Here is a 144,179-nt window from a genome sequence, read left to right as displayed (position 1 = left end):
AGTAATTTAAAATGATAGTCCTAATTTCTTAAGAGAATCGGAAGGTTTATCCAATGTATGGTCTGGTAAGCATAATGAAAACAATGAAAATAATCACATAAAAAAGACCCTAAGAAATAAAATGCCCAATGTTAATTAAAGTATACATGATGAGTATTCTCATATATTTCTGGTGAGGAATATGTGTAAGTTGATACATTTAAACAAAAAATAATTTGACAAAATAAAACATTTGTAACTTTTGCACTATGATTCTACTTCTGCAAATCTATCCCAGTGAAAAAAATCTTAAGTAAGAAAGAAACTATGAGCACAAATATGTTCTTTTTAATAGCAGAAAATTGGAAATAACATAAATCCGATTATAGAGGAATGGTACATTAGCTACAGTACATTCAATAGATAGAACCTTATGTTGTCATCAAAAAGATGCTTTCATGCATAGAAAAATGTTTGTGGATAACTGGAAATACTTTCAAAGAAGTACAGTCCAAATAGCCAAAACAGTTTTAAAAGGAATTCTAATAATTTACTTGGCTGTCTTCTAAAATTGTTACTAAATTCCTTTCATATACCCAAGTAACCTTTCCCACATCTTTTTTTTTTTTTTTCCTTTTCCTTTTCAAGTCTTTGCAAACCCACAGTATTCTGGAGCCTCTTGTTAACAAACCACATTTCAATGTTCTCTCTTCCCCTTCTTTCAACTGCTTTCTCTTTCTCTCTACCCCCTCTCCACCTGTTATTTTTTTAATTACTCCAGATCAATTTAGTTTTTCTCTTGCCCCTACCCCTTTCCAGTTTTGAATTCCACATCACAAAAGGCCATCACTACAGTCCGGCAGGGATGACCCTCCACTAGGGGAAAGTTGGCTGAGGCTGGAATGAAATAAAGTTAGCATTCTCTCTTGTGGTAGGGAGAGGTTCATCTCCACGTCAGTAATTGTTTATCCTGTTCAGTTAACAACAGGCTAACAGAATTTAAGTTACCAAATATTGAAACTTGGTATTCAAGTATTATTGTCAAATTGGTTTTTGTTTATGTAAGGTTTTAAGACCGGAGTCTAGGGGAGGGGCGGTGTAGCTGAAAGTTAAAGTATTTTCCCGGGTTTCGGCACCAAATGTAAGGTTTCTTTGAAGTAGCCGGTGCCAGAGAAAGAAAGACGAGCAGAGTTGAAAGGGATAAGTAAAGAGGCTTTATTGGGGTGCTCCTGGGTGGGGGGTAACGAGTCCCCGAGAGAGGGACACGGGCGAGCCTCACAGTCCCACGAGTGGGACTAGAGAAGCCGCCCCACCAAGAAGTCTGAGTGGGTTTATATAGGTTCTTAGGGCTGGGGGATGGGAGCTTCTTCGGCCAGGAGATGTCGGCGTGAGGAGTGAGGAATTTCTTTGTTTCAGCTTTGGGGCGGGTATTGAGGGATAGGAGGGACTTCTTTTTTCATTAGGGAAGGGAGGGGTGCCTGCCACCAGCCTTACAGTTTAAATGTATTATGCATACTCCTACCAGAAATATATGAGAATACTCATTATATATACCTATCAACAATGGGTCTTTTATTTCTTAGTCTCCTTTTTCATCTAAAGCAAAGAAAAATTATTTTTAAATACTGATATAACTTAAGTGGTAGTGCTAACATGTAAAGGACTAGGAAGATCTTCCAGACAGATTGCTGTATAAATGAAAATTTCTTTTGGAACTATGTCCTAGGACACTACCAATCCCTTGCTGAGTTAACAAGTATGATTTACATATATCCTATTTACACTGAAGGCAAAAGTGATGAGAAGTAACCAGTTGTTAATGGGGGAATATGTCAAGAGGAAGGAAGACAGAAGTAAGGGCTGTAAGAATACTTAAAATTGCTTCCTTGTTTTTGATTTTTAAAAAATTTCAATTTCTAAACATAACTGACAATACTAGAGCCCTGCTGCTCTCTTTGATTAAATGAGAAAAGATTAATTGCTATACTTTGCACCTCACTAGATACTTCCTGTAATATCCTGTTTCCTGTTAACTACTGAATCAATAATTTAATTAAAAATAAGTAGAATTATAAGTATTTAGGGATGAAGTCTCATGAAGTTTTGGATCTGCCTTAAAATACTTTAGTGACAAAAAGAAATAAAATGAGATTAGATAAAGCTAGTATGGCAAAATACTGATAATTTTTTAATATGGGTTATGCATGTATGAACGGTCATTATACTAATCTCTCTACTTTTGTGAATGTTTGAGATTTTTCACAATAGGATTAAAATCAGTAGTGTAGTGAAGCCAATTTTAAGCTCTTAGTTTTTTGTGTGTGGGTGTGTGTTTGTTTCTTTGTTTTTTTGAGACAGAGTTTTGCTCTGTCACCCAAGCTAGAGTACAGTGGTGTCTTCATAGCTCACTGCAACCTCAAACTCCTGGGCTCAAGCAGTCTTCCTGCCTCAGCCTCCCAAGTAGCTGGGACTACAGGTGTGTGCCACCATTCCCAGCTAATTATTCTACGTTTTGTAGAGATGAGCGTCTTGGCATGTTGCTCAGGCTAGTCACAAACTTTTAACCATAAGCAATCCTCTTGCCTCAGCCTCCCAAAATGCTAGAATTATAGGCTTGAGCCACAGCTGCTGACCTTAAGCTCTCAGTTTTAAAGAATAAAGTTTCATATTCCACTGATGAAGTTTTATGTTACATCTTGATTTATTCAGAATAAATATAGATACAAATATAGGTCAATTCCTAAGATCTAAAAAATTTCTAACTATCCAAGGATGAAAAAAATATATGCATATGATATCAGATTCAAGATATTTTGACTTTAGGTATACTTACAAAGGAGCACCAACTTGCACCTCTCATTGCAAGCAAGCAATCCAACTGCTCCTCTGAACTCTATTTCTAATACTCTTCATTAGCTCTTTCTCGTCTCCCACCCCACTTATCTTGGTCTTGTACCTCACTCTTAGATTTATTTTTATTTTTATTTTTTTGTTTTTAATTTTTAAATTAGCTGTCCAGATCATTTCTTTCTATTTTTAGTAGAGACGGGGTCTTGTTCTTGCTCAGGCTGGTCTCGAACTCCTGAGCTCAAACCATCCGCCCGCCTACGGCCTCCCAGAGTGCTAGGATTACAGGCGTGAGCCACCGCGCCCGGCCTTGGATTTAGTTTTAAACACCCTTTTCCTTCACTCTATTGTTTTCTTATTGATTCACTCAAATGGAAAATAGCTATATAGGATTCAAGAGAAAAATACACTTGGATCAAAAAGGATCTTACAAGAAGTGGGACAAATACCAGCAGTGGTAACTAAAGAGAGAAGACAAAAGAACTAACCATGTTTTGAGCCTTCTTCTGTGCACCAATGCAGTATTACTGATATTTTACATGTGGCAGCATAAGACATTTTTTTATATTGTTTGCAAGAGAAGCTTATTATTTACTTCTGAAGAGTCACTAGAGTGGCTCTATTCTTTATGCAAATGTAAGGCAGGCAGAGGTCCTTGCTCTGTAATGAGGGTGTACCAAATATCTTTTATGATTCCATTGGGTCTGTCACTCACTGTCATTCTGGGAACATAAAGCTGGTTACTGGAGCAAAACTAGATCGCTTTTCACAGGAAGCCTAGGGCCTTCTGGGAGAGAAAAAAATCCTAAATATCCCCTCTGGGGATATCCCACTCCCTCTTCTCCAAGATATGAAATTAAAGAATACTGCCGGGATGGAGAAGGTTGGCTTTATTCACCCAAGGACCAATGGTAGGGTAGGCAGCCTGTCTCCTGAGATTAATGTGTTGAGAAAGGGGTTATCTGACTGGTAACTCCAACTCATGATACACACACACACACAAAAATGGAAATAAAGAGAGTAATAAATACATTTATACTTTTTTCCACATAAAGAATTTATTGATATCCTTCCCCTGAACAAGATAAAACTTTCACCTCACATTGGATTTTTCCCTCCTTTTTCTTCCATTGTATGGAAATTTAACTCTAAATTATTCTTTTTATACTATACCTCTGTCTTAGGAAAATTACCTGTGTATAAAATGGTGTTCCCTGCACTTTATTTTATTTTTTTTTCTTTTATTTCCCATGGATTTGCTTATTCTGGATTCCCTGCACTTTAAAATTAAAGGAGAATAATTTGGAGTCAATTGAAGTGGACAAAACAAGAGGTATTCAAATCTCATACTATCTGCTCTAAGGCCCCCGACTTCCTCACTGGAAATCCTAACTTCACTTACATTCATCTCCTTCTCTGAATAGTTCTCACCCTTGATTTCCCACCTCAAGTCTCATTTTTCTCTAGAAATCTCACCAACCATCTCACTCCATAGAGTTGTTTATTTGCCTCTGAATTTCTATCATATTTATCACTCATTTTCATATTCTCTGTTGTTTTATTTTAAGTACATAAAGTAAAATGGAACTTATTTGAGAGCAGTGACTGCATTCTAGATCTCTGTGGACTCTACAAAGAGGATCATATGGTGTTTTATATGCAGATTGAACACTAGACTGAATGCCTAATTTGGTCAGAACCTAGAAGTTCTTCCCCTACCTCTCTTTGGCTCTTTTTAGCTTAGTAACAGTCATGGACAACTGAACGTGAATCATAGAGCTGTTATTGGTCCACCTAGCAACGAGGAGGGTTCCCAAGGATACAAACTCTGAAGACACAGCCTTTTGATATGGTAATGAATGTGCTAGGGAGATAGTCCTAAAACAGAGTACATTTCCAAATAAGTCAAAATCATATGTCAATATTAGAACTACTGTGTAATTAACTGTGGCTTCATAGTCTCAGGGGGAGCCATTATTGCCCTCTCTATAATCAAACATTTTGCTTTAGTCACATGAAGCAAACATATCTAATTTTCTTTAATAAAATAATGAAGACATGCAGAGGAGTACCAAGAACAATATAACAACCAGCCAGCCATGTACACACAAGCCAGATTTAACAAATACTAACATTCAGACATTTTTACTAAGAAATAAAACATTATAGAATTTAGGCCTTCCTATCTTATTTTCTTTACTCCTTCCCCAGAAGAACTACTATCCTAAAGTTGATAATGTATACTCTTCCCATCATGTATTTATATTTTTTTTACCATGCATGCATATATCTATTAATATCATGTAGTATTATGCTATATGTTTACAAATGTTACACAAATGTTATTTTGTACATAGTAGTCTACAAACTGCTTCTTCATTAATAAAATTTCATTAAAAATTAAATCTGCTTCTTAATTTTTTCTTGTCTTTTTTACTTATCTATTATTATTTTCTACCCTTATTTTTTTGTACTTCCTTTGCTTTGATCTATTATTTCTTTTGTAAATATTCCATGTGTGCTTGAAAAAATAAACATATTCTCTACTTGTTGTGTGTGGGTATATAAAACATGGATCAAATCTGTTAAATTGTATTGTTCAAATGTTCTATTAGTATGTTTGATTCATCAGTTTCTAATAGAGTTAATGGAGATTTGACAGTTTTTCTTTGCATTCTAGAAACTATATTGCTAGGAACATACAGAGTTATCATTATTGTAACTCTTAATGGGTTGATGCTTTCTCATTATGCAGCATTTATTTTTAAGTCTATTAAATTTTTTGCCTTAAATTTTTTGTCTGCTGTTAATACTTCTATATAAGTTGTCTTTTGTGTAGTAGTTTTCCTTCCTTAATTTTTCCTTGTATAATTTTCCCATCATTTTATTCTCAGCCTTTTCATGCTGTTTTGTTTTTGATGTGTTTTTTATAAACAGCATAGGGTTGTATTTTTATGAATTTTTATTTTGAAATAATTTTATAGGTGCAAAAATTTGCAAAAATAGTACAAAAAGTTTTTATATACCTTTCTTGCAGCTTATCCAAGTATGTACATTTTCTATAACTAAAATATAATTACTAAAATCAGGAAATTAACATTGATACAATATTATTAACTAATCAATAGACTTTATTTACATTTTTCAATTATCCACTAACATCATATTTTTAAGCCCAGGATTCAATATGGGACATAACTTTCATTTAGTTGTTATGTCTCCTTATCATTAGGCATCCACCTTACTGTCCTGTTTTGGCTCCTTATGACTTCTTTTTGTTTCCTAATCTTAAAAAAAAAAAAAAATCTTTAAAGGCACCCATTTTTTTTTCCAGATAATAATATAAAAAAGGCAGCATTGACATGGTTAAATTCTCAGGATCCTCACTTCTTTAAGGATGGACCAAATGGCTACAAATAGAAATGCTAAGCCCCCCACCAACTAAATGGACCCCCTCTTGGCCAAGGGGACCTCAGAAACATCTTAAAAATTGAGTTCCCAGCCATGACAGGAAGGGAGTTCAGACGTACCCTGGCATGCTCCCTCCCGTTTGGTAGTTTAGACACAACTGACAGGCATTAATGTTAAAATAGAGACAGAACAGACTCTTGGTGACAATAAGACAGCCGCCAAATTATAAACAAGACCTAAGGCCATACAAGGCTAAGGTTATGCCACGCCCATAGGCCATCAGTCTTCCTCAACAGTTTTGTTGTGGCTTACTTTCCAAGTGACTCTAGCACGGCATCGTGACAGATAACAACCCCCCCCCCCTTTATCTTAACTTAAATATTCCTTTCTACTAACTCCAAGTCTCTAGACAAAGCTTAACTCTTTCAACCAATTGTCAACTAAAAAAAAATCCCTAAACCCGCCTGTAAGCCCCCACTTTGAGATGTCCCACCTTTTCAGGCCAAACCAGTGTATACCTCTTATGAATTGATTTATGATTTTACCTGCAATTCCTGGCTCCTTGAAATGTGTCAAACCAAACTGTTCTGACCACCTTGGGCGCACTTTCTCAGGATCCTTTGAGACTCTGTTGCACTGCCCTGCAGTCACTCATGCTAAGCTCAGAATAAAACTCTTTAAAATATTTTACAGAATTTGGTTTTCTCATTAACAGAACTTAGCTTTCTATAAATGCCCCTGAGTGATAAGTAATTTTAGAAACACTAAGAGAGCTGGTTCTGGTCCCAGCTCTGCCCCTAACCTGCCACGTGACTTCATACTAGCTTATATGTAAAGTGGGGATAGTACCACTTACTCTGCCACCTGACAGTTATTTTGTAGTTTAGTTGCAAGTGGACGTGAAAGGATCTCTAGCGTTCAGAAGAGAGGTACTATTGTGTTCATCACTTAGTCACTGCTCCATCATAATACAGTGTATCTTCACTTATCGTCATTGATAGGTTCTTGGCAACTGCAACTTTGAGCGAAACCGATTTTACCATAGGCTAATGATATAAACAAGAGTTCAGTTCTTATGGCATATTTATGCTCACAAAAGCATCATCAAAATTCTAAAAAAAGACCCCAAACCCTTCTCATATTAAACACTGAAATAAATGTGAGTGTGAGCCAGACGTACATTAAAGAAAGATTAATAAAAACAAGTAAGATAATTATTTACCCACTTATTTCAGTTCAGGGTTGTGGGTGGCCGGAGCCTATCCCGGCAGCTCAGGGTACAGCGTGGGAACCTACCCTGGACAGGACGCTATTCTATCACAGGTCGCTCTCACACTCACACTCAGACTGGGACAATCTAGACATACCAATTAAGCTAACACGCACATCTTTGGGATGTGGGAGGAAACTGGAGTACCCAGAAAAAAATGATGCAGACATGGGGAGAATGTGCAAACTCCACACAGACAGTGGGACTGGCCAGGAAGCGATTTTTTTTCCTAAATGTTATAACAAAACGACATTATTCAAGGAGCTGCTGTACTGAACACCCACACATCCCCTCTGCCTGAAATGCACTGCTCTCTCTTCTTTGTCTGTTGAAATTGCACTTATGCTTTAAATCCATGTTCAAGCGCTATTGCCTCCTAGAGCTTTCACTGAATGCCCCATCTGAGGTCTTCTTTAGTCTGAAAGCATTTACTGATCATAGACTTATCTAGCTCATACTTTTTGCTACCTGATGTCAGGGTTTTTAAAATATCTTTTTCATATTTTCCTTGTTCAATTATATTTTTTTTAATAGAGTACAAAGTTACATATTGAAGGTAGGAAGCATACAGTTTTCAACTTTATGTGCTGAGTGAAATGTCCGCCTGTCCTTTGCTAGGGCATGGGAGGATTCTAAGGTGAACAATGTCCCTGGTTTAGAAGCATCATAATGTAGTAGCAGAGATGAGACATTTTTTAAATTGGATATTCATAGTTATTACCCCCGAACACTATGAAATCATTAGCATCTAGATGGGATCTGAAGTGCAGAGAGTGAAGGAGTTTGATTTGAATAGACTGTAGAGAGAAGAGGGCCTAAGGCAGAGCCTCCGAAACTCAAAACTCAACGTGTGAGAGACAGGGGGAGAACCGAGGGAGTCAGGGGAAGGTTACAGAGTAGCCAGACAGGCTTTTTGTGGGTGTCTGGCTGTGGTTTTGTTATCCTTGCTGTTGTTTGTTTATTTTAAGGTGGGAGAATCTTGAACATGTTTTAAACTCATGCATACAAGAAATACTGAGTGGCTTCTACCAGCCCAGCACCACACTAGGCTCAGACGTGAGGCAGTGAACAAAACTGACAAGATGTTCAGCCTTCCTGGAACTTGTCTTCTAATCAGAAGATGGGAAGGGTGAGGAGTGAGAAAAAAGGCAAATAAATAAAACAGATAATAATGTCTGAACTGGTCCAGGTTGGAAACAGAGCAGGTGAAAATTCCTGTGCCGATCCATAGTGGGAACGCGTCTGTGAATAGCCACTGTACTCCAGCCTGGGCAACATGGTGGGACCCTGTCTCTAAAAAAACAAAAATGAAGAGTGTCAAATGGTGATGAATGCTACTGAGAAAAATAAATAAGGTGGAGGATGGGTCGTAAGGAACTATAGGGAAATTGCAATTTTAAATAGAGAGCCTCACTGTGAAGGTGACAATTGTGCAAAAGCCTAAGAAGGCGAGGAAGCGAGTTCTGGACTTATATACGTGATGGAAGAATATTCCAAGCAGAAGGAGAAGCAAGGCCAAGAGGAGGAATTTACTTGGAGTCTGCAAGGAACTATACAACAGGGCTGGTGTGGTGAATGTGGATTGAGGAAGAGGGAGAAGAGTGAGGAAGACAGTGGGATCACAGGGAAGAGCATGACAAGGAGGGCCTTCTAAGTGGCATAACTGAAAGGGGTAGCGTTGCAAAAACAACAGGAAAATACCTAATCCCACAATTTCCCCAGTAACAGTTAAAGATCAATCCCCTGAGTTCTCTCACTAACAGGCACCCTGCAGGAGTTCTGTTTTGCACAACTTCTGAAGAGAGCTGAATAGATGGAAAAGAGATGTAAATCTCCCTTTTTCAAAATTGTATTTTTAGAATCTGCTTTTTTACAGTCTAAAGAGTTCCTGAGCGAACAGCAGGGTGCGAGCTCCAAGCCTCAACTGTATCTTGAGGACAGAGTCACATCTCCTGCCATAATCCTGTTGGATAATCCTATCTCCAAGGAAAGGCAGGGAAACCACCTCTTGAACTTTGACATCCTGTTGCCGCTTTTGTTATCAACTGACAGCCATTGCTATTTTTCTCTCTTTGTCCCCCTTAAAATCAACAAGCCACTTGGCCTCAGTGCTGGCACGCCCTTCTCTTTCGTTGGGATGCCATTCTGTCTCCCTGCTCTCCCTCTCTTTCCTCTCTCTCTCTCATTCTCTCTGTCCTTCTAAAGGATAAAATAATTTTTTTTTTACTTTCACATATCCTAATCTCTGTGTGAGAAATTTTCTGCACTCGCACCGCGAATACCTAGGGAGCTTTCCACGCTAACAGCGACCCTGTAATTTGCTGTTCAAATCCAGCCACTTTTGAGAGCAAAACGAATAACTGAAAATAAGTCTTATGATATATTTTTTGAAACATTTATTTATTGACCAAAAAGTTGGTTTTATTATGTAGGCTTGCAAAGTATTTAAACTGGAAATATTTCAAAAGTAAAATTATTCCTGAAAAAATAAAAGTAAAATTTTTCCTATTTTCAAAAGGAAAATTGTTCCTAAAAATTAAAAAGTGTAGACACCATTCTCCCAAGTGAAGTTTCTAAAGAATGAGAAAACAAACACCACATGTACACTATTAAATTGGAACTAACTGATGAGCACACATGTGCACAGAGGGAAGTAAAACATAGTGGAAATCAAGCAGAAGGGAGAGAGGAAGATGGAATGGGTGAAAATCTACCTAACAGGTACAATGAACACTACCTGGGTGATGGGAACATTTTATAACCTTGACTCGAGCATAACAAAATTAATACATTGTAACCAAAAACATTTGTACCCCTGTAATATTTTCAAGTTAAAAAAATGAAAAAAAAACAAAGTAAATTTTCACAATAAAATTATTTTCAAAAGTAAACTTATTCCTAAAAAATAAAAACATATACACGTTTATGTACATTAAAGCAAAAAAAATTTAATCTTAATATTGATTACTTGAACATTAAAAAATAATATCATCCTAATAATCCTTCTTGGAACATATGTATGTACTTTAATCAAGTTCTTAGCTGTATCTGTCTCTAATATAATGCCACTGCTGCTTTTGTGGATAATATATTTTTTTCAACATGGTATTTCAGTATTTTTTCATAAAATTGCCTTTATCTTCTTGAGGGCTATATTTAATTATTTAATCCAAAGTTGTTGACTCCATCAACTGAGCCTTTTCTAGACAATATACATTTTTAATCAACTTCATTGAGATATGGTGTACATTTAATAAAACGCATTCATTTTGAAATATACATTTCAGTGAGTTTTGAGAAATGACTAGACTCATGTTAACCACCATCACAATCAAAATATGGAATAATTTCATCACCCCAGAAAGTTTCTTTATGCCTCTTCCTGGTCAAACTCCTACCATCCTCAACCCAGGAAACCTCTATCTGCTTTCTTCCTAATAGTTGCGATTAGACTTTCTAGAATTTCCTATATAAATGGAATTATATAATATGTACTATTAAGGGGGGTGGGGGGAGCCGAACTCTGTAAGGTAATTTAAAAGAGATTTACTCTGAGCCAAATTTGAGGACCATGATCCAGAGCCACGCCCAAGAAGCCTTCAGCAAGTGGACTCGCTGTGGCTGGATTACAGTTTGGTTTTATACATTTCAGGGAGACAGGGGTTACAGGTAAAGTCATAAATCAGTATATGGGAGGCATACATTGGTTTGGCCCAAAAAGGTGGACCATCCTGAAGGCGGGGGAGGCTTACAGGTTATAGGTGGGTTTAAAGATTCTTTGACTTGTAATTGGTTAAAGACATGAAGCTTTGTCTAAAGGCTTGGAATGTTTTAATATAAGGAGCTGTTTATCAGAGATAAGCCACTGGACAGAGATTTGTTGTGTAAATTGAGGACCTGCAGGTTTGTCTTGCATACCCTTAGGCCTGTTAATGGGTTACAAAGCATGTCCCCAAGAAGAGAGGGGGGCATGATGGGGCATGTCTGACCTCTCTCTTCCTGGCAGGCAATTTAGTTTTAAGATATTCCTTTGGCCATGAGGGGGTCCAGTCAGTCAGCCAGTGGAGGGTGAGCCTTAAAATTTTATTTTAGTTCACAGTACTCTTTTGTGTCAGGATCTTCTGATAAACAAAATGTTTTAGTGATTGATCTATGTTGCAGCATGTATCAATAGTTTCTGAGCACTGTCACTTTGTATGACTATGTCACAATTTGTTTATACATTCACCTATCAATGAACTCTTGGATTGGATCCAGCTTTTGGCTGTTATGAATAAAGCAGCTATAAACATTATGAGTGATGTCCGTTTGGCTCCAAATCTTAATTGTGGTGGGGATTACATGACTACATATGTTTCTCAAATCTCATATAACTGAATACCTAAACAGGATGATTTTTAGTGAGTGTAAAATGCACTTCAATAAACCTGATTTTAATAATATGTGTATATGCACATGTGTCTGCCTGTGTATTTCAAATACAAATTTGAGTGAAGTACATTAAGGTAAAAATAGGCCGAGCACAGTGGCTCACGCTTGTAATCCTAGCACTCTGGGAGGCCGAGGCGGGTGAATCCTTTGAGCTCAGGAATTCGAGGCCAGCCTGAGGAAGAGTCTCTACTGAAAAAAAAAAAATAGAAAGAAATTAGCTGGACAACTAAAAATATATATAGAAAAAATTAGCCAGGCATGGTGGCACATGCCTGTTGTCCCAGCTACTCAGGAGGCTGAGGCAGTAGGATCGCTTGAGCCCACGAGTTTGAGGTTGCTGTGAGCTAGGCTGACGCCACAGCACTCTAGCCCAGGCACCAGAGCCAGACTCTGTCTCAAAAAAAAAAGGTAAAAATAGTTGCTACTAAATTAAGAAACTTACGGGGCAGAAATGTACTTGGAATTGGTTGCAATACATACATTTAATAATTGATAATTGTGTACAAAAACAGAAGTTGCAGTTGTCAAAATTTATAAATATCTATATTACCTACCTATCCAGAATAATGGACCACACAATTTTTGTTACAAAGCCAATGTTGACTACAGTAACATTCAAAAACGTCAGCAGGGGCTTCAAGATGGCTGACTTGAGGCATCTCATGTTCACCTCCTCCACTAAGAAGAACTAAAATAGTAAGTAGATAATCACACTTTGAATAGATTATGCAAGAGAGAACACTGGAATTCAACAGAAAAGTGACATGACCTACAGCAAGGAAGGAGAGGGAAACAAGGCAACCTTCTTGGCTGGGATCAGGTGAGAGCTGAGAGAGACTTCCCAACACAGGGAAAAGGTAAGTTAGAGACCACCAGTGGTCCACATTCCCACTGTGGACGCCTACAATTCTAGCCATGGGAGAGTCTCTAAACCCTTACAAGCCCTGAAACATGGAGAGCTTTCTGGAGACTGCACAATGGCATTGCTCCAGAGAGGGAGCTTGTGCTGGGTTACATACTCCCTCCAATCCTAAGCAGCTAACAGCAAGGCACCATTTTGGGAGCCCAGCCCACAACAGACTGCACATTATGCTGGGGCCCAGCAGTGACAGGGCTGAAGCATGAGCAAGGCACAAGCTGCTGCTGCCAACGCTGAGGCACAAGCAGGAAGTGGGTTCCCTACCTGCTGGACTAGGTTGCTGCCATTGAAGGCATCCCTATCTTCCCAGGTGGCAGGGTCACAGCACAGCCACTGCCCTCCTCCACGCAAGTATTCCACAGGGGGCCTGGGGATTGCCCCACTCCTGCCTACTGCACAAATGCCTGCACACACCATCAGGAAGCCTGAGTACAAGCCTACCCAGCCCAGCTTCGTTACCTACATCAAATGCCATAGAACTTAGTCTCTGGGCATGGGCATTTTCTAGATCAGTCCACCACCATTGGCACCTGAGCACTCCTCCTGGGCACCTGAGGTTGGGCCTACCTACTTTGCTGCTACCACCTCAGCTGGCACCTACCTGCAGGCCTGGAGACTGGCCCACTCAGCCCATCACAGCCACCACCAACATACATGCATTCCACTGAGGACCCACAGGTTTGTCTCATCACTGATACTGCCATTATGTACACCACACTGGCTGCCCAAGGGCCTGAGAACACATCTACCCACTCAGCCTGCTACTGGCACTACTGGCAGATAAGCAAGCCACCTGGATGTCCATAAATCAGCCAGCTAGGACCCACTGGCTCCAGTGCCAGAATATGCCACCCTGGGGCCCAAGGACAGGCACACTCAGGCCACCACTGGTACCACTGGCACCCCAGTCTCCAGCAAAACTTCACTACAGTTTCCACTAATAACGGCATACTAAGCCATCAAGAAAATCACAGATACCACTGATATCACAGATATCACTGATACTACTGATGCTATTTACAGCCAAAGAAATCATACAGAGATCACACTGCTGCACACACACAGAATCTAAGCCAAAGTGCCCTACCCAACCAACACCATAGATACATCTTCAGGTAAAAGTCCTTGTCTATGAGAGTAAATTCAAAAAGTTGGAAGAAGCAACTGTTACACCAGATGTGCAAATACCGACATAAGGACACAGGAGACATGAAGAACCAAGGAAATATGACACCTCCAAAGGAACACAATAACTTTTCAGCAACAGATCTCAATCAAAAAGAAAATCAAAAACCCCAGAAAAAGAATTCAAATTATTGAGTCTCAAGAAGCTCAGTGACATACAAGAGCATTCTGAAAGACAGTGCAAAGAAAGCAGAAAAACAATTCAGGATATGAATGAGAAATTTACCAAAGAGATACGTATTATTAAAAAGAATCAAACAGAAATTCTGGAACTGAAAAATTCATTGAATAAGTACAAAATATATTCTCAAGCTTCAACAATAAACCAGATCAAGCAGAAGAAAGAGTCTCAGAACTCGAAAACACATTTTTTGAAGTAACTCAGTCAGACAAAAGCGAAGAAAAAATAATTTAAAAGATTAAGCAAAGTCTTCATGACATATGGGACAATGAAAAGCAATCCATATGAGAATTGTTGGGATCCAAGAATTCAAAGAGAGAATAGAAGGGTTAGAAAACCTATTTCATGAAAGTATAGATGAAATTTTCCAATTCTAGCAAGAGATTTAGACATCCAGATATAGGAGGTTCAGAGATCCCCAAACAGATACAATGCAAAAAGGTCTTCTCTACAGCACATTATAGTCAAACTGTATAAAGTCACAAAGAGAGAATTCCAAAACAGCAAGAGAAAAGACTCTATTAACAGTTACCTATAAAGGAACCCCCATCAGACTAACAGCAAATTTTTCACCAGAAACCTTATCGTCCAGGAGAAAATAGTATTCAAAGTGATGAAATTAAAAAAAAAAAAAAAAAAAAAATCCCTGCCAACCAAGGATACTATACCCAGCAAAATTACCCTTCATAAATGAAAGAGAAATAAAGTCTTTCATAGACAAGGAAACCTTGAACGTACTGATTGCCACTAGATGGCCCAAAAAGAAATATTCAAAGGACTCCTGCACTTGGAAAAAGAAGGACAACATTTGCCATCATGAAACACAAGAAACTATAAAACTCATTGGTTAAGGAAACATACAAATGAGGAAGAGAAAGAAATCAAATGGCAGCACTACCAAAAATCACCAATCCATAATGACAAATAATAAGAGAAAAAAAGAATGGAATAAAGAATATACAAAACAAGTAGAAAACAATTAACAATATGAAAGTAGAGGGATGGAAAAAGATATTCCACACAAATAGAAACCAAAAGAAGGCAGAAGTAACTACACTTATATCAGATAAAACAGATTTTAAATCAAAAACAGTAAGAAAAAGACAAAGAAGGTCATTATATGATGATAAAGGGACTGGTCCAGCAAGAAGATATAACAATTTTACGTATATTTGCACCCAATATCAGAGCATCCAGATAAATAAAGCAAACATTATTAGACTTAATAATGCTTTTAAACTGGACTTTAGGTGAAACGGACCTAACAGACATTTACAGAGTATTTTACCCAACATAGGCAGAATACATATTCTTCTCACCAGCACATGGAACATTCTCCAGGATAGATCATATGTTAGGCCAAAAAACAATTTCCAACAAATTTTAAATAATTGAAATTATATCAAGTATCTTCTCAGATCACAGTGGAATAAAACTAGTAATCAATACTTGGAGGAACTTTGGAAACTATACAAATACATGGAAATTAAACAACATGATCTGTATGACCATTGGGTCCATGAAGAAATTAAGATGAATAGCAAAAAAATTTCCTGAAACAAGTGAAAATGGAGACACAACACGCCAACACCTGTGGGATATTTTGCCATTATATAATTGTACTTTGGATATACTTTATAATGGAACAGAATGAAATTGAGAAGTCCAATAATTTTGCTGCAGTTAAGTTTCATAAAATATTCTTATAAATTCTAAGGACAAATTATCTGAGAAATTTTCTCTTAAAAAAATTTTGTTAGGCCGGACGCGGTGGCTCACACCTGTAATCCTAGCACTCTGGGAGGTCGAGGCGGGTGGATCGCTTGAGGTCAGGAATTCGAGACCAGCCTGAGCAAGAGCAAGACCCTGTCTCTACTAAAAATAGAAAGAAATTATCTGGACAACTAAAATATATATATAGAAAAAAAAATTAGCCAGGCATGGTGGCACATGCCTGTAGTCCCAGCTACTCGGAAGGCTGAGGCAGTAGGATCGCTTAAGCCCAGGCTGACGCCATGGCACTCACTCTAGCCCGGACAACAGAGTGAGACTCTGTCTCAAAAAACAACAACAACAACAAAAAAAAACTTTGTTAATAAAAAATGCTATGACTGGAGGTTAAAAAAACCTTTGCTTCTGAAAATATTTGAGCTAAAACTATTTCACAAGTCAATACAAAAGAAATAAAATTGAGAATATCCTCCATTTAGCAGAATTTGCTCTGAACTTCCCAGGTACCTCAGAATCAGTAGAGAAAGTATTTTCACTATTAAAAATATTATGGGATAGAAGAACAAAATTGTAGGACTTACTGTAAAGATACAGAAATCAAGAGACTATGTTATTGACATGTATATATACACATATACATGAAAAATATATACATTCTATATATATATATTCCATATATAGAAAGAATATAGATGTGGAACATAGATCAAATATAGATATGAAACAGAATAGAAAGACAGAAATAGAAGTACACACATATATGGCCAATTGATTTTCAACAAAGATGCCAAGGTAGTCCATGGGGAAGGAATAATATTTTCAACGAATGATACTGGAAGAACTGGACATTCAGAGGTGCTATAGTTTGAATATGGTTGATCTGTTCCCCAAAAACCTCATGTTGAAATTTGATCCCCAGTATTGGAGGTGGGGCCTAATGGGAGGTGTTTGGGTCATAGAGGTGGATCCCTCATGAATAGTTTAATGCCATCCCTCAGGAGTGAGTGAGTGCTCACTCTTACTAGTTCTTCAGAGAGCTGGATAATAAGATCCTAGTACTGCCACCCTCTCTCTCTCCTGCTTCCTCTCTTGCCATGTGATCTCTATACACTCTGGCTTCCCTTTGCCTTCTGCCATGAGTGGAAGAAGCCTGAGGTCCTCACCAGATGCCCAATCTGGAACCTTCTAGATATCCAGAATTGTGAGCCAAATAAACCTTTTTTTTAAAATAAATTACCCTCAGGTAAAATAGCCTCAGGTATTCCTGTACAGAAACACAGAAAAGATGAAGAAAAGAAGGAAAAAAATGATCATTAACCCTTAATTTACATTACACAGAACTTAACTTGAAATGAGTCATAGAATTAAATGTAAGTGTTAAAAGGTTTAAAAACTTAGAAGAAGATATAGGAGAAAATATTTGTGACCTTGTGATAGGTAAAGATTTCTTAGATGGTACATTAAATGCATGAACCCTAAAAGAAAAAAATTGATGAATCAATTATCAAAATTCAAATTTTTATCTCTGAAAAATACAAGTAAGAAAATGAAAGACAAGTCACAGTCTGAGAGAAAATACTTGCAATACATACATATGACAAAGGATTTGCATTCAAAATCCCTACAATTTACTAAGTCAAAGAAGCCATTTTAAAAACTGAGCTAAAAGCTGGGTGCAGTGGTGTGTACTTGTAGTCCCAGAGCTACTTGGGAGACTAAGGTGGGAGGAACACTTGATGCCAGGAGTTCAAGCCTGTAATGTGCTATGATCACAGCTGTGAATAGCTACTGTACTCCTTCCTGGGCAACATAGCAAGTCCTCATCTCTAAAAAAAAAAAAATCCTGAGCAAAAGATTTGAGAAGACACTTTACAAAAGAAAATATATGGGCCGGGCGCGGTGGCTCACGCCTGTAATCCTAGCACTCTGGGAGGCCGAGGTGGGTGGATCGCTCGAGGTCAGGAGTTCAAGACCAGCCTGAGCAAGAGTGAGACCCCGTCTCTACTAAAAATAGAAAGAAATTATATGGACAACTAAAATATATATATACAAAAAAATTAGCCAGGCATGGTGGCACATGCCTGTAGTCCCAGCTACTCGGGAGGCTGAGGCAGGAGGATCCCTTAAGCCCAGGAGTTTGAGGTTGCTGTGAGCTAGACTGACGCCACGGCACTCACTCTAGCCCGGGCAACAGAGTGAGACTCTGTCTCAAAAAAAAAAAAAAAAAGAAAATATATGAATGGCAAAAAAAAAAAAAAAAAATCCAAACAACAAAAAACGCTGAACAAATACCCATTATCTTAAATCAACAGGGAAATGAGAATTAAAACCACAATAATATTACATTGCCCATCCATTAGAGTGGCTAAAAATACAAAGACTGACACAATCAAATGTTGGGGAGAATGCGAAACAACTGGGACTTATAGATGGCTGATGGGAGTGAAAATGTTATGGCCATTTTGGAAGACAGTTTAGTAGATTCTAAAAGGTTAGGCATGCAGTATAAACCAGAAATTCCACTCCTAGATATTTATCCAAAGGAAATTAAAACATATCCACATAAGAACTTGACCCAGATAGTTACAGCAACATTATTTATAATTGCCCCAAACTGTATCCAACCCAACTGTCCATCAATAGGTGAACGGGTAAACAAATTTTTTATAGCTAGGTAGTATTTCATTGGACAGATGCACCCTAATTTTTTTCCATTCATTAGCTGATGGACATTTCGGTTGTTTCCAATTTGGGGCAATTATAAGTAAAGCCACTATAAATATTCATGCAGAAGTCTTTGTATGGACATTTTTTACATTTCTCTTGGGTAAACACCTAAGAATGAGATTTCTGGATTGTATGTTAACAGTACAATTAACTTTATGAGAACTTGCCAAACTGTTTTCCAAAATGTCTGTACTATTTGCATACCCATCAGCAATCTATGGGAGTCCCAATTGCTCTGTCCCCTAGCCTGCATTTGATATTCTCTCTCTCTTTTATTTTAATTTTAGCTTTTCTTATCGGTGTTGTTATGAACTCAGTTGTGTCCCCCGTTTCATATGTTGAAGCCCTAACCCTCATTATTACTGTATTTAGAGATAAGGCTGTTAAAGAGTTAATTCAGGTTAAATGAGGTCATACAGGTAGGGCTGTAATCCAATAGAACTGGTGTCCTTGAAAGAAGAAGAGACACCAGGAGTACATGTGCACAGAGGCAAAGCTATGTGAGGAGCCAGCGAGAAGACACCACCTGCAAGTGAGGAAGAGAGGCCTTACCAGAAACCAACCTTGCTGGCACCTTGATCTTGGACTTCCAGCCTCCATAACGGTGAGAAACTAAATTCCTATAGTTTAGGCAACCCAGTTTGTGGTATTCTGCTATGGCAGCCCAGGCAGATTAATACATGTTGTATAGTGGTATCTCATGGTGCTTTTAATTTGCATTTCTCTAGTGACTAATGATACTGAACATCTCTCTTTGGCTTATTTTCCATCTTCAGCTCTTTTTGTGAAGTGTCTGCACAAAATTATGAACATTGGACAACAAAATCAACTCTAAGTACATTTATGCTCCACAGATTTCTTAATTTGTTAGGATCATTGTTTTTACTGTAATGCTATGACTCACCAGTACTTCTGTTTGAATAATCTTTGCAAAAATTGTTTCAATGCCAAAAGATGCTTAAGTGGAATTTACAATAGCCTTTGCAATAATGTTAGATACTTCATCTTAGACAGAATAATGATCTTCCAAAAAATTTGTTTGCACGCCATGAATTGGATGAAAAGCTCTATTATTGAAATTAACTGATTTTCTATTTTAAGCATCTGATAACAGTGGCATAGGCATCTTTTAACTGGTTGCAAAGCCTTTCCTTCTGCTAATGGAACCAACACCTTAACAGCTATTGCTACACTTTTCATAAGTGCACAAAAAAGTTTCCATAAAAATGAGCAAAATAAATTGAAACAGTCATTTGATCTAATCCAAAATTATGCTTCACAAAGTGATATGTAAATGGGCTTTCTACATCTGCACATGTTAGATTTTTGTCTCTAGGCACGGTCTTTTAAAAATAAGTATTCATTTTTAAGGCAGATGCCAATGCTTCTTTAACTGATTTGTGTCTTCTGGATTTTCAGTGGTCTATGATATCGCTATGGTCCCCATGGTAGATGTAAATAGTGACAAATATGTTGTGCAAGTAACACTTCCATCATCATTCTTTTTAAGAAACAGAAACACAGTAATTTTTCATTAAATATGTATGATATGGGTTGAATTCTGACCCCCTCCCATTCATATGTTGACGTCCTAGCCCCCAGTACCTCGGAATATGAACTTATTTGGGAATAGGGTGATTGCAGATTTAATTAGTTAAGATGAGGTCATATTGGAGTGGGGTGCACCCCTAATCCAATGTGATGGTATTCTTATAAAAAGGGGGAAATTTGGACACAGACATGTGCACAAGGGAAATGCTATGTGAAGATAAAAGCAGAGATTGGGGTGTTACTTCTACAAGCCAGAGAACACCAAAGATTGCCAGCAATCCACCAGAAGCTAGGAGAGAGGCATGGAACAGATTCTCTCTCACAGCCCTCAGGAGGAACCAATACCAATGACACCCTGATCTTAGGAATTCTAGCCTCCAGAACTATGAGACAATAATTTTCTGTTGTTTAAGCCACCCACTTTATGGGTACTTTGTTATGGTGTCCTTAGCAGAGTAATACAATATACATCTATTTTTTTTAATTCATTGTTGCTAAAAGGGTTTACTGCAAAATAAAACATATTACTGAACAATAATGTAAATAAATAATTATATATGGGAATCATGCAATAAATGACAAAACTACTGTAGCAAAAACTCTCATACTTCTCAGTATGCTCTATAGCAGTACTATGCTGCCTCTATTCCCTGCACATACTTCATGGACTTCTAACCAACGATTTCTCATGTGTCTCACTCATGATCAGGGACAGGTAGCCTGGTCGATATGTGCATCTTGCAGGCTGAAGCACAGGCCGGGCACAGGTCATAGCACAACTGGCTGATAAACTAAGTGGCTGGAGGGAACAGCTGTGTTAACTACTTCTCTCATTGCCACCTGAGACCACATTCGGTTGACCCTAGCTACTCATGTCTTTTTAAAGTACACCTTTTTAAATCAGCAAGTTCCCTGAATGCTAGCTTCAAAACGAAGTGTTAGTTATTCTATATCTGGAAAGGGTTGGGAAAAGAGACAAGTTGTCACTGATTATATTTAAGATTTAGCATGAGTTTAGCTGAGGACTCTGTTTAGTGCACACACATCTCACGCACTACTAGCAGAGACCATGACAGAAGCTGGAAGTATAAAGTGGAGGCTTACCAAAAATATCTATTGAATTATAACACTTCATTTACAATGATAATAATACTTCATTTAAAAAGAAAAATCCAGGAAGATGCTAAAGTGAATGGAATGCCCAGTCAATGAGCACAAATAGTAAGTGTTCTGGGAGAAGTAGGCTATATGGTCGCCTATTTCATAAGCCTTTGTGGTAGATTATTTCTGTAATGGCCCCAGACAAATCATGCTAGCTTGTATCCACACCAGTGGTATACCTAGAACATTTGACACACAGAGTAATTTTTTTAAAAACCAAAATTGATGGCCGGGCGTTGTGGCTCACGCCTGTAATCCTAGCACTCTGGGAGGCCGAGGCGGGTGGATCGCTCGAGGTCAAGAGTTCGAGACCAGCCTGAGCAAGAGCGAGACCCTGTCTCTACTAAAAATAGAAAGAAATTATCTGGCCAACTAAAAAAATATACATAGAAAAAATTAGCCGGGCATGGTGGCGCATGCCTGTAGTCCCAGCTACTCAGGGGGCTGAGGCAGGAGAATTGCTTGAGCCCAGGAGTTTGAGGTTGCTGTGAGCTAGGCTGACACCATGGCACTCACTCTAGCCTGGGCAACAAAGTGAGTCTCTGCCTCAAAAAAAAAAAAAAACAAAAAAAACAAAAATTGATTGGTTATATAAAATAAACCATCATTCTTTCCAGCTTCTATATAGGTATGGGTCTCCTGTTATTGATTTTACCTAAAGTACAGCAAGCTTTTCTAATTATAGGCTCAGTTGGTTGTCGTTTTTCATTTTCTTTTTTTCTTAGCAATGTTTTCCTCAATTATATCTTTGATTATTGTTTCTGTTCCAGTTGTTCTCATTTGCTCTATAGGCAATCCTGTAACTATCAGACTGTAGTTTTATTCACCATCCTCCATCCTTATTATCATCTTTCTCATTATTTTGATCTGTTTTTGTCTTCTTCCTCCCTCTGGGAGTTTTCCAAATCTGGCTTCTCCATCACAGATCCCATTTTTCTTGGTATCAATTCTATTTTTAACTACTTCCAAGTAGATTCACAAATAAAAGATACTTAGGTCCCACCTCCAAAGATTCCAATTTAATAGTCTGGAGTATGGTTTTTTAAAAATTGTGGTAAAATATACATGACATAAAATTTGCCATTTTAACTTCTTTTAAGTGTACAATTCAGTGGCATTAAGTATATTCACATTGTTGACAACCATCACCAACATCTATCTCCAATATTTTTTCATCTTCCAAGCAGACAGATAATTTTTAACACCTCCCTCTTCAACATGACAAAATGATCCTCAAAAATAATCATGAAATAAAATTAATCATAGTAACGGCCAGAAGAGAAACATAGTAAAAATTTTCCTCTATTCAACTTGTATATAGTCATGCCAGTAAAAAATAAAGAAAAAATATATAATTAAAAAGCATAACTAACGTTGACTCAAGCTGTACAAAAGCAAGACATATAACCAAAACATTTGTACCCCTGTAATACGCTAAAATAAAAAAATTAAAAAATAAAATTTCACTGGAGCCTCATGTATCAAGATTTAGTGCAGTCTTGCAGATAAAATGGCATTGTAAAAAAAGCACAACTATTTGTTTAATGGTTTTTATACCTACCTGTTTGAACTTTGATCCTTTGATTATGTTTAGAGGTAATACTATGTAATTAATTACCTAATAACTGAATATTGATAACACTGAAATGTCTACAAAAGGGGTAATTTACACAACTACTAAATAGTGTCATGAAACATCATCATTAATGTTTCTTTTCTCAATTTGTTCTTTAGCTTTAAAACAAGAGGTAATAATTTTAAAAGAATATACTTTAATATTAAAGATGTTCAAATTCAATAAAATAGTTCATGTATAAATCGAAACTTATACTTGTCAAATAAAAATACTTTATCTCACAACACTGTTCCACTCTAATTTTAAACAAATAAAAATTCCAAGTGGACACATAGAATGACAAAATTGAAGTAACAAGTACTGTTCCTTCATCTTTACCATCACTTTGCTATCATTTCTTATTTAGAATCTATTGTAAAAACTCAGGAATAGGTAGTGCCACAGGGACTGGAGACAGGAACTGGGATCCAAAGGGTCTCAAATTATTCATAAATGTTACAAATTTAATCTTGAAACCAACACAGGCAAATGAGTCTATGTGTGTTGGAGGTGACTATATAATTGGAAGTTCTCTGAACTAGCTACTATGTAGAATAAAATGCTTATTTAAAAAGTAATAAAAATGTGATAAATTCAAACATATATATATTATTAAAAAAGAGTGTCTACAACAATTGTTTATTTATTTATTTTTTTTTTTGAGACAGAGTCTCACTTTGTTGCCCGGGCTAGAGTGAGTGCCGTGGCGTCAGTCTAGCTCACAGCAACCTCAAACTCCTGGGCTTAAGCAATCCTACTGCCTCAGCCTCCCGAGTAGCTGGGACTACAGGCATGCGCCACCATGCCCGGCTAATTTTTTTGTATATATATATTTTAGTTGTCCATATAATTTCTTTCTATTTTTGGTAGAGACGGAGTCTCGCTCTTGCTCAGGCTGGTCTCGAACTCCTGACCTCAAGCGATCCACCCGCCTCGGCCTCCCAGAGTGCTAGGATTACAGGCGTGAGCCACCGCGCCTGGCCTACAACAATTGTTTAGAACTTAAACCAACAAAAGAATTTTTCAGGGAGGAGAATGTTATTGCCATTGTTTAAAATCACTGGCTTATGGTACCAATAAAAATCAAAACCATCTTTTAGTAGGTTTTAGTATTGTTTCAAAATGCTCAAGGGACAATATGTCCCCTTAGTGCCTGCTCCCAGGGTAGACTGCTCCCACTGTCCCACCCTTGGCACACCACTGATCACACCTTGTGTTGCCACCTCCCACATTGACTCCAGGCTTGGCCCTGTGATTTGTTTTGCCCTCTCTTACAGCCTTGAGATTGCCATGTGAAGAAGCCGGAGCTAGTCTGCTTCAGGCTGGAGGCATGTGGCCCAACCAACAGCAGCACTAACCATCAGACGTGTGAGTTCCCCCTAGACAATCTAGCCCAAGTCAAGCTACCATACAGTTTCAGCCACATGAGTCACTGCAGGCAAGACCCCTAGAAGAATCTCTCGCTTAAGTCCAGCCTATCTTTCCCTGATCCATGAAATTATGAACAAATAAAATGGATGTTGTTTTAAGGCACTAAATGTTGAGGTTGATTTCTAGGCAGCAATAGATAATTAACATACCATTGTAAGAATTTTGGCTTTTATTCTGAGTGAGAAGGGAAGACATTAGGTTTTTCAGCCAAAGAGTGACATGATCTGACCTTTCAAGAGGATTACTTTGGTTGCTAAGTTGGGAAAGGAAAAAAAAAAAAAAAACCATAAGTAGCCAAGGGAAGAAATAGGGAAACCATTTAGGAAGGTGATGCAATAAGCTAGAAAAGATATAGTGGTGGCACTTAGGTAGGAACAGTTCAGATGATGAGAAATGGTCAGAATCTGGATTCTGAATCTACAAGTTTCATTGACAGATTGAATGTAAAGTACGGAAGAAAGAAAGAAAGAATCAAGAATGGCTCAAATATTTTTTGCCTGAGTAACTGCTCAGATGATGAGATCATTAAATGACATGTGAAAGAATGCAAAAATAGCAAGCTGGGGGAGGACAGAAACATTAGGAATTCTGTTTGGGAATATTAACTTTGAAATCCCTATAGACATCCGATCTACAGCACAATGGTTTATGCTGGAGATATAAATTTAGGATTTGTGAGCATATAAATAGTATTAAAAGCCATGAAACTAGATGGAATTTTCTATACATTGAGAGTGAATTATGACTAAGTCTTGGGACATTGTTCAGAGCAACTGTTCTCAAATTATGTTCTGTGGTCCCATGAGGTTCCCTGAGACCCTTTCATGGAATCCTGGAGGTCAAAACTATTTTCTTAATAATACAAAAGACTTTATCTGCCTTTTTTTTTTTTTTTTGACTGTGTTGACAATTGCACTGAACATGCAAAAACAATGGCAGGTAAAACTGCAGTCACTTTACCACAAATCAAGACAGTGGTACCAAACTCTATTAGAAGTCATTGTATTTTTCACCACTACTGCTTTTGTAACAAAAAATAAATAAATAAATAAATTAAAAATGCCACTTTCACTTAATAATGCCCCTGAGGAGAAAGTAAACATTACTGATTTTACAAATTTTGACCCTTCAGTACACATCTATTTAACATTCTGTGTGATGACATTGAACGTCCTCGTAAAGCACTTCTGGTACAAACCAAAGTACTTTGGTTGTCTCTTTGGTTGTCTTGCGCCATTGTTTGAATTGTAGGCTGAATTGCCTTTTTTTCCCCCCATGGAACACAATTTTTACTTGAAAAAACAACTAACAGAAAAATTAGGCTTATTCAAATTTGGGATTTTGGCAGACATTTTCTTGAAAGTAAACCAAGTGAAAGAAAAACAACTGGCAGCATTTGTTGCCAGTGATAAAATTCGAGCTTTCAAGCAAAAATTAAAATTTTGGAAAATTTGTATCTGCCTCTGAGAGCTTGACAGCTTCCCAATACTTGTCTAATGAGATCGGTGGTGATACTAGCAAATGTGATTTTTCGATATTATATAATGTGACGTGTCAACATTTTCCAAATGACCAATGCATAATGTTATAAAATCATGCATGGATAAAAGAGCCATTCCAAGTGCAGGATAAACAATAGATTTTAATGTAACTGAGTAGAAAAACTACATTGATAATGTTTCAAATTGCACTTTGTAATTAATCTTCAAAAAACTATCACTTGGAGTTCAGGTGCAGAATCAAAGGAGAATATTCACAGTCATTTCAAAAGGCTCTTAAAGTACTCCTCCCTTTTCCAAATATATTGTCTGAATGAAGTCAGGTTTTCTTCATGCGCTTCAATCCAAACAACATATTACAATAGATTGAATTAGAAGCAGAAGTGAGACTCCAGCTGTCTTCTATTAAATTAGACTGGGAGTGGGAAAACTTTTTCTATAAAAGTTTAGATAGTTGATATTTTGGGATTTGTATGCCATATGGTCTCTGTCACAAATATGCGACTCTTCCATTGTAGGGAGAAAGCTGCCATAAACAATATGTAAGTTAATGAGCATGGCTGTGTTCCAATAAAACTTTATTTACAAAAATAAGCAGTGTGCTGAATTTGTCCTGTGGGCTGTAGTTTGCAGACCTGGATCCCTAAACTAGACAGTAAAGAGATTTTCAAAAATATAAAACATGCCAGTCTTCTTACTAATTTGTTTTGAAAAATATTGTTCTTTTCCTTAAAATGGTATTTATGTTTTGAAAATGTAGCTATTTTTTGATTAAAATGGTTAACAGGTGTAAGTTTGTAATCATTATTTTTAAAGAAATTAATCAATAATTTTTTATTTTATTTTATTTATTTATTTTTTTTTTTGTTGAGACAGAGTCTCACTTTGTTGCCCAGGCTAGAGTGAGTGCCGTGGCGTCAGCTTAGCTCACAGCAACCTCAGACTCCTCGGCTTAAGCGATCCTACTGCCTCAGCCTCCCGAGTAGCTGGGACTACAGGCATGCGCCACTATGCCCGGCTAATTTTTTCTATATAGATTTTTAGTTGTCCATATAATGTCTTTCTATTTTTTAGTAGAGACGGGGTCTCGCTCAGGCTGGTCTCGAACTCCTGACCTTGAGCAATCCACCCGCCTCGGCCTCCCAGAGTGCTAGGATTACAGGCGTGAGCCACCGCGCCCGGCCTAATCAATAATTTTTTAAAGTCTCAATTTTAATTTCTAATACTGTAAATATTGATAGATAAGATAAATCTAATCAGATTGAAGAGCCAATCCCAAACCCCCAAGACCAATTCAGAAAGCTCATTTTTAAAATTCTGTTCCTCTAGAACCATTCTTGTTTCCAAAATATGCATTAGTTAAGGTTTCCCAGAGAAATGAAATGAATAGGATATATAGATATAGATACACAAGAGGGGATTTATTATGGGAATAGGTTCACAAGATTATGGAGGCCAAGAAGTAGTATGATATGCTCTTTGCAAGCTGGAGAACCAAGAAAGCTGACAGTGTAATTCCGTCTGAATCTGAAGGTCTGAGCCAGGAGAACCCATGGTATAGCTCTCAGCCAAAAGTCCTGAAAACCAGGGTGGGCTGGCAGTGGGATGCAGGGATAGCTGATGTAAGCCCTGAGAACCTGGAACTCTAATGTCCCAGGGCAGAAGATGGATGTCCCAGCTACGGAAGAGAGAGTGAAACTCACCCTTGCCTTGTGTTTTTGTTCTATCTGGGCCCTCCAGTGATCGGGTGATGTCCACCCACATTGGTGAGGGTGGATTATCTTTACTCAGTCTACTGATTCAAATGCTAATCTATTCTGGAAACACCCTCGCAGACACACCGAGAAATAATGCTTTACCAAATAAGCTATTTGGGTATCCCTTAACCCAGTCAAGTTGACACAGAAAATTAACCATCGCAACACTGGTTGAAGAATTTGCTTTAAATGAGTGAAAAGTTCCCACTTTTGCTGAAATAAGAGGTAGTAAACAAAGGCAACTGTAGGCAAATTTGTAAATGCAATAGCAGGAAACTGAGGGAGTGTCAATCTGATGGCTTCTATTTTTACTTTGAAGTAGGAGTGAGGCATCTGTTGAGAAGAGGGGGTGAAGTATTTGGAGGCTTAGAACAGTGAAAGGCGGAGGAAAAAAGGAGAGAGAGCTGACTAGGAACATTAAGGGTTTCCAGGTAATGTTGATTTTCCAGGTGGGGCTAGAAATAATGAATGTATTATGGCACCAATCTATATAATTGATGGATTTTCTCTAGCAAATATTTAACAGCCCAGATGTTAGTACAGACAAAGTAGAAAATAAACCTGCTGGACCAGGGTTAGGCAAATTTTTTCTGTAAAGAGCCAGATAGTACTTATATAAGATAAAGTGAATGGAGGAAAAAAAAGAGCCAGATAGTACATATTTTAGGATTTGCAGGCTACATAGTTGCTATTCAACTCTGCCTTTGCAGTGTAAAATCAGCCATAGACAATATGTAAGCAAATGAGCATGGCTGTATTCCAATGAAATTTTATTTATTGACACTGAAATTTGAATTTAATTCAATATTCATGTCACAAAATATTACTCTTCCTCTGATATTTTTCAGTTGTTTAGAAGTGTAAAAAGATTTATTTTTTTGTAGGCTCTACAAAAATAGGTGGATTTGGTCTGTGGGGCCCAGACTTTGTGAACCTCTGCCCTAGACTATGCGGAAGACTCAAGAAAGGTGGACCTTTGGAGCTGATATACCCAGGGCTGAGCAAGGCTTGAAATTGTTTCCAGTTGGCCCCTTTAGAGGTGCTCCTGTGCAGTGTACAACATACTCCTATGTCTGTGAAGGTCCTTGCAGATTTGGGGGTCTATCATATGGTATGACAACAGGAAACAAAGCATGAAAAGTGAGGATATTGGCACACACAAAAAGGCTGAGGTGGTATGTCACTGCAGTGTAATCTGGATAGGGGCAGAAGGAAAGGTGGAAAGGTGCTGATAGACACCCAATTGAGGGAGTCAAGGACCATTAAATATTGATGTTATCAAGGAACTGATATAGTAGGAGTGACTAAGGGAAAAGTTGGAAGATTGAAGTCCTAGAGCAGTATGTTTGAGCTCCAGGTAGTAACAAGAAGCAATGTGTGGCTTATCCAGGGGTCAAAGTCTTTGATGAGAAAGAGGAAATGGCCATGTTGTCAATAAGTGACAGTACTCACAAAGATTAGGGGTTGATACAGCTGATCATGTGAACCATAAAGGAAACAAGGAGGGTGAAGGTGTAATGATCTGGAAACGGTTCGGGGACGAAGTCAAGATCCATCAGTTGCTCTATCCCATGCCTCACACTCTCTGGCCCTGTCCCTTCCAAAAATTAGCTCCCAACTTTTGCTCCTATGCTCCAAGGACTTACATTTATTGTGCAGTCAAACCTCTCTGCTAATGATAATCTGTATTTACAGCCGCTCTCCAGTGCTAGCATCACTGCCTCAGCTCCACCTCAGATCATCAGGCATTAGATTCTCATAAGGAGCGAGCAACCTAGATCCCCTCCATGTGCAGTTTACAGCAGGGTTCGCTCTCCTTTGAGAATGTAATGCCACTGCTGATCTGACAGGAGGTGGATCTCAGGTGGTGATACGAGTGATGGGGAGCTGCTGTAAAAACAGATGAAGCTTCACTCCCTCTCCCAGTGCTCACCCCCTGCTGTGCAGCCCGGTTCCTAACAGGAATACCAGTCCGTGGCCCCCGGGGTTGGGGACCACAGCCCTAGAGCATCCAGAAAGAATGCAGCCCTGATGACACCTTGATTTTGGACTTTCAATGCCCAGAACTGCAAGTTAATAAATCTATGTTGTTTAAAGTCACTACGTTTGTGGTAATTTGTTATAGCAGCAATGGGAAACTAATACACTTTCTCTTGAATGCCTTTCCTGATCTTCCCAAACTATGTTAGATGCTCTTCCCAAAGGTTCCCACAACTTCCTGTCCTGCATCTTTCCCGGCACTGGTCTTGCTGTGTTGCATTTCCTGGTTATGACCCATCTCTACCTCTAGACCGTAAGTTCCTCAGGCAGGGATCATGTTGTTCTTTTGTATCTCCAGAGCTTAACTTAAAGATATACAGCTGGAACTCAATGGGTATTTGTTGAGTGAATAAATGAATGTAATTTCTCAATCAAAGAGGGTTGAGATTGTGGGTTTATACTAACATTATGTGTAAAATGATGACTATTCAGTTTAAAATACAACCAATTTGTCTTCCTGTCAAGAAAAAATTAGGAAAGGCAGAGAACGGGCTTTTTCTAAATGTCTCATGAACACAGAAGAGGGGAGTGTTTTACCTTGACAACAAGAAACCTGCTTTCTTCAGATAAACAAAGGAAACAAGAAAGCAAGAGAGGCTGAAATAATTAAGAAATTTTGAAGTTTAATAAAGACTTCCAGGTTTTTTTACATAACAGGACGCTTACTTAGAATCGACGTATTTGCCTCGTGACAATGGTGAATTGAGTGTGACTGTGCTGGGCTGGCCACTATGGATTCAAACAGGAGCCAGGGTCACATGACACTTTATTCCTATTTTCCTTCTGTCATAAATTTTTATAATGCCCTATGTCAGTCCATTCAGCTGCTATAACAAAATACCACAAATTGGATGACTTGCAAACAACAAACATTAATTTCTCGCAGTCTGGAGGCTAGGAAATCTAAGATCAAGGCTCCAGCAGATTCAATGTTTGGTGAGGGCCCCATTCCTGGTTCACAGGGTGGTGCCTTCTCACCGTGTGCTCACGTGGTGACAGGGCAAGGCAAGGCTCTGGGGCCTCTTTTATCGGGCTACTGATTCTATTCAAGAGAGCTCCACCCTTATGACCTAATCACACCTCAAAGGCCCCACCTCTTAACACTATCACATTGGAGATTAGGTTTCAACACACGATTTGGGGGTGGGGAGGACACAAACATTCAGACCATAGCACCCTTGTTTCACAGTGTAGTTTCAGGATGCTGGTTCTCAAAGGAAGAGGTCAGCACAGAATCATCTGAGTTTCTCCTCCATTCTTTACCCTACCAGCTGTTCAGAAGTCTGGCACCATGTGGCTGGATTCTCTGCTCGGGGTATCACAAGGCTGAGACAAAGGTGTCAAACTGAATTCTTGTCTGGAAGCTCTGGCAAAAAAAATTTGTATTAGTGGTATAGTCGTCAGAATCAGTTCCTTGTAGTTGCTGGACAGAGGCCCCTGTTTCCTTGCTGGCTATTGGCCAGGAATTGTACTCAGCAACAAGATGCCACAATTGTTGCTTCACAACTCAGATGCTTGCTTTCATTTCAGGCTGGCTGGAGTACAGTTCTCAAACTTCCTCTTCTGTGAGCAGCCAGAAAAACTCTTTTTAAAGAGTTCATATTATTAGTTCAGGCCCACCCAGACAATCTCCCTATCTTAAATTCAACTCTGCCACATTACATAACGTAATCACAAGAGTTAGATTCATCATATTCACAGTCCCAGGGACCCACAGTCCCAACATGTACGTGGAAAATCTTGGGAGCCGTTTTAGATTTCCGCCCACCATACCACTCCCGGAGAAAGTTTATCAGAATGGGGGAGTGTATTTAAAAAACAAACAAACAAACAAAAAACTCCAAGGTTATTCTTAATACTTTTCTCCACACACCCACAGAAAACCACTCCTATAATGGAATCAAACTTCAACAACTCACAATCATATAATTAGTTTTATTTAGTGTGATTAATGTGATTAATTAGATTTTTCCAGCATGACTCTTTTTTTTTTTTTTTGAGACAGAGTCTCACTCTGTTCCCCAGGCTAGAGTGCCGTGGCGTCAGCCTAGCTCACAGCAACCTCAAACTCTTGGGCTTAAGCGATCCTTCTGCCTCAGCCTCCCAAGTAGCTGGGACTACAGGCATGTGCCACCATGCCCGGCTAATTTTTTTTCTATATATATTTTTAGCTGTCCATATAATTTCTTTCTATTTTTTTAGTAGAGATGGGGTCTCGCTCTTGCTCAGGCTGGTCTCGAACTCCTGAGCTCAAACGATCCGCCCATCTCGGCCTCCCAGAGTGCTAGCATTACAGGCGTGAGCCACCGCGCCCGGCCTCCAGCATGACTCTTAACTTCATTTGGTTACCTGGTGGCAGCAGGTATCTAGCCTGTGCAGGCCACCTCTGCTGGCCCATGAATTCAGGTATGTTAGCTAACTACTAAAACAACAACAATAAGATATTTTTAGGGGGAGCTAAAAATATCAGGTGATGGTTGTATAATTGTACTAGAGTTTCTCCACTGGAAGAAACTAGGTAAAAGGTACATGGGATCACTGTATATTATTTCTTATAGCTGCATGTGAGTCTAAATATTTCATCTCAAATTGAAAATTTAATTTTAAAAATATCCATTTTTTGGTGGCATATTAGATCGAGATGGCACATGTCAGTATCTGAAACCTAGACATTGCTTTTGCTCTTTCCAAAAAAAAAAAAAAAAAAGAAGCATGAATGGAAGCAGGATAAAAGCTTGAGGACAGGGAAGGGGCATTGGAATATCCTAAGTGAGGAATCTGGTAAGAGCTCAATGAAAGGTGAGCATAAGCTCCAGACAGGTTCTTCTGCAGTTAACTTGGAGGTTTCTAGGTTGGAATTTAGAGTATCAGAAATTCAAAGCTTTTTCTAAGTTTCCATTACATTATGCAGAATGATATTTTAAGCAAAAACATTGTGACTTTATAGCCACTTAAAAGAGAATGATTAAAAAAAGAAAAAGCCCCCCAGGAGCAAGACACTTATTTCCTCCTAGACACCGTTTCTGTGATTCCAGTCACCACCATGTGACCACAAAGGCTCATCAGTGTGTTCTCTGAAGCTAGGTTACATTCTGGGCAAGGTGAGAAGAGCAGTGAAATAAGCCTTTGTTCAGTAAATTGTGATTTCTGCTATAAAAGTATTTAAAATAACAATTATATTTTAGCTCGTTACATAACGAAACACTTAAGTAAAACTACCATATTCTATGATGAGCTTCAATTTCTAACTTACTTGTTTTATTTGACCCCCAGGTAATAACTTTCCAGGCAAGTTCCAGATGCTATCCATCAGCTATTTTTTCCTCTTTCTTAGTTCATATCTTGTTATAATTGAGATCATTGACTAAGGTGTCCTCACTCTGTTTATCCCTGCTTATTTTTCACAAAATTGTTAATCTTTAGAGAATATTCAAACCATTGTTTCTATTTCTGAGCCAAAAAAACAAAAGGTAGAGAAAGTTGTGGATGACAAGGATTTTTGAAACATTAAACTTTAACATGTGCCATGTGATAATCTCTCTTTATTTGGAAAAAAATGGATTTGGCACACCGTCATTAGAAGTTCAAGGTGCTCCAAAGCTAATGTGATTCCTGATACATAACTTTTAAAAATTATAGCAAGGTCTAGGGGAAAAAATATGCATGCAGAGTGCTTTTTGTCTTTAACCTTCCTCTACATCATAGGAGTTTTTGTATGCATGTAACATTCCATTAGGAATTAAAGGAAGCATGCCTCTTAAGGCCCTAAATACAAAAAAAAAAAAAAGGCAAAACAAAACATTTTAATTGCATGTCATTTTAGGCACCAAGACAGAAGGAGGTAACTTTGCAAGGAAAAAAGTGACTATGTTATGGTCATGAATCCTGACCATGGATAAACTTCTCAAACTTTGGGAACAATTAAGGCAAGAAATTTCAGCTCTCTTGGAATGCTGCCTGAGACCATCATGAGAGAGCCAATCTATCCTACCTCAGGATGACAGGTCACACAGAGGAGATCTAAGACCTTTGGCTGACAGCCAGAGCCAAACTGCCAGACTCGTAAGGCCATATTCCAGCCTAGTCAACTCTGCCTGTATGCAGCCACAAGAGTGGGCAAACCCAACGGAGGAACCCAAGCAACCCACAGACCTGTGAGCATAATAAATACTGTCGTTAAGTCACTAAGTTTTGGGGTGGTCAAAACAGGTCAAAATAGTTGGGGAAAACTTCGTGGAACTCAGCATGTACAAAACTGGACTCATTTTTCTTGACTTTGAGACTTCATTTTTTTCCAGTGGTAGTGCAACCATTTCTTCTTTTCTCTCTTTTGAAACAGAGGCATGTTTTCTTCTTCATCTTCTTTCTTTCCCTCCCTTATGTACAGTGTCTAAGTCTCACCAGTTCTTCCTGGATGATTTCCTTCTCAACTCTCCCTTCTATTAACACCGTCACCACATTCCTGCTACTTTAATAAGTGAAGTACAGCAATGATTCTTTGCTTTCTATCTTCAGCAGTTCAATTTATCCTGAGTGCTCATGTAACTGTCACGGTAGTAAAATTACTCTAATTATGCTTCTTTTCACTGTAAAATCCTTAAATGGCTTCCTTTGCCTACACAATAATATTCTTGCTCCTTTGCCTTATCTATTGAATCACCTCCCTGCCATGCATATTTCCAGGCATAACCTTTCTTCTAAGTTACCACTTTTCTCCACAAACTTCAGCCAAATTAGCCTAGTCATTGTTTCTAGACTATGCTATAAGCATTCTTCTTTTTTCTTTTTTTTTGAGACAGAGTCTTGCTTTGTTGCCTGGGCTAGAGTGAGTGCCATGGCATCAGCCTAGCTCACAGCAACCTCAAACTCCTGGGCTTAAGCGATCCTACTGCCTCAGCCTCCCAAGTAGCTGGTACTACAGGCATGCACCACCATGCCCGGCTAATTTTTTTTTTCTATATATATTTTAGTTGGCCAGATAATTTCTTTCTATTTTTAGTAGAGACGGGGTCTCACTCTTGCTCAGGCTGGTCTCGAACTCCTGACCTGGAGCGATCCACCTGCCTTGGCCTCCCAGAGTGCTAGGATTACAGGCGTGAGCCACCGCACCCGGCCCAAGCATTCTTCCTTTTTTTTTTTTTTTTTGAGACAGAGTCTCACTCTGTTGCCCAGGCTAGAGTGAGTGCCGTGGCTTCAGCCTAGCTCACAGCAACCTCAAACTCCTGAGCTCAAGCGATCCTCCTGTCTCAGCCTCCCGAGTAGCTGGGACTACAGGCATGCGCCACCATGCCCGGCTAATTTTTTCTATATATATTTTTAGCTGTCCATATAATTTCTTTCTATTTTTAGTAGAGGTGGGGTCTCGCTCTTGCTCAGGCTGGTCTCGAACTCCTGAGCTCAAACGATCCGCCCACCTCGGCCTCCCAGAGTGCTAGGATTACAGGCGTGAGCCACCGCGCCCGGCCCCAAGCATTCTTCTTTAACACTTTTTGCTCTTGACTTTTTTCATATGAATCCTCACTATCTAGATCTTGCTAATCCAATAATGTCCAACTCAAATTCCACCTTCTTTGTGAGGCTTCTTCCCTGATTATTCCGAGATTTTTGAACTCCTTTAGTATATAATGTCCAAACCATTCAGTTAACACCCATTGTATAGTCATTTATTGTAGTTACATTTTTCATGTGTAAATATTTTATCTATGCATCTAAATTGCAACCTGGAGATCAAGGCGCCTATTTTATATCTCGTATAATGTATGAAAGGTTGTCAGTAAATATTAATTGATGTTGGAGGGGACAGTAAGATTTGGGCAGAATTTGAGTAGGTGGGGAGAGAAGGGCCACTTTAAGCTAGAGGAACGAGAGCAACAATGGGAAAATACATGGTTTGTTCCAAGGATGGGAAAGGTAATATCAAAACAGTGGGCCAATTTCATTCCCTAATGACAAGAACAACAAAAGAAACACTCAGCTGTCATTCTTCTTCTTGCTTACTTTTCCCCAAGATATAATTGGGCTAATTTTTGCTTCAGGACTTTTGTACTTGTGGAAAATATAATCGCTGAAGTAGAATTTTAAAATTAGACTTTATTGTTTACAAGAAGCGTGTTACAGGAAGGAAAGAGGGGGAGTGCTCACAAACCATAGGCAAATTACAACCATACCCCAGTTCCTTAGCATATAAAATTACAGGATCTACTTTTTACCTAAGATACCTCCTTCTAAAGTTGCCTTGTGGTTAGCAGGGGAGGAAATGCCACATAACACCCAGCAGGGTGGGGGAAGGTGGAGCCCTGCAGTCAAAAGTTCCTAAAAGTTCTTTCAAAGGGGTACATATATTTGAAAGGCTTAAAAGTTGGTCATGTAAAACACTGAGGAACTACCATTTAGATGAGACCTTTACTTTCTCTAATAATGGACATATAGCGCTGTCTTCATTCAACAAATTTATTTATTCATCAACACTGCTTATAATAAACAAAAATTATAAACACAAAAGTTGAAAAAAAGAATAAGAAAAAATTAATAGCATGGGAATGCTGACCAAAGGAAGCTGACCTTGCTATAGTAATATAAATGAAATAAATATACTTTAAGGCAAAAAATATTCCTAGCAGGTCACTTCATAATGTTAAAATGTTCAATTTATCAGGAAGGCATCACATTTCTAATTTTGCATGCTACAAATAACAGCTGTTTATGTAAACCAAAAAATTGACAGAACTATAGTGAAGAAATAAATCAATCCACAATCTTTGTAGATTATGGGGAAGTTAATTTTTTTACCATCCCTCTTCCCCCTACCTACATCTTTGCATTGCTCATTCTCTTCCTTTTTTCAGGTATTACCTCCTCAGAGAGTTATTATTTTTGAGTTACTCTGTTTAAAACAATGTCTCCCTATCTTTTTTTTTTTTTTTTTTTTTTTTTGAGACAGAGTCTGGCTCTGTTGCCTAGGCTAGAGTGCTGTGGCATCAATCTAGCTCACAGCAACCTCAAACTCCCGGGCTCAAGCAATCTTTCTGCCTCAGCCTCCTAAGTAGCTGGGACTACAGGCATGCGCCACCATGCCCGGCTTTTTCTATATGTATATTTTTAGTTGTTCAGATAATTGCTTTCTATTTTTAGTACACACAGGGTCTCACTCTTACTCAGGCTGGTCTCGAACTCCTGACCTTGAGAGATCCTTCCACCTCGGCCTCCCAGAGTGCTAATATTACAGGCGTGAGCCACTGTGCCTGGCCTACCTATTATTCTTTATTGGATACATATATGCCCAACATTTTAGTATTCATTTACTTATTGAATTTCTCCTCTATTACAATGTATTCCATGAGGGCAGGGATAACATCATGAAATCTCTTGGTTCCCTGAACAGTTTCTGCCACATAAAAATGTTTGCTAAGTGAATAAATAAACAGCTAACAATTGTTGAACACTCCTGTGTGCTAGAAACTTTAAATGCATTATTTTGAGTCTCCCAACAATCCTGCATTTTATAGGAAGGGGTAAATAATTTACTCAATCTCATAGTTAGTAAATGGCAGTCAGTATTTGAATCCAGGAACATTATCTTCGTGCTGGTCCTTAGCATTCCACTGGACAGGGGAATTCACCATAGGCTCTTACACATGAATATGACATTATATCCATTCAATAAAAAATGTATTGAAATTCCTACTGTGCATAATATATCAGAGATGAAATGAGGAAGCAGAAATGGACAGTGCTGGACTTCATGGGTGTTATATATTATCAGGGCAGAGAGACATTAAGTAAATAACTACTTGCATAATTAGTGACAATTATTTTATCATCAGAAGGAATAACTTTAGGTACTTATGGTACTACGTAACAGGAGAAGCTGATGTAGGAAGTGATGTTTGAGTTGAAATTTGAAAGATGCGCAGGGATCAATGTGAACACAGGAGGAAAGGGAAGGGGTCACGAATATTCCAGATACAGAGTGGACAAACTTTTAAAGAAAACTCATATTATGGTATGTATCTCTAACATTAGAAGTTAAAATATCTATAATGCTATTTTTATGCCTAAGAAACTTAGCAATAAACATTATCAATATCCATTCAAGATTCATATTTCCTGATTGTCTCAGAAATGTTCCTACAGTTTGTTAACATAAGGATCCAATCAGGATTCATACATTATTTGGTTGAATTATGTCTTAAATCTTTTAAAATATATAACATTTCTCCAGTTCTTTATTTTTCTTGTGATGTATTTGTTGAAGAAACAGTAACTTGTTCTATAGAATTGCCCTTATTTTATTAATAGATTTTCCTGATTGCCTCGCAATGGTGTTATTTGACATGCTCCTCTGTCTACTGTATTTTCTACCAAACTGGAATAGGTATGTGGTTTGATCAGATTCAGGTTCTATTTTTTTTTCTTTTTTTTAGCAGGAATACCTCAATGGGAGGTATTCCTGTGTACATCCTGTTGCATCAAATCAGGCAGGGCATAAGCTTGATTGTCTCTCCTTTTGTGATGTCAGCAAACATTAATCACCATTGCCTGAATCCAGGATTTCACTAGGAGCTGCAGATTGGCAACATTTTAATTTTACCATTTCTTACTCATTTATTGACTGAAATATTTCTGTAGAGAGAAACTTTCTCTCATCAACTACTCCTTCAGGTTACCCTGATGTGCAATTCTTCAGAAAAGGCAAAATAAATGCTTAATTCATTCTCTTTAGTTTCTGTTTTTAGAATAATGTATTGGTTTCCTAGCATTCTCAAAAGGGATCAGCCAGTTTTGTTTGTTTGTTTTCTCTGTTGTTGTTAATATCATTATAGACTCTGGATTTCTACAAATTTGATGTGTTCCAATGCAGTTATTGATCTTCTTGATTTTCAAATTGCTCCATTTTTAGCCACTAGGAGCCTCTTTTATTGACTTCTGAGTTCCTCTGTCATTACCCTAGGAGTCTTTGATAGATTCCTTGCTTTCTAGTATGACCAACTTAACTTAATCCAGACCTACAATTAGCCATTTCTCTAAGGATATGTCTTGGTCCTTTTAAGTGGAAAATGGTATTCAGAGTAGAGACCACAATCTTGGCACTAGGGGAATTCACTGGTACTGCTTGGTCAATATTTATATGACATGTCAATGGATGGAGTTAAAAAAACTTTTTTTTAAAGAGAAAATAGATTATAAATTCATACTATTCATAGTATTTCTAACTATAAATTAGGATGATTGTATCTCTTTTTTTTCTTACCCTGAAATCTTGGTTCCTGAAGAAATTAAACTAATTGTATGCAGAAACTCTCTCTCTCTCTATATATATACACACATATACACATATAATTTCAGATACATAATATCAATATTATTGCTAACAATATGATTACAAAATCAGTCTAAGATTGCTTTGCAGTTATTTTTGTCCTTAGGATATTTCCCACTAGGGATATATAGATAAATCCCTATGTTGCAAAGGAACTTGAAATAATTCTCTTCTGTATGGTTAATTTTCCATCTCTCTACATAATTAGATTTATTTAATTTCCTTTCAATTAATCTGTTTTGTTTCATTTTACTTTATAATTATGGAAATCATTTACATTTTTCCAAAGTTGATGCTACCAAACAAGGAACATTCAGAAAAGTTTAGCTTCATTCCTATCTTATCCACTCTGTCCTCTCTATCCCTCCGTAAGTAAATATTTTTATTAGATTTGGTTTATCTTTCATTTAAGAATAATGTATGCAAATACATTTCTGTATTATTTTTCCTCCCTTTTCTTAAATAAAAGATGCTTGCTTTTGTTTTTCTCAATACACTTTTCTAAATATGCTTTTTAAAAAAATGTTTAACCAGCAAATCCTGATAACACCATAGTCATATATAGAAATTTTCTTCATTAATTTTAAGTTGCAAATTATTCAAATATGCAACATAACAGTTTATTCATTGTCTTTTTTTATGGCAGGCATATGCAATAGTCTTTTGGTAATACAAAGAATGCTGTCATAAATAGTCTTGTACACAGAACTTTTTGTGTTTTTGCTGGTGTTTCTTTGGGATAGGTTTCTAGAAGTGAAATTATTGGGTCAAGCACAAATCCATACTTAATTGTGCTAGATATTGTCAAATTCTTCTCCATAGCGGTTGTATCATTTTGCATTCCCAGCAGCAATATATGAGGCTTCCCCACAGCCTTGTCAACAGACTACGTTGTCAAACATTTGGATTTACACCTGATATGTAAGAAATGACAACTCATTATGGTCTCAATTTGCATCTTTTTATTATGGTATCTATTTATTAATATATGGTAAAGGATGATTTGACTTTCTTTTTCTGCGAGTCATCTGTTTATATTCCTTGTCGATTTTTCAAAACAATTTTAGCTATTTTAGAAGCTGTTTACAGAAAAAAATATCAATCTTTTGTCTGTGATATAAGTTCCAAGTATTATGATGTGACGAACATATTCAATTTTTTCTTCTTTAATATAGCTATCCAGTTATCCCAACAACAATTATTAAGAAATGGAACATGGTTTTTCTGCAGTTGAAATATGACCGATGTGGTTGCAACAGGGCAGTTGGAGAGTAATGCGAAATAAAGCTAGAAAGTAGGTAATGTGCACCATAAGTTCATAGAGTCTTATGGTCTACATTAGAAATTTTGGTTTTTATTTTAACAGCAGTAGAGAGACACTGAAGAGTTTTAAGCTAGGTAGTATGTGTCAGGGGATGTTTGAGTAAACCTTTCTGATGGTGATGAGGGTAGGTTTCTTTGCTCAAATGGGAGGTGAGACATAGATTAGTTACCTGGCAGCCAAGGTACAAGGCGGGATTAGTAATGGCTAAAGTCCAAGGGTATGTAGCTGAATTTTATACTTGTGGTATTTACTCAACTCCCAACCTCTTTAGTATTAAAAGATGTGTAAAGTTTATCACAACACAATTCACAATAGCAAAGCTATGGGATCAACCTAAGTGTCCATCAACAGATGAATGAAGAAAGAAAATGTGGTGTATATATACCATGGAATACTAATCAGCCATAAAATAGAAAGAAATCATGTCTTTTGCAGCAACGTGGATGAAACTGGAGGCCATTACCTTAAATGAAATAACTTACAAACAAAGTCAAATACCACATGTTCTCACTTATAAGTGGGAGCTAAGTAATGTGTACACATGGCCATAGAGAGTGGCATAATTGATTGGAGAGTGGGCAGGGTGGGAGAGTGGGAGCAGGGTGTGGGATGAAAAATTAGTTAATGGGTACAACATATACAATTCGGGTGGATGGTTACACTAAGAGCCCAGACGTCACCACTATACACTATATTCATGTAACAAAACTGTACTTGTACTCCCAAATCTATAAAAATTAAAAAAAATTTAAAAGACATGTAATTGGCTTTTCTTGTTCTAATATGGTTCCCATAAGTATTGCTACTTAAGGCTAAAATTTCAACTTCACCTCATCTGAATTACAGTAGGTGCCTGCATGTATGGTACCTATATTGTGTGAAGTGACTCCCTCCTGTGGGAAGCAACACAATCTACAGCAAGTTTAGAAACCTCTTATACAGTTGTCTGGAACAGACTGGATAGGTATCGTATCATATGGACAGTATAGGGATACTACAGCTCACTTTTGTTCTTTCCATCAATTGCAGTGATTTGTAACTGTCTACTTGTCAGCACTTCTTCAAATAATACTAGTCCACAGTTCAGCTTGGGGGCTGTGGTATCCTGCTCATTACAAATTAAGCCAATACATCTACCTTGGCTTTCCAAGATACCTTGGATACATTATTAAGTGGCTCCTCTAACAACAGGAAAAGACTGGAAGTTAACAAATGGGTTTGGAAATTATGTGTCATCTTAATTAATCTAATTGATGTTATAGTTAGTGCCTCTGTGAAGATAATGGCCTATAGGACTATAAAAACTCTAATTATTAATACCACCTAATTGGCAAGGGAAAAGTGTGAACAAGAGCATATATATACAGTGTTGGGTTAATTGTACATATTGGGTAAATTGAGACCTTCTTCAGTGCATAGATAATGTTAAAATAAAATGGAATGACCTAGCACTAGGAGAAAAGGCAACACAAGGTTGAGAAGCCAACACAAGGTTGAGAGAGTTTGACTTTAAATAAACCCAACAAGGCAAACATAAAATAAAAATTCACTTCTGACTGGTATCTGTCTCTTGAAGTTCTGAACATCTGGTTTTTTTTTTTTTTTGTTTGTTTGTTTTTTTGAGACAGAGTCTTGCTCCATCTCCCAGGCTAGAGTGCAGTGCCATCATCATAGCTCACTGCAACCTCAAACTCCTGGGCTCAAGTGATTCTCCTGCCTCAGCCTCCCAAGTAGCTGGAACTACAGATGTGTATTATCACCATATTTTTATTTTTTATATAGAGAGGGTCTTGCTCAGGCTGTTCTCAAGCTTCTGGCCTCAAGCTATTCTCCCACTTCAGCCTCCCAAAGTGCTAGGATTACAGGCGAGAGCCACTGTGCCTGGCCTAAATTCTGAACATTTTAAATACTTTCTTATAAAGAAAAGGTCTGACTACAATAATGGAGAATCCCCCAATCTTTGGCAAAAAATTCTCCTATAACAGAGTTATACAAATTTGGTATTATTTTAAAAATATATTTTGATTGAAATGTATTAGATGTATATATTTTTGGTGTACATATGATAATTTGATATATACAATCAAATCAGGGTAATTGGGATATGCATCACCTTAAATATTTATTCAAATTTGCTATTAAAAAAGCTCACTTGAGCCACTTTGTGATGAATGTATTAGAAAAAAACCAAGAGTGGTAGTAGGGATATTAGCCTTCCAGGTGATAGGTAATGGTGGAAAATAGATGAATCTGAGAGATTTTTATGAATTATAAACAAAAGGACTTGGTGATTAATTGAGTGTCAGGGCTGAAGAAGAGGAAGAATTAAAGATAACTATCAGTTGTAGCTAGAGTTTTGTACAAGGCCTTTAGGTAGACATAAATGGAAAATCTTCAGGCTTTGCAGTACAGGCACTAATAAGGGAAGCTTGTCTTGGTGCTGCCACGATAAGAAAGTACCTGCCCGTTATACCTGGGTACCATTGCTCACTGAATGCATTGATGGGTACTGACACAAAGCAATGTGTTCTACTTCAATAATCTTCCAGTCCAGAGGATATTTTATTCAATGTGGCCCTTATTCCCATGGTACATTAGGCATGCCTTCATGAGATACAAGGGAGCCAATGGGAAGATGAAGATAACTAGCTGCCTACTTACTGCATTTTTAGTCTCAGCACAGCTGATTTACTGCTTTATAAGTAAATCAAAGCAAAAGTAACTGAATTGAGTCCAAGTTGTCATTTGTATACACCTTCAAACTTAAATCAGTGAGTTTCTGGGTTGAACAATTGAATATGTAGTTGGTGTTGGTACTGTTTGAGATGGAGAACGTAGTAGAGGAAGATTAGGATTTTTGTGTGTGATTGGTGGTGTTGTAGTTACGGGGAAGGTAAAGAAAATCAGATCAGTTTTGGACATTTTGACTTTGAGGTCACTTTGATACACCAAATGGAAATACGAACTACAAAGTTGCATATGGGTCAAGATCCTAGAAGAAAGTTAGGGGCTAAAGACAAAAATTTGAGAGTTCTTGGCTAAACAGATGGCAATTTAAATTATGAGCATGGAGGAGATCACCTAGGGAGAGGGTATAGTTAGAAGAGAATAAGGGCCAAAAACTGAACCTGAGAGAAACACGTATTTAATAGTTAAGGACAATGAGTAGGCTGAGAAGACAGATGTATATACCAGAATAGGTAAAAGAGGCATGGTATCTGAATACCAAGAGGAACAGTATTTTAAGGAGAGTGTGGTCAACAGCATCAAGTGCTATTGAGTCATGTAAAATGAAAACTGAAAAGTGTTCACTGGATTTAGCAACCAGAGGTTATATTGATGATGTTAGTGAAAGCCGTTTTTGTAGAGCGGTGGTAGCTAAACACAGACATAAAAAGGTTTAGGAGTGTCTAGAAAGTAAGGAGAAGGCAGCAAGTACAGACAACCCTTCAGAAGTTTAACCTTGAAGGGATAGAGAGAGATGATAAGGAACATTTTAGGAAGCCAAGAAAGAAAAGAAAGCAAAGCAGTAATAGTATGGGTGGTAACTGTTACTCCATGTAATTCCACAAGCATTTGTTGATTCCATGAGGTGCGCAGGGCAAAAAACTGAGAATTGAGAGATGAATAAGAAACAGTCTTTCCCTCAAGGTACTCAAAGTTTGGTAGGAGACAGAAAGACAAAAATTTACCACGCGGAAAGTGCAATAATAAATGTAGATTTTGTAATAATGTAGGTCAGAGTGGAGAGTATGTTTATTAGGAAGGAGATCAGAAAAGATATAGAAGTGATTTTTGAACTGAACTATTAATTTTTAAGTGTTTTATAGGATGACTATGAGAAAGATATTCCAGGCAGCACAAAAAGCATACTTTCCTGGTAAACTACATGTAGCCTTTAAAGAGCATGGGTTCTTGGAATTACATTGCTTAGATTTAAATCCTGTCTCCATCATTACCAGCTCTGTGACCTTAGGTAATCACCACAGCTTTGCAAAACCACAATTTCCTAATGTATAAAATGAAGGCTGATAATTCCTATCTCATGGGATTTTAGGGAGGCTTAAAAGCTGTGAGGCACTGAATTCAGCACCTGGCACACAGCGAACAATGTAAGTTCACTCCTATTACTGTAGAATTTAAAATGCAAAAAGAGGAGCAGGATAAGGTAATCAGGAGTTAGATCACCATACATTTGTCAGGAAAGACAGTACTGTTCCCAGCATTAATTAAAACAAACTAGTACAATTATTAGGAAACGGTTAAACTGAAATCAAGCTTAATTCTACTAAAAATAGCCTTCAGGAAACATCTTAATTATAATCTCCTGTTGATGAAGCCTAGGGCAACAGGTATGTACAAGTACCTTACAGTCTACTAATTAGGAGGCTGAGATTGCTAACCTCTAATTGTGCAATTTGCAAATATTTTTTACATTACAACATCTTGTATTACTGCATTATCTTTCATTAAGATTGTTGCTAAACTTCAAGTTTTTTTACTAGTTTTCCATTATACATTTCTGTATTAAAAAAAATGAACTGGTAATGTGGTAATACTCTAATTTTATTAGAAAAAGCTATTTCACTCCAACCAAAAACAACCAGAAACACTAATCACATAGGATAGTCAACCTTCAGAATTTGGCAAGGGCATTTTTGTCAAACTCTAGAAAAAGCTGCAGGTGGATCTAAGGAAATTTGCATGGGAACTATGGTCTCTATCTTTTTGACAGTTTGAATAGATAATGGTCTCTCTAGTTCAAAAACTCAGCAATTTATTTTTTTAGATTTTCATTTTGAGGAAGTCGTTTCCTTTTTCTTTTGGTTATGGTTTCCTTTCCCCTTGCTTATGTAAACAATATTCCTTCTGTGAAAGGAATTTTTGCCTTGAAAAGGTAATTCCGGGTCACTACTGCTTGGAGTACTTTATCCCGTTGAGTACTTTTGAAGTTAAAAATATCATACTGATATCGTCATTTAGGAATTTTCCATTCCTGACGATTCCAATGTTATAATGTTTCCACCGGCATTGCTAACGCTGATTTTGGTATTTGATATGGAGTATATTGTTAATGCTGGTTTTTATATTTATTTTAATATTTGCTATGGAGTGATTTGTGTTACGTCCTCTGTGTGCCTCAATTTCCCTAATCTTTTTCAGATGGTCTGAGCCTTTAGATAATGCCTCATTTTAGCACGTTTACCTATGTACAATTGGGTCAAGTTTTCAAGATGTTTAATGCTCTTCGGGTTCATTTCTCATGGTTGACTAAACTTTCCCACGGCAGGACGCCCTTAACTATTTCTGCCAGAAGTGCAGGCCTTTAGGCTTGTAGTTGCTTAATAAGCACAATGAGACAATTTAAGAGTGCAAGGCAAACTTTTCAACCCGTGACTTTCGATTTCAAAGTACACATGACCAGACCAAATCAACAGTTTCACGAAATAATACTTATTCCATTATCGGAGATGTCTCTATTTCTTACTCTTTCATAGAAAACAAAAACCTTCACCGCACCTGTACCCCTTCCGGGTAGAAACCAGATACATTAGTCTTATGGACCACGCACTAACGGCCGACTGAAAACGCTCCTCTAGCAAGTCTCTGCTGCTGCTGCTTCTGTCACAGCCCTTCCGAAACGCGGCGCTTGCAGCTCAGAAGACCCGGGTGGGCGCGCAGCCCCGCGAGGATGGCGCGTTTGCCTCGAAGGCAGCAGCACCGCACCAACACCGCCTGACCGCCCCCTCGGTGGATGATGCAGGACTCGACCCATTTCCCTGCCCTCCCGCTTCCTCCAAGTCAGTTCCGCCCCCTTCATCTCTTTCTCGGGGAATATAATTTCTCCCCCGCCAAGTGGGCAGAGCGCCGAGTGATCGATGCTTCCTCCAGGCGCTGAGAGCCGCCATTTTGGGGGGTGGAGAAACACAAGCAGGTGCGGCAGAGGCTCAACGCGATGCTGACTGGGTCTTGCTTCTCTTTCCAGCACTGTGGGGTCAGGGCCGAAGAACCCATCGGGCTCCTTCCTTCGGCTGCCTCTCCGGAATGAGGCCTCAGAGCCCGCGCGGGACGACCCCCTTTCTCCTGCGAGAGTGAGTGGTAACCCGCTACGCGACGGCCGGGCGCCCCCGCGCGCCCTCCGCTGTCAGTTACCTCGCGCGCTCCCGCCGGCGCGCGCCGCTCCCCACGCGCCTGCGCCCCTCCCCCGCCGGGCCCCGCGCTCGGCGCAGACTCATTTGTTTGTTTCTGCAGGAGCTCAAGGAGAGGCCGAAGCCTAGACGATGCCGGGGAAGCTGAAGGTGAAAATCGTGGCCGGGCGCCATTTGCCAGTGATGGACCGTGCTAGTGACCTGACCGATGCCTTCGTGGAGGTTGGTGCAAGGTCCTGCCCCTCAAAACACAGGGAGCGCCAAGCCCTGTGAAGGATCTATCCACCTTGCCCGCAGCCCCTCGCGCACATTCCCCTTTGGACTGCCCTCCTGCCTGCCGGGCTTGGCCAGCTCTCCCACGAGTGATGCCCGCCCAGACCTCAGCCCATGTGATGGGCGCACGGCTCGCAGGCGTCCGCGGCACTGTCCGCCTCGCGGGGAGGCTCCTGCTGTTCTGCATGCCTGGGTGACCCCGATGTCAGGACTCATTAACGGGCCACCTGCCAGTCAGGAAATCCCAGGGCGTGGCCGCGCAGCCACCGAAAAACACACGCACACGCACACGCACACGCACGCCCTGCAGGGGAGGGGTGGCTCTTCAGGCCAGAGTGGTGGACATCTCCTTTAAAAACGTACACATCCCTTTATGGGCGCTTGGAGTCCTGCCATGCTGGGAGATCCGCTCTTAAGCCTAACATTTTCTGAATCATCAGTGCAAGTTCTAAAACACAACTGTAACACTTTCTGCTCTTGTATAGACTGGTAGGTCTGATGAGCTGTTTCAGGGTAATTTAGTGCCTTGAGGTAGGAAGTCAGTTAAGCGCCATGGGTTTAAATTGCAGAATTGCTTTTTAAATCTAATGATTACTTTAAAAGTCATGCAAATTAGCACAGGCCTAGGGCCCAGAAAGTAATAACCCAAAGCCTGAAAGAAAGCCAAATAAAAATTGTAATAAACATTGTCGTGATGAGCCAGAGCATTAGAGCAGTAATCGTTTGGGCTATGAATGCTTAGAGCTGATAGACAAATGATAATATACAGCCTGATTTCTTCTCAATATAAAATATTCTTGATGTTCCCTAAAGGTTTTCTGACCTAATAATTGCAGTTCTTCTCCCCCAAGTATCCCCCCACCCCACATACTGTCCTGGTGATTCTTAATCCCAACTTCATTTTCATTTGAGAAAATTCCGAGTGCTCTTGTGCCAGATGTTAGGAACAGGGGATACACAGATAACCAAAGCATAGTATTTGCTTTCAAGTAGTTCAGAGACTGACATGGTTTATTTTAATGTCTAATAGTTAACATTTGTTCAGTCTCAGTATTGCCAGATCTGTGCTAAGTACTTTTTAATTCTTAGTCCTCACAACAGTCCCGCTACAGGAGCATTGTTATTATCCCATATTATAGATGAGGTAAGTGAGGTTCAGGAACTATAAATAATTTTCCTAAAGTTACTTAGTTTATAAACCTCCATAGCCTGGCAGTCTGTTTTCTTAGTCACTGTGCTAATCCTGCCTCTCCAGACAAGGTGATGAGTATTTTATTTGAATATGGAAACTTAATTATGTTTCTGAAGGTTTAATAAGGCTTCCTAAGAAAGTTACATTTGAGGTGGGCCTTGAAGAACATCCAGGATTTTACCAGGCAAAGGGAACATCAGTGGCAAAGGCACAGAATGGGATGCATGGTATGTTCGGGGAATCATCTTAGTTTGCAACATACATGTCTGGTGTAAGAGGGGATATGTGGGTAGTGGGGGATGAGACTGGAAAGGTAGATTGGAGTCAATCCTCATTTTCTATACTATTTTTCCTCTATTCTATAAGCAGGGGTAAGCCAGGGGAACTTTTAAAGCAGAAATAAAATAGGATCACGTATCTATTAGATCTGGGGTCCTCTACCTGGGAGCCACCAACCAAGACCACTACATGGCCTATAGGGAACTGGGAGGCACAGCAGGAGGTGATCGGCAGGCAAGCTAAGCTCCATCTGTATTTACAGCTGCTCCCCATCATTCGCATCACTGCCTGAGCTCTCTGTCCCCTGTCAGATCAGCAATAGCATTAGATTCTCATAGTAGCGTGAACCCTACTGTAAACAGCATGCGAGGGATCTATGAGAATCTAGTGTGCTAGATTATGAGAATGCACGCTCCTTTAGAGAATCTAATGCCTGATCTGAGGTGGTGATGCTAGTGCTGGGGACTGGCCACAAATACAGATTATCATTAGCAGAGAGGTTTGACTGCACAAAAAATGTAATGTGCTTGAATCGTCCCGAAACCAGCCCCTCATCCTGGTCCATGGAAAAATTTTCTTCTATGAAAATGGTCCCTGGTGCCAAAAAGGTTGGGGACTGCTGTAGTAGATGATTTCTTTATAGGACGACCTGAAGGGTGATGCTATTGATGGACTGGACAGATGAGAAGTGAGGCAGAGAGATCTGTTAAAAAGGTGGCAAAATTATCCAGGCAATATATGGGAATGGGAATGGTTTAGAAAAGAAAGATTTGAGGGACATTTCTTAGGCTAAAATTGTCAGGCTTTGATAAGTAAGTGGATTTTGCTGGGGAGGAAGGGGGCAGATTCAAGGGTGACTCATTACTTCTTTCTTTCAACAAATTGAGTATCTGCTATTTGCCAGGCTCTGTGCTAGTCACTGGTCTAGCCAATGCATGAATATGTAGATGGTGAACAACACAGACTTGGTTCCTGCTTTTATGGAGCTTATATGTTAATGGGAGAGAAAGGCATTTAAAAAGTAAATAAATAAGTATATAATTAATAAATTGTGATGAGTGCCCTGAAAAAAAACAATAGAAAGTGAATAATAGGGAACACCTACTTTAGGTTGAGTAATCAGGGGAGGCCTCTGAGAAAGTGTCAGTCAAGTATAAGACCTGCTGGATGACAAGGGGCCAGCTGCTGAGGGAGTGTATTTGTGTGTGGGGCGGGGAGAGGGTCAGCAGAGGAGAAGCTGAAGAAGTGCTTGTCAGTAGAGAGAAGACCCTGAGGAGGTTTGGTGTGTTTTAGGAAGTGAGGGAAGATGTATGTGTCTGGCATGTAGTTAGTGAAGGGGAGAGTGGTGTAAGATGAAGTTGGAGAGTTAGCCAAAGAGCTAACTAAGCAAGGCCTTATAAGCCATGATTAGGAATTTGAATTTTACTGTAATTCAGTGGGCAGCAGTTGTTCAGATGAGCCCTTTTGGTGCTAGGTGGAGAATGGATTGAAGGGGAAAGAGTGGAAGCAGGCAACCGTTAACAGTTAGGAGATTCTGTAATAGTTCTGATAACAAAGTGGTGTGGGCCAAGGTGATGGTTTTGGTAATGAAGAGAAGTGGATAAATTGCACATATATTTTGAATATAGACTCTAGAGGATTTGTTGGTAGATTGGAGTCGGGGACCAGGGAAAGGGAGACTAAAAGATGACGCCTAGCTTTCTGGAGTCATTGACTAATTTTCTGAGACTCTAAGGAGATGGCAGAGATTGAATGAGGAGACTCAATTTCCCTTTGAGCATATAAGGTTTGAGATGTCTATAGGGCCTTTAATTGGAGTTGTCAAGAAGACAGTTGGGTTTGTGACTTTGGAATTCAAAAGAGAGGTCTGAGTTAAAAATGAGCTCATGCAGGCCGTTGTTTCTCAACTCTGTGAGACCTAGCACACCCTTTATTCAGGCATTTTGAAATCTCCCCTTTACTATCCTGGCATGACATTCTTTAGCTAATAAAACCTATCTATACTCAATAATTTAAAAAAATCAATACAATGCTCAGACTCTAATATATCAGAAATAAAAGTATTTTTTTGTTATTTCAGTATGGAAATACTTGTTCATGACCGAAGCATAAAACATGAAGTAACAGATTGAGTCAATGAATATTTATTGAGCCTCTTTGTATGTATCAGACATTGTACTGGATGCTGGGGATATAGCAATGAATAAAACAAATATTTCTTCAGTTGCAGAACTTACATTTTAATGGGAGAAGGGAGTTCATAAAGAAGATAATTAAGTAAAAGGTAGAATATACTAGACAGCAAGAAGTCCCCCATGTGGAGAAAATAAAGCTGGGACACAGGATAGGGAGTGCCTCACCTATATGTAAAATCACATGAATATTACTGCTCCTCACACAAAGTGAGACAGTTGCATAGTTTTGGCATCTCAGGTAGATGTTCATTGCCATTGGTTATCAGATTTTCCAAAATAGTCAACTCATGGGAAAAAGCAAGAGTTGCCTCTTGATTTACATGATGGTTGTAGTTCTTGACAATTAATATATATTGAAATCCCATGATGATATTTTTATCTGTAAAACTGAGTCAGGGTGTAGGTAAATTTCTTACCCATATGATTATCTGGTGGGACATTTTAAAGTCATAACATGGGACAAATCATTGTTGGGGACTCTCTTACATTGTAGTATACCTAGTAACTGGCTCTTCCTCATTACATGTTGTATATTAATGCTATTTATAAATAATGCCACAATTTCCCCCAAAAACACTGCTAGAAATTTCTAAAGCCTCTTGGGGGTTGGTTCTATCCCTTTTGCAAACCTCTGACTTATGGAGAGACAGAGAAAAGCAGGATGGATGCTTGAAAAAACTTGATAGTAAAAGGTGTGTTAGAGGAGGAGGAGGAGGACTAGGGGAGGGAAACAGATTGTGAGCCAGTAGATGGGAGAAAAATCGAGAAAGTAATGTCTTAGAAGGCAAGAGGGGGAGTTTCTAGAAAGAGGAAGCCCTCAAGTGTCAAATGGCACTGAGGGGTCAAGTGTAAGGACAGAGAAGTCACTGGATTGGATAACATGGGGGTTTTTACTGATCTTGACAAGAGGCATGGTGAGGATGGAAGCCCATCCTGTAGTGACTTAAAGAGAATTAAAGTAGATGGAAGTGAGGAAGTAGAAACAGCATGAAGCAACTGCTTCAAGAAATACAGCTATGAAGGGGAAAGAGGAAATAGTGTGGGATTTGAGAAGTATGTAGCTTTTAGTATTTAAAAAAAATAAATTAGAAGATATTAGGACATATTTGTGTCCTAATAGGAATAGTCTATCAGAAAGAGAAAAAATAATGCAGGAAAAAGGGGATAATGAAGGACTGCAATTTAATAAAGGCATAAACTGGTGTAGACTGTAAGTAATATAAGCTCATAGGAGGGGGAGATAATGAAGCTTAGGCTAGTCATAAGAAATTTTTTGTATGGGCTTGGAGGATAGTATTAATAAAATTTCCATAGGCAGAAAGAAAAGGGCACCTCTCAGGTGAATAGGACAACCTTTGTAAAAGCAAAAGGTGGGAGGAGGGTTCTTGTTGAATAGAAGTGAGAATGAAATCTAAGTAGGTGAGGAGGATACATATTACTGAGTAGTCTGAAAATTAGGGGGAGAAGTCTACACAGTTGAAGCTCTTGGCCAACTTCCATTAACTGACTTATTGCGGTCCCCAGTGCTCCGTATTCCTCCCATGAGGCATATTCTCGAGTATCCCTGTGAGTTGGACTACTCACCAGTGTGCCTGGAGTCTCCCCTCGGTTGGTTGGCTGATAGACTTTACCAAGAGGCATTTGTATTTATTGCCAAATCTGTTTATATCAACTGTATTTGTTATTCTAATCTATTTATATCTTATATAAATTGATGAAATGAGTGTGAAAAGTTAATAATGCTACATAAAGACTTACAAAAAGTAACTAAAAATTGTTCTTGAATTAGATGGAGAAAAGATTGTAAAAAATATAGGATTCTTCATATTTTTTTTACAGGTGATTCTAAATACTGTCATTACATCAACCCAAGCCAGAAGTCACAGAGGATACATTATGAATGTGGTTTATGTAAAAAAGATGGAGAGCTCTGACAGAGGGCCTGGCGCGGTGGCTCACGCCTGTAATCCTAGCACTCTGGGAGGCCGAGGCGGGTGGATCGCTCAAGGTCAGGAGTTCGAGACCAGCCTGAGCAAGAGCGAGACCCCCGTCTCTACTAAAAATAGAAAGAAATTATCTGGCCAACTAAAATATATATAGAAAAAAAAAATTAGCCGGGCATGGTGGCGCGTGCCTGTAGTCCCAGCTACTCGGGAGGCTGAGGCAGTAGGATCACTTGAGCCCAGGAGTTTGAGGTTGCTGTGAGCATGGCACTCACTCTAGCCCAGGCAACAAAGTGAGACTCTGTCTCAAAAAAAAAAAAAAAAAGACAGAGGAAGGGATGTTTGTTTATGTTTTATCTTAAAATGTTTATGGTTTGTATTATTTTTTATGATGCTCTGATTTAACCAAGTTATTTGACTAACTGACCGAGTACTGGTCCTGATTGCATTCGTTGAGATTATTTCTACTGTATATGATGCAAGATGTTAGGGAGCTGGTGAAGAGCAAGTAATACTTAAAGGTGATGATTCTTGCAAGAATCTCTAGGGTGAATAAGATGGGGTGCTGTATAAGGGAAGTATTAATGGAAATATATCTCGATATTAATGTGTGTGTTACAAACTGGTTAAACTAAATTATCATTTAGTGTTTTCCAGGAGCCTTTGAGGGAACAGGGAGAGGAAAAGAAATTAATATTTAATGAGTACTTTCTGTGTGCCAGACATTTTGCTAGCTAGCTCTATATGTATTATCTCATGTAATGTGCTCTACATCCCCGCTTTTCAGAGGAGGAAACAGATTTAAATAACAGGTTAAATAACTTTCTCAGGGTAATTTAGCTAATGAGTGGGGAAAGAGAATGCTTTGCTTTCCTGGAGGAACCTCCATTAAAATCACTGATGTTCTTGTAACGCATTCATTTAATTGCTGAGTAATAAAATCTCCTTTAAATTAAATAATACCAAATGAACTGTGATTTTCCTTTACTAGATTGGGAAACCATCACAATGTTGGCAAAATACATACTCTAGCCTTTTTCCCTTTTCTAAAATCTTGTTTTAGGTTTGTTTGTTTAATGAGGTTTGTGGGCTATCTGACCTTTACTATATCTAGAATGGACAACTGACCAAAAAAGGGCACAGTATAGCACAACTGCTATAGTGAGACAAAAGTGAAGAGGCCTCTGAACTTACAACTTGAAAATGATGTGCTGTTTTTGCCAATTGAGCCAAAACCTTACTGAATGGTTTTGAATGGTTTTATAAATCCCAACATTTTACTTCAAATAGACTGATTTTAGATAAATTAAACAATAAGCATTTATATAATGCCTTGAATATTGAAAGGTAAGGAAAATTAAATTAGTAATTGAGCAAGACCCTCTCTTCTTTCTGTTTCTTTTCCCTCACTAAGTTTCATTTCATTAACATTGCAATTTAAAAAAATACATAAGTAATACATGAATACTTTCCATTTAGAAAGATTTGAATACTCATATAACTTGAAAGCCTTATTTCTTCTTTACTATATACTGTACTGTATTACCTACACTCTGTCAATCCCTTCTTCAGAGATAATTGCTGTCAGTTGTTTGGCTTGTGTTCATCTACTTTTCCTCCACTCCTTTTAAAAAAAACAGAACTTACGTACACATTTTATTTTTAGAAACAAAAGTAATCATACCTTATATATTCTGCTGCTTGTTTTTTCAGTTATTGTGTTGTCGATATCTTCCCATGACAGTACATATAATCGACTCCATTTTTTAGTAGGGATCATCTGATTTGTTCAGTCACTTCCCTGTTGAATGACTGTTCAGGTTTTTATATTTTTTTGGGCTAAGGGCTTATGTGAAAGTACTTCTCTGGGTTAAATTCCTAGAATTAGATCCAGAATTCTATAATTTGAATCAAAATAAAGTTATTACCACTTGAATTTAATTTTTTATTTTTTTTTTCTTTTTTAAGAGACAGGATATCTCTCTATCACCCAGGCTGCAAAGCAGTGGCCAGGTTATTGCTCATTACAATCTTGAACCCCTAGACTCAAGCGATCTTCCTCCCTCAGCCTCCTGGTACTATAGGCATGGTACCACCATGCCCTCCTAATTTTTTTTTTTTTTTTTCCTAGAGAAGGGGTCTTGCTGTATTGCATAGGCTGGTCTCGAACTCCTGGGCTCAAGTGATCCTCCCACCTCAGCCTCCCAAAATACTGGGATTATAGGTGTGAGCCACCGTGCCTGGTCAAATTTTTGATGTTTTTGAATTTTAAAACAATGCATTAAAAAATAGATAAAATATATGCATGGTTCAAAATTCAAAAGCTACAAAATAAGCCAGTCTCCTTTCACTGTCTTCCCTTTAACCAACATCTTTTGCTCTTTTTAGTGGCCATTGTTACTATTTCTTGTATATTCTTCTAGAAATAATCTGTGAATATATAGGCATATACCTGTTATATGTATTCCAAGTTTAAAAATTTTTTTTCCTCCCCAAAGAATGCCATATACACTGGTCTGCAGTAGAAAGGTGTATATCTTGCATGTTGTTCCTTGTCAGTGCATAGAGAGCTGCTTCATTCTTCTATTTAGCACTGTATTGTGTTGCTTTACCATGGTTAATTTAACTAGTTTGAAACTGATGAATATTTATGTGGTTTTCAGTCTTTTGCTAGTATAACGCTGCTTATGTATGTCATCAAATACCTGTATGTGATAAATTCTAAGAAGTAGAATTTCTAGCTTTAAAAAGGTGTAGGCATTTAGAATTTTGATATGTTAATATGTTACCAAATTGCTTTCCATAGAAATTATTCTGATTTACACTCCTACTAATGAAGTATGACAGAGCCTCACCAATAATGTTTTCAAACCTTTTGATACTTGCCAACCTGATAAGTAAAAATGTTGTTTTGGTTTGCTTTTCTATTAGTATGAATGAAATTGATCATCTTTTGATATGGTTAGAGACATCCGTATTTCCATTTCTGTGACTTAACTGTTCATGTCCTTTGCCCATTTTTCTGTTGGGTTGTTGATCTTTTTCTTATTGCTTTAGGAGCTTTTTAGAAATTGGGGAAATTAGCTCTTTGTGAGCTGGTCAAGCAGAACAGTGGGTAGTCCCTTGTTTCAGGTGTATTCTACAAACTTACCTGGACCCATCTATACCTTTTTCCCTTTGTCTCAGGAGATACTAATAATATTCTTTTTTCCCCTCCAGGGTTAATTCTTCTCTCATTGCTGGGCTGACATTAAAATTTACTTTTATTCACATTTTTGATATTTATATTTGAATCATTTCTTATTTGTTATAGGTAAAATTTGGCAATACCACCTTTAAAACAGATGTGTACCTCAAGTCACTCAACCCTCAGTGGAACTCAGAATGGTTTAAATTTGAGGTAAGTTTTTAAATGTCAGCATTTTTGAGTATATTTTTTTGAAGTGGCCCTTTTTCCCTAGGAATGATAAGATTACCTTTTATTTTAGGTATAGTTATTTTTCTATGCCATAAAAATACTTTATGCTTAATCAGGAATACTGAGTTTTTTAAAAAATTACTTTATAGTTAAGAAAAAAACACAGATGAAAAAAAATACAAGTCCTCAAATATATTATTATTATTATTATTATAGTTTTCTTTGGATTTTAGCATATACCAAAAATTACTTAAGAACAATGTTTAGATTAAAAAATTTTAAAAAATTATGGTAAAAATATATGTCATAATATTGCCATTTTAATCATTTTTAAGTGTATAGTTTGATAGCATTAATTACAAATTCACAATGTTGTGCAACCATCACTACTATTTTCAAAACTTTTTCATTACCCTGAAAAGAAACTATGTGTGGGCCGGGCGCGGTGGCTCACGCCTGTAATCCTAGCACTCTGGGAGGCCGAGGTGGGCAGATCGTTTGAGCTCAGGAGTTCGAGACCAGCCTGAGCAAGAGCGAGACCCCATCTCTACTAATAATAGAAAGAAATTATATGGACAGCTAAAAATATATATATAAAAAAAAAAAATTAGCCGGGCATGGTGGTGCATGCCTGTAGTCCCAGCTACTCGGGAGGCTGAGACAGGAGGATCCCTTGAGCTCAGGAGTTTGAGGTTGCTGTGAGCTAGGCTGACGCCACGGCACTCACTCTAGCCCGGGCAACAGAGTGAGACTCTGTCTCAAAAAAAAAAAAAAAAAAGAAACTATGTGTGGACTAAGCAATAACTTCCCATTCTTTCCTTTCCCCAGATGCTGGTAACCTCTAATCCACTATCGGTCTCTTTGAATTTGCTTATGCTAGATAATTCGTATAAGCGGAATCATAATATTGGTCCTTTCGATTCTGTCTTCTTTCACTTAGCATAATGTTTTCAAGGTTCATCCATGTTATAGCATATATCAGAATTCATTCCTTTTTATGGCTGAAGAATATTTCATTCTATATATGTAAGTCCACATTTTGCTCATTTTAATTGCATTATTTATCTTTTTGTTGTAAAAGTTTTTTGTATAATCTGAATATTAACATCTCATCAGATGTACAGTTAGCACATATTTTCTCTCATTCAGTAGGTTGTCTTTTTACTTTCTTGATAATTTCTTTTGATGAACACAAGTTTTTACTTCTGATGAAATCCAATGTATTTGTTTTTATTTTGGTGTCATAGCAAAGGATCCATTGCAAACTACAAGATCATGAAGATTTACTCCTGTGTTTTCTTTTAAGGGTTTTATGATTTTAGCTATATATAGGTCATGATTCATTCTGAGTTAAGTTTTTGTAGTTGTAAGAGGCCAACTTCATTTTTTTGTATGTAGAAATCCAGTTGTTTCAGCTCATTTGTTGAAGAGACTGTTCTTTCTCTATTGAATGGCAGCACACACAGAGATGGGAGGTGGTTACATCCAAATGGCTCATGGCTCAGATCTGAGGAGACTTCTTTTAGACTTCTCTAAGCTTCCCACTTCCAAACCTAGGTTCCTTTTCCTTCCTCTCCTCTTCTTTCTCATGCCTCCTTATCAGGCCTCCGATGCTCCCTCCCTTGAGGTGCTTGAACCTCTCCATCCCCTGTCCCAGGTTTTCCCCATGTGCTCTCCTTAGGAAGTCTGTTTTGCCCATCCACCTCCCTGCAGTTTCTGCCCTCTTTCTCTGCATACAGATTAATTTTTTATGATTCAGTCTGTCAGCATGCCCAAACCCTTCAAAAGATTCCAGGCACTGTACTTGGCTTTGGAAACAAGAAGATGAAATATAAAAACAGATACAGAAGGCTGAGATGGAAGGATCAGTTGAGGCTAGAAGTTTGAGACCAGCCTGGGCAATATAGTGAGATCCTTGCTCTGCCAAAAAAAAAAAAAAAATTAGTGGGTGTGGTGGTTTCGCTCCTGTGGTTCCAGCTACTTGGGAGACTGAGGTGGGAGGATTGCTTGAGCCCAGGAGTTTGAGGCTACAGTGAGCTATGATCGTGTCACTACATTCCAGCTTGGATGGCAGAGTGAGACCCCATCTCTAAGAGCAAAAAGATTCAGTTCTCAATTATAGAGCACTTACTAGCCCAGACACTGGTGAAGTATTTTACATGCATTGCCTTATTCAATTCTTACAACTCTGTGAGGCACCTTCTATTTTACAGATGACTCAGAAGTTCAGCTCAGAGCTAGCTAAGTGGTAAAGTGAGGATTCAAACCGAAGTCTGACTTCAAAGCTATTCCAGACCATCACACCTCCATCTTCCACATTACTGCTTGAAGAAGTGTCTTCCAATCTCTTTACCACCCTGCCTCCTAAAATTAAACATCCCTGTCGCTGATTGCTCCCTGTGCCAGCAATGTTTTCCCCACTTTTTTTGGTCTTTTTCACTGCTGTATTCTTAACACCTAGTGGCGCATGTAATAGGCCCTCAGTAAATATTTATTATGTGTATTGCCCATCCTCTCTGATACCATTTCCTTCACCTCTCAGCTGGAAGTGAGATTTTCTTCTTCTTTGGAATTTCCACTGGACTACTTACAAGCTTTGGAAGAACCACTTTGCTTTTTCCTCCCTTGCTGTTTCATGCCAGCCCTTATAGTGGGTAGCAGTGTGGCCTCTGTGCTTCCTTTTCTGAGGCTTTCATAGCCATTGTGGAGCCTGGGTAAAGCTTAGCTCTTGCAGGGTGAGATGTGTTCTTTAATGAAAGAGAACAAGGGAAGAAAAGCATTGGTTTGCCTGATAGATTTTTTAATCGTGCTGGGAACCTACCAAAGTCATACCTGAAGATGGAGAAATGACACTGGGATTTCTAGGCACTGTGTTGCTCTTGGTCTGTATTATAATAGGAAAGTGATCCTTGTTTTAGTGTTGGAAGGCATATTCCATAGTGGTTGGGATACTGGAGTAGCCTTCTGTTTGAAACACTTAGAGGTCTGGACTACGAGAAAACTTAAATTCTATTCCTGATGTCTGCTGATTTGCGGATGACCTCAGACAGGTCACCTTACCATTTTGAGCCTCTATTTCTCCAAACATTAAGTCTTTCTTGGAGGAATACTGAGGTAGCTATGAGGCATGTTGTTCATAGGAAAGTCATTGTGTATGTTTATACGAGTGGGCCCTAGGAAAAAATGGAATAATGTTTTTAAATCACTCGGAGTTTTGGGATGGTCATTTGGGGTTTGGCAGAAAGTTGGCTTGAATATTGGCCATTGAATATTGAATTTTGGGGTATATTTTGTGTTCTTCAGTTTATATATTTTTACTTATTTTTTTTTTTTTTTTTTTTTTGAGACAGAGTCTCACTCTGTTGCCTAGGCTAGAGTGAGTGCCGTGGCGTCAGCCTAGCTCACAGCAACCTCAAACTCCTGAGCTCAGGCGATCCTCCTGTCTCAGCCTCCCGAGTAGCTGGGACTACAGGCATGCACCACCATGCCCGGCTAATTTTTTCTATATATATTTTTTAGCTGTCCATATAATTTCTTTCTATTTTTAGTAGAGATGGGGTCTCGCTCTTTGCTCAGGCTGGTCTCGAACTCCTGAGCTCAAACGATCCGCCCACCTCGGCCTCCCAGAGTGCTAGGATTACAGGCGTGAGCCACCGCGCCCGGCCTATATATTTTTAGAAGTCTGAGTGGTGTATATGTGCTAGAAAAAAAGAGCTGAAGTTTGAAAGGCTGTTGTTGCAAAACTTAAATCTCAGTTTACATAAGAAAGATGTATCTCATTTGTGGAGTTAGAGCATTCCTGGGCACTGGGCAACTTTTATTTATTATCTCTATCTGGAATATGCCTGCGTTTCTCAGAATAACTGCTTCATCACAGTAGCTTGGCTGTGTCTCAGCTTTCTATCAAAAAGACTCAGGTGTAGAAACTTATTCGTAACCTCTAAGTAGCTTCCACCCAAAGTTTTTCAACCAGGTATATCTCCCTAAGGAAGATAATTTCTAGTGTCTGTTAATTCCAGCTCTTTTAAAAATGAAGTTCCATGTTGTCTGCTAGAACATGGGGGACTGGAAGTCAATAAAATTTTTAAAACTACCTTTGAAGTAAGTTAAAAAAATCAGTTGGATATAGATGTATGGGTTTATTTTTGGACTCTCAGTTCTATTCTGTTGGTCTGTATGTCTAATTGTAAGCCATTACCATACCATTTTGATTACTATAGCTTTGTAGTGAGTTTTGAAATGAGGAATTAAGAGGCTTTGAACTTTTCTATATGTTTAGTTGAATTTTTAGTCATGAACTATTTTGATTCTCTTCTGATTTTCTTTTGTGTATATGTACAGATTTTTCTTAACCATTTCCAAAAATGTCATTGTATACTTTGAAAGACCCATTGTTGCACATGTATTCAATCTGTGCCATTTTTAAGTACATTAAGGTAAAAATGTGAAATATATGAGTCAGAGAAAGTAATCAGAGTAACTTACTTATATGATTTCAGATAGAATTAGAATTACAAAGTACATTTTCATTATCATAACAAAACAGTCAAATGCTTATATAGCTTTATTTTGATGAACTTCTGGCCACCTTGTCCCCATAACTTAGAAATGGTTAAAAACAAATGATCTTGGTTAATTACATTGTTATTGGAATGATGGAAGGAGACAGGTTTCATGTGTTAGAGACATTTTTAACTTTTTTTAAATTTTTTAATTTTTATAATAGAGACTGAGTCTCACTATGTTGCTCAGGCTGGTTTCGAACTCCTGGCCTCAAATGATCCTCCCAACTGGGCCTACCAAAGTGTGTGCTGGGATTACAGGCATGAGCGACTGCATAATTTTTAAAGCTAAGGAGTACTCAAGTAGCTTATTGTAAAAATACAACAAATAATGTATTTGTACTTTTCTGAAATAAGGGATTTTTATATTAATCGGTTTTAGAAACTAAAGTTACCAGCCATTTCCCTTATTATTTATTAAGTTATTCTTTTGACTGGTACTCCTATAATAGTGTATATGGTGTGAAAAATGTGCTTAAACCTTGTGTTTATAGTTAACATTGGTTATATAGTTCTTTTTTAACCTTGTTTATCAGTTGTGAATTGCATTCAGTTGTATATATTGGGAACACCCAAATAAACGTCTTAAACAAAAAAGATGTTTGTTTTTTTTTTCTCATGGAAAGAAATATTGAGCCAAGCATGTAAGGGCAGAATGGTAACTCCATGCAGTCATTTGGGACCCAGGGACCCATCTATCTTTTTTCTCCATTATCCATACATAGCCTGTGTCTTCTCTTAAAATGACTCAGGGTCACTTTAGGCTCCAAGTTAGCAGCTGGAGCTCCAGTGATGATGTCAGTGTTCTAGGATGGCAGAAGGAGCTAAAGTGAAGGGGCTAGTCCAGGAGGTAGAGTGGTGAGTTAACATAACACTTCCAATTGAGGAAGCCCTCTTTAAGAAATTATCCCCCTCCCTAACAAACTCTATGTAATGATTTTTGCTTGTATCTCATCAGTTGCAAGGGAGGTTAGGAAATGTCCTTTAGCATAGCATGTTGCTATGCAGCTAAAAAATTTAAACAATCAAAACATTTCTGAGGAAATCTTAATTTATAGTATTTCATGGTTTGAAATGGGCTCAATTTAATGTATTAAAGATTCTTGGCTGGGCGCAGTGGCTCACGCCTGTAATCCTAGCACTCTGGGAGGCCGAGGTGGGAGGATCGCTCAAGGTCAGGAGTTCGAGACCAGCTTGAGCAAGAGCAAGACCCCGTCTCTACTAAAAAAATAGAACGAAATTATCTGGCCAACTAAAAATATATATAGAAAAATTAGCTGGGCATGGTGGTGCATGCCTGTAGTCCCAGCTACTTGGGAGGCTGAGGCAGAAGTATTGCTTGAGCCCAGGAGTTTGAGGTTGCTGTGAACTAGGATGCCACAGCAGTCTAGCCAGGGCAAAAGAGTGAGACTCTGTCTCCAAAAAAAAAAAAAGATTCTTAATTACTTCGTTATAATTCTTAAACTTCTATATTCAGATTATTCATATTATTAGCTGTCTATATCACAAGCTATTTCTAATCACTTAGCTGATATAGAGCCCTTTCATGTCAGGGAAGGGATACCTTAGTGTGCCATGAGAAAAGATGGTGATACCCATAGGTGAAGGTATAGATGGTTAAATAAGTGTACATAGGGAGTATCATTAATGGAGTTAGAAATTGGGGAGAATGTCTTCGGAGGAATGGTTTATGGTTTGGTTTATGATGCTTTCCCTTTTATTAAATGTATAGATAACGCAGTAGTGGTAGAGAGAATGCCATTGGATGTAGATTGGGATTCAAAGTGATCATTTTATTTTAATATTTTGTTATGGAAAATTTTAAGCATGTACAAAGGTAGAGAAATTAGTATATTGAACTATCTATCAGTCACCCACCTTTAACAGTTGTCTACGTTTTGCTGTTCTTATTTTGTTTACTTCCCTCACCCCAGTTTTTTTGTATGGGAATATTTTAAGGCAAATTTAAGATGTTATGCAGTTTCATCTATAAATTCCTAATTATGTATCTCTTATAGAGAAAGACCCTCTTTTTAAAAACAAAACCACAAATCACATTATCACACCAATGATATCAACAGTAATTCCTTAATGTACTTTAATTCTTAAAATAATCTTCAGAGGCTGAATTACTAGCCTGAAATCAACAAGAAGTTAAACAGGGGATAGGAAAAGGCATAATGTCTCATATTTAAGTTTAAAAAACTAATCAAAGTATAAGGATTGCAGAGCTATTACTTGACTAAAACATATGTAAGGATAATACAGAGATTTTAGTTAACCACAGGCTCAATCTTAATTAACAGTGTGATATGTCTGATGTAAAAATGAACATTCATAGACTGCATTTAAGAAGTGTAATATTCTAATTATAGGAAATAATAGTCCTTTTGTATTCTGTCCCAGTCTTATTACCATCCATAATATGTTCATTCTAGCCACTACATTTGATGGGGGGTACTAGCAAATTAGAAGATGGCATGATATCCAGAGGATGGCAGCCAGAATAGTCAACATGTCTTCCATGAGGGAGAAATCGTTTTTGCTGTGTTCTCTGTTATAGTCCCTCTATCTGGCACAGTGCTTGCTTGGCACATGATAAGTACTTGATAGTGACTGAATAAAAGAAGAAGAGAGGATAGACATTTGTTTTCTGAACTTAATTTTTTTTTTTTTTTTGGAGACAGAGTCTCACTCTGTTGCCCAGGCTAGAGTGAGTGCCGTGGCATCAGCCTAGCTCACAGCAACCTCAAACTCCTGGGCTCAAGCGATCCTACTGCCTCAGCCTCCCGAGTAGCTGGGACTACAGGCATGTGCCACCATACCCGGCTAATTTTTTTTCTATATATATTTTTATTTGGCCAGATCATTTCTTTCTATTTTTAGTAGAGACGGGGTCTCGCTCTTGCTCAGGCTGGTCTTGAACTCCTGACCTCGAGCGATCCACCCATCTCGGCCTCCCACAGTGCTAGGATTACAGGCGTGAGCCACCGTGCCCGGCCTCTGAACTTAATTCATGAACTTAAATTCTATTTTTTCTTACATAAAGTTAGTTTTGCTTACAGTTTTATTCTCTAAAATTGTCTTTAGAAATTTTGGTGTCACTGTGCTCATTAGCATTCTTTCGCTCTGTAGAAAATATATGAACTATTTTATGATATTGCGTAAGCATTTTTGCTGTATATCATAGGCATAGTAGTAAAATACAGGGCAATATGTAAAACATGGAGTTAAAACTTTGTATTAATCATCTTATCTTTGTGCTTGGAGGTGAACTCTACTCTTTTTCTTCAGAAAGATGATACCTTGTATAGAGAAAGGTGTTATAACTTTCTGTTGTGTGTTAATCTCTCTACCTTTGTGCTTAGAGATAAATCTATAAGATATTTTTTCCCAGAAATAAGCTATCTTTTGAGATGTGTGTGTGTGTGTGTGTGTGTGTATTTATAGTGTGTGTGTGTAGTGATTAAGATCTTAAAACTATATAAGATTTAATTTTAAGGTACACTTTTAGGTGGATGATGAAGACTTACAAGATGAACCTCTACAGATCACAGTTCTTGACCATGATACTTACAGTGCAAATGATGCCATTGGTAAAGTGTACATTGATATTGATCCTTTGCTGTACAGTGAAGCTGCAACAGTCATCTCAGGATGGTTTCCAATATACGACACCATACATGGTGAGGAGTAATATTTTAAGAAAATAAATCACGATCTTAATCTTTTTTATTTATGCTTAAAGACTTTTGTGGTACACTTGGGTTTTAAAATGTGTATCTTTAAAAGATGCCTTTTTAAAAATAAGCAAGTATTAGTGGTGTTCATAGAATTGTTACTTCTCTGAACATAATTTGAAATAATGCTTGCTAATTTTGTGCAATATAGTAAGTAAATGCATGATTTAAAAATGAGCTAGTATTGGTACTCTATATTTCTAAAGCACATTTTCTAACTGGTAATTTTGATGTTTTCTGCTTAAAAATTCTTCAAAGGATTTTTGTTGCCTGAAGCAGGATTCTCAAAGTATGATCTGGGAATATATAGAGGTTCCTGAGATTCTTTTACAGAGTCTGTAAGTTGAGAACTGTTTTCAACATACTACTCAGATGTCATTCACTATTTTTATTCTCACTTTCTCACGATACACAATGGAGTTTCCTAGCAGTTTTATGATGTGTTACCACACATAAAACACAGAGCAGAAATGAGAATCTGAGTTTCATTAACTGGACATTAGAATTGCAGAAATGTAATACATTGCCACTCTTATCACTAATTTGTTTTTGAAAATATTTTTTTTTTTTTTTTTGAGACAGAGTCTCACTTTGTTGCCCAGGCTAGAGTGAGTGCCGTGGCATCAGCCTAGCTCACAGCAACCTCAAACTCCTGGGCTCAAGTGATCCTACTGCCTCAGCCTCCCGGGTAGCTGGGACTACAGGCATGTGCCACCATGCCCGGCTAGTATTTTCTATATATATTTTTAGTTGTCCAGATAATTTCTTTCTATTTTTAGTAGAGATGGGGTCTCGCTCTTGCTCAGGCTGGTCTCGAACTCCTGACCTTGAGCGATCCTCCCACCTCGGCCTCCCCGAGTGCTAGAATTACAGGCGTGAACCACCGCTCCCGGCCATAATGTCTCTTTAGAATGGCAAAATGACCCATTCAGAACTGGTATTTCTCTACCCAGCTTTGCCTCTCTCTGCCTTTTTTTACTTTTCTGACTTGGCAGTTCCATTGATAGTAGTTTATTATAAGAAAATAAGATTTTTGCTGAAATTTATGTGTTTATTGTTGACATTATTTACATCCTAATATTTACCAATGTTTAAAATGGTAAAACAAATTGAAAAACAGGATTTACTTAAATAAATTAGGGCATATATAGACTCTGAGTTATACAGTCAGGAAAAAAGCATGTTTTCAGAAAATAATGTCATAGAAAATTTCATGATATATTATGAATTGCAAAGTTTAGGTTATAAAATATCCAAAATTTGTTTAGAAACAGAATTGCCTATATGCAATATCACTGGAGGAATTGGTAGAATATGTTATAAAATATTTGTCCTGGATAGTTTTATTTCTGGATTATAATTTTATTTTCCTCTTTGTCTTTTTTTGCCTTTTTCCCTATTTTCTACGATGTGTATTTCCTTTGAAATCAGGAAATAAAGTCCAGTCAAATACTATGTTACCAATAAAAAAAAGTTGCCAAAGAACTAATCTGGGCTTAGATTAAAGGCAGTAGCTGTATGATCTGGGCTTGGATTAAAGGCAGTCACTGTATGAATTAATCAATTTTCCAACATTTTATATTAAATATTGTTTATAGGTGGTCTATTATGTTTATGGGCCCATTGTTAGGAACATAAATCTTTTCTTAAAATTTCAGTAGGTAAATTAGAAAGTCACTTTTCTTAGTTCTTCCACCATAAATATAAATTTGACATGAATTCAGGACAGTCAAATGAAAATATTTATAGATAAGGACTGGGTCATTCTTATTTATTAGAGTGTGTTCTGAAAACTGTTATTCTTGGAGTGTTTTAGTTAGCTTATTTTAACTTATATACATTGAAATGAATAAAACAACTTTTTTTGTTATATCAGATTCTTGCATTAATTGTTAAGAGTATATACTCTGGGATCATAAAGATCTGAATTTTAATCCTGGCTCTGTCATTTGTCAGCTGCTGACATTACATAAATTATTTAAGTTTTATTAATTAAATATTAATCTCTTCTTTTGTAAATGAGAATGATACTACTACAGAAATTACCTTATTGGATTGATGAGATATGTAAAGCATTTAGTATATTATCTATCAGTGCCCAGCATATGTTACCACCGTCACCACCACCACCATCATCATCATCATCATCAATTTAAGTGTGACTCCATTCCAGTTAGTGTGGCTCAAATAAGTGAAGACTTGTGGCAAAAATGAAAATCATTCTCTACTGCACACATGTTCTGCTTTAGAAAATGTAATTAAAAAACTACTGAGAATGAAAATGATTAGGAAACAAAATTAACATTACTATTATGATTGATATATTACAGATGCTCCATGACTTATGATGGGGTTATGTCCTGATAAACTCATCTTAAGTTGAAAATATCATTAAGTCAAACATGCATTCCATACACGTAATCTACCAAACACCATAGCTTAGCCTAGCCTACCTTAAAACATGCTCAGGACACTTATTAGTACATTAGCCTACAGTTGGGTAAGATTATCTAACACAAAGCCTGTTTTATAATAAAATGTTAAATATTTTGTATAATTTATTGAACACTGTACTGAAAGTGAAAAGCAGAATGGTTTTGCACCATTGTAAAGTTGAAAAATTGTAAGTTGAATCATTGTAAGACAAGGATTGTCTGTATTTTAAAATCGTTAATTGGCATTTATTTGCTTCATTATTTAATTGTGCATTATTTTCTTAAGATAGAAACTTGATTTTCCTTTTGAATTTATAGGTATCCGTGGGGAAATCAATGTAGTTGTTAAAGTAGACCTCTTCAATGATTTAAATCGGTTTAGGCAGTCATCATGTGGAGTCAAATTCTTTTGCAGTAAGTAAATACATTGTATTACTCATTTAACAGAAAATTTGATAATTGTTAAATATGGGAAATCAAATTAATTTTTCAGAAGGCTAATAGAAAAGGTTTTATACTTTGGGTTTAATGCCAAAGAGAAAATTGTTAATTTTCTACACACAATTACAATAGCTCTGAGACTGTTTATCTGAGTTGAAAGAAAATGGTATCTAATTTTAATAAATTTATGGAAATTTTTGTTAGAAAAATTCAGTGATATCTTACAGGACGGTGAAAGATAGGAGTAGACCATTGTGGCTAAGCACTATGATGCTACCCCAGATTATACAGGCTTCTACAGGTAGGGAGCCCTGAGTACTCCAAGAAATGCATGGGACTGAATTGGTCAGGTCTGGTTGACTCACATCCAGCCTCTATTAGTAGGATTAAAAACCTCTAGGTAGTTGAGTTAGCGTCAATGTACAAATGTCTCTTTTAAGAGACTAGTTTGGTATAGATGTTCTCAGGTTTTCCTTTTTCTTTGAGACAAGAGTCTCACTCTGTTGCCCAGGCTAGGGTACAGTAGTATCATCATAGCTCACTGCAACCTCAAACTCCTAGGCTCAAGCAATCCCCCTGCCTCACCCCTCAACCCCTAGTAGCTGGACTATAGGCATGTGCCACCACGCCTGGCTATCCCAGCTAATTTTTCTATTTTTTTTGTAGAGACACAGGGTCTTAGTCTTGCTTAGGCCGGTCTCGAACTCCTGGCCTCAAGCAATCTTCCCGGCTTAACCTCTCAAAGTGCTAGTATTACAAGCGTGAGCGACCACACCCGACCCCCTTTTTGAATCTGACCGTATCTTATTTAAATCCAATGGTATTTGGACTTAAATGAGTTTTATTTTTTAATGAGTCATATTAAATGAGTTTATTAAGTAGTATAGTGACTATTGAACCAGTTAGCCTGTGACCATGGATTATTAGAAACTGCAGAGCTGTATGACTCCTCAAGTTGTGTCAGAAAGATAATGGTTTGATTTTTGAGTTATAGATGTGGTGTACAGAAGTACTTTTGCAAAGGGCTTTGAATAGTTAAAGATTATTTATTATTTGCTTTCCACCTATTTCTATAATCTAGCTGATTTTAATTTTGATTTTTTTAAAACTTGGTATCGAATGCTATTTAAGGTAGTCTATAGCTATTTTCCAAATTATAAAAATACAATTTATATTTACAGTGTTTACATGATAAAGGTGAGAGCTCTCATGAAAGAAAATGATTATTCCTAAGAATAAAATGGATCTTAGAAGACTGATTAGAAGTATTGTTGTTATAATTACATTGAGATGATCATAGTAAAAGACATTCTTATGTATTTAAAAGATAAGAACTTAGACGTACATTTTCTAGAAATTGAATTTTACCTTTTGATAAATAGAAGCATAACAGATAATTTTTTTAACAGCAACATCTATTCCAAAGTGCTATAGAGCTGTGATAATTCATGGATTTGTAGAAGAACTTGTGGTCAATGAAGACCCAGAATATCAATGGATTGATCGAATTCGCACACCCAGGGCATCAAATGAGGCCAGACAGAGACTCATTTCTCTAATGTCAGGTATTAAAAAAAATAGCTTTATTATTGATTGACTTAATATTTTAAAATTTTTCACTTTTCTTTGACATGCTACCTGAAAATTTACAATGAAGGCTATTAATTTCAAGTGAATAATTCCCTATACCTGGACCCACCCTCCTGAACACGCATGTGCATTGCAGTCTTTTTAACAACTGGAAATCTGAATCAGGAGCTTGTTCCTAACTAGTTAAAGGAAATTGTGCTCATGAAAAGGGGTAGTGGAAAGAGCCCTGAGCAAGGTGGTTTAGGAAGGAGACCTGAGCATCAGGAAACTGGATTCTAGTTTCCCTCCCTCTAACATTTATTCACAGTCAGAGCTTAGGCAAATCACCTACCTCTCTCTCAAATACTTTCTGTTCAAATGTTGCCTTTTCACAGTTCTTCCCTGAGGAACCAGCACATATAGAACCAAAAATTGTTTGGTAAATGAATGCATGAATGAGTGAACCTAACTTGCCACATCTGTAAAATGCAGCTAATAATATCTTACCTTCCTGAAGGTAGAAGGCTAAACCAGCTACTCTTTTAGGTTCCCTTTAAGGTCTAAAAATGTATGATATTTTGTCTTGTTTTTCATCACTACCGTATCCAGCTTTATAGTATGTAATGTAGAGATATGAAGCAAGAATGAATTTTCTTCCTTTTTTTTGTAGGCGAACTGCAGAGAAAGATTGGCTTGAAAGTACTTGAAATGAGAGGCAATGCAGTTGTTGGATACTTGCAGTGTTTTGATCTGGAGGGCGAGTCTGGGTTAGTGGTACGAGCCATAGGAACAGCGTGTACTCTGGATAAATTAAGTAGCCCAGCAGCATTCCTTCCTGCGTGTAATTCCCCATCTAAAGATATGAAGGAGTAAGTATGAACCAATTAAATTGTTTTTATGGAGATTTTTTTCTTTTACCTATGCATTTTCATTCGATTTGAAACATTTTAGTAGACTTATTCAACATACATTATTTTCTACGATGGTTTTTCTTATCAGAGATGACTGCCAAAATTTAAAAGTTAAAAATATTTAGATATTCCTAATGTTTTATTTATACTGTCTTAATATGAAACTCAAGTAATATAAAATTAAACTTATTCCAGATCTTTACTGTGTATCAAAAGCATTAAATGAATATTCTTGCATTATGTGGAATTTTACTTACTTTCTGAAGGGTGCTTAAAACCCTCTACCAGATAATCCAATTATGCTTATTATTGGCAACATAGTATAGAAAGCAGGAAAGATTGACTTGTGCAGGAGTGTCAAACAGAGGCTAAGCAGTTTATAAAAATAAAGTAATTGAGTGTAATTAAATAGGGAATACCAGGGTCTATGTAAAGCTGAAGTAGGCATACTTTTTCTGTAAAAGGCCAGATAATAAATATTTTAGATACTGGCCATACAGTCTCTGTCTTTATTAAAAAAAGGAGATTGCTGATCCCCAATCTGAAGAAATTTAAACTTGAACATTTTTTAAAAGCTATGTGCGATTCAACAAAACACTTCTGTCGTCTGGATTTGGCCCGTGTGTTTGTCATTGTTTGTCCAAAGGCCAAGATTCTCAACATGGTGGTGGTGGTACTGTCAACACAGAATGTTTGAAACAAGATTTTTCTGTGATAGTGATTGGGGGATAGGACCTGTTGGGGCCTAGAGATGCTGAGTATCCCACACAGTAAGGGATACCCCTATACCATGAAGACTTGTTCCATCCTAAATGCCAGTAGTATTTTCATTGAGGACCATTGATCTAGAGATTCTTCTAGATCAAGGCTTGGCAAACTTTTTCTGTAAATGACCAGATGGTATGGGTAAATAGTTTTTGCTAAAGCTACTAATGACTCTGCCATTATAGTGTGAAAGCGAATGTGGACAGTATGCAAAGGAATGAATGTGGCTGTATTCAAATAAAACTTATTTATTTACAAAACAGATGGCAGAATGGTTTTGGCCTGCAGTCTATAGGTTTGCTGACTGCTGTTCTAGATAATCAGGGAGTCAGAATTCGGTAGTTCAGGCCGGGCGCGGTGGCTCACACCTGTAATCCTAGCACTCTGGGAGGCCGAGGCGGGTGGATCGCTCAAGGTCAGGAGTTCGAGACCAGCCTGAGCAAGAGCGAGACCCCGTCTCTACTAAAAACAGAAAGAAATTATCTGGCCAACTAAAATATATATAGAAAAAATAGCCGGGCATGGTGACGCATGCCTGTAGTCCCAGCTACTCGGGAGGCTGAGGCGGTAGGATCGCTTAAGCCCAGGAGTTTGAGGTTGCTGTGAGCTAGGCTGATGCCACCGCACTCACTCTAGCCCGGGCAACAAAGCGAGACTCTGTCTCAAAAAAAAAAAAAAAAAAAGAATTCTGTAGTTCAGAAAACCTAATATGTTTCCCAGTTCAGCCCAGTCAAGAGAGGTTGAATATAAAGTAATCATAGTCTTTAAAAAAAGGTGTTTTTGTTTTTTAACAATCTTTTTTAAAATGAGATTTTCATTTTAAACTTATTCTTTTTGTTTAGTCATTTTCTTTCTGCTGGCTATTAGTCACTTGGATTAAATTTTATTCACAAGAGGGAGTACAATATTACATATTGCCTAATTTTGTTTAGAAACACATTGACAAATAAAATAATTGTTTTAAATAAATTGAAGAGTGAATTTGCTTTACATTCCATTTACGATATCTCCTAGAGGGCTATGAATTGCTAGCTGCTACAGGTCGAGTCAGATTGCAGGTGTAGATTTTTGAGGGATGCAGATCTTTTTTTCCCTCTCCCTCTTTGCATAGCAAATTTAAGTAAATAGTTAATAGCAAATTTAAGGAGTTAGTCGAAAGAGAAAGATAAAGCTTTACCGTTAGAATGAGATATGGATAGCAGGGGAATGTGTTTGTGTGGGTTCAGGAAGAGTTCCATTAATGTAAACCTTCTGGGATTGTATAAGTTTTCTCCTTTTCTAATCTTAGCCATTGTCATAGCCATTAATCATAGCCTTAAATTGTCAAACATTTACAACATGACTGATTTAAGTTGCTTCATTAGGATTTTCTGAAAAGCATATTACTACCAAAGTGTAGTTATTTAAAAAAAAAACTAACCCTCAGTGCTCAGGCTGCCTTATTTCAATAAGCTTCCTTGTATTTTTCATAATGATTCAATTTGAGTGGTATTTCATAGCTTATTTTATGATTCAGCTGATTATAACTATTCTGATATTTAATTATCACATAACATTGTTGATTCTAAATAGGAACTTACTAAGAGATAGTTTAGATTACATTCCTGTCTGAATGGATTTAATATTAGAAATACCACAAGGGTGTTATTGTGATACAGTCTTTCATAAAAGGAGACTGATAGAAGTAGAATTCCAGGAATACATTATGGTGATGCTCCAGTGTCTTTGAATTTTAATTTGATGTCATAATTTGAACATTTTACAATGTTCATTTTATCTTATTTTACTTGTGTTAATGGTGTTTTCCACTTTATTAGTTCGTTTTTTCTTTTTAGATTTTTAGTGTAATGCACAATATAAATCCTTTTGATGTTTTCTAGCTGAACTCTCTTGGTAGAAAGTGCCTTGAAATATGATTTATTGCTTCTCTACTTAAAAAAAGTGCTTTTTAAGAGACTTCAGCTATAAATTCTCCTGTGTACAGCACTGATTCTTAGACTTTCTCACTTCAGCCTAGAAATAAACAAAAACACAACCTCCCTCGTTTGTATACAAATAGATCACCAATGAGATGTTTGTTTTTTATCAATTTTAATAGACATCTTTTTAATTTATATTACAGTAAAAAGCAGAAACATTTGTTCTATTGTAAAATTAGCAGTATTTTCGGAAAGTAGGCTGTAGACCCTAGGAAAGACCATTATGGTCAATTAATAATAGCTCATGTTTAAACCTTCACAAATCATGGTTGAGATAATGTTGTCTGGGCAGTCAATAGTATAGCAATGGAAAAGAAAAAAAGGTCAGGAAAAGTTGGGCTCTTGGCCTTCCTTTAACTTGAATTCTAGAAAATGGAGATTTGATTGTTTTTCAGAGTGTACTCATATATGATTTTATTTCCCTCATTGTGTGTAAGCAAAGACATTGTACAGTGAAATAATTGTTAATATGAAGTTCAAGATTCTAATTTATGTAATATACCTTTTTACTCTATTCAGTGTAACCCTTTTAGTCAAATTTCTTCTTGAAAATTTTAAATGTTATATATGAATATACACTTGTATATCTGATCTAAGTATATCCTTATCCACACACAGATGTGATCTGGATGTAAGTTAGTATCTTACGAAATTTCAATTCACAATGTAGTTTACATAATATATTTTGTATGAGAGCCAGACAAAATTATTTACATGGCTTTATTAATGTGTTTTTAAAAGCAGTATCTCCTTTTGTTTTATTTCCAGTGTAGCCTGGGTTTAAGTTGCATGTTTGGTGTGTTAAAATATGGAATTTGGGTATCTGCTTATATCCGTTGAGTTTACTTATTTCTCTATGCTGTCATTTTCATATTCTTGAGAACCCCTAAATGCTAGACAGAAGCAGTTGTTAAACTTTATTTATAGAAAAATATAATTAATTATATCAGCAATTCATATCTCAGTTTCAAAGGTAATATGAGAACTTTATATTTGACTTTTCAGTTTTATGGATGTCCTCCCCTCCCCCATAAATACTATATAGTAAGTTCTCTTGTGATCAAAATAATAACAAATGTGTTAAAGCAACTTAAAATCCAAATCTCAGTCTTTTTCTTATTTAATTCCCTTGACTGTTCTGCTTGCTATTTTTCTTATTCAGAATCCTAATTTATATTAATCCGATCCTTTGTAACTGTGTCCTAACAAGTTAATTTTTAGCTTTTCTTTTTTGCTTTTAACTTGTTTTTTGCATGCTAGGGATTAAAGAAAATAAGTTCTCTCCCCTAACTAAAGCTCTTTTGAAATTATTTTAACATAACTTTGCAATCTGTTGTACGTGTTGTTTTCTTTTCTTCCACTTTGACTGCGAATTCCCTCAGGTCTCCGCTGGTTCATCCTCCAAGCCATGGATGCCGCTCGACTCACAACAGCCCAATTCACACTGCTACTGGCTCACGACTTACTCAGAACTTCTCTGTGTCTGTTCCCACTCTCATCTATACTGGTACGAGACTGCTCAGACTCCAGAGATGGGGAGAGGCAAGCCACGGGCAGAGTGGCTGCCGAGGCAGGCAGGCAGGTAGTGTAGGCAGGTACCACAAGTCTTTGCTTCCTCCTTTTCTTACTCGCAGTCCAGCTTCAGTTGAAGAACTGTATTTGGCCACCACAGAGGCTGTAACTATATGGAAGTGAAAGTGTTCTTCCAGCTTCCAAAGTCTCTTCCACAGATCCTCTAAGAACCTTATCTTTCATACGGATACTGTGAATTTTGAGGAGAATTCTCCAGTATGTATTTTTGTGATTATTTCTGTGTTGGTTTAGAAATAAAATTGGTGATTAGATTCTAAATGAAATAGTTGCCAGAGCTTCCAATTTGCTTATTTACTTTATGTATAAAACCTGTTAAATACAGTAGGTTCTGTTTCGTTCTGTGGAAGAGAGCTATTGGAAAACAGGTAAGCAACTATTCTGCATTAAATGCAATGTTTCTGTGTAGCTGTATTCATTTTTCTCTCTGCTGTGTTTTTAGCTGTGGCACTCTTGATGCTATAGGATAAGGAAACATTTTTTTCTTTCAAAGATATCTGTGTGTGCAAATGTAAAACCAATTATGAATATTTACACACACCATTTGTAGTTATCATTTTTTCTTTTGTAACTTAAAAAAGCATTGTTTATTTGAAAATATTTTATCATATACTTATTTTTTATTTCTCCTTTTAATTAATTTTTACCCCTTAGTCTGTCATTTCATGCTTTTTTGCTTTTTCACTTGGCTTATTAACTGTATCAATGTAGATAATATTTATCTGGAGAATGATGAATGGTTAAACAGCAATTGATTGTCTTTGGCCTCATTCCCAGCTCCACACTTAAGAAATGACTGCTGGCCCTGCCCCAATACATTTCTGGTGTTTGGATCATGCTGCCACCCGTCAAGCCCTCTGGCACATGATTGCTTAATATTTTTCCACCTTCTTCTGGCAGGATTCCCTTCAATGAAGATCCCAATCCCAATACTCACTCATCAGGACCCTCAACCCCTCTGAAAAACCAAACTTATTCCTTTTCACCTTCCAAGTCCTACAGTCGACAATCCTCTTCTTCTGACACAGATTTGAGTTTGACACCCAAAACTGGTAAGGCGCTTCCACCCACCTTTTGTTTTTTCTTTTTTAAAAATTTGTTTCTGTTTCTTATTAGCTTTCCATCCAAGTCTTTCCTCCTGTTTTTGGCATTTAAGTTAAAGATAATGTGAATATTGATCATTTTCAGTTAACTGCAATTAGAATATGAAAATTTTATATAGTTCAGAAATTATCTTGTTTGGAGATCTATATTTTATTGATTTAATCATAGTGTAGGTATCAAGTCCAAGATTTATTTTTGCGTGTAAACATTTTTCATTTCATGCTAAAATTAAGAGGATAATATCTTAAAACATTTGATTAGAAAATAACAATAGTAACTAGCAATCAAATTCCTCATGGAGTATAAGCATTTTTGAATTTGTTTCTGCCTATTTCTGAATTTAATTTTAAGGTTTTGTTATGGAAAAAAAATCATAAGAACCACTGAAATCATTATGTTGGAAAACGTAGATTTATTTATCTACTTATTAACTTATGATTTAAAATGTTTGGTTTTCCTAGTCTTATATAGCATTTTTATTTTACTTATTCTTGAATTTTTCTTGATTTATTAAATTTATAATTTTCCCTCTCCTATTTGTATTTTGATGTATAATCTTTATGGGTTTTTAGGAATATGTTTTATGATAAAAAGTTGATAAAAAGTCAGATGAGTTCCTTACTTGAAATAGAATTATTTAAATCATTAAATTATTGTTTTTAAGAAAAATTACAAATAAATTTTAAAAGTTAATGGTTTGCAGTTTTATAAATAGTATTTTTGTCTGGCAATTTTCCCTAAAACATAGTTCTTATTTGTGTTATTTTTAACTTAGCATCTTTAATAACTCTATTTTTATATTAGAAAAGAAATTTATAAAATAAATCTAGATTTTGTGAAAACAATGAAAAGAAATTTAATTCCAAACCAGTGCTACTTCTAAAGAAAGGGTGTTTTAAAAAAGCCTGTGGATTTAATTTCTATTTTTATAAATGTAGTCACAAAATATAAAGAAGATAATTATATTCACCAGTTTCTTTGAAGATACTAGCTTTATTTTTACATATATATAGTTGTGAGTAATGTCTAAAAATAATGTAGCATTTGATAGTAATGGATACTTTAGAATGTGGTATGTTAACAATATTTATGCCATAAAAATTGAACCATTCAAATTATAGTGAAAAAAATTTTTTTAAATAAAGAATAAGAGACTCTGACCTTAAAATTTATGACAATAAAAACAGGAAGATTTAGGATGGTATTTGAAGAATACATTTAAAATATATACACACACACACACACATATTTTTAGAGACAGTTTCTCTGTCACCCAAGCGGGAATGCAGTGGTGAGATCATAGCTCACTGTGGCCTTGAACTCCTGGGCTGAAGCAGTCCTCTCACCTCAGCCTTCTAAGTATCTTGGACTACAGGAGCATGCTACCATGCCTCGATACTTAAAAAATTTTTTTGTAGAAATGGGGCCTCACTATGTTGCTCAGGCTGGTCTTGAACTCCTGGCCTCCAGCAATCCTTCCACTTAGGCCTTCCAAAGTGCTGGGATTATAGGTTTGAGCCACTGTACCTGGCCTGGAAAATATTTTTGATGCTTTGGTCCACTGACTGTATATTCCAGACCATTTTTCAGCACTTTTATCTATTATTTTTCTTTACCATACTAGAGATAAAAATTAGAAAATATTTCCTTGGTCTATTTCTTTTTCTTTAATTCACCAAAAGATCAAGCCTAAAGAAGATTGTCAAGTAATAAATTAACTGAACCAGACTTCTCTTCCCTTAGCTTTCTAGTAGGCAGTCAATTGTAGTATCAGTGAAAACTTTGTATTTTATCTTCTAGCTCCAAATTTTTAGTTTTTACAAATTCATTTATAAATGAGGTACTATTGTTCTATATTTCTATATTTACAACTGCCTCTAAATAAATTATTTTGTTTTGATTGTAGTTCTTCACTGACTCAATAGCTTATTTATAGAATATTAGCAGTTTTTAGTCCCTTGGCTTTATCACAAATCTCTAAATATCTTGAATAGTCCTGAGGAGCATTCCTATTTCTCATGGAGATTTAAAATGGCAAAATTATGATTGTTCTAAAATTTTTATACTGTAATTTAGCATGTATTTCATGATTCTCTGCCTATTAATTTACCTATATACAAAATCAATGTCATCAGAAATAGTGGTAAGAGATAATGTGATTATAATTGATTTATTATATGTGGCCTGGGAAACCAAAAGTAAAATAAAGTTAATAAAACTTAGACTGATGATCTTTTTTCTGTTTATAGTTAAAGCTATTGTCTGTTTTTTTGGTAGGTCTCTTTTAAAACAGTTCTTATTTATTTCTGTAGATTCTAATTTTTACAAGGCTTTATTTTTATGTTTTTCCTAAGTAATCAATTAATAGGAATGGAATTCTAGATTGCTATTGTTAGAATACTGACTGAAGCTAATTGTTACTTTTTTAGTCAGGCTTTTTTTTTTTTTCCTTCCAGGCTTTTAACCATGTATAGTTTTTGTGATCCTGAGGGTGTTTGACCCTTAGTGTACCTTAGTGTATAGAGACCCTTAGTCTCTATAAATGCAGATAGTATTATTATCAGATTAAATTATTAAAAATTTTAGAGGAAAAAGTATTAATATTCATCCCAAAGCTGGACAGAAAGAAGTTAATATGTATTTAAAATTAATAAGGGTATCTGTTACCTCATCTGGTACTATTGGATTGTTTTTTATGGATATTCAATTAAAATACTTAAAAATGTTATCTTTTAGTTAGTAACATTTGAAGTACTATACCTTCACCACTTTAAATAGGTGTTTATATTTGAGCCAACAAGTTTCTGGCTTTAAAAATTTGAAAATGTGGTACATTTTAACTTTATAAATTCTTAAGCAAAAAAGGGTAGGTAATTTAAGTATTTTGAAGAAGTCAGTTAAGTGATTAGAATGGCATAAAATCCTAAGTTAGTGATTTAAAAAATTCTAATGATTGCAAAGTTTGTAAAGATTTTGTTAAGTTTTAGACTATACCTTTTATTTACATTATGTTGGATAGATGGTCTTGCTACTGAGTTTTCATTTGCTTAGTGTAATTTGTCTATACATTTTAAAATTCATTTTTACTGTTACGTTTTGCTTCATCATTGCTTTCCTTATCCTGCGTTTTCTGATCATCTTCTGAATCTGCATCTTTTCTCTGCTACTTTCCTCCACAGCACCTTACCCACAGGGACCTAGGATTTACCTGTTTCCCAGCTCCCCCTCTCTCTCTTGTGGTTCCCTTCATCTTAAAAAGTCCTGTCTCCTCCTCTCGGAATCTAGCCTTACCCCTCATCATTCTAGCCTTGTCAGCCCAGTTCTGAGGAAAAGTGTTTCTTTCAGTGAAGAGCTGTTCCTGGCTGCTTCTGGTAGGATCACACATTATGTCAGCTTTTTAATCCCTTTATTTTTCGTACTAAAGAATTACTGAGTATTTTCTACAGGATGTATTGCTATTATTTTTCTTGCCAGTAGAGAGTTAAACAATTAGAATTATCATAAGAATATAATTGAGGATTACTTGATGGATAATTATGTATATTCTTCTAAATTACTTTATATATTAAAAAAGTATGTCCAAGGACGTAGATGTTGATATTTCCAACAATTAGTAGGTTCTTATTACTCGAGTTTCTGTTTTAGATGTTTTACTATCTTTCCCTTCATACCAATTCCATTCACATTGGACCTGTATCATCATGTTGCTAAACCATATGGTTACATTAGTAAATTATTCTGTTTAAATCAGTTTAAGTCTCATTTTGGTGATACTCTTTCATTATCCATTTTTTTCTGTCTGTTGCATTAATTATTCAATTATTCTATATTTTCTGATATTTTGCTTATCACTACAAATTTAGATTTTATTTTGTGGCTTTTAATATCCTTCATATAAAGATCTTAGTTTCATGTCTATGTTTAGTATTGTATAGTCTCTAAAAAATAATGTTTAGGTTACTATAAGAATGAATTTCTTTTTGTTTTTAAAGAATAGAATGGGACTATACACATGCTAACCTTTGTTTCCTTATCCAAGAACAGCTAAAAATGTAAAAATAAATTAGTTCCTTTTTAAGTCATTGCAGTAAATTTGACTGTATGCATCTTCAGTTTTGAAAGGGGTGGGATTAACTCTAGTATGTAGAGCACTGGCTTCTCATCTCTCCCCTGCTTTCTGTAATTGTTTGACCATAGTTGATCTATTGATACTATCAAAAAAATAAGGTAGGGAAAGAAATTTAAAATTAAGCCTTAAAAAATACATCTAAGAGTTTGGGAAATATAATTCTTTCATCCTTAGCTATGTGCATTTGTGATGTGTCTATTATTACATGTCTGTGACTTGTAGTCTTTTTAAAGAAATTTATTGATTTTGCAAATAAATATTAACAAGTATGAAATAATACTATTTTGTGATGATGTTATATTTAGAAATGGGAAGTTATCAGAAAATAGATTTGACTATATTTCAAAATTGCCTAAATTTCATGCTCTTTAGAGAATTTTGGAATATTTTAAGGGAGCACAATTAGTGCATTTCCTTTCTATATTTACATTTAATCAAATATTTAATATGTATCTCTTTTAGTATCCTTAAATTATTAACATGGTAATTGTTATCTTGATTATTTTTTATTAGAAGATTCAATTTTAAAAAATGCAATACTATATAAAGTTTCAACCCCTAACATAATATAATTTTTAGAACAAATTAAGTTTAGCTGTGGTCAGTAGGGCTTTGATATCTTGCTTCTAAAGGAATACAGTAAAATATGTGCTTAGCTGTCATCTCAAATGCTTTAAATGTTTTGGATCATTTTATCATATTTTGACTTACGATATTTATGAAGATGAATGCAATTAAACTTTCTGTTTCTATAGTTGTTTTTTGGTTGTTATTTATGTACCGATGTTCTGTAGGAATGGGAAGTGGTAGTGCTGGAAAAGAAGGGGGGCCATTTAAAGCTCTTTTAAGACAACAGACTCAGTCAGCATTGGAACAGAGGGTAAGATTCACTATACATTCTTTGTTCTTACACTTAGTATGACTTTATTTTATGCTTCTATGTACGTATGTACTTTTATAAACTGTTTTTGTTCATATATCTGTAATATTACAATTTTGAATATATTCAAGATATCAGAGTAATTTGTTTATGCATAATTACTTTGGCTTTGGAATAATTCTATAACTATTTTTGTTTTGTCCTCCAATCTTTTATAAGAAATATTCTTTTTGGAAATACCTATTGAATGCTAATGTTATTTTCCATTAAACTTATAGTAAAGGAAAGAAATGGCAGAAATTTTTACAGAAAAAATATTTCAGTAGAATTTTATTATATTAAAAATAAATCTTTAGTATGTTAATATATTTATTTGTTGAGATTATCTTTATCACTGGCCAATCATGGATAAGAAATGTACAGATTCAGATTCTGTATTTCTACATATTAATATAAATAATGTGGGTATTCAGTATAATGCAACCATTTTAATTATAAGTTTAACATTTAGTTACATTTGTTGAGTAGGAAAATGAATAGTTACAGTTTTTGGATGATTTTTCTCTCTCTCTTTTTTTAATAAACTTCATTGCTAAGGGAGGATCGCCTCATAGGTTCTGTAGAAGGCGGGTATGTTTCTGAACATGTGTGAGAGCCTATTTCTTGTGTTGGAAGCTTTTCTAGTTTTAATCTTGGTCATTTAAGTTTTATTTAAGCTTTTAGCAAGTGTTGCTAGCTTTTTCTTTTTTCCATAATGCAGAGTTTTTTCAATTTAATAATACTGTGAGGCTCATGTTCTTTTTCTAACAATTAATACAGTGCATGATTTTATGTGTCATGTCAGTTTTTTTAAGACACAGTTCCATAGCTTTCATTATGTCTCATTTGGAAGCTACATTCATTTACTGAATCTTCTTTTACATGTTCTATTCTGCACCAGGATTAAGGGGGGGAAAGGTGAAACATGGTAAATACCTATAAAAGGGTACATTTTATAAAATACAGGTATTTTTCTTCTAGAGGTTGGCTCTTGAGAATACTGTTTTTCAGATCCTATTATTACAAATAACACCAATTTAATTTTTCTAGACTTTCTTTCCTTATGTTGAAAGTGCCTGTGTATGCACTGTTTGCCTTTTAGACAAGGCTGGAAAGAACAGAGCTGAAATAGGTAGAGTGATCAGACTTTAGCTGTGCCCAGTTCTTTGCTTTATACTCTATCAAGCAGCAGTTAGTTCCCTTTCAGCTACTCTCACACCTTGCAGGCATACCAACAACTGTCACCAAAAGGCCTACCTAAACATTCAAATAATCCGTTTCAACCAAAAACAGCAGAAGACTGAAAACATTGAAGAGGGTCAGAGTGAAAGTGTGTGTGTGTCCGGAATGCTCTTACCTCTTCCCCCCTCCCATTTTTATGTTCTCTACAGAGCCCTTCACACTAGGAATATGATTTCTTGTAATTCCAATTACCATCCCAGAATTTACATCAGCAAAAAAACTTGGGTTCCCCTGAAAGTTGATATAATGGGATTTTGCCTGTATGTTGGGCCTGTGACTTTACTGTCTGTACTAAGAATCTTTAAAACCATCTCACTTTAAGGGAAAAAATATTAATCAATGAAAATCATTTTGAATTTAGTTTGGATAAAATTTATGTTTTCAAATATGTTTTTAAACATTCTTAAAATTTTGGACATGTTAACACACTGCACATACATTACTAGATAACCTTCATGGAATTAACAGCAAAGGTATGGAGAGTGATAGTTTTCATTTACAAATTCATAAATCCTGAATGGCAGTTATATCTACATTAGCTACTTGAGTTTAGGAGACTACTTCTCTACCCTGTGTCCAGAGCCAATAGCAAAAGCATTATTATCTTTAGCTTTCCTGTTCACCCGTGTGTGGCTGCCATTAGCATGGCTTTTGTTTTAAGAAAAATTTGTATAGAATTATGAAGAATTCTCCCAATATGTGTTCCAATACACCTTAATTCTGCCAACTTAAACTACTTACATCTTTTTTTTTTTTTTTTTTTTGAGACAGAGTCTCACTCTGTTGCCCGGGCTAGAGTGAGTGCCGTAGTGTCAGCCTAGCTCACAGCAACCTCAAACTCCTGGGCTCAAGCGATCCTCCTGCCTCAGTCTCCAGAGTAGCTGGGACTACAGGCATGTGCCACCATGCCCGGCTAATTTTTTCTATATATATTTTTAGTTGGCCAGATGATTTCTTTCTATTTTTAGTAGAGACTGGGTCTCACTCTTGCTCAGGCTGGTGTCGAACTCCTGACCTCGAGCAATCCACCCGCCTCGGCCTCCCAGAGTGCTAGGTAGGATTACAGGCGTGAGCCACTGCAACCGGCCTACTTATATCTTTATATATATATATATATATATTTTTTTAATATTCATTTTTATCCCTTGCTAAACCACCCTTAATAAATTGTATGGCCTTTTCTTTCTTGAGGAAAGACAAACTTTATTTGCCCAACCTCTTTTATTTAATGGATTATTCAGGTAGCAGTTCTCAAAAATAAAAGTGTTATTCTTTTCTCTCACAAGAACATTAAAAAAAGAAGTTGACAAGATCTTGCAAAAGGTGCCATATTTTTGGGAAATGAGAGAAATGAAAGTTTTATTTAGATTTAGATTCCACCTGTGCATTATTTAACATAGAGTAGATAGATTTGTTTTTCAGTAAGTTTCTTGTTTTACCTGTAAGAAAAATGGAAGTTACTTTTTAGTTTCTGGGTTTTATATTTTTCTTCAGTAAAGAAACATAGTTAATTTAGCTTGACCTAGTATTTCCCAAATACATGGCATGGAACCTTCCTTTTAAAGTAGCTATTAGTGAGGAACACACTTTGGGAAACATTCATATAAAGCAAACTCTTGATGAATTGTAATCTTTTTAGAAATGGGGGTAAAATTGTACAATAAATCATAGGAGGAATCTGGCATCAGTTTTATAACTAAAATATTTACTTTGGTCTTTTGAAATAAAAAAATTAATTTTTTAAAAAATAAATATTTTCTAAGAACAATCCTATTTAAATCTCTTTTTAAAAAGAATATTTCCATTGTGTTCTGATGATTTTTCAGTTAGCCTGTCTTTGAGCACACAATATTAAATATTTTTAAGCTGCACGCACTTGGCTTACATCAAAGAATCAACATAGAAAGTCCATCTAGGTACTACGTATTTGCTGGAGAAAATTTCTTCTGCAGTTTCTGAAATTTACCTCTAGGCATTGGAAGCAGGTGTGCATGGACTGATCTTAAGGAAGCTTCCTTTTCAGTGGAAGAAAATCTGTAAATTTATCAGATATAATAACATTATTGACAAAAATCAAGTTTAAATACTTAAAAGTATTTCCTGGTGATGATGGTGGCATACTTAACAGTCTCTTATGGATTTCAGCAGTACCTCTTTATAATTAGAAAATTATCTGGAACTGGAGTTTTGGTTAAATAATAGTGACATTTTTATTTATTATAGGTTAAATTTTATGTTTCAGAGTGAATTGGTATGCTGATTAGTGAACGAGGGCCATGTAAGACAGAGTTTAACACATTGACTGCCACACACAAAAAAATTTTTCCCTGGGGCCACCATGTTTTATTATGAAAATAGGATCATTTTGTTTCCTAATTTAATGAAAAGTTTATTTTTTATTTTCTGTACATGAGTTATATATGCAACTTCAGAAAATGCTAGAGCTGGGCGCGGTGGCTCACGCCTGTAATCCTAGCATTCTGGGAGGCCGAGGCGGGTGGATCGCTCGAGGTCAGGAGTTCGACACCAGCCTGAGCAAGAGTGAGACCCCGTCTCTACTAAAAATAGAAAGAAATTATCTGGCCAACTAAAATATATATATAGAAAAAATTAGCCGGGCATGGTGGCACATACCTGTAGTCCCAGCTACTCGGGAGGCTGAGACAGGAGGATTGCTTGAGCCCAGGAGTTTGAGGTTGCTGTGAGCTAGGCTGACGCCACGGCACCCACTCTAGCCCGGGCAACAGAGTGAGACTCTGTCTCAAAAAAAAAAACAAAAAAAACACCAAATGTTAGAATCAATTTTTACCTTGCACGCCAATTGAGTTGTATGTGACTCATGACATTTATTGAATTTGTTTCAGAGAACTGAGTCTTCATATGCTTCGTAAGGCCCTGGGCTCAAAACTAGCATTACTTAAATTCAACTCACGTGGCAGTTAATTTGTAAAGTTGGCAGAGCGGGCCTTCACTTATGGTTTGCCCTATGTTTTTCTGCTCTGATCAGCTCTAGTATGTTTTCCCTCCTGTTTCTTCATGCAGTGTCCCAGAATTTGGGGAGAAGATTAAAGAATCCTGAATAGAGAAACCATTTAATTTCATTTTTTTCATACTTATTTACAATCTTATATGCAGATTTTTTTGGGGGTGGGGGAGGATGGACAGAGTCTAGCTCTGTTGCCTGGGCTAGAGTGCAGTGTCGTCATAATAGCTCACAGCAACCTCAAACTCCTGGGCTGAAGCAATCTTCCTGCCTCAGCCTCCTGAGTAGCTGGGACTATAGGTGCACACCACCACACCCAGCTAATTTTTCTATTTTTAGTAGAAATGGGGGTCTTGCTCTTGTTCAGGCTGATCTAGAACTCCTGAGCTCAAGCAATCCTCCTGCCTTGGCCTCCCAGAGTGCCAAGGCGTAAGCCACTGCACCTGGCCCTAGGTATTTTCTCATATGTGAACTTAACCTAATTTATTTCTTAGTTTTAGAAGGAAGTACTATTTTCCATTTAGCTTAGACAAATTTTATTTTCAGTGTCTCTTGTATAGATATTTAAAAGATTTAAGTATAAAGGTTAAATGTAAAGTGCTTTTTTATTCTATGGGACCATCACATACCTCAGATATTTTGAGGAAATTTTAAAATTTAAGTGTTTCTGGCATTGAAGAAAAATCATGAAGACCTAACTTACATTACTAATAACATAAGCTCACCTATACATCTCTCATTTAAAACTTACATTTAAAAAGTTCAAATGGAAATAAGGATGCATTTTGTCTAAACATTTTATAATACATTTAAGTGACATTTTCCCCTTTTGTCCTCTCCCTTCTCCTTTCCCTCTTTCTGCTGGGCCAAACCTAACCATTTCCATAGACTGGTTTTGTATTCTTTTCTTACATAGCCTAAATTTTTTTCTTGCTTTTTTTAATTTAGAGATTACTTCTAAATTCAAACTGAATCTATTTCTAAATATTTGTGTGTGTGTAGATATACATACATACACATGTTTTTTATACTCAACCTTCATGGATTACTGAGGTGTGCAGGACTGTTTGCTTTTGTACTAAATGATTCCAAGTTGCTATGCTTTGTGAATTAAGCTTTTGTGAGTTTGTATTCTCCATGCTTTAAGCAGCCAGTCAATAATCTTTTTGCTTTTAATGTGCCTGCTTCTAGTAGTATTCTGTATCTTTTTCTCTCCCAGCTTTTATTTGTTGCGTTCAATCTACTGTGGTCTAGAAAATAAGATATCTAATTTATGTTCTTAAAAGATATTTAACTACTATATATTATAATATGAATATGTCTTTGAAGATCTGTGAATAAAATGCATGAGCTTTGGTAATTGACACCATAACAGGTTTTTTTTTGGTTTTGACTGTGGAGAGCTCTGTTTTACTTACTTTTCAGCTCTCAGTTATGTTTAAAATAGCTGAGGCTACTGGTAAGTGATTTCTGGTTAAGCGAGTTCCATTAGTCTTAACGCCAGACAGGTCAGATATCGAGTTTCCTTTACCTGCTTCCAATTTGTATGATGTGAGGGGCCTCTGTGCAAGCCACAGGAGCTCCCCTTTCTTCCTTTGTGCTATTTCAGTGACTTTCCTTTTTCTTCTTTATCGGTTCTCTTTTGTATGTTTCTTTTTGTCTCTTAAGTTGAAGAGTTTTATGTCCTTGAGGGAAAAGGGGAGAATAAAGCTTGGAAGAACTTGTGGAATTTTATTGCCTCCTTAGTTCTTATTTGCCTACCTTTCTCCTTTCCTTAATATACATTTATGTACTTGCATTTGCTCCTGCTAGAGAGTAAATAATCCCACACAGCAATTCTCTACCTGCCTCAACTTGATATTTGCCCCCATCCTCTCTCCTTTCTTTTAACCCACACTACTCATCTTTTCACTTCCCCTTCCTTGTTCCCACTTTTTTTTAGGTCTCTTGCCCCAGGCCTTTGGAGTCTTTACCAATGGCTTATGTTGGGTGTGTATGTGAAGGGAGTATCTATACCACTGAGAAATAGAAAAGGGGTAGAGAGTTAGGGCAGTCCCCTCAGTGGCTTATATTGGGTGTGTATGTGAAGGGGGCATCTACACCACTGAGAAATAGATGAGGGGTACAGAGGGCAGTCCCCTCATCTTATTGCAAAATTGTGTTAGGGTAGGAGGTTGAGAGGAAGGAAGAGTGTGTTCCAAATATCTCAAATTAGAACTCTAAGAACATCTTTTCTCACTGAGAATTAATAAAAAGAGTATTTAGGTTCTGTATAAAAGTATATATATGGGAAAATGGATTTGGAACTCTAAATATCTAATGAAACTTTTAATTACGAAGCATATTTAATGTATAATGGGTAGCCTTTTATTTCAAGGGATAGAATACATTTCCTATGACAAACTTTTTAACAGGCAATGTTTTAATATTTTCCACATGGTCAGTTGTATTTTCCTCCCATTCTTTCTACTAGGAATTTCCATTTTTTACGTTGACGGCATTTCCTCCTGGATTTCTTGTGCATGTTGGGGGTGTTGTTAGCGCACGTTCTGTGAAGCTTTTGGATCGTATCCACAATCCTGGTATGTTCTTAAAAAATTTGTTTCAATGTTTTCTTTATTTAAATTGTGATTTTTAAAATAGATTTTTATGATTTTTTTTTTAAAGCCAAACCTATCTGAAAAGAAAAATGAAAAAGTATAAACTGGCACATTACTTTAAAATATTCGTAGTAGTCTTAATTAAAAATAATCAAATGAAGTAGAAGTATGTTTTAGTTACTTTTCTATACAAACTAAACAGATCTTGGTTTCTTTTAGACTAAGGTATCACTTTAGGGAATCTTTAAATAACTTTGGAGTCAGCTATTTTGTTTGACCCAAATTTTATAACTTGACCCTTCTGGCCATTAATTTAATGTGTTAATTCTTTTTGTTAGCAATAGCTCCTTAGAGATTATTTAACTTCCTTGTTTTTAAAAGAGGTAATCTTTTAAAGTTTAATTGTAAAGCTGAGTACAGTGGCGAGTGCCTGTAATCCCAGCTACTCGGAGGCTGAGGCAGGAGCATTGCTTGAGCCCAGGTGTTAGAGGCTGTAGTGTGCTATGATAAGGCCTATGAATAGCCACTGCACTCCAGCCTGGGCAACACAGTGAGACCCTATCAAAAAAAAAAGAAAAGAAAAAAGTAACTGTACATATTGTGTTGAGTATCTGAGAATTAAAAAAAAAAACAACCTCTGGTTCCTCAGTTTCTTTTATATAGCTGTTTGTTTCATGTAAAGCAAACAAGTAAGAATAGTAGCTCACTTCCTTGAAACATGGGGCCATAATTCTAAAAGAGAATGGTATCAAAGACCCAGTAACCTCAGGCTCTTGGATTAGAAATACTGCGTTGATTTTTTTAAGTCTAAAATAAGTGTGATAAATGGTAGAAACTTTCCATAAGGAATGTGCTCTTGCATCTCTTATTGACTAGATGCTCAAATGACTTACCTTAAACTTGAAGTTACATTAGTATTCGTATTTAGCATATGTGCATACATATTTTTAAAAATTGTCACTTCCAAGGACCTCTTTGTGAGGCTTGTATTGGTAGCTATAAAAAGATGAGTAAAATGCTCTGAAATTAACTAGATGGAAAACATTATAGATAGAAATTTTGAGGCTACAGAGCATTACCATTCTTTAAAAATTTTTAAACATTTGTTATATACCCTGTGGTTTAGTGTCATTTGAGTTTGTTACAGAGAAGCAGAATGGAATTCATCTGAACCCTGAATGAGATTTCAGAAAAACAGTGCTAGTGAGGATTATTTAACTCTAAACCTGAACAAATACATATCTTTTAAGCACCAGTCTTCTCTTTTTCTTCTCTATTTTGTTTTTTTCTCCTGTTTCTTATTTTTCTAGTCAATTTTAGATCTTTTCTTCGTTGTTGTATTTGTATAATCCGCAGTACTTAAAGGAAAATTCAGACTGATGCCATTTTAATGTATTGAGATCTTGAAGACTATGCCAAGTTCTACATCTTTGTATTTAGGAACTTGAATTATTTGGAAAGTGCAAAGAAATACTGAGTCAAGACATTTGACATTAACTGTATGACCCAAGGCTAGTTATCTGTGTTTCTATGGACCATCAAATATTTTAATAGATGGCACCCACTGATCTGATAGTTCCAAAAATTTTAGGAATATATTCATTGTTTTTGATGTCTTCTGCTTACTGAAAACATTTTGATTTTATTTTGTTGCTTCCATGTACTCTGAGTAAGCTGTAGAGTCTGGGAGAACAAATGAAGTTTACTTAAATAAGTTTAAGTAGAAAGCTGTGTTTAAAATGTCACTACTTTTTTTTTTAAAAAAAATGCCTTTTAGGGTTTATTATACCTGCCAGTTCATTATAGCTGTGTAAGAAATATAAGGACCCAGGCCCAGAGAGGAAGAGAATTTTTATTGTGTTTTGTGTATTGTAATTACAGGCTCATCTATTTTCTCTCTTTCCTCCTCCTTTAGAATATTTTTTCAGTTCGCATGTAGAAATTCTCAGTTATTAATGTATTATTTCCTAAGAGGTTATGGGCATATACACCTAAGTGCTTTTAATGGTCTATGTGTTACATTTTCATTTTGTATTATTTTCAGTTAAATATGTATCAATTATATATTCTAATGCTTCCAATACTATATTATTTTGATTTAAAATATCACATTATTTGGACTGTTTTATGTACTATTATGCATTAAAATAGAACATTTCCTTAAGAACATTTATTAACTCCAGGCCCCTTAAATAATTATGAAAAATTTTAATTTTTTGAAAAAAAAGCTGAATGTTAAAACAAAACTTTAGCATCTACCATAATGATGATGTATTAATTTTGTGACACTGAATTATTCTGCTGAGAGAAACTTATGATGGATTGAGATGCATGTGCCTAGTGTTAAAAATGCTGTGTTTGCATTCTCAAGTGAATTTCGCAGCTATTTTTTGACTAGTGAATGTGGGAAATTTTTATTTTATTCTCACTAGAGAAGGAAAAAAAATCTTATTTTAAAACCACTGCCACTTTCTAACCCTATGGATTATTATTTTGGAGGTTTTTTTAGAACTTACTCCTTCGGTAAATATTAAGCAGGAGTATACAACAAGGGAAAGAATGGGGTGGTTTTAAAAACCAAGGTAATTAACTTAAATAATTAGATTAGTTAAATGTTAGATTACTGTAGCATGCTTCTTCTTCCCTTCCTATTTCTACTTCTTATTAACTCTGCTGTCTGTGTCTTTCCAGTTCCTGTCAAGTGGTGTTATTAATTGTGTTCTTGTTTGTAGTGTTTTTTTGTTTTATTCCTACTATTCTGCACCTAAAACTGATCTACTAATTTGCTGTTTTGAACTCAGCCTTTGTCGGAATTATGGGTAACACAAGATCTTACAAACTGCTAGACTGGAATAGTTTCAATTCAGGTATTTTAATGGTCATTCAGTACTACATATGCTGACAAAAATTATGGCAGCTCAGTGAAGTTTTTAGAAACGTTCTAGATTAAATAGGTTTAATGTCAATTTAGTTATACAAGTTATACAGACACATTCTGCACTATGTATGTAATAACTCTTGTAATTTCCATGGAAATGCAAATATAAAAATACATTAATTAAAATGAATTACTCAAAACCATAGAAATACCATAAATTATCAATGACTTCCTAGGTGATTAACTTTCAAAGTGATAATTTTAAATTATATTTACTACATTTTGGATGGTTTTTTTAATCAGGTAAATGACACAGGTGTTAGTTTTGTGATTAAGCAAATATTAAATATTTATAAGTATTTAATGTTTGATAAATCTTAAAGTATATTTAAACTACATGTTTAGATTTGAATAGAATATATTTGGTGTTCTATAAAATACTTTAATTGTAACTTAGCATTTTTATCTAGGTCTGGAAGTGTTCCAAAATTTGGTAACTAAGAGCAGATTTTGGGGGAATTAACAGCTTTCCTAAGCTTTCATCCATCCCCTTCCACATGAGAATATAATTTTTCTTTTTAAGTAATTTTACATATAGATATAGTTTGTAGCTTTTAAAGAAACCAAACTAAGATAGAGAACTTTGCAGCTGATGATGTGGTTTAGAGTCAAAGGCAATTAATTTTTCTTTTTGATAAAAGCATATTCTCTTAATAGAAATTTCTAAATTTTTATATTATCTATTTTTAGAATTAAATGATAGAACCATTTTGATTCAGTATCAGAAGCTGTTATTTTGCCTAAAGAAATTTTCAGTTCTTTGTGGCAGAGAGTATATCTTATGGAAAAGCAGAAGCAACAAGGGGCTCAGGGTTTTAGATAGTATCCCATAATCTTTTCAATATTGTAAACTTTTTTTGTTCTTAGGAGTTCAAAGATGTAAGTTCTGATGTAAGTAATGCATGTTTGACTGTGAAGTAACTCATGTTCATTATGCAGATTTACCTAAATTCAGTCTGGTAAACAATCTGATTATGTCCAACATTTACAGATGTAGACTGATATTAATTGGTAAATCTTAGGGAAATTACCTGTATTTCCTATCCAAGTTTTTGCCAGCATGCTGTCATTGATTAGAATTAAAATTATTATTTTAGTGTAGTATAATAGATTTTTAGCAAAAAAATTAAAAAATACCTTGCTAGATTCATTTCATAAAAGAAAGAATGTAATTTTTTTTAACACGTGGACAGATTAGCATATTGGGAAGAGAAAAAGGCTATGTAGAAAAAGGGGGCATATGAATTGGGCACATGTGCTGTAATTACGGTGGTTGAGGAGGCTGAGGTGGTAGCATCACTTGAGCCCAGGACTTTGAGACTAGCCTGGGCAACACAGTGAGACCCTATCTCTAAAAAAAATGAAAAAAAAAAAAAAAAAGGCTGAGTGTAATGGTGCATGCCTGGAGTCCCAGCTACTTTGGGAGCTTGAGGCAGGAGGATCACTTGAGCCCCAGGATTTTGAGGCCTCAATGAGCTATGATCCAGCCACTGCACTCTAGCCTGGGTGAAAGAGCAAGACTCTGTCTCTTAAAAAAGAAAAGAAAAGAAAAAGGATGTTGAGAGCAGATTGATCATTCATAATTTAAGGAACTGAAATCTTGTCAGGACAAAAATGTTTAGGATGAAGTGTGTGTTGGTCAGATGATAGAATAATTTTGGAGAGTGGAAAAGGCAATAATTAAATATCAGAGACATAATTAGGACATTGTCCCATATAAGCAGAATTACAGAGTTTGGTAAAGAGAAAAACATGGTTGAGGAAGCAGTATATCTTGCCATCATTTAAAATAATGTCAGGTAGGCAGTGTATGAAGATAAAAGGTGGATATAAGTTATGGAATATTAAAAGAATATAAAAGATACTTGCAGTTTAATGTTCTCATAGTACTGTGCTTTTGATTGAGGTATTAGAATCTTTCTGATAACGGCACATCTTCAGAAGTAAAGCTGATTTATATTAGTTTAGGAAAAATATTGATAATTCTGAAGAAAAATGTGATCTATTTTATAAATATATTTAAATTATTTGTTCTTCTTTGTAATTTGGGAACATTTAGCCATTGCTGTCCTATATTACTGTAGAAAATGAAGAAGTGACCACATTAATAAGAAAAATAATTGTTGGCACCATTTTCATTAATGCTAGAGTTATTCATTCATACTGTATTTTCTGGATTATTGGGCACCATATATTATATGATGCATCATCATTTTAATAGCCTTCCAAGAGAAAGGAGAAGCACTACCATGTTAAAATATACTTAATTATTTGACATTCTTATTTCAGAAACATTAAGGTGTGGAAAGATATAGAAAAACATGTTATATCACACAGTAATGCTTTATAAAGTATAATATGTCATGCAAACATATGTTGTATAATTTATTTTGTGCCATTCAATTTGCTAGATACTAGGGTGCAAAAATTGCCAGTCCCTCTGCCTTCATGAAGCTCATATTTTTGGAGGGTAGAAAAACACTAAATGATTTACTATGTGGTGTGGTATAATACAAGATAGAGTTGAGGAGGAAGGTATAATTAACTTTGTGTCAGGGAAGTTTACAGAGTTGGTAATTCTTGAGCTCAGATTTGAACGATATATAGGAAAATCCATATGGCTTTATATTTCAGTGCATTTGGACCCATGTTAATGCATACTTTTGAGTGTGGTTTTGAAACTTCCAGCATTTGCAAAACAATATTCTAGGGGATACAAGGGGTAGCCACTACTCATTTGATGATGTTTACCTAGTTACTTTAGATTTACTAAATTGTTTGCTACTAAGTACAAAATGTCTTGGTTAGTTTAGTTTCTTTTTTTTCTGTCTCCTTTTCTGCTGCGTTGCCATCTCAATTTGTCTTAACTACAGTGATAGAAAATATTTTTATAGAACAGGAAGAAGGGAACACAATATCTGAAAATTTATTTTAAAAATACTACCTTTTCTTATGTTTCTGGCCTGGTAAGAGACTTTGAGAAAAGCAAGGTGAAACTTGCTGCTAGGAAGAAAGATGCAGCATTTACAAATCTTGTGTGTGATCTATCAGGAACAGGAGTGCGTAGGAATAAGACCCATGGTCACATTTGCATTAGATTAATAGATAGTAGGATGGAGAATGGATTTGAAGGCAACAAGACTAGAGACAAGGAGACCACTTAGTAGACTGTGCAGTAGTCCTGGCCAGATAAGTGACCTAGGGTTTGGTAGTGATAGGAGAGCTAACATTTATCAAGCACTTACTGTATATTCTTCTAAGTATGTTAAAATAGGTTATTTAATCCTCAAAACAGATCTCTGAAACTGTCACTAATCCTATTTTATAGGTGAGCCAAATAAAACAGCAATTTTCCCAAGATGAATAGTTAGAAAGTGGCTGAGCCACAATTTGAACCTGAGTACTCCAGCTTCAGGACCTGTACTCTAACTATAAATAAATGAAATATTTAGAGTGTAAAATCAACAGGACTTAGTAACTAGTGGAATATGGCTGATAAAGCAGGCTCTTGTTAGCTTTCAGCTGAGAGAGAGAAAAATTATCTTGCATACCTACAAGTCTAAAATTTCAGTTAATTATTGAGTCCTATCCTTTGGAAACTCAAGTTTATTTGAAAATTGAGCTGTAAAAAATATTTAAAGAAAGAATAATTTTTTTTTTAGTATCATCATTTATATATCTTTAATAAAAGATAAAATACAAAATATACACACTAATGTCAGACTTTATGTTGAACCATCCTGTTAAGGTAGGAATATTGAGAACAATTTTTTGTATCCTTTAAGATCTATTTGCATTGCTGTTTTAAATTCATACTAGTAGAAAGAATAAATTTTAATAGTCCTAGCTCATTGTTTTTCATATGTGTATATCTTTTTATTTTTTTCCCCTGAGTTACCACTAAAAGTGTTTCTGAATAGCTCATACATAAAATTTTTTAATCAGTGATGATCTCAGTGTAGTTGAAGAAAATATGCTATTTCTTCTCTGTATAGGATGCATGTCAGCTTAGATTTGTTTTAGGAAGTGACGAGAGGAAATACAAAGTTATATAATGTGGTTTCAAAATGTAGTTATATATTGGTTGGAAATAGCTTCCAAACTCAAACAGTATTTTTGAGTTGATATTTTAAGTCCCGAGTTAGCAAAACAAGTTATTTAAAACTGGATAACTTTTCTTTTGAGAATATTTTTAAGATTTTCTTTAATATGTTTTAGACAGATCGTAGATTTTAGGACATTTTATACTTAAGATTTTCTCAACCTTGTAATAAACTTTTGCTAAGCAAGCTTTAAATTAGGGGTTAAAAATTAGAAAATATTATTCTTTTTTGTTAGCCATCAGAATTATAGTTATTTAGAAAATTCATTTTCTTTTGGGAGCAAAATGAATAATTAAAACCTATAAAAATAAGCATAATTATTACTTTATAAAATATTTAATGTTAGCAAAATGTGAGTCAGCTGGTATGTAAGGAAATATTTATAGAATGCACATATCAGTCTGCTCATCTAATTTTTTTTTTTTTTTTAGTTTTGAGTAAAACTCTTTTATTCAATGGATGTTATGGAGTGCCTACTGTTTTTTGAGCACTGTGTTGGGTACTGGGAATGCCATTGTTAAGCTAGGCAGACATCCAGTTTACACACCCAGTCTAGGCTAATTCTTATACTATTTTGGGGGTTGTGTGTGTATACTAGTTAAATGGAAATAGGTGGTAGGCTCTCTTGGAACTGAATTCTACTGATGATCTCAGCAATTATTTTCACTTTATCTGAAGGTGATCATGAACAGATGTGCAAACTAGCCTAAAGAAGTTATGCAGTTTTTAGTTTTTAGTATTTTAATAAGGTTTTCAGGAAGTAAATAGAGTTCAAGACAGCATAAATATAGCATGTATAATATGTGAGCTTTTCTTTTTCTATATTACTGGCATTTGGAGTAATGAATATCCAGTTACATTATACATATATATATATATATATATATATATATAAAGAGTGAAATTTTACAAGTAAGGAGTAGATTATGTATTTGACTTTCTTAAATTTATAGATAGTAAAGACTCCGGTTTGGTCCAACATGGATTATATCCTAGCTATTATCCTATTATTCCAAATTACTAGGTCTTGATGTTTGCTTTGTATATGTACATAACTTACTTTATAATGAGAATTTTCTTCCTAGTCTGGTACTGATCCCCACCCAGTTTGAGGTTGTACTCAAATATACTCCCTTGAACCTGAGCTTTTTTATTTGTATTTCATTAGGAGAAATTTATCTTCTTCATGATGGCATGCGTATGTAGTTCCGGCTACTTGGGAGGCTGAGGCAGGACTTAAGCTCAGGAGTTCAAGTTCAACCTGGGCAACAGGATGAGAAGCCATCTCTTAGGAAAAAAAAAAAAAGAAAAAAAAAAGAGGTTGTTATCTTGGGACTATTACTTTTGGGTATTTGGGAATATAGCTTTTTGTGCTGTCCATTAACTAGATAGATTATCATCGGATTAAAAACCTTTATTTGATCCAACGTAACACTTTATTTTCTTTTGTTCATTTAAAAATTTGAGTAACTATCCATTTCCTTTTTAAATTTTTTTATTGATACATAATATTTCTACATATTTATGGGGTTCGTGTGATGTTTTGTTACATGCATAGACTGCGTGATCAAGTCAGGGTATTTAGGATATTCATCACCTGATTATTTACCATTCTTTGTGTTGGGAACATTTCCAATTATCTTTTCCAGCTATTTTGAAATATACAATACATTGTTGTTAACTATCGTTACCTACTGTGCTTTCAAACATTAGAACATTTTCTTTTTTTTCAACCAGATTAAAAGATTTTCCAGGGTAGAGTTATTCTGTCCCAGAGCTATATAAAAATAGAACGAACTTAACACTTCAGGTAGTCGGTGTTTCTTAGTTACAAGTGTGTGATTGAGTAAAATTTCAAAGGAATTAAATGTAATAAAGGCATATTATGTTGAGTTATTCACATCTTTATTTTCTGATATATAAACCTTCATTTTAGGAATCTTTAGCAGTTTCATTTGCACTTCAGAAACAAGATATAATGCTAAAGAGATGGCAAGATATCAAGCTGTGGCCATGCTTTAGAAAGGTAACAGTAGTAAAAATCAATGAATTCTAATGTCAAGCGTAGGGTGCCAGCATTGCCCCTTAAAGAGGCATCAGTGAGGCATTGATTTAGAGTTCAGTTCCTGCCTGCAGTTAAAAGGATATATTAAAAGATGTGTGATATTATCTATGAAGAGTTTTGACCCATAGAAGAAAAACATAAAATAGTATGAAATATGATTTGTAAATAATTAAATTTTATTTCTCATAAAATAGTATCTTTTTATAATTATAAATAATTCTATAGATTATTGGGAGGAGCATGGTATTTAAAGTGAAGAAATTTTTTTCCTTAACATCTTTGAAATGTTTATTAAATGTGACCTCACATCTCAGCTGTATATCTTTCAAATAACTAAATTGTATCCAGTTTCATGTGTGGCATGTATAGTTGCCATAAGTTTTTAAACCACACTGTTTTGCCTCTTATATAAGTATGGTAGATCCTCAATTTTGTACTTTTGTAGAGTGAATAAAATTATTCAAATTCACTAGTGTGTTTCCCAAAACAATGTAAATTAGCAGTTTTTAAACCTTAAAAATTCTGTTAGGGATTAACTACTGTGATATTTCTGATTTTTATTGATAATAAGTTAGTCTGAATTGCAGTTGCTATTTGAAGATTCTTTAGCTCATGTCTGGCATGAGTTTAATAAAGGCTTTGAAGAGAAATCTAATTTTCTTTAATGTTAAATAAATTGATTAATCTTAATTTTACTTAAATAATCCCTAAATTAAATAGCCAAAATATCTATAGCTTCTTGCTTACAGTTGTACATAATTATTGTTAATACAATTACCAGTTTGTGATTAAGTGCTCCCTACTGTATGCTTGCCTTGCTTTCACCTAGAATCTAGGGCCATTACTTTCTGTAACCATTTCAGTGAGCTGCCATAGTTTTCAGTCTGTACTGTCACCTGATCCAAGCATGCGCCAAAATATCCACTGTTTCTGGCTCCTGTATGCTGAATCTGCTTTGCAAACCCTTCGTTCTTTGAGCTTTTGCTTTAGCCAAAAACCAAATTTAAGAAATTCTCTGGAGTGTGGACATATGCCATTTGCTTCCTTAGCTCCCATGTTATGTAACTCTTTAGCTTTTTATTAAACTTGTAAATACTTTATTAAATACAATAATGGCATCCCCATGTGCAGTTGTGTGGCTCATGTGTCAAAATAAAGGCTGCTTGTGAATTTGTCAGAAGAATATGAATGCTCCACTTGCGCTGCATTCAGCTTTTTGTTTTTTGTTTTTTATATCAGCCACATATTCTTTCATAGTGTTTGGTTTAATTACTTGATTATTTTATGTGTTATACTAAGGTAAGTTTGATGTAAATAAACTTTGTATTCTTTGTGGTTACACATATCTCATAGGAATTATTATTACATACTTTCATGCTGGCCATTTCTAAGTAAATATATCTAGAACTTAAGTAGCTTACTCTATTTTTTATTAATTTTAAAAACAGTGTTATGGATTACTTCCTGTAAAATTCATTTTTAAAACAATAAAGCTACCATATATTACTTGTGGTACAGATACAGGCAAACCAAACATGAGAAAATCTGTTCTTATAAAAACATATTGTACAGTTATTTGCTTTAGAAAATAATATTTTAAATTTCCAGAGTGGTTTAAAAAGTAAATTGCAGGTTCTGCTAGTGAGTTTAAGAAAAGTTAGATTTTTTATTTCATGTAATTTTTCAGGAAAATAATTATTTTCTAAACTGAGAAACATTTCTATTATTTGTGATATCTATTTTTTCAGAATCATAAATAATTTGATAGATTAGAGCAGCCACTTGAATAGTTTATCTTATGATACAAAAACTCTCTTTTAGGACAGGATCATGTTAAATGGATGTTCATATTGGTCCATAAGCATGTATGTCTTAGAAGAAGAAGAGAGTATGGATTTGAAAGTGTATTTGTGCTGTTAATGTATACATTTCAGTTAGGAATATAAAGAGATTTTTTAATATATTTAGTATATAGGTAAAATTGGGCCACCTAATTGTTTCACACATAATTCATAATATTGATTGCTAACACCATAATGTAGTCTTTTCTTTTTCTCTTCCTTCGTTTTATCCTGTACTTCGATCTTTTCCTCAGTTTCCTGAAGTCTACATTTCTTTTGTTTCTTCTGAAAGAAAGTTTTAGGGTAGCTCTGTCTTGGATCCAAAACTTTAATTCAAGACCTGGCTGGCATCATTTGTAGTTCTGGCTTTTATCTCCTATTTCTCCCTTTTGCCATTCTCCTCCCTGTGGAGGAAACAAAATCACATCATAGGAATGTGAGCTATAACAAGCCTCTTAACCTTTCTTTACTTTGCTGTCTTCACTACTTTACTAGTGAGTATAATTCTACTTATTCTACTTATTTTGAAAAACATTTTTAAAATTGGATATATGCTGTAATTTAAAAATAGAAAATGTTTGAATTATTTGGTTTTTAGTTTAATAAGGCCTTTTATGGAGAAAATTTACAATAAGAGCCTAGCATCCTATTTACAATTGATTTTTTTTTTTCTGTCTCAAATTGTTCCCAAATAGGAATTGGCCATGAAAAGAAATAAATCAGGATATGCTAACTATAGACTGTTTCTGTTTTTAGCATCTTTGTATATAAAAAGTTACTATAATTACAGCTACTGTCACCAATAGTTTGCAGCTAAATGCAAGTGATTAGTAAGTGTGACAGATGCTCCATTTGTAAAGCTCCATTACGAGCAATATTGGACTTCCCTATGGTAATAAAATACAATCTGTGATTCTAAGCCATTTTTAAAATTACAGAGCCATACATGGAGTATTATATCTGAACTTTGTCCATTTGTCCTTATATACCTTAAGCAAATTATTTGTATTAATCTTTTAAATGTATTTGCTTGCTTTTTTCCTTTTTGTGGATTAGCTAGTCCCTTTATTTCTTGTCATCTTGCTTTGAGACCTACATCTCTGTAGAAGGATAGCTACAAGTGGCTTTCTCTCTTTTAACATTGACGAATCTTTGCCTCGGAAAGAATCCAGAATGTAGTGGGTTATATAAAATAGGTACCAGGAAATGAAATCAAAATTTAAATTAAGTTTATGGATATGATATATAAATTGTTCACTCAGGTGAGACATAGGATATCCTCTCAGTTAAGGTTAGAAATCTGGAAACTCTGGGTCTACATTTTAAATTGTATCTAAAAATACATTTCTTTAGATGTCCCTAAAAGTAGTAGAGCAAATAGAGCTAGTTTGTTTTCCAGCAATCAAGTTTAAAATGTTAAATTGTATGCTTTTGGAGAAGTATCATTTTAAAGACGTGAAGTTTAAGAATCCGTTGTAGAACAAAATTTCTTTACCTCCCATAGTATGTTTATTTTACAACATTTCTTGTTCATATAGACAATGTGCTGTTGAGTAGTAAACTGATTTAAAATTTATTTTTCAGATGAACCGGAAACTCGAGATGCATGGTGGGCAGAAATCAGACAAGAAATAAAATCACATGCTAAAGCGTTAGGCTGTCATGCTGTAGTGGGCTACAGTGAATCAACTAGCATCTGGTAAATGATGAAAACAACTTGATTTTCTAGACACTGTAGTTTAAATTGTCATCTGAAAGGGGAAGAGTTTTATGCAAATATAAAGAAAAAGAGAACAGTGAAGTGGGTCAGGAGCATGGGCTTTGGAGTACATCAGATCAAGGTTCATATGTCATCTTTGCCACTTAGTCACTGTGTAACTTTGGGATAGTTACTCCTCTGAGCCTCAATTTATACATTAAAATGGAGACAATATTGCTGATCAATTAATCATTTAATCTTGGAATTGAGAATATAATACTGGCACATAGCACATATTACCTCTAGGTCTATTTTACTTGAGTTTGTGACTGCTAACTCCTTTCACTGGGACCTTTCAAACCCTTGATCTATTGTGAATTAATTGCCATGTGCCTTTAAAGTTTTTCTGTAAACTCATTCTGCCTCCTTTTACTAAGTGTAACGTGACTTTCTCATGCTAACAGATCATTCTTCGTAAGTCTGCCAAGTTAGGAAGGGGCTTTCATACTCTTGCTTCTCAATTCCTTTTTCTCCTACCTTTCATTTGAACAACTTCTCCTAATTTAAAGTAAATGCCACTCTGCTGTTCAGAGTTATATACCTTCAAAACATTCTTCTGCCTTTCTTAATTACTCCTCTGCTGTCTCCTCCAGTTGTATATGATGGTCTCCCTTCTAGCTGCCTCGCATTATAGTTTCTCATTCTCAAGTTCTCTATCCCCACTTAACTTTCAGTGATATTTTGAACCTCATATCACTTGAAACTGTTCCATGTTAAAATTTGAAAGCTATAAAATTTTACTCTCAGTTTATAGCTTAATGTTTCTCCACCAATATCATTTGCTCATTTATATCAAGTTTGTTTTGACCCTTATATTAACCAAGTATTTTCTGAGTTCCTTGTGTGAGTTCTGGCTTTAGTTGTTGTTTTGCCATCCTTGAAGTCTTCTTTCAGCCCCTTCAAAAGTTTATAATTGATATCATGTAGAAACTGTTTGACCTTCTGCTATCTTATTTTTCCACATTCTATGGTTAGATAATTCTTACTGCTAGATTCTCTGCTTTTGTTGTGATCATTATTGTTAGAGAAAATCATTAAGCTTTAGTAAGTATGGCCATTACAGATCCATGCTATTTAACCTTCTGAGGGCTCTTTTTTTCTTTGCCAGCCATGTATTATACTTTTTTTTTTGAAACAGAGTCTCGCTCTGTTGCCTGGGCTAGAGTGCCATGGCGTCAGCCTAGCTCACAGCAACCTCAAACTCCTGGGGTTAAGCAATCCTTCTGCCTCAGCCTCCCGAGTAGATGGGACTACAGGCATGTGCCACCATGCCCGGCTAATTTTTTTCTATATATATTTTTAGCTGTCCAAATAATTTCTTTCTATTTTTAGTAGAGATGGGGTCTCGCTCTTGCTCAGGCTGGTCTCGAACTCCTGACCTCGAGCGATCCTCCAGCCTCGGCCTCCCAGAGTGCTAGGATTACAGGCGTGAGCCACTGTGCTCGGCCTGTATTGTACTCTTGAACTATTCTATTCTACTCTTGTTAACCACTAACTTTGTCATGCTTATCTTGTCTTACTCTCTGGTAGATCATTTTGCCTCGTTCATGGATTTAGTGTCATATACTTTCAGGTCCTGGGGGTACTGGGGGATATGGTTTTAAAAGACATAGTTCTTGCCATCAGATTTACATTCTATGGGAGCATCAGAAGTAAATTTTATGATTGTGATATACCAGCATGCATTGGGATCCCAGAGAGCTGAAAGCCAGAAGTAGGATTGCAAGAAAGTGTTACTGAAGTAACTAATGCTTGAACGGAATCTTGGAGGATGAATATGAACTATATAAATAAAGAGAAGAGGTATGGGGAGAAGTTTCAAAGCTTAAAAGAGTAGCATGTGAAGTAGGCCACAGGGTATCTATTCAGCATGGCAGAAGGTAGGTCACAGATGCAAGAGTGTACAAGTGAGTCCAGTTAATTTACTTAGAGTTTGAATTCATCTGATAGAAGATTTTTCCCCCCGTAGACCTCAAAAAAATCTTTGTATTTAAATCCAATTTTTACTGATGTTTTCTGTTCCAACCCATGCTACTTACTGTTACTGGATTAAACTCTTTGAAATATACTTCTGCTCTTCTGACTCCTTGATTCAAAGTCTTCAATGGCTCCAAGTTATTCCTTCTGGCATCCTTAGTGTCCACTAACCTTTTAAGCCTGGTCTGTCTTTGTTCACTAACAGTTCAAGTGACTATTTCTTCCATGTCTCTTGGGCTTTTGTTTCATTTATACTTTGTTTTCAGTATTTCATCCCTACGTTGCTACTTTTCTCATTTGTTTTGGGTGATTTCACTTAGTAATCATGTTGATTGTTAATTTTTTAGCTTTCAAATTGGATGATATATAATAAAGAATTTCAAAGAATTCTTTTGAAAATCAGTTTTCTGTCATATAGTGATGTAGTTTAACACGTTAACTGCTCTGTAAGTGGTATTTAAGTCACACTAGTTTTGAGCCCAGGGCCTCGTGAAGCATATGTAACTCACATGTCTCTTTACCTTGTTGATGTTCTTATTGTTACAATTAATAATCACACACAGAAAACAATAAAAAAATAACAAATTTTTCATTAAATTAGAAAGGATCATTTTGTTTTTGAAGTTTTCATTCTATTTTGGTAATGAAACACATGGCCCCAAGAAAAAAATTTTTTTTTCTAGTGTGGTAGTCAATGTGTTAAGCTTTATTTAGTATATTTTGGATATTGTTTCAGATACCTTTATAATTATCTAAATTTAAGCTATATAAATCTATATAAATATAGATGCTTACATAGTTGTGCTTTTGGAATAATTTTAACAAAACTTTATATGCATTTAAAGAGTATTTTAATACAATTTAATTGATTAATGCTGGATTCAACAATATAGTTAGTTTATTACTGCTTATATTTTGAGACATTCTATTCTTTCAGTCTTACCGTATTTTAGAGGAAGTTATCATTAATACCTTATCTTTTTTGAGTTTTAATTTGTAAAGAATTCTGACCCTTTCCATTCTAATAAAGTTACATTACTTCTATTTTCTATCCTAGGGTTAGGAGGTAATCCCATGATATTATTTAACATTTAGTAGAGTCTAATTTGAATTTAAATTGTCATGTTGTATGATATTTAGCATTATTCATAGTTATACGATCTCAAAATATTAACTTGTTTGTTTTTTTTCCTTTATAGTGAAGAGGTCTGCATTTTATCTGCATCCGGCACAGCGGCTGTTCTGAATCCTAGATTTCTTCAGGATGGCACCGTGGAAGGCTGTTTGGAACAGAGGTTGTCATGGCAGCCTGGCTTATTTTTAATAAGGGCAGAGGAGGGAGAGGTTGACCTTTATTTCCTCAGAGCTGGGATAGTTCATTGTAAGGGTGGCTTACAGTGGTATAGTATAGAAATCAGGACCAAGCACTTCACTGATTTTTAACTAACCCATAGTAACAGAGAAGTATTGGATTCTGTACTCTATTGCACACATTATTGTTTCTAGTATGTTAACTGAAAAATTTGAAGTATACTCTTTTTTGACTTTGTCACAATATAGAAATAATATCTTTTGATTTTTTCTTCCTCTTTTCCTTTTGTCTCATCTCCAAAAACAGAAAGAGGTCATGAAACAATTTTCATAAAGAAAATTCTTTAATTTATAAAATAATCAAAATACTGTATTATATCAAAATTAAATACATTATAGAAACTTCATGGAAAGTGAAGTGTGACTATATTATGTGAAAGAGAAAATAAAAGCATTAGGTAAAATGAGCTTTATTTTTTTGGTTTATTTAATTATTGTTCCCTTTGAACTTTTAAACTGTAAGCTTCCATAAATGTCGAAAATGCTTTCCATAAAAAAGATGAAACTATCCAACACACACACACACACACACCCCCACAGAGTCATCCCTTGGTATCCATAGGGTATTAGTTCCAGACCCCTGTGGATACCAAAATCCATAGATGGTCAAATCCCTTATATAAAATGGTATAGTATTTGCATATAACCTGTGCATATCCTCTTGTATACTTTAAATCATCCCTAGAATTACTTACAATACTTAATACAATGCCTATACTTCATTTCATTCACATGTATTCAACACAGTATTCAGCACATGACAAATTAAAATTTTGATTTTTGGAACTTGGTGGGATTTTTTTTGTTTGCAAATATTTTTGATCCATAGTTGGTTGAATCCATAGATGCCAAAGCCATGGATAATGGAGGGCTGACTATATATTTAAATGCATAAGTATTATATAGAAATATATTTAATTTAAATGCAAAAATTATGTATAAATATTAAAAATATTTATATAAAAATGTATACTTGAAATTCTTCTAATATAAATTAGTTAGGTTCCAGAGTCTACCTGGATAATGTAGATTTTAATTACCGCTTATGTCACACTATGCATGTTTACTTTTTTCCTCAATATTAATATATTAAGTCTATATTAAGGAAGAAAGCACAAAAATTTTTTATCTGGTGAAATTTAGTATAAATTTGTAAGTTTCTATATAAAAAAGAAAGATATTCTAGCTCTGGTAGTCACAAGAGGACCTTGGTTGGTTTCTTTTGGCAGTATTTAAAAGGATATTGACCATTATAAATTCCAAAGCCTTAAAGGTCATCATAAATAAGTGAAGGTGGGACATTTTGAAGTATATTGAACAACTGGAATGTTCTGAGAAAACTGCCTTAGCCAGTGAGTTTTCCCAGTGCTGCGATATAGTTCCCACACGTCTGTAGATTTCATTCCTAAGTAGATAAAAAGCCTAATTTTAAAAATTACCTGTCCTATGCAGCTTGGTTATTTCTGTATTGTGACTTAGATGGGTACAGTATATTCTCTTGTATGGTAGTCCAATACAACAGATGCTCTCTCTAGTTGTTAAAGAGGAAAAATCTTTTTCCCTTTGCTATAAAAATTATTAGTGCTTACTAGAAATAATATTGAGCATATAGGAGAGTAGATAGAAGAAAAAATTCCCTATGGTCTCACTATTCAGGGATAATCTCTTGTGTACATTTCATATTTCAAATGCTTTCATAAATTTTAATACGTCTATATTTTTATGCCTTATGATGTTGCACCATTAATGTTCAAATTTGTGTGAGATGTTTAGTTAAAAGTTGTTTCAATTTTCATCCTTTTGTGCCCCCTTATAACACATTGGCTTTGAATTTAAACATGAGGTCTGCTATTTATTACTTAGTGTGACTTAGCAAGTTAATATCTCAGTTTGGTTTCAGGCTAAGTGGAGCTAGTATTTGTTGATGTCTGCTAGACATAATACTGGATAGGGAGTGTGTTTAGCTATAGTTTTCTTAATCTTTTAAAAATCCACAAACCTTTCTAGGTAGATATTCCAGTTTTATAGAGGAGGCTCTGAGAAGTTAAATAACTTATTCAGGGTCACACAGTTCCATTTAGATGTCTAACTTCTCTGTTCTAATATACCAGAATGCCATTTCCACAGTAAAAGAGTAATATCTAGGAGTAATTGAATGTGATTTAGAGGGTTATTGTGAAGAGTCAGTAAAAACCTATGTATAAAGAACTTGCAGAAAGCTTGTCTCGTGGTACAGTATGAGTTTTCCTTTCCCTTTTTAATTTACCTGCTTACCAAATTTCAACTTCTAATGGGTTGCTTTAGGTTAGGGACAATTGAGATACACCTCTTTCCAGAGTCATAGAAGATGTAGCTGTGTGAAAGTCTGGAGTTCTCCATGGAGCTTTGGTCTATTTCCATCCCTATTGGCCTGACAGCCTCAAATTTAGTGAATGAAAAAATGCTTAATCATTTTTAAATGAACTTATAAATATTATAGTACAACAAATATTTTACAACAAATGGGGAGATTATGGGTGTTTCATTTGTGGTTTGTGTTTGATAAGTATGCCATTTATAATACAGGTGTTTTGGTTCTTCAGAAATGTTGAAGCAGTCATTGGAAATTAGAAATCTTAGAGTATGCCTAATTTTGACTTATTTATTTTTCTTTTTAAGTACTTTTTTTACATTAAATTTTTAAAAAGTGTTAGGTTGTTTGGTTAAACATTATTTTCTTAGGAATTTTTTGTGATTATATCTGTCAAGCAGTAGGAAAATGTCATTTTTTTTTTTTTAATGTTGTATCCAAAGAAAAAACTTTGGGATAAGAGGTGTCTTTGTCAGGTGTTGAGTCATCAAACATATGAATTAATGCAAAATGACTTTCTACTTAGATAAGCCTTTTCTCTCATAAGAAAAATATGGTTCTGATTTCATGGTCATTTGTAATTTTTATCAGTCACAGTGGTACTCTTACAGTCTTCTGTGATAGAAGTTATATAGTTTGTATACAAGTACTGTGTATGTAATATCAATTACTTGTGTTTGAAAAATTTATAGGTTTTTCAAGAATGCTTTTTTCCCTCCTGATATATTTATATAGGCTTGAAGAAAACTTGCCTACAGGCTGTGGATTTTGCCATATACCTTATGATGAACTGAATATGCCATTTCCAGCTCATCTCACATATTGCTATAACTGTAGGAAACAAAAAGTTCCTGATGTTCTCTTTACAACCATAGACCTCCCAACAGATGCAACAGTTATTGGAAAAGGTTGTCTTATTCAAGCAAGGTATGTTTGTGAAAACAGCATTTAGTGTCTCTCAAAAAGTATGAGGGTATGGAGTCATAAACCTCTTTTCAAATATCAGCTCTACTGTTTCTTACCTGTGTGATCCTGGACAAACTGGGCAAATCTATTGGAACCTTGTATTTTATTGCATGTAAAATTGGGAGGAAAAAAACCTCTCTGTATAAAACTCAAGTTTATATGCAAAAGAAGTTTTTAACATTTAAATTCTATACAAATGTTTATTATCGTGGGAATTATTAATTAAACTGCTTCAGGCTAGAGATGTGACTAAGTATAGACTGCTTTAGTGACATTACATATGTAACACATTTTAGAAACTGATCTTTTTTTTTTTCTTTTAAAGATCATTGCTATGTAGTGTTTTGCTATTCCACTTAGCTGGTAAGAGTTCCTTTTAAAATGTACTGGAGTAGGAAATCCTAAATTGTGGCAGGCATACAGGAAACTGTGCTGTGACTGTCTTGGTCACCAGCGACTGTCAGTCAGGTTACCAAATCCCTTGGGCATTTCTGTCCTCATCTTACTTGACATCTCAGCACACAATTGATATACGACAGTGAACAATTGATTATTTTTTTCTTCTTGAAATTCCTTTGACTCACATAATATCACACTCTGTTTTCCTACCTTTTAGTGCAGTCGTCAGCCTCCTTGTTGACTCCTCCTCATTTCTTGATCCTTGAGGGGGAGCCATGGGTTTGGACCTGCTTCTCAAAGCTCTTTCCCTTTCTGAACTCATTAGCTCATGTAGATCTACATGCTATCTATATGTCTGTGACTTCCAAATTTATAACTCTAGTCAGGTATGTGAGTCTGAGCTTCAGACTCATATACCTGTCTTCTTCCTATCTCATATTGGTATGTCAGGCATCTCATACTTGTTTCTTGTTGAACTGCTGATTTTCTCCACTTCTTTCTCATCATTAGCCTTTTCTGTCTTAATAGTGGTACCTTTTTCTACCTAGTTCTTCATGCCAAATTTGATGTTCTTTGACACTGTCCTCTTTCTCAACCTCCCCACATCAAATTCATTACAAAGTCATATTAATTTTTCTTTTAAAATATATTTCTAATCCATTTACTTATTTTCCTTCTTGTGTCTGAGACCTTCCATTTGGCATTGTTTTTCTATTGACTGAGGCATATGCTTTCATATTTCTTTTGATGGGTCTGCTGGTGGTGTGCTGTTTTTGTTTGTCTGAAAAATGTGTTTATTTTACTTTTATCTTTAAAAAATATTTTGGGCTGGCAGTTGTTTTGTTTTAGTACATTGAAGATACGCTTTCACCACTGCCTTCTGGCTTTCATTGCTAATTGTTGAGAAATAACCTATTAGTCTAATTACTGTCGCTTTGAAGGTAACTTTTCTGGCACAAAGTAGATGCTCAAGTAACTTCTCATATTTTTTTAATGAGTGAAGTAACTTTTTTCCATCATATGATCACATGCATTTAGGAAACCTAAGATTTAGAATTATATTCTCTTGTGATTTTGGTCATTATTTCACTTTTAGAGATTTTGAGGTTTTTTTCATTTTTGTTTATTGAAATATGATTTTTAGTGAAAGTTTATACAGTGACAAAAACTGGCAGAAAAGATTATTGATACAACTTAATAAGCTTATTAGAAACAAGCAAATGTTTTATTAAGCACATTTTTAGGAAGTTTTGGAAATTGGATATTTCTTAAAATGGTACCAAGACTATTGTCCACTGTCTAAATTATTTTCCTTAACAGGTTATGTCGTTTAAAAAAGAAAGCACAGGCAGAAGCAAATGCTACAGCTATCAGTAATCTCTTGCCATTTATGGAATATGAAGTACATACGCAGCTAATGAATAAACTAAAACTCAAAGGAATGAATGCTTTGTTTGGTCTAAGAATTCAGATTACAGTGGGTGAAAATATGTTGATGGGCCTAGCGGTAAGTTTTGATGTTTTTGGCTTTGTTTTGTGATTTCTGTAGTTGTAGATTCTGTTTTATGTGATCAAAGAATCTTTTAGAAGACTTATACAAAGAAATTGACATCAAGCCTTTTAAAGGATGGGGACTTTTTAAGAAGTGAAAAATCTGATGATAAGCATTCACGTATTTTAAAGGGTCTGTGATCATAACCTCAATAGTCTTATCTCTAAAAATTATCATTTGTAGCTTGTTTAGTAAGTTGGCCACCACTGTTCTGAACTTTATTATTGTTCATATGTTGCTAAAATAGGGTTTCTCCATCTTGGCACAGTTGACATCGGGGTAGGGTAACTCTGCTGCAGGGGGCTGTCCTGTTCATTGTAGGATGTTTAGCAGCATCCGTGGCCTTTACCCACTAGATGCTAGTAGTATCCCTCCAGTTGTGACAACCAAAAATGTCTTCAGACATTGCCAAATGTCCATTGAGGGGGTTCCAACATCCAGAACATCCTGGATGTTGGACCATGCACTAAAATAATCTTAGTTTAAAGAACAAAATAAAGCAAAACATGTGAGACACTGCCTACTGTTGAACAGAGATTTAAGTTTCATCATAACTGTGTACCTGTGGCCAGTGGTAGAAAGTGTAGTAAATATGTGTGTTTCTTAAGTGTGGATAAAATATGAGACAGGGAAAAGCTCTGTCTCAGCTTCATGTGCATCTTGGCTTGTTGGAAAATGAGTCCTGACTGAAAAGATGTCAGTGGGGAAAGTCAGTGCTGCCTCTGTAAGTGGCATGGGATCCAGAAATCTAGGTGCCTGCGAAATACATATTGATCCCGTGGAATCTGATCAACAATATGTATGAAAATCCTCATATTCTAGGCACTTTGCTAGCCGGGATTTTGTCTATGTCACTGGCAATTTTCAAATTAGAATTCTCTTGCCATCTTTCTGAGACATGCATAGAAGTTTAATTTTGAGAAATTTATAGAACTTGAATTCTTTGTCTCAGTATACATTTGTAGGCAAAAATGCAAAATTATTTCCTGTGTCATCTGGTATTTCTATAAGAGCAAATATATAAATTTCTGTATGTAGTAAATAATTATGTCATGATAAACTGATTAGGTACCACAATTTTCTAACAACAGAAATTTGTAATAATCATTGAAAGTAACCTGGTTTATTAAAATATTTGATACCTAGATCAACTTGGGGAAAAAGTGTTCATTTTAATTCAGTACTCTAAAAATTTGCATGTTTAGTGAGGACATAGCATAAATGTGTAGTTTGGGCTGAATTAGAAGACTGTAGTTATTGGTGGGTACCTATGGGGACTAAGAGCTGCATTCAGATTCAAAGGCTTAAAAAACATTGTGCTAACTATACCAAATATTAATATTTCTGATGGTCGAGCCTCAGGAAACTAGTTTATGACACTAGTATAATTCAAGAGCTGCTTCAAAAACTGCTTTTCTGATTCATACTAATCTTTTTCCTGCTTGATCATTAGTAATACTAATGACAACTATTTGACATTTTCATCTTTGTGCTTTGTTATAGTTTGTGCCCTTAAATCTCAGGGTCTCAGGAGTAGCTTCTGTGATAGGTAATCTCTGATGAGTTCCAACTAGGTGTCTGGCACTGTGCTATCCCAGAAGGAATGTAATATAATCTTCACTTTACAAGAGGAGAAAATGCAAGTTGTAATAGGTTGACACTCCACAGTGATGTGGTTATGTGTGTGAGAACCTATCTGGTTCCAGAATCTGTGTTCTTAACTGTTCGGGGCTGTTGCCCCATTAATGAAGGGAGATAAGAAAGTATTAGAGATGGTGTGGTAAGGCTTCATATGGTATGGGTTGGGGGATGTAGGTTCTGTGATTAAGCATCAGACACTGGGTCGTGGGTGCAATGATGGACACTAATGAACGAACGAGGAGAGAGCACTCCTGAAGATAAATTTTATCTACTGTGCAGACTTCATTGTAGACTATCATACCCTTTCTAGGATGGACTTTTACAAAATTGGCAATTGATTAATTTCAGAAATAATAACAGTTCAAACAATTGAATATACAAAATAGCCATAATTAAATACACAAATAGCCAAAGTTCTTCTCTCTTTCCCATTCCACTTCTCTGATGTTAACAATTTGATATTTATACTTCTAATATTTTTTGCTTTGCTTATATTAGCATATTTAAACATAAATACATTATATATTTAATTTATATATAAAAATTTTATCTTTATGTATTTCCCATAATAGTTTTTCAGTACTAAAGGTATATAGTATTGTTATAGAGTCAGAAATTAATAGCAGCTTAATTAAGTATTGAAAATAAGTCTGTATCAAGTAAAATTTTTTTTCTTGGTAATTATGAAGGTAGGGTGATAGAATGAAAAGTTCTTGGATTTTGGAGTGAGAAACACTTAGATTTGAATCTCTTCTCCACATTTATTGACTGTGGTCTTGAGTAAGTTTCCTATCCTTTCTGAACTTCAGTTTCTTCACTTGCCTTGCAAAAGTTTCCCTTTTACTTTTGCCACTATTTAAAGTTAGATTGTCTACTCACTAATGAAGAATTTTTTTTAGCAGCTTTTTTTTTTTTTTTTGCTAAGCAATTTTTAAATTTTAATTGTATTTTTTAAAATTATAGAGTGAAAACATAAAAAGTACAATTGTGGATATGCAGTCAAAAGTAAATCCTCCTTTCACAATTGTCCCCCACCTTCTCCAGGTCCTCCCCAGAAAAAACCCGTCCCTGTTACCACTTACGTTTTTGTGTGCCCTTCCAGAGACATCCTGTGCATACACGGATGCTTACTGTCTTTTTCCTACTGGGCAAAGACCACATTCCTAAATACGAAAACTTAAGGATCGTTATTCTAAGGTATTTTTTCTGATTATTTCCCCATTATTTTTCCAAGTCTGCCACAGGTGTATATTTAGCAGCTTTACCAACTCCTGGCGGTATTCAGATTGCTGGGAAGACTCCTAATGATGGCTCATATGAACAGCATATCTCTCACATGCAGAAAAAGATAAATGACACAATTGCTAAGAACAAAGAGCTATATGAAATTAATCCTCCAGTAAGTAAAATAAACCTACATTGTGAATATGTCAGTTATTGTTTATTAGTTTATTAGTATATTTTTTAGGTTATCTTGTTTTGGATATGAAAGATTTTTTTTTTTTTTAAACTGCTTAAATTAGCTTACTTATTACTCATTTTTTCACCTTCCTTATGTCTTTGCTCAAATATCTCCTTTTTGGGTAGGCCTACTCTAACCGTCCTGTTTAAAAATGACAACTCTTTTCTATTTTTAGTACTTCCTATCACCCTTCCTTCTTTTATTGTTTTTTTATAACTCTTGTATGTGCGTGTGTCTGTACAGATAATGTTTTTTATTTTTGTCTATTGCCTGCTATAACTAGTATAATAAAGTTCCACGAGGGCTGTGTTCCTAATGCCTGGAACAATTACTCATAGTAGTAGCCTCTTAATAAATACTTGTTAAATGATGAACTGAATGATTTAAAATGCTCTTTTTTAGTAAAAAGAAAGGTTGCTCATCTGTGGTAAAAATGTGAAGGAGTATAGTTTTTCATTTATTGTTTCTTTATTATAATTTTCCTACCAGTCATTTCCATAATCAATCAGTCACTTTACCAAGTTTTCAAGAGGTATCACAATGCTTCCTTTTGTGTGGATGCTTTATAGCTAGCCATGGTCTAAACTGAAAGAAAAATGTGTTGGAGTTAGAATGAAACCATTTGTTCACTGATAATGAAATACTTTCACAAAGGAAAGGGTTTCGATAACATTATTATTGATGTTTTATTATTTTATACATACTATCTAATTTTGGCTGGTCTTGTGAAGCAGTGCATCTGAATCTTTACATCAGACATATAGTTCTTATCATTATTCTAGAAAAATTACTAAGCTGGGAGGAATTTTCAGGACATGAACTAGAGCTACAGTGTTCATTGTGGTAGCCACTGGCCACATGTGGCTACTGAGCACTTGATGTGTAGCTGGTCTGAATTGAGATGTGCTGTAAGTATAAAATATAGAATGCATTTTGAAGACTTAACTTAGTATGAAAAAGAATGTAAAATATCATGAATATTTTTATATTGACTATGCATTGAAAATTTAATCTTTTGGACATATTGAATTGAATAAAATATTTTATTAACATTGATTTTATTTGTTTCTTTTTACTTCATTACCTATGTGGTTTGCTTTATATTTCTATTGAATAATGCTGCCTTAGAGCCTGTTGAAATTGAATAAAAATGTTGATTTGTTAATATATTAATACTTGAAAAATAAATTTGATAAAAGCTCTCTGTATGCCACTTTACTAACTGCTTGTTTTTATGGTACATTATTTTTATTTTTTAATTACATTTTTATATTTGAACATCTGCTTATAGTGTTTATACCAGTCAGGGACAATGGTTTGTAAAGCTGCATGTTAGGGCTCTATTTATTCTTCATTTATCAGTTCTAATGATAATGAGCTGAACTCTTTTACTTAATACTGTTTATCACCTCTGTAAATCCATCCTGATCTCCCACAGGAAGAATTAATTCTTCCTCCATTATGTTCATGTTGTACCTATGTGTACATCAGTGCCTGTTACATATTATTGCACTTAGTTTTTATATGTCTGTCTTACTTGAAGCCCCTTGAAGACAGGGATGTATTGATATAAGAATATGAGTTAGGTTACTTCCTTTAGTTCTTACTGAGTTGCTCCTATGTGTCACACAATTTACATTATGAAGAAGGGAGTAAATCTATTAAGATTTTTAAAATTTCTGCATATATGAATTTCATGTATTTCTACAAAAGGACTCATCAATTTGTGAATCTTCTAATACATCTTTCCTTATATCCGATACTATACTATAGTTTTTTAGCATAACATCTCAGAATTCGTTTGACAAAGTCAGTGCACAAGGTTAATTACATTACAGTTTTGTGTTTTCAATTTTGTAAAGAATGTATGCTCACCCTGAAAATGTGGATCAGAGTGTTCTTTCTCTTAGAAAGATAGCTTTAGCTGAAGTGGATGCTTTCGTTTGAATTTTTCTCAATACATTGAAAAATGTTTCTAATGCAGAGATGAGGTACCACTTAATTAAACTTTATGTAGATACAGGTATCAAAATAAGATGTAAATCTTTTAGAATAACACTACTAATAATGAACCCTCATTATGGACCTAAAATATATTGAATGCCAGACCGTTACATTTATTAGTTCCATGATACAGTGAACAGAGGCTTAACAGAGTTTAAAACTACTGTAAAATTCTAAAAAGAAGTGTAGTATCTAGTGGGACAAACATTGCACTGAGTCAAAAGAACCGACCTAGACAGGTTCCATGCTATTTTGTTTTGTTTAATTTATTTTTTATTTTATTCTGACCTAGATAGGTTAAGGTTCCACACTTACTGGTTTTCTTTTTTATTTTACTTTATTTTTTTCTTGCCATTTGACTTTGCAGTAATACACTTACTAGCTTTCAAACTCAAGCAAACTAGTTTACTTCTGAATTGCCGCTCTTTCTCATTTTGTAATTATTGTAATGGGTACCCTGCCAAATTTATACAGGGCAAGTTAATTTGGAGCTCAAATAAGATAAATGGATGTGAAAGTACTCTGTAGAGCATTATGCTATGAAATTGTGCAGTGGCTGTCTTTTATCTAAGGTATACACCAGCAATGAACATTTAAAACTATCTTTTTGAAAAACTTCTAATTTTCTTGGTTTTTAAAAAGATAATTCTGTTTCACTAGCAGTAGGTTATGCCTTCTGCATTTGGGCTCACATTACCCACATTCTTCTGGGACTCCTTGTGGTAACAGATACTTAGAACTTACAGTTAGCTCTGATCTTTGGTTCTGTAATAGAGAAAAGTTCACTAACCCATATGGTTAGTGAACCGTACACTCACCTTGAAAAGATCATTATTGTAACTACCAAAGTTTATTTAGCTTAATAAGTCGCATAGAAAGTACATACATCGTATTAATAAATGTATATATGTATTCATACACATACATTTGTCATATTCCAGGTTTTACTATGTGGAGCTTTGGAAAATTACCAATGGATAAGAAAAGATATAAAAGATTAGAATTCTTTTTGGGGACATAAATCTTTAAATCTTTATGGCCTGTTAGGACTTTTAAATGTTGAGTAGAATGTACACATAGCCAGGAGTGCTGGATTTCTGAGCTTGAAGGGCTGCCAGTTCCATACCCACTGTAGTGTCTTTTCTGTACACTAGATGTCAGCTTTGCCTTGTCATGTCTGTGACAGTTATATATGTGTTTCAGGATTAGTATATCAATAAGGCTGCTATTATGGATAAAAGGAAATTTCCATATCCTCTATAAAAGGTTAATTATAAAGAGCATTCTTAAATATAGACTTCATTGAATGTATTTTACAGGCTTTCTTCTCCATAGGTAATTGTCTTTTTTTTTTTTTTGTTAATACTGTAAATACTTCATTATTATTATCTCTGATCAACACAGGAGGCTTTATTGATTAGCATATTGGATGTTATATATGAGGTTTTTTTTGTGTGTGTATGTGTTTTTTATTTCAGCTTATTATGGGGGTAAAAAAGTTCAGTCTTTTAATATAAAAATGTAAAACCAAACAGTCTCATATGATATAAAAGCAATTGTATTTCTTTAGGAGATATCTGAAGAAATTATAGGATCACCCATCCCAGAACCTAGACAGCGGTCAAGACTTTTAAGATCTCAATCAGAAAGTTCTGATGAAGTTACAGAATTAGACCTTTCACATGGGAAAAAAGATGCTTTTGTTTTGGAGGTAATGTTGCATTGCACTAATTTCTTAAAGGTTTTAGAAGGTAAACATTTTTTTAATCAGATGTTAAATTGATTAATACTTTTATGTCATTACAACTGTTATAAAAGAGATTATAATAGAAATTATAACAAACTTGAAAATATAGAACTTGGTGATATATTTTTTGTTGAACACCAGATGACAGATTATAATAATGCAGATGGTTATGAAAAAATTAATGTATGGGTTGAAATATTAAAGTAGTATTAAACCTTCGGAGTTATTTTTGTAAACTTGAATGAATTTAAATAAGAAATTAAAGTGCTGTTCTTTAATTTACTATAATTGCCTGCTTTATATGTTATGTTACTATAATTATAACATTTTTGCATGTAATATGTAGTAATATATGCACTGTGAATTCTGAGTGTAGTGTTCTCTTACTGAATTCAGAAGATAACAATCTTTCTTTATAAAAAGACACTGAGAACATTTTAGTAACTTTCCTAGAGAATAGATGTGGCACAAAAGGAGCCTCCTCCCTCACAAATCTGTTGTACCTGCCGTCCCCTGTAGAATGGTTATCCTCTAGAGATAGAAGATCTTCCTTTTTATACTGAAGGAAGAGAAAATGAACGAGGATACTCAGAAATCCAGTAAGGTACAAGTTGAGAGAGAGAGGAAAAAAAAATCAGATGCTTTGGTCTCAGGGAAGCAGGAAGCTGGTGGTAGAATTGTTTTGGGACGGAACTGGAGATTTGAAGAGTCAGGAACAGTGCCAGGGACAGTGATGAGGATGTCAGCCATGAGAGATGTGCAAGGCCTAACTGAGGTGAGAGTGTTAATTCGTGGAAAACCCAAATTGTATGGTGTTTTGCCTTTTTTCCCACGTTTCTCTACAGTTTGAGAATGGAAAAAATGGAACTTGGCAAAAGAATATGTCAGTTCAAGGAAGTAAAAGGTTGCAGGTACTGTTCAGAACAGAGCTACTCAAGGTGTGGTGTGACTGCTCGCAGCATCAGCACTACCTGGGAGCTTGTGAGAAATGTAAATTCTTGGGCCCCTACCTCAGACCTATTCAATGAGAATTTCAGGGCGGGGCCCAGGGATCTGTTTAACAAACTTTGCAGGTGATGCTAAGCATTACATGGGGTTTGATCTAAAGCATTATTGATATGTCTGATATTGGGATCCCGGCTAAGTGGAGAGGCACATGAGAACAAAGAAGCCTCAAATGTGGACGGAACACTGAGGGCAAGGGGCAGATTCAGTAAGAGGGGACAAAGAGACAGGGTTATAGATGGAGAATGCGTCAGGTGCTGGGTGTGGAGCATTTTTGGGAATAGTGAGTTGAGGTGTGGCCACACACGTGGGTAGCTAAGGTGAAGTGAAAATGATTTTTTTTCCCCCAGTTTCAATAGATACTTTTATTGCTTATTTAACAGATCATCAACTGTGTCTCCCTACCTACAACTGGAATTTCATCTTGTTTCCATGCTGAGTAGTGAAACAGTGACAAAGCTAATCAGAATAAGCTACAGCAAAAAGAGAACTAAGCTTACACAGCTCACTTTCTTTTAACAGTCAAAATATAAATATTTGCACTCTAGAATGCACAATGGTTTAGTCACTAAGAAATGGGATCTTGAAGAATGTAGGCAAATCCACGGTGCTGTAAAGATGAGCTGAGATACTGTGCAACTGTTTACAAGTTCCTGGCACTTCATCTCCTGGCCACTAGCTGAATCTTGATGCGGAGGAAGATTTTAGCTAATGCCAAGTGCAGATGCAGAAAATGCTAAGTTGACTTAGCTAAGTTGACTCCTGTGCACAGGAACCAAAAGGCAGGAAAGTACTAAATATTGCTAGAGCATCCACCCCAGGAAGGACTTTACCTTCCAGGAGCTCTAAACTGGAACCACCCCCAGTGTTCACATGGCTGGCTTTATCCTCCATGTTCCAGAAAATGATTCTTGAGGTCACTGAGGGTCATGTGAGGGGAAGCTTAGAGTCTGCGAGTCAGGACCTAGACACCCGATATACAGACAACTGTCAATATATGGCCAGCTGGATATTTTCAGTATTTATTAGTCACAATGGAATATTATGATGTAAGAAATACAGGATTTAGACTTATTTATTTTAGGTATGCCTTTGAATTTATCTCTACCTTATTCCATTGTTAAACAGTTTTGTATTTAGTCAAAAGCTTTTTTTAATTATACTTTCTTAATTTTAACAAATTGGGATAATGATTACTTATGGTGTCTTTGTAAGTTTTCAGAAATATGCTCTCATAAAGACTTGAGAAAGGGCTAGTTTTTTGTTTTGTTTTAGAGACAGGGTCTCACTCTGTAGCCCAGGCTGGAGTACAATGGTTCATTCACAGCTCACTGCAGCCTTGAACTCTTTGGTTCAAGCCGTTCTCCTGCCTCACCCTCTGGAGTAGCTGGGACTCTAGTCACATGCCACCATGCCCAGCTAATGTTTAAATTTTTTTTTTTTTTTTGTAGGGACAAAGTCTCACTGTGTTACCCAGGCTGGCCTCAAACCCCTGGGCTCAAGCAATCCTCCCACCTTGGCCTCCCAAACTCCTGGGATTATAGGTGTGAGCCCCTGCACCTGACAAGGCTAGGGGTTTTTTTTTGTAAACTTAGTGTACTTTAATGTGAAAAATATTTCATTTAGAAGTATTTGTATTATTACTGTGGAGAAATTTACTGATATTAGAATTTTTTTATGTTATATATTTTAACTTAGGAAAAAATAGCTATACTGTTTCTTGACGCTTATGTTTTCTATTTAACAAAAACAATTTTTTAAAAATTTGAAATAATTATACATTTACTACTTATATAATAGTTATAATCTTTTTATTTTCAGATTGATGACACAGATGCCATGGAAGATGTGCATTCTCTACTTACTGATGTTCCTCCTCCTTCAGGTGAATAGAAAAAGTTACCTTGAGTTGAAACTGAAGTTTTAAATATCAATATTGTGGTTTGTAATTATTATAGTACTAACTTTACTTTTAAAGGCTTTACCACAGCATCATGTGCTTTGCTGCTACAAGGCTAAAAATACGTAATTTAAAAGTATTCACATTAGAAGTTAGGTGGAACTGATTTTTAATCTTTTTATGTTTATAAATGAAAAAAAAACTTTGATAATTTATTAAGATGCCTTAAAGTCTCCTAAGACATATTTTTAGAAAAGAAGAAAATTTTTACAGTTAGAACTTCATTTATAATTGAAAAATACTATTTAACATGAAAATCAGTGGAATATTATTATATAATTTAATTATTTATTTTGACAGGCTTTTATAGTTGTAATACAGAAATTATGCCTGGTATAAATAATTGGACATCTGAAATACAGGTAAATCCTTCATTCTTAATTTTAAGCAAATACCATAGAAGTTATTTTAATAAGTTTCATCTAAATATCTCTTTTCTTTATGACCTCCTTATTGCAATTAAAATGTTATTTCTTTTTCAACCCACATTAGCTATTGTTCATTATTTGGCAATTTTATCAATCATTACAGGATTTAGTTGAAAATAATAAAATGATGTGTTGTTATATCACCCCACATTTAGATGTTCACTTCGGTGAGAGTAATCAGATTAAGCAGCCTTAACCTGACTAATCAAGCTCTCAATAAGAACTTTAATGATCTCTGTGAAAATTTGCTCAAGGTAGGAACCTTCTGACTAAATTTTATTTAAACCTTCTAAGAATCATTAAATTTTAAAAGTGCCTATATTATCCATAATACCTTACACAGTTGTGGGCTGAATTATTCTTATTTACATATCTTACTTCTGTCATCAGGTGAGATGCTAAAGTTGTCCTCACCCCCTTAACATACTATAAAAGAAATGTAGTTTAAGTTAGTTGATAGTTTTAAATTTTACAAAAATCTAGTGTATATGTGTAAGTTTTAAAAATTCTATTTCTTATTTTTTATGACTTGTTGACAAATGATTAAATCTTGCCCTCTGCTTAAATATTGAAAATATATTCTTAATGTAAAAATAAGCAAAAGTGGACCAGTTTTGTTTTAATCTTTTTAACTTTCCATTTGCTGTAATATAATGTACATTAAGAAAATCAGCTTTTATAAATTTTTAAATAAAAAATGACATTACTAATGTTTTCTGTTGTGTAGAGCTTATATTTTAAACTGCGATCCATGATCCCCTGCTGCCTTTGCCATGTAAATTTTACAGTATCTCTTCCTGAAGATGAATTAATTCAGGTAATTAAGATTCAGTCTATTAAAGAAGATTTCTAGCTTGTATCTGATCTATTTTATTATAATTTTGCCATAATTGAATAACTGAAGTACACACTGTTTTACCTCAAAATACTAAAAAGTGTATGTTGGTATGATTCAGGCCATGTGTTTTTCTCTTTTCTGAACTGTAGTTATTTGAAAGTGGAATCACACATGTGTTCCCGCATGTATACAATAGGATCTGTACTCATCTTGTAGGATTTCACCATTTCCCATTTTTTAGAGAAGGTTTTTGAGCTTTTTCTGGAATATCTAGATTTAGTGTCTATGTTGGGCATAGTTGTATTTAAATATCTGAGTTTATATGTAATTCTGGTTGAGGTTCTTAACCAGGAAAGGCCAATTAGCCAGTTGGTATAGGTTGTTCTGTGGTACTGAAAAAGATTTGTAAGAAACTTAATTTTCACAATTATTATTTTGCTAATCATACTGTTTCTATAATTCTAGGTTACGGTCACAGCAGTTGCAATAACTTTTGACAAAAATCAGGCTTTACAGACCACAAAAACACATGTTGAAAAGTCATTGCAAAGAGGTAAACCTTTGATGGATGGGAAATACAATTTGTGTTTGTCTATGTTACAGTTCAGTGATAAAATATGGAGGACAGGTAGATGAAATAAATGACTTGTTTCTTGAAGACGCATTTACTGCTTTCTCTGTTCATCTTTATCAAGATAACTATGTTGATAAGCATATGATATTGTTCACACATAACGAGGTGGTATTTGACTGGTATTTACATAGGGAATGCTGCTGTTTTTTAAACTTAGATTATAGCATATTAATCCTGCAGTAATTTTGGAGTTCCTATCGTAAGATCTCTGGTGAGGCGAGGTCCTCAAGGCATCTGAGAACATACTGAATGTAGTAAGCAAAATGCTGTACCTGCGTAATTTTCTCAAGAAAAGTCCCATAGTATTCAGCAGATTCTCAGAAGTGTCCTTAATCCAGTAAAATTTAGGGAGTACCATTTTTTTTTTTTTTTTAGATATAGTCTTGCTTTGTTGTCTGGGCTAGAGTGAGTGCCATGGCATCAGCCTAGCTCACAGCAACCTCAAACTCCTGGGTTCAAGCGATCCTCCTGCCTCAGCTTCCGAAGTAGCTGGGATTACAGGTGCCCGCCACCAAACCGGGCTAATTTTTTGTTTTAATTTTTAGTTGGCCAGCTAATTTTTTCTATTTTTAGTAGACACAGGGTCTTGCTCTTGCTCAGCCTGGTCTCGAACTCCTGACCTCAAGCGATCCTCCTGCCTAGGCCTCCTACCATGCTAGGATTACAGGCATCAGCCACCACACCCAGCCTACGATTCTTAATACATTCCAAAGAAACTCAAATTATTAGAAATTATGAAGAAAATACTCTACTTTGTAAAGTTTAAGTGACTTACTAGCTAAATAAAATATTCATGATTAGTCTAAACTTTTAAAAGTTGATTACATTCCACATGTATGGCATTGATAAGATTTGAGCATTGAATTAATGTCAGATAGATGTATTAAATGATTTTGTGTTCACATACTTGTCAAAGAAGATAAATAACTGGTTTAAATATCATAGAAACTAGTGAGGTACAAAGTGTAGGATATTAATAATTATTACTGAGTGCTTACTGTTTGCAAGGCACTGTGCTAAGGGATTTACAGGTATTAATCTTTTAAAATTTCTCAGTAGTCCTACCAGGGAAGGCAGTACCACTCTCACCATCGTGCAGATAAAGGCTCCTCGTGGGAAAAACCAAGGAGAAAATAACTAGAATAAATTGGGTTGGGGAGGTGGACCTGAGAATGTGAATATGAATATATATATACATTTGTTATCACAGATTCTTAATTTACAAGAAAAATAATAATCATTACTATTAAAATTGGTGTTTTTCTTGCCTTTCTAGCCTCTACAGATAATGAAGAACTTCTACAGTTTCCGCTGGAACTGTGTTCAGATTCACTTCCTTCTCATCCTTTTCCACCGGCTAAAGGTTGGTTAAGTAAGGGAAAAAGCAAATATAAATTACACATTTTAGTTCCTTTCACTTGCTTCTTCACTATAGGTGATCTTACTGAATCTTGAGGTGAAGATTTGTCCTTTATTTCCTCATTGTGTGTTTCTTCATGTTCATAAAAGGGAGAAAGTAATATTACTCTTATTTTAATTTCTCAAGTAATTTTGTCATAAATTATTCAGGTAATTTTGTCTATTATATTCCACTCTCATACTGCAAATGTATTAAAGTTGTATTTTCAAAGATTTAGATTTTGCAATGTAACTATTCAAACATAGTATATTTGGTATTTATATTATATCTGGTAATTTTTTTTCTAGCAACAATCAAACTTTACAAAAATTTTTAGATTTTCAGAGACAACAGAATGCTTGTTTTTTTCAGAAGATATATGGAGAAGTTTTGAGTGGGGGTAGTACAAGTGAGAAAGAGATGAGCTTCCTGTCTTTGTGCACCTAGGCTATAATTGAAGAACATTGTTACATACTTATAAGACATTGCTATTTTTTTCAAATGCAAAATGATTGCACCTTAATTTAATAGTAGTAAATCTAGTTTGATCTGTGCAATATTTGGAGAAAAGTGGGAGGTATTGTTTTCCATTTCTCATCTGATCATTCACTGTAATTTTTATTACATAAGTTTTCAAAATTACAGTACCTTATTTTGTAGCATTACCTATTGGATAAATGTGTTTTTCCTAAATTTTTTTATTTTGAGAAATGATGCATTTGTTATTTAAAACCAAATCAGCTATTCTAATTTTTATATTTTGTAATACAAGTGAAATTATTTTATGATTCCTACCTATTATTTTATCTGATGCCAAATCGTGTATAATAAATAATAGTTTTATATTCACTTTGAATATATGTCAGTAGAATCTTTACTAAATGAGTGTAAGGCCTATCTATTAATATGTAGATAAAAGATCCTGTCTCATTTTGAAGATGAAAAGTAAGCTGCTTCTGGATTCTGAACTTTCCAACATGGTAATTGTGGTCCTTTTTTCTTTTTGTCATCACCTAAAATTCTAATTTAGAACTACATAGAGAATTGTAGCATATCTCAATATCCTTGAAAGAATAGAGAAGAAAAATCAAATTCCAAGGTAATCTGAGTTCAGATTTATGAATTAAATATAGCTTCTAGAGAACAGAAAGCAGAACCGTCAAGAGTCTTCCTTGAACTTACTAGATAGCAAGTGGGTTTTTTCCCCTTTACACACCTACTTTATACAGAAACTTGTGTTGATGCAGGGTTAGTTCCAAATCACTTTCAAGTATCATTTCGCTTATCCTTACCCTGCAATAGGAGCAAAAAAAATCCCCTAAAACCAAATCAACAACAAAAGATTTGATCAATTGCTAATCTATAGGAATAGATATTTGTGGATTTGGGACCCCTAAATAGCTCAATTTTACCATGTTGTTAATACCTACTGAATTCTGCAGAAGATTAGATTTAAACTTTGTGAATTTGCCTAAATTATATTGATAACTTACAATTTCTGCAGTAGCTTTCAAAATGTTTTCAAAAGTAATTATAACTAGTGTTTATGTGGTCATTCATTTATTTTGTGCAGAATGATACTTTGTGAACTAAAGAACAGGAAAAGAATTTGAGTAGAACACATCATATTTGAATAGTATCTAAAATATTTGCAACTCATCTTAGGGAGAATGGAGAGGGGCCAAGAGGTGGAGTAAAAATCCAATAGACTTGGGTTCTCTTCTCAGTTCTGCTACTGATAAGTGAGAACTTGGGCCAATGCCTTAACCTCTTTAAGCCTCAGTTCCTCACATATAAAATATGAAAGGGTTAAGATTCCCACAGGCCTCTAAAATTCTGTGATTCTTTGGGTTTCCCATAATTTATGGGTCTTCAATTATTAACATATTCATATTATTAGAAAAGTAAATCAAAAGCTAAATTAGTGCCTGAGGTCACACTGACCTTCTGTAATTAATGTAAATTAAATGTTTCCAAGTAACTTCTAATCAGTTAAACCAATAATTTTCAAATTCTGCTCCTCCAGACTGTAGGGGTTTATGATAGGTGCTTCATGGCCTTCCAGGAGGCAGGAGGGGAGGGAGCAGAGAGGGGTGGGTAGTGAGAGGGTAGCTTTCTGGATCCCCTACTTCTAAACCAGATCAGCTTCAATTCAGTATGTTCTTACCTATTGGTCTTCTATATATGGTTTTACTTGAAGAAAGGGTTTCAAAAGGTTTGAAGACCACTAAATCAAATCATGCCACCTTTATCATTGTCATCATCATCATAATTATCAGTATCATCACATCTAACAATAATATACGTAAAACGTTTTACAGTAAGTGCTTAACTGCAAAAATGATGTGCTTTTCCTTGAATATTACATTTTAAAATCATCAGTCAACAGTTAAAAGTATATATGTACCTTTTTGTAAATAGTTCTGTGGTTTTGTAAATTGTGGTTTATGTTGCATGCTTATTTATTGTCTTTGCTTCCTCAAGTCTTTTCAGGAGGACATGAGTTAAATATATTTTTAAAAGTTATCTCAAAATATTTTGGAAAATTTGAGGGTAAGATGGATTTTGAAAAGGCCTGAAGAATATAGTAATAGAGTTTTGTAATAGTAATATGAATGGAATAAATTAATGTTTTAACATGACAGAAGGCTTGGAATAGAGGATAGAAATGTCTGGAAAAATGTAAGCATAGCAAATTAGAGGAAATAGGCAGAAGAGAGAAAGGTAAGATGTGTTAGGAATAAATGCTTAAAAGACGTGTCTGCTTTCTTATATGCAGCAAGAGGCTTAAAAGTCAACTACTAATATTGATAAATAAATATATAGTTTTTATAATTTAAGTGGTTAGCTAAGTGATAGTGTTTAATTTTAATAACTTTGAATTTTATTTTATATTTCATGTTCTTAACACACATAGGATGATGTGTTAAAATTTTTTATTTGGTTTTACGTTGACAGGGAGAGTAGTTTTAAGAGCTAAGCATAGTGTGTTTATTAATACTTCCATCTTTTCACTTGTAGATAAACCTTTCATTATCTTTTTGTGTTATTGAAAATGGGTGAATGTCACGTGAAGAAATGATGCTCCAATTACATGTATCTTAATTCACTGTGTAGAGTAAGCCTGGGCCTGAATTGTCCATCCATGTTCAATTTTTTCTTTCCATCGTTTATTATATTTGGTTTTGGTTTTGTTTTTCAAGGTAACAAAATAGTTTGATATATGTCTCAAATCAATGGTTGATTTGTTGTTACCTTGTGTTAGTTGTCTTGATTTTTCTGATTTGAAATATTAAAAGGTGCTGAGCTTAAATAATTTCTTAAAGGATATTATCATGTGAAGGCCATCAAAATTCTTTGATGACTAGGGGAACATAGATGATATGGCATCAACATAAATTATATATGTTCATATATAAGGCTGCATTATGAGAAAGAAGATGACTACAGCAAATTTTTTATACCGCTTTCATAAGTTTTTTTCTTCATTATTGATATCCACACCTCAGTTTTTTTCTGAAATGATTTTCAAGAGACTTTAAAAATGATATGTACAGAAAGAAAAAGAATATATTAATAGTAAAAATGGGGAGTTTGGATGAAAAGTAAAAAAACCAGTAAGATTTTTCTCATAGACTGCAGTTTATCCCAAGAATTTATGCATATAATTTTTATAAAAGGTTAACATTACTTTAGATAAACATCTAAGGGCCTGAATATCTAAAGGCCTAAATCTAGAGATATTAATTACCATATTGTAGGACTTAAGAAGTTAGACAAGTATGTGTGAATCATATACTACTTTAAATATATTTCAAATACTTTATATATCTACAGTAGGATAATAGTTTTTATTAAAATACTGATAGTCTAAAGCTTTAAAAAGGTTTGATTAGGTTAATTTTAGTTTTTTATGTACTTTTGAATGAAACTGTTATGTAGAATTTTTTTTTGTATACTCACTTTGTTTCCTGCTTTCGTTTTGCTTTGTACTAGGGGTAATTTCCTCATGATCAATGGCATAAGCTGTAGGCTGGCAGGACTACACTTGTCATTACATTGCCTGCTGACTAATGTGGCAAGCATTGGTTAAAATCTGGATTTCAATATAAAAGAATATAAGTTAGCTTATACCTGCCAATATTATACTCCAGTCCACATCAGAAGTTTTTTTTTTTTTTTTGAAGACAGGGTCTCACCTTGTTACCCTGGCTAGAGTGCAGTGGCGTCATCATAGCTCACTGCAGCCTCAACCCCTGGACATAAGCAATCCTCCTGCCTCAGCCTCCCAAGTAGCTGGGACTACAGGCATGTGCCACCATGCCCGTTTAATTTTTCTATTTTTTTATAGAGACAAAATCTCACACTTGCCCAGGCTGGTCTCAAACTCCTAACCTCAAGCAGCTCTCCCGCCTTGGCCTCACATCAGAAGTTTTTATCTTTATTTTTATTTTAGGCTATAAGAGTTACTTTTTTGTTGTTGTTGTTAAACCAAATTTGATTTTAAAAGATAGTTTAACTATTTCAATTTAATGACTTGCCTAACATTATTTTAAGCTAGCAATTATAATAGAAATACAAATTTGTAAAAATTATAAAAGTTAGCTTTCATTTTTCCTGCTGACTAATGGTTTGAATTCTTACAACTATATATAATTCTTTGTACTAACTGAAAGTATCTTTATTAACAATCCATTGCATGGATTGTTTCTACTTTTCTTAAAGTACATTTTGTCACTATGACGAAATAGTAGCAACAATTAAAAACCGTTAAAGTTCTCCATGTTATTGGATGGCCAAGCAATTAATGGCAGGTCCTGAAAGGAGAAAGGTGTTGAAGGGGGAAGAGAATGAGGAAAATCAAAACTAAATAGAGGGAAATGTATGAAAAACTCATCCAAGAAATGGGACAGAATGAAGCAAAGAGAATTGCTGGAGAAGTAGGGATAAAGAATCTTTATCTCTGTAGCTTCCTCAAGGCAGCTTGAGGATAGTGAAATCCAGAGTCAGAGGAAGAGTGAATAAGAAGCAGAGAAAAATTAAATTGGGTTACTGACAGAAAAGAGGGATTATTTGGAAAAGAAGATATAAAGGATAGGAGTAAGAGGAGTGGATGTCTGGAAACAGAAGCAGGAAAATGCAAGAAGGGGATTGAAGAAGAAAGACAAGGTGTACACCTAATGTTGTATACCTTTAGTTGGGAATTTAAATGACCCAAACAGAGAAGTTAATTGTCCTTGTCGTCTAGTATGTGTATTACCTGTGCATTGCAGTTGAGTTTTTCCCTTAAACACTATCCAAATTAAGGCTACTTCTGTCTTTCTGTATACCTTAATAATTGATAACTATAATATGGCAATTTCACTATCTATCAATGTTTGAATACCATTTACTGAATGTTTAGATACATTTGTCTGACTCAGTCGTTAAGGCAGATTTTATATCTATAGGGCATAATTAATCAATGCATTATTGATTGATGGAAATTCCTAAAGGAACATAAAACCCAATTTTGATCATAATAACTTAAAACTGGGAATGTTTAAATAGGAAAATAAAACATAAATTTTAAAGACTCCAGATTGCATATATTTTAATTTGCCAGAGAATCTATATTTTAATCTGCCACAGAATCTTTTCCAAATTCTTAGGAATGTTTTCAGTTTCAGTAATTTTTTAAAGATGTCCAGATAAGATTGTCTCAAATATTTTTTTTTTTTTTTTTTTTTTTTTGAGACAGAGTCTCACTCTGTTGCCCTGGGCTAGAGTGCCGTGGCATCAGCCTAGCTCACCGCAACCTCAAACTCCTGGGCTTAAGCAATCCTACTGCCTCAGCCTTCCGAGTAGCTGGGACTACAGGCATACGCCACCATGCCCGGCTAATATTTTTCTATATATATTTTTAGTTGGCAAGATAATTTCTTTCTATTTTTAGTAGAGACAGGGTCTCACTCTTGCTCAGGCTGGTCTCGAACTCCTGAGCTCAAACAATCCACCCGCCTCGGCCTCCCAGAGTGCTAGGATTACAGGCGTGAGCCACCGCGCCCGGCCTGTCTCAAATATTTTTTAATTATCCAGAGCAAAGATGATCTGTAAATTCTAATGATATAAAGTAAATAGATAGTCAAAAGAGGTAGTGATCAGTATACAACTTTATTACAGCTGTCTTAGTCCATTTGAGCTGCTATGACAGAATATCCGAGACTATGTATTTATACAGACCAGAAATGTATTGGCTTTTAGCTCTGAAGGCTGGGAAATCCAGTATCAAGTTACTGGTATCTGGCGAGGGTGTTCTTGCTGTGTCATCATAATGGCAGAAGGGCAAAAAGAGAGCAAGAGGGGAGTTGAACTCACCCTTTTATAATGGCATCAATCCCACCCATGGGGAGGGAACCCTCTTAGCCTTATAACCTCTGGAAGGTCCCATCTCTTAATACCGTTACAATGGCAATTAAATTTCAGCATGAGTTTTGGAGGGAACATACATTCAAACCATAGCAACAGCTAACCAATACCTTTAGTATTGGTTTTGACAATTTATTTAGGAGAATGGAAGAGTCTTAAACTGTAGAAGCATTGGAGAATGCATAATTGAGGGAGAAGCAATCCTTCTTTTTGTCATCAATATGCTCATTTCCACTAAACTGCTTTTAACCTGGGTTAGTTTCCCTCCCCACACCACTAGACACAGGGCTTGTTAAATATTGCTAGGGTACACTAAGAGAATAATAAAACTGTAGTCCTATTTCCTTTGCTAAGTTTCTAGGGTCTTTTATTTGGGGATAGCAGGGTTATCACTTAATGGTAACTTTAAAAAAAAAAAAAGCAAAATAAACTCTTTCTTATGTGGAAAAGCAAATTGTAAGAGAAGTGGACTGCTATGTGGCTCCATTGAGACTCATTGCAGCTAGAAGGGGGATCTAACATAGGAAGTGTTTGTTTGAAACCCTTCCACATTGATATATAAATAACATACGGCTGAGCATTAACTCCTCAATAAAGCCTGGAAGACTTTTAATGAGATTTCTACCCTTGAATAATGAAATCTGTTGTCCTTTATTTAGTACTGGCCTAGAAATTGCATGTTCTTTTATTTATTTCTTTTTAACCAGAATTACCAGTTTGTCAGTGAGCCAGGCTGCAGTGCCTTCTCTTTTGAAAAGCCCCTTTGTTACCTGGCAAGGCAAACGTAGTCAGGAGAAGCAGAGGGACTGAGAGTCTGAGGTCATTAGACATATGAGGTATTAAAACCAGTTTGAGGTGCCGTTGTACATCTGTTACCAGGACCAAATGGCCTTTTGGACTTCCTGGGCCTTTTTCTCTGAGAGAAAAATTAAGATCATAACAAGTATGTTAAAAGAGGAACCTGCTTTTTCTTCAGTGTGATCAAAAATCTTCCTTCTCAACCTGTCTCTGAAGAATATCTCCAAAAACTTTTGTGTTTTCAGATTTTAATTCAAATGCATTCATATTTGAGGGCAGGAAATAAACATTTTCCTTCCCTGTTTTTCCCTCCTCCCTATTTTTCCTTTTTGGAGGCAAAGTAATAAATGCACATAGTGAAAACTTAAAATATGACAAAAATCATATAGTCTAAAATAAAGCTCTCTTCTCCTTTTATTTCCTTTCCCAAGAGGCAGGTACTTTTTATTAATAACAGCTTATTGCCTGTCTTTGCAAAGATATCCTGTTTACCCTTTTTTAAAAACACAAATATTTTATAGATCATTGTACACATTTTTCCACTTGGTATAGCTTAGAGATGGGAGCAGATACTACATGTTTAAGTAAGCTCTTTCTGTGTACATTCGCCATTAAATTATGTACAGTTGCTACTAGGGAATTAATTCCATATTATTCAGATAATATCAGGCTACAGAAGAAAACATCATTTTAGTGATTTTCAGAAGTTTTTTAGCCATTCCCCCTCCCCCTCCATTTTCAGAAATTTCACAGAATTCTTCATGCCAACTATACTTTCTATAATTCCACACCCACAAAATCTATATTGCACAAGACACATGAGAGCCCTGGGACCCTCTTGGGATATGTAAGCCTGGGGTAGGCCAATTGCTGTTCCAGTCTCTGCGTTGAGTCTTGTTTCTTTGCTGAACTGTCCCTAATCTGGAAAGCCTCAGAATATCAGGTTTGTTCTGGTCTTCTTTCTATAGATTCCATCTCTTCCTGGACTTCCAAAGTCCCTCAGGATCCTGAATCAGGAGGACTCTTCCTATCTAGGTGTACAGTCTGTGGGCGTGATGGTCAGGGCACATCTGCAGCATAGTACTCTCACAGGCTCTTTGTGGACTCCACCTAGTGATCCCATTTATTCACTAGCTCTCAGGAATGTCAACCATTGTACACTGTCCAGGATTAGCTTAGTGGTCACTTGCTTTATAAAAACGGCAGGGGGTTGGGGAAGATGTGTCTATTGCTCCCATAAAGCAGAAACATTATGTACAGTAATGTTTTTGAAAAGCTTAACTTTTATTAATTTAAGAATCTTACCAAAAAATCAACACATTAGAGATGAATATATTTACTTAGTTTATAATTTTTTAAAAAACTGACCTAAATAATTCTGAGTGTTTTCCTGAGTTATTTCTAAATTGGCAACACTATTCTTTCAGTTATAAAATTCTTTGTAATAAAAATTCAAATATGCTAGCGTGGGTAGATTATGAAGTTTTTTATAGTGATGCTTAAATTTGTACGATACCTTAAATATCTGTAATAAACTGAAAACATCAGGGAAAATTCAGGATGCTGGTTTGATCAGGTTATAGAAGTGATCTTAGTTTGGGATTATTCCTTGTTGTTTCTGTGGAGGTCAGTCACTTTTTAGTTCCATAAAGTCTTGATAGCACTAGAGGGAGCTGTTGGTAGTGAAATCCTTGAATGAAGGATTTGGTGGTGAGGAGGAGGGTTAAGACTAGGAAGCAGCTTGTGTTGATCTGTGAAGCATCAATCATTACCTTGTCTGTAATTTTTAATCTTACTGGCTCTTACCCCCCAGCAAACATTTCCCTTCCATGTTTCATTAAAGATATTCTTCCCAGCACATTGACACTTTTCTCTGCCTGGTCTTCTCACATCCTGCTTTCACCCTACTAACGTTTGTTACTGTGTTTATATTTTCTTGTGACTATAAAGTTTCTGAAACTCTTTTTTTGTTGTAGTAAGCAAGTAGTCTTCCTTGGCATGATATTTATGAATTCAGCTATCAATGGAAATTGCATTTTAAATCTAAATACTTCTATTTGGTTTGCTTTTTATAATGAAGCCATAAAGATTTCCTCCTATTCTGGCTTATAGAAGGTATTAACAACCAACAAAGAAGAGATGCTGGCTTGTACTTAGCATCCAAGCTAATGTTGTTCATATTGTCTTATTAGAACACCTGGAGAGTGCAAGTTCTAACTCAGGTATACCAGCTGCACAGAGAGGTGAGTTTGTCTAATTAAGCAAATAGTCACCAAAGGTGTGAAATTCTAGTTCGGTGATGCATAAAATTACAGAAATCAGAGAAATGCACTGGACAGTGGAATAGACACCAAAATGTGGGTTTATTATAGGTAGAATGTGTTTTTTATAAAAACATTAAACTAATATTTAAGTATTTTTAGCATTTTAATAGTTTCCCAGTTTCTAGAAATAAAATTTTACCTCTTTAACATTTTATTTCTAACTTAGCAGTAGTAAAAGTTATTCTTTTTAAAAGGGGAACTTGTTAGGCTCACACTTGCCCCAACCTTTATATTATCACAGATTTTTTTGCCAAAAATCAGACACGGAAACAAAATATTGACAAAGATGACCCTTTGGTTTTCCTGTTACTAATGGTGGAAAGAAGATACTTTAACAACAGATAAGTCAGTTAGTGATTTTTTTTTTAATGTATTCTTCAACATTTGATTCTCATTTTTTTATTTTAGGGTAAAAATAGGGAAGGGAATTATTCACAGAGTTTGAAATGTAAATTAAAGTTCTAAAATAGAAACAACTAGAATATTGTAAATTTAAAAGAATGGGAAATAAAGTTAGTTAAAGCACAGTTTGCGGTCCTTTCATTGATATTTATGTTAGACCCCACTTATACCCTCCCTAAGAGACCACACAACTGTGCCGTCACCAAAAAACGCTCAGCCACATAACTGAGAACTTGGTTTTGGACAAATCAGTGTCTAAAGCTTGACTCTTTACGATCTCTTACCTGATTTGAAAAGGACCATTCTTTTTCTAAGTTACAGTTAAATTACATCATCAGAAGGGGTGTTAAGACGAGTAAGAGACGTCATCCATATTTTTTCTTTGTTTTTTCTTTTGTTTTCTGTCTGTGTTTTCAGCAACGTCAGTTGATTACAGTTCCTTTGCAGACAGATGCAGCAGCTGGATAGAGCTCATTAAACTGAAAGCTCAGACCATAAGGCGTGGATCAATTAAGACAAGTAGGCGGATGTTTCTACCACATTATGATGATCTGAGAAGCCTATCCCTGATTTCCCAGTGGTGAAGGCTAGACCTTACTGCCCAGTAATAACATTGCCAATCCATCATGTATTGGAGTGTGAAAGCTGCAGGGTCTAATGGTTGTTTAGGAAACGTTACTGAAAGGCCTTTAGATTTATTAATTTTAACTATAGAATTGTGTTTTTAAAATATTACTTTTTGTGAAGGTATTCTTAAAAGTATATAAATAGATATTATATCCTTCTAGATGAAAGGAAATTACAGCTCTCTTATTGAAGAGACATTCTTCCAGGACCCAAGGTACTATTTAGTATGTGGCATCTGTCAGCTCACTAAGTGTGATGTCCAGAGGGCTAAATGAATAAAGTATTTCTGGAGAGAAAGTAGTTAACTTTTATCTTACTGCCAGAATCAGGATCATTACTTAGATGTTCTTTATCTGTACCCCATGTGTTTTGGTAGATTTTAAGGTAAATATATTTGAGTGAAAGAGTTTATATTTTAGTACATTAAAAGGGAAAGAACAACATTTTAGAGGAAATAACAGAGGATATGGAACCAGCCAGATCCGGCTTTGAATCCTAGAAGTGCCATTTTAATAGCTGTGTGACCTTGGGCAAACTATTTAATTCTTCTAAGATGCAGTTTCCTCATGCACAAAATGGGCATGATAATAACCTATGTTGCTGGTTGTTGCAAGGATCAGAGATATGTATATATATGTATGTATAGATATGTCTGGCTTATGGTAGTTGTTTATTAAGTGGTAGCTATTATTTGTCACTTTATCAACAATCAATTCTTAGATAGCCAAGGTCATTTGTTAAGTTTTTTAAATTATGAATTTTTTTAATCAAAAAGGTTTGGAAAAGAAATATATTGCAAGTAGTTAACATAAGGTTTATCTACAAGTTGACAATGATGAAGTTGTCTGAAAAAGATGGAAAAACTATACTGGGAAATATAACAACTTTCACACTCTCCTTGTAATAATTTGTTCTTACAGCAGATAATTTTAATGCTCTGCCGCTTTTTCTTTTTCTTCACTTTATAACCGATCATTGTGTGTGTAGCTATACTGCATCAACATTTTCTTTTGCAGGAATGCCATTTTTCTTCCAAACGAATTCCATTCCAGCATTTCCTCTTATATTTTTCTTTCTCTCTCTTTTTTAATTGCATGCGGTGCATGATAATTTCTTTTCTTTCATTACATGGCTTAGCCTCACAGACAGCTGAATGTTGTCACCACTTATTTGGAAACCTTAGGGAATAATCGAGTTACCAGCATCTGTTCTTAATGTTTTCTTCTCTTTCTCCAATTTTAGCTGTGACAGTTGAAAAAGCAAGTCCAATGGGTGAAGGAAATTTCCGGAATCGTTCTGCTCCACCTTGTGCAAATTCCACAGTTGGGGTTGTTAAGATGACACCTCTTTCTTTCATTCCTGGAGCAAAAATAACTAAATATCTTGGGATAATCAACATGTTTTTTATTCGGGAAACCACTTCTCTTCGTGAGGTAATTTTATAGAAGTATAAAAGTTATTTCATTGTTTTTTTGCTTTTTCTCTGATTGGAGATTTAGTAACAAAACCAAACAAGTTTCAAATTGTTATTTTTTTGCCAAAATAACTTTCATATGTATATTTATATTTTAATAATCTGTCCAAATCAATTCTAGATTAGACTTATTTCATATAACAGCCAGTATTATCACAAGAGTTGTGTTAGGTTTAAACCTATTTATTGTTAGAAATCCTAGGTCCTCATCACATAGTAAATAAAACAAAAATCTATGTTTAATTAGAGGCTTAAAACAGTCCTGAAAGAACACTTAGTTTTCTCAGTAGTTATTTGCCTGAGATATATTTAAATAGCAATTTTTTAGGAATCACATTTAGAAATAGTAGGGAACTGCATTTCAGGTATATGACTGTGGAGATATTAGATATAATTTAGCTCTGCTGTTTCTTTCTTCTAAAAGGAATGAGGCTGCTTATTTTTCACTCTCTCCAGCAGTATATGAGAATGCTATTAAATTCTTATCTCACACTGGGTATCATTAAACTTTAATTTGTTTTTTAAATAACAGAAGTTGTAATATTTTACTTGATGTGATTAAGTTCAGAATCAGTTTCAGCTCATATCTTTTGCAACACAGGAATTTATACTCAAGAAAAAACAAAATTATATTTTGTCTTATGGAATAGGGCTGTGAGCAAATTAGTATTGTGAATAGCGAAGTTTTTTAAATTACTGAGGTATGAAACCAAATAATCTCTTGAAATTTTACTTTAGCAGCAGTTTATATTTTTTAAGTGTGTTCATTATAAAGATGAATTAATTGTGCCTTTTCCCCCATTGTTTTACCAGCAGTGTTTCTGTGCTTTCTTAGAAATAATAGGCTGCATACTGTCTTTAATATCATGCTCACTGTCCTACAGCCAGCATAGTGCCTGGCACAAAGTAAACCCAATTCATTTTCTATAAATGAATGAATGACTTCTGACAGATTAATAAATTAGATGGATGTTTCCTTTAAGATAAATTAGTTTTTAAATCATATTCTAATTATGTTGATATGGAGAATAAACTCTCAAGATATTCTCAAAAACCTTTTAATAGAGAATGAAAATATATAACTTCTAAGGCCATTTCAGTTTGACAAAGAAGGTTTAGTGTGAGAAGCTGGCATAGATTATGAATTAACCTTTTACAGTTGCTCTTGGCAGTACATAATTATTGCACTGTTTTGAATCCATTAAATTTTATTTCCTAAGTTTTCTCTACTGCTTAAGCTCCCATACCTCAAAATATTTCTTCATGGTAGATTTCTCTTTCACAGAGACTTATACCATTAACTGTATGGCACGATACCCCAAATTGTCTGATGAGTAATTTTCTTATAGTCTATTAATATTTTCAAAATTAACTCTCTGAAGCTACTCTGTCATTACAATCTCTTGATTTAAGGGGGAGGAGGAAACTGATAAGAGAAAAAAATCTTTTGCGCTATGATTGAGTTGCTGGCAGGATGAAATAATTCTCTTAATTCTTTAATTACAAAAATAGATACCTTTACAAGACTACATGTAGGATGCTCTGGCATTTCAGAAAGATGTAATCTAAATGGTTTTCTCACACTGCATTTTGTTTTTTCTTTAACTTCCAGTTTAAAGTTGGTAATTTTCTCCTAGACTATAATTAACCTCCAACAGAATTTGTAGAGACTTAGGTTGAAAAACATTTTAAGTTACTGACTAGCCTTTGATTTCTATTTTGCTTGTTTTTGAACATGGAAAAAGTTCCCTGAACTACTGGATTTTATTCCCTGACAATTATGTGTGAAATACTTACGTGCATCTGTTGAACTAAGTGTTAATGTTTGGTTGTGTGCAAAACAGATGCAGTTCCTGACCTGATGGAGTTTACAGTCTAGTGGAACTGTAGCATGGTGGATGTTGAACAAATAATCATGTAACTGGTACATACTTAACTGGTATAACTACTAGTGAGAGTAAGTGCTATAAAGAAATCAGACAGAAGTGCTCAGAGAATAAAACAGGGGAACTTAATTTACATTTGAAAGTCAGCGAAAGTATCGCTGATGTTTTGGGTAAGTTGTAATTTACTTACCTACAGGATTGAGTAAGAGCTGTCCTGTTTGAAAATTGAGTAAGGAGTCTTCAGGAACAACATGGGCGATGACCCTGAGGCAGGAAAAGTGCTTGTACATTTGAGAAACTGAAAAAAAGGCAAATGTGACTGGAACATGGTTCAGAATGAGATATATGGATAGCAGGGAAGTTTTGTTACATTTATCATCAATTTATTTTAACAGTGATGAGCATAATTTGATAGAGATGTTGAAAATGGAGGCACAATTTGAATTCTTGCTCTGCCATTTACTTATTAGCTGTGTGATCATAGCTGGTCATGGGCAGCTTAAAAATTCTCTGAGCTTCAGTTTCATCATCCTGTAAAGTAGGCATAGTAAATCCCCGCCCAGACATGTTCAGTAAAGCTGTGGTCCCCAACCCCCAGGCTGTGGACCAGTACTGGTCCATGGCCTGTTAGGAACCAGGCCGAATAGCAGGAGGTGAGCGGCGGCAAGTGAGCGGAGCTTCATCTGCATTTACAGCTGCTCCCCATTGCTCACCGTTCACCCCACCCTCCACCCTCCACCCCCCAGTCTGTGGAAAAACTGTCTTCCATGAAACCAGTCCCTGGTGCCAAAAGGGCTAGGGACCACTTCAGTAAAGCTTTGCTTGTTCATTCATGCAATAAATCCCCATTATGAAGGAAATTTAAACTATCATCATTATATTAAAATAATATAGGATGTTTTAATATATATTCTTTGACATTCTGTATACACTTTTATCTACATAAATACATAGTACAATTTTCTTGTGCATTATTATTTAGGAAGGAGGAGTCAGTGGTTTTCTCCATGCTTTTATTGCTGAAGTGTTTGCAATGGTGAGAGCTCATGTTGCTGCATTAGGAGGGAATGCTGTTGTCTCCTACATAATGAAGCAGTGCGTCTTCATGGAGAATCCAAATAAAAACCAGGTGAGATGCAGTTAAAAATCTTTGACTGGGGGGAACCTGAGAATTTCATCCATGGCCTCCTACCCCTAACCCACTCCAGAAGAGAATTTCTCTTCAGGGCTCTTTGATTCTAGATGCTTAAAACATATTTTAATGAATTTATTAATAACCGTGGTCATATATAGCTCAGATGCTATTTTCACACCGCAGGTAGGACTACTGTTATTCTTAACCACTTTTGGGATTTCTTCTCCTGAGTTACTATTTCCACCATCTTTTTGGTGGGTGTTGGGAATACACGATGGCTAACTGAGGAGAGCTAACAACACCCTTTAGTTTGGACTATGATGCTGTCCATTTTTAACTGCCTTGCTGCTGGAGAGTATATCTGATGGGGCCACACTGTTGGTTTGTTTCTAATAAGCAATATAATTCTCTCAATGGGGATAAAAGAGATATTGTTAGGTTAAATTTTAGAATAAATTTCTTTCATCAGTTTTTTTTTTTTGTAATGTATTTTTTATTTTTTTATTTTTTTGAGACAGAGTCTCACTCTGTTGCCCGGGCTAGAGTGCCGTGGTGTGAGCCTAGCTCACAGCAACCTCAAATTCCTGGGCTCAAGGGATCCTCCTGCCTCAGCCTCCTGGATAGCAGGGACTACAGGCATGCGCCACCATGCCCCGCTATTTTTTTCTATTTTTAGTTGTTTGGCTAATTTCTTTCTATTTATAGTAGAGGCGGAGTCTCGCTATTGCTCAGGCTGGTCTAGAACTCCTGAGCTCAAGCAATCCTCCCGCCGCAGCCTCCCAGAGGGCAAGGATTACAAGCGTGAGCGACCGCACCCGGCTTATCAGTTTTGAATTAAGACAATAACTCACTTAAAATTGTTAAAGATTTCCTTAAAAAAGTAAACAACTATGTTAATAATAGGAGATATCATAAAGGCAGTACTTTCCTACTTGCTCCTGTTGGCACAAATCAAAAATCTTATTGTGTGTATGGCATGCTATGGGAAGTGGAAGAAGCTGCCTGTGGCTGGCAGTAATTAATCCCAGGTTTCTGGCCCAAGGGGCTGCCCTGGGTTGGGGCGGGGTGTGGATTGGGATCACTGTCTTGGTGTACACAGAGTTTAGGAAGCTCTAATATAGGCTGGTAATTCATCATTTGAACAGGAGTAAGAATGAATAGATGTGTGTATGTATATATTTTGCTCCCAGCTTTATATCAGATAATTGTAACTGAAGATAGATCATTTAAGTTCTTACTACTGTTGTTTTTTCGTTGATAAAATTATCTTATAATGAAAGTGAGATATTATCATAAAAATATAAGCAGTTTGAAAAGACATTACGGAAATTCAAAATGGTTTTAGCATTATTTATTTATTTTTAAGAGTTGGGGTCTTGCTGTGCTGCCCAGACTGGACTCCAACTCCTGGGCTCAAGTGATTCTCCTGCCTCAGCCTCCTAAGTAGCTGGGCCTACTGGCATGTGCCACCACATCTGGCTAGTTTTAGCTGTATTTTGGAATCATTAGGTTTAATAAATTTCATCAGAAGGATACTTCATTTACTAAATCCTTTTCAGCTTTTTTTGATAGACATTTTTGTTATTCAGAGTATATTGTACTTCATTAATAGATGTTGAAGAAGAATAGTGATAGAAGTATAGGATAACTTTGTGATAAATTTTAGCAATGACTAAGGCAACTTAGAGGTGTAAGGGAACCTATGAAAGGAATTTTTAGGGCATATTTAGAGCTTAGTGAGATTTCTAGACTGAAGTTCTGGATTTGGGATCTGCTTATTGATATGATTTGGAGCCAAGGAGATTGTGTAGAGTGGTTAAAAAGGGGACATGGAGAAGAAAAGAGCCAGAAAGGAATAGAGAAGTAGGAAATCCAGGAGAGGCTGAGAACTACCTCAGTAGAGGTCGTTTGAAAATGGATTTAGAATGGAAACCAGATAAACATCCTAATCAGGATTATTTGCTGTAAACAATTTTATATAATCTGGTGACAAAGCATCTGTTAGATTTTTAAATTAACCTTGTTCAACTGGACACATCTTTGTAATAATTTTATTTACTATAATAGGATTTTTCCAGTCCTGTTTAAAAGTTTCTTTTTTGTTTCATTATTTTGTATTTGAGATTGAAATTTGTATTTTGGGTTTTTTTTCCCCTTGTATTAGAGTTATATGATTTGTTCACTAATTAACTTAATTAACACCTTAACAAGTGCCTCAAAATCAACTTATTGAAAACAGAACTTACCTCTGTGCCTCAGTTTCCTCATCTGTAGCATTGGGATAAAAATTGGAGAAATCATGAGTTAATATATGTAATGTGCTTAGTGTCTGGTGGATAGTAAATACTGTAAAAGTTGTTACTATCTTTTAAATGTTTAAAAGTCTTTAATGACTTCTTACAGGATAAAACTTAATGTCATACAAGGTGTTCCACACTTTCAGGTGGAAGGTCAACCTACCTTTTCAGACTCACCTCTTGCCTCCCACCTATTCTAACATACACATACCCTGTACTCTGAGTATATTGATTGCATTGTTTAGTTTTCCTCATGAACTGTGCTTTTTTTCGTTTCCAGCACTTTGTAATGTGTTGATACTAACTCCATTTTGTAGGAGAAAAAAACTGAGGCTCAAAGAACTTAAGTGCTTGGTACGGGGGTATAAACAGAAGAGCTACAATACACCCTAGATTTCTTTGATTCCAAATGCTGTGGGCCTTTCTACCACCAGCCCCCTCCCTCTATGCCCAGTTAATAACTGTCAATTACTGATCACCACTTACGGGCACACATATCAGGTGCCATGCTTTATGTCATTTAGCTTTTTTCCACATTTATTTGAGATCTTGCATATACACAAAAAATGTATAGAGAATTGCTTAATAAACACTCTTACCCCTAACACTCAGCCTAAGAAATAAAATATTAGAGATACGGTTGAAGCCTCTTTGGGCCTGTTTTCTCTTCCCAGAGTGAACCATCCTGATTTTGTTATCATTCCTATATATGCCTTTATATTTTACAAAATATATAAGTAAAGTAATTATAGTCTTATTTTGTATTTAAAATGTTTTTAATGTATTTTTTGAATAGGTAGTACATGATTCAAAATTCAAAAAGAGTAAATGGAAAAGTCTGTCCTCCCTGTATTCCAGCCAATCATTTTGCTTCCCTACATGCAACCAAAATTATTAGGGTTTTTTAATGTAACTTTTAGAAATGTAACACTCCAAAGTATGTAAAAGATTTTTAGATACATACAAGCAAATATATATATATATATATTCTTTTATCTCTCTTTTCAGTATAAATGATAGCATTACTGTACACACTATTTCTTAGCTTAGCTTGCTCTTTTACTTAATTTTTCTTGGCAGTGGTTTCATTTCAGGGCATTAAGACTATCCTCATTGTTTGTTACAATCATGTAACACTCCATGATGTGTAGTGCCCTACTGATGAACACTGAGGTTGTTTCTAATGAATGTTTGTGCCACAAAAACAATGTGAGACATAGGCCATTAGCACAAGTGTGAGTACATCTACGGGGAAAATTCCTTAAACCAGAATTGCTAGGCCAAAGCAGTACCTTTGTAATTGTCATAGATACTGCCAAAGTTCCCCTCCATTGAGATTAGTTTGCACATTTTTAAACTTTATATAATTATATAAATGGTTTCATATTGTGTATATCTTTTTGCAAATTGTTTTTGTTAATTTATCATGGTACCTATGAGATTTATCCATATTGATAGAGCTTTAGATCATTTATTTTTATTTCTATATAGTATTGCAGGCATGAATATTCCACAATTTATTTTCATTTCCCTTTTGATGGACATTTAGGTTGTTTCCAGCATTTTGCTGTTACAAACGTGCTGCAGTGAAAAGTCACTTGTTAATCTTTGTTGTGTACATGTCCAAGATTTCTCTAGGGAATATATATTAAATATGGAACTGGTGGATCACAGAGTGTGTTCTTTTTCTGCTTTAAGAGATATTTCCAAATTGCTTTCTAAAGTGGTTGCACCCCCAGCAGTGTTAAGTGTGTTGCCCTCGTCCCGTGTCTTTGCCAACACTTACTAATATCCAACTTTTACATTTTTCCCCCAATATATATGAAATGATCTCCCATTGTCATTTTAATTTGTATATGTGATAAATAGTGGGCTCAAACATTTTTTCATATGTTCCTGGGCTTTTTGAGTTTCCTCTCCTGTGAACTGCCCTCTTACCCTTTTCTCATTTTTTTGTTGGGTTGTTTATCTTTATCCTAATGATTTATAAGCCTGTGCTTTTGGGGCTATGCAACACTGCCCCTTGTGTAAAGAAGAGCATGAGCATGTTGTTGAATGTAACTGAACCTGTGTCGTTTGTTGTTCTTATAGGCACAGTGTCTTATAAATGTAAGTGGTGACGCAGTGGTTTTTGTTCGCGAATCTGATTTAGAAGTGGTACCAACCCAGCAGCCTGCTGCCAACTGCCAGCCATCATGTACTGAAGGAGAAGTTACAACCTGAAGATAATTAGAAAGAAAGAGCTCAACCAACCAAATGAAAATCATCTGTCTCCATTGTTTTGTTGTTAATTACCTGTGTAGACTTAACATTGAACTTAATTTACGATAATTAAGAAAACTGAGTAGATTTGATTTGTCTGGAGTCTCTTGGAGGCATGAGAATTTTCTAATCTTGATATTTGACACATTGTTTGCCTATTCTAGAGAGACAGGCCCTTGGAATCTTCACCATTCGGTAAGTTAAGATAAATTTCTAAGAGAACTGTAGCAGATGGAAGCTATTTGTAATTTATATTGATTTTAATAAAATCATAATTTAAAAGATGAAATGGGAAGATTATCAAGAATCTGGGATAGCTACCCTAGTTTAATTTAGAAAAACTAAACAGGAAGCCCACAAATTGTTAATTAGTAAGCAATCTGATTTGAGAAATGTATGGGGAAACTGGAGAAACGTTTTTGGAAAATTAGTGTATGGGTTTCTTAATGTGTGCTATTTTGATGGGGAATTCAGTAACAACTGAAAGGTAAAAATGCTTTAGCCATCATTTGAAAAGAAGTTAAAATTCTGCAGCTCGTATGCATAATACATGCTAGCTACGAAAAGAGGTGATTTATCATAGCCAGTGTCCTTTCATTGAAAGTTTTAATATCTCTAAGGAAGGAGGGAAAAAATACAATTTTACAACTGGCCACATTTGAGTTAGTATTTAATTTGTCTAGAAGAGGCTTGGCTTCAACTGGAAGAAAATATCAGTGAATTTTGTTGAAGTAGTAAAAACACAGTTGATCTAGTAGGAACATAAAATTATTTTTTAATAAAATTATACTCCTACCAAATAAAGAATTTTAATGATATCTTAGGTGTTTTTGATGGTAAGTTCGACTGTATTTGGCATAGAATTTGAAGATATAACTTGAATGTAAATATGCTGCAAAATGTTGAATGTATACATGGAAATACTTTTTCTGTCAATGCCAAATGCCCATTGTAAATGAACCTTAACTATTACATTCCTCCTTTGCACAATAAAATTTCTTTATAAAAGTCATGATTTTGTTCTTCCAGGACAACAAACTGCCCTCAAGATTAAGAGTCATTTCCTTGTTATCACAGGTGTCAATATTTTTCTGTATTTTGTTTATAATTTTATTTTTTAAATAAAAAGTTTATAAACCGGAATATTCCTAAATCTTTTTTTGCCTCTGTGATGTAGTACTGTCAGTTTTCTGAATCACTTTCTGTCTGATCATCTCCATTCTTTCCTTCAGTCAACAAACATCTGTGGAACACCTACTATATGCAAGGGCCTGGTCTTCATTTTGGAGATATATGTGTGTGTTCGAATTTGTGGCACATTCATTGTTTAGGGGTAGGTAGGTATTCATTCAGCAACTATTTATTGAATGCCTGATTGCAGGGCACAGTTTTAGGCAGTGAACAAAGCACACATAAATTCTTGTTCTCATAGAGCTTATTATAGTCAGTGGCTACACAAGAAAATAATTTGTTTAAATTATATCAATGTAGCATGTGATATTTTAACAATTAAAACTAATATTTATCAAATACTCTGTGCAGCAAGTCTAATAAATATGTTTTTGTATTAACTCTTTTAATTCTTATTGAAGTCTTATTGTTAAGCACCATTTTACAGTTGAGGAAGCAGAGTAGGGAGTTTGTGTGAGTTGCCCAAAGGCAAAAACAAATAGTGGAGCCAAGATCAAGCACAGGCAGGCTGGCCCTAAAACCATAATAAGAAGTAAGAAAAATGTCAATGTAGCTTGGAATAGACATTGCTTCCCAAGCAGGTGATATTTGAGCTCATTCAGAAAAAATAGTTCACTGGAATTGACTGTTCATAGTTTTATTCATCCATCCTCCACTCAAGCCATTTCTCTATACAACAGCTATTTTGTGATTGCATAGCATGTTTCAGAGTCCTTTCTAGGCAAAGAAATAATAATGTGGCTATCACTATTTAGTGCCTGTTTTGTGCCAGGTCCTGTGTTTATACATCATTGCTGATACTTAGAACAACGCATAAAACAAGCTGGATGGCATTATCTGTGGTTTAGTGTGAACAAATGTATACTCACCAGGAGACCCGGACTGACTTCTAAGTTGGAGTTGCTGTAACTACTCAGGCTTGCTGCCTGTGTGCTCATGTGGGCTACCTGTGAAGCACAACCATCCCATGTCAAGATTGGCTCCGTCCAGGAAGGGTAATGTTACCCTATTTTCCAAGAGCTACTGCTGTTCACTATGTGTAGATTTCCCCAGAAACACGACTGATTGAAAGGGACTTACTGCTGGGACTTACTCTTGGGAATACTGAGGCCAGTTACGGTATTTAAGCATGCCTCTTATCCCTATCCTTCATTGCTACTCCAAAGGTAAACTACCCAATTTGCTAAACTCACTGTCCTACTTCCCCCACCTCCACTCTTGCATAAAACATAAGCATCTGGCTTCCATCTCCTGCTCAGCCCCTGAATTTTAACATGCCAAGGATATAAGTATTGGATTGCAAAGTTGCAGTATTGGATAGTTGGCAAAGTTTTTTTATACATACAGAATTTTTCATAAATGCATAAATGGGATCATATATACTATTTTTTAACTAGAGTAGTATTTTTTACTTTTTTCCTGGCTTTCTCTTTACCATCACAACCCTCCCAATCCATGTTAATGACTAGTATGTATCGTTACATGTTTTTTAAACTGTTAGGTATAATCTATATTCAGTAAAATTCATCTATTTTAAGTGTACAGTTCAAGTTTTGACAAATAGGTCGTCATGTAGCCAAGATACGGAACATGTCCATCACTACGAAAGTTCCCTGTGTCCCTTTGCTGTCTACTCTCCCTTCCATGTCAATGGGATCTCGTGCTTGGCAGCTTTCATTTAGCATAATGCTTCGAGATGCATCCATGCGTGTTCAACATCTTTGGCTAGTGTGAAAAACAGAGCTATTTTTCATTTGAGTTTGCAGGGTGTTTTTTTGCAAAAATTGAAATTTCTGTTCCGTGAGGTTGACATTTGTTGATACTAGGTTATTAAGTATGAAATGTCTGGTTTCCTTAAATACTAAGTTTGACGGTTGATATCTCTGACATTTCACTTTGACATTTCTTGTTTTATTTTTATTGTGAAGGTATATTCTCAGTCTTTAAAATGCGTGTTTTGGCTTGTGTTTATCTTTAAAACTTTTTTTTAGAGCAATTTTTGTGAAACCATGGATAAGTCAAAAATTTGTGTTACGTTCTAATAAGAGTTCCATTGTGGAACCAATGCAGTGCAGACAGCTCGAAGTATCAGCAAAGTGTTTGGGAAGGATGTGGCTAATGAGCACACAGTACATCAATG

The 144,179-nt window shown here is 35.6% G+C and overlaps 1 protein-coding gene across 18 annotated transcripts; it reads left to right on the top strand.

Moving 5' to 3' along the window:
• Positions 1-46,252: 46,252 nt before the first annotated feature.
• C2CD5 (C2 calcium dependent domain containing 5) lies at positions 46,253-141,985 on the top strand. 18 transcript variants are annotated; one of them, XM_069490687.1, is made up of 28 exons: positions 46,253-46,470; positions 46,631-46,749; positions 55,723-55,809; positions 63,904-64,075; positions 66,883-66,978; positions 68,415-68,570; positions 69,245-69,443; positions 74,720-74,871; positions 78,103-78,294; positions 79,847-79,932; positions 86,670-86,778; positions 99,328-99,442; positions 102,679-102,774; positions 105,936-106,127; positions 107,886-108,072; positions 110,993-111,157; positions 114,795-114,935; positions 117,798-117,861; positions 118,237-118,298; positions 118,520-118,618; positions 119,092-119,181; positions 119,668-119,755; positions 121,113-121,199; positions 130,634-130,684; positions 131,585-131,686; positions 133,037-133,227; positions 136,137-136,283; positions 140,678-141,985. In XM_069490687.1, exons 2-28 carry the CDS (start codon positions 46,660-46,662, stop codon positions 140,807-140,809), a joined length of 3,348 nt encoding a protein of 1,115 aa, XP_069346788.1. In that variant the 5' UTR covers positions 46,253-46,470; positions 46,631-46,659; the 3' UTR covers positions 140,810-141,985. The 18 variants fall into 18 exon arrangements, with proteins under 18 accessions (XP_069346788.1, XP_069346790.1, XP_069346789.1 ...); XM_069490689.1 differs by lacking the exons at positions 74,720-74,871; positions 78,103-78,294 and adding exons at positions 73,612-73,736; positions 89,598-89,663 and having other exon boundaries at positions 131,615-131,686; XM_069490688.1 differs by lacking the exons at positions 74,720-74,871; positions 78,103-78,294 and adding exons at positions 73,612-73,736; positions 89,598-89,663.
• The last annotated feature ends 2,194 nt before the right edge of the window (positions 141,986-144,179 follow it).

This window comes from Eulemur rufifrons, chromosome 16, assembly GCF_041146395.1.
Source record: "Eulemur rufifrons isolate Redbay chromosome 16, OSU_ERuf_1, whole genome shotgun sequence".
Taxonomy (NCBI): domain Eukaryota; kingdom Metazoa; phylum Chordata; class Mammalia; order Primates; family Lemuridae; genus Eulemur; species Eulemur rufifrons.
The sequence above is the reverse complement of the archived record's forward strand: the minus strand, read 5'-3'. Positions and strand labels throughout refer to the sequence as shown.

Bases quoted from the DNA above. Each gene is read 5' to 3' on its own strand.
- C2CD5 (XM_069490687.1), top strand. From the start codon at position 46,660: ATGCCGGGGAAGCTGAAGGTGAAAATCGTGGCCGGGCGCCATTTGCCA. The intron at 69,444-74,719 runs GTAAGTATGAAC...TTCTTCTGGCAG, and splicing joins CCATCTAAAGATATGAAGGA to GATTCCCTTCAATGAAGATC. The intron at 111,158-114,794 runs GTAAGTAAAATA...GTATTTCTTTAG, and splicing joins TATATGAAATTAATCCTCCA to GAGATATCTGAAGAAATTAT.